Source organism: Pseudophryne corroboree, chromosome 5, assembly GCF_028390025.1.
Source record: "Pseudophryne corroboree isolate aPseCor3 chromosome 5, aPseCor3.hap2, whole genome shotgun sequence".
In the NCBI taxonomy this organism is placed as follows: Eukaryota; Metazoa; Chordata; class Amphibia; order Anura; family Myobatrachidae; genus Pseudophryne; species Pseudophryne corroboree.
Window position 1 is genome coordinate 806,902,556 of NC_086448.1, and position 144,179 is coordinate 807,046,734.

The 144,179-nt window shown below is 47.8% G+C and overlaps 1 protein-coding gene across 1 annotated transcript; it reads left to right on the plus strand.

Annotated features, from left to right (window-relative positions):
* Nucleotides 1-34,011: 34,011 nt before the first annotated feature.
* RAD21 (RAD21 cohesin complex component) lies at nucleotides 34,012-100,090 on the plus strand. Its single transcript, XM_063924479.1, has 14 exons — nucleotides 34,012-34,188; nucleotides 76,585-76,748; nucleotides 76,844-76,973; nucleotides 79,445-79,544; nucleotides 79,807-79,913; nucleotides 80,291-80,494; nucleotides 81,100-81,240; nucleotides 81,394-81,516; nucleotides 81,746-81,969; nucleotides 82,139-82,286; nucleotides 94,364-94,512; nucleotides 95,088-95,225; nucleotides 95,969-96,052; nucleotides 96,291-100,090. Exons 2-14 carry the CDS (start codon nucleotides 76,605-76,607, stop codon nucleotides 96,480-96,482), a joined length of 1,884 nt encoding a protein of 627 aa, XP_063780549.1. The 5' UTR covers nucleotides 34,012-34,188; nucleotides 76,585-76,604; the 3' UTR covers nucleotides 96,483-100,090.
* The last annotated feature ends 44,089 nt before the right edge of the window (nucleotides 100,091-144,179 follow it).

Genomic DNA, 144,179 nt, shown 5'->3' on the forward strand with positions numbered 1-144,179 from the left:
GGTGATGCAATATTCCCTCCAAACCAGCGATCTTTCTGTAAGGAGCAAAAATCTTGCATTACCATTTGTCTAACTGATGGGTGACATACCATCTTTAAAACATGAAAGCATGAGTGAGAAGAGAGAGGAAACAAAAAAAAAACAAAGAGAGAGAGAACAATTTATATGCATATATAACATAACACATCAATAAACAACAGAAAAAAAAAGAAACATTTTTCAAACATAAACATTTTCTAAAACATTGTCAGATCATCAGGCTGTCATATCTACATGTCCCATGGTTTCCTTGCGCAGTCCCTCCCCCCAGCACTTCCATATTCCATTGTCTGTATCTGGCCAGAATACATTGGTGCGGATAGGTCATGCTGGGGTTTGGTAGACTTCTGCAAAGACCAAGTATATATGCAATGTTTGAATCCTACCAATAATCGTCAGAGGTGGGGAGAGAGAAAAAGAAAACATTTCACAGATACATTTACAACGTTTCACCCGGTCATTCCTGTGTCTTCAGGGAATGACCTCCCAATTTATTAACCGTTACCTCAGGCTTACCATCAGTTCTAATGATCACCTTTCCTGACTATATATTATGGGTGTGGCCCAAAATTCTTCCTATATGATCCCTGATTATAATTTGGTGTGTCCTAACTTTTGCTCATTTCTGGGTCTAGGGGGTCTGACTTTATGTGGGTTATTACAGCTGCTGGCATAATGCCCTTCTCCTTTACAAAGATAACAAACCCGGGGCTTCTTCCAAGTGTCAGTGACCTGAGGTTTTGGTTGATTTGATGCCTCCTCAAACGCTCGGATGCTCATCACCATCAACCGCTTTCCCTGTGCTTCCCTGCTTCCTTGGATATCATGATTATGTCGTTGTCTAGGGCGTTGATATACCTTCTGTGAATCTTTGATCATACACTTAGATCTTTCCTAGGATCTGGGAAATCAGACATGATTGATCTCAATTCTGTCCGGGACCAGGGATGGCGCATTGCACTGTCCTTGACGGGAATGATTCCCTGATCGTCAGTCTTCCCATTGGGGACTGTGATCACCCTGACCGGATCAAACTCAACTACATCATCTTGTTTTGGTCTTACAATATGGGGTACATTTGTTTGTGCGTGATATAAAACATTGTACGTACCTGTGGACACGACCTCACCTGACCCTTCCGTTAGGGGGTTTGATTATTGCCTTTACCGATTTGGTCGTGTCCACCTGGATGTCTTGTAGGATGGCTTCTGGAAGAGGTGCCGACATCGTTCTGGGCTCACTTTCTTGTTGGTAATCCTGAGGGAAGTTTAACATGGGGTGCGACTTGCACAGGTTAACATTTGTAATTTTTACACTTTCATTTTCATAAACATTATTACATTTAACACTTTCATTCTTAATACAGTTACTAAGTGCATTTTTATCGTACAACATTGTGCCATTTCTCTGCAACCATAATCCTCTCCATTGCCATGTCTCTCCTCTCAAGATGAAAGTTAGGTATGTAAGTTACATTTCTTTGCATTTCACTTTCCTGTTGCCATAACTGCAAACAATCATAATGCTTGATTCGTCTCTTTGCTGATTTAATGAGACATATCCTTCTCCTTAAATTCGTTAACACTTCTAGGCTGAAGCTACCTACTCTTGGGAATTTCTCCCCGTCATGTCTAGTCATTCTCTCCCATTCATCACATAAACTTTCTGTGTGACTTCCGTGTTTCTCACACATTACATACCTTGCCGACCCAATTGGTCGGTTCACTGAATCAACCCGAACCGAGGTTGATCGCCCCCTACCTGAACAAGTGGCCCCCATAGTTCGAAAGTGTTGCTTTATTCAGCCAACCCTTACGCAAACCAAAATGTTCAAAATAGGCTGACGGTGGCGGTTTACCGAGTACCCCACTCACTCGCCCACGCCGACCAATACGACCTGATCACACCGATATGGTGCTGGCGTACTCGACCCAGGGCCCCTGCGACCTGAACCTCTATTTACTGGAACCTGTGAGGGTGATCCGAAGAACACTTACTCTTTCCAGTAACTATTGGTTGTTGGATAGTTCCTGAGTGAGCAGCGAACCTCCCTTAAAATAAAAAAATTACACAAATCACGTTAGAATGTACAAATAGCGTTTATGACCTTCGTACACAAATAGTACCGGTCAGGTTTACTAATGTACACAATTACGTGCGGTCCAATCGTTCAGCACATAAGCAACTAATCTTATGTACGGAGCGACCAGTGGAATCGAAAATTACGGCTGCGAATTCCTTCAGCCAGAGCTTGTATGGCCTATATGGGTGTTGCACCAACCCTTTCTTGGTGTTGTGCCTGTGGACTGTATAGCGGACTTCCTTGTCTGCTGTACCTAAACCTGCTGGTCTGCTATGACCTCCTGGTCTGTTACAGTATTACCTCCTGGTCTGCTACACTCTAATGCTCAAATTGTATGTTTTAACCAGGGATGCCTCCCTAGCCACCATGTACGTCACTTACACGCATGTACCTCACGAGTACTCGACTTTTCTTGTGGTTCAACCTTAAAAATTTTAAAAACAAACACTCACTCACCACATATACACTTATGTTTCTATTTCTGTTTCTGCGCAGAAATTTCTCTTTAGACCAGATGTGTTACCAATTAGGAGAAGGATCTGTTAATTAAAATTTCGAATGTTAGAATAGATTTGCGCAATTTATCGCCTTGCGTTATTTACCGCGTTGCGCTATTTATCGCGTTGAAAAAAATTAACACTTGTGATTTGAGTTACGTGGGCGTACCCGTACGCTCCGTTGCGTAATATACGCTGCGTGCGTCGGCCTTTGTGTTGCGTTCGCGAGTCTCAGTCTTTTGTTAGAGACACGTGTACGCTGGCCACAAAAATACAATTAGCACGTTTATCAATGTAGATGATCTTTAACTGTAATCATCTACTAAGCACCACACAGGTCTTTCCTTGTATCTCAGGTAAAGCTGTGCGTGTGTCTTACAATTTACCCCTTAATGTATTACTTTTACACTTTAACTATTTAAATAGCGACAAATCTCTCTTAGCACGTTTATCAATTCAAATGGCAAACAGGAAGGTGAGATATGTGAAAGTACACAGATGAAAATGCAATTCTAAATTTAATCTAATAACATACATTGATGTAAGCACATGCATATAGATTTTACATATAAGTACCAATCACTATTACTTATGATTGACTATGATATAGATTAAATAAATGCATTAAAAAACTCATTAAATGATGATTTCTTTTTGACAATGGATGGCTGATTATTTCCTGAGTCAACTGAAAATCAGCCGTTCAAAAAAAAATAAAAAAAATTTGACCTTCCCAAAATGGCCGCTGCTCCTCCCCCTTCCACCTCCATGAGGGTCACACAAAATGGTGGACAGACCATGCGGCCTCTCCTGCCATAAAGAAAATCACCATGCTAGCTCCCAAAGTAACTTTTAAATGTACTTTTAAACCTACTTAAACAAATAAACAATCTAATCTTAATCAAACACGATATGATCCATTTGAACCTGGTTTTGCGACAATAAAAATACATTTTAGCATCTTAAATATTATGAGAAACGCCTTGTCCCTTAAAATTTCCTATCAGCGTCTTACTGATACCACAATACATTAACGTGGATGTTTTTTTTTTTTTTTTTTTTTCTTTCAGCATTTTGTGAGATGTCCATCATTAGCCGGTCAATTACAGCCGCGTTTGTAATGAACAGTGCATCATTAAGATCGTGATATCGCGGACCAGAGCCCCCATCTAACAAAGCTAAATATTTATCTTATTAAAAACACGTTAAAGGTTAAAGAACACAGTACGCAATTGGCGTAAAAAGTACCGCAAGGGTACTCCCTTAACTATACCTTAAGGAATGTACTTATACTGTAAACCTCTGTGTAGTGGGAGAGTGTAGATGCAACACAGTATAACCTTATTACCTTTAAAGCTGTTCGAGCGTCACTGACGCTCTGAGATTACTTAATACTATAAGAAATACACAGATACCGTGCTCAGGGTCCAACGCCTAAATATATATTATGAATGATATACTTGCAAAAGAATTTAACACAATACAAGTCATACACTACAATATAACATAGACTACCTAACCAGATAACTACACGGGAAATACAATACAATACAATTACGTTTAAGGGAAAATAAGAGGGGAAGAGGAGAAGAGAGAGAGAGAAAGAAATGGCTCACAATAACAAGAAGACAAATATGATTGCAGAGAAAGCTTACACATGTGAGGAACAATCGCTGCGCAGTCAGTCAATGCTGAGAATCTTTGTTTAGAAAGTACTTGAGCTTACCCATGCTGCCTGTCCCTATATACACAACACCCAGCAACACAATTGTCCCTACAATGCCGCATGGGGCAGAAGCTAGACTCCATTTTGGGAAAACTCCACTTGATTCCAAAGACTACACCACATGGCTGAAAGGGGGAGGGGAAAATACCCGGCAGCAGCCATTTTAGATTTGCAGGTCCAAACACATGGCACTCTCTACTACACCACAATCACATAGCAGAAAACACAAGACTCCATTTTATTCCAAAATGTCCAAGCCTCAAAACAATGCATATGTTCTGATTTTACAATTCCAAACAATCTAAATCACCTTTCACAATTTCAATCCAACTTCTTAGAACCATCTTGTTAAATCTCCATAGGCAAACAAATACCACAAATGCTATGCTACAGGTTGTCTAATGTTCCACTTCATCACAGACTTCACAGAGTATTCAGCACAAACAAGTTACAATCACACAGCTGCGCAAGCCTCACCATCCCCAAGCCATTTGTTTCTCCAAACCAACCACTCTATGCTTACCCATCATTCCACAACTACCCCACCACAAAACACACATTTAAAACTACTCTATGCCAATCAGCCATGAGATATGGAAATTATGATACTTAGCCTTTCGTAAGGAGCCTGGTGATGATCCAGCCATGCTTGCTGTGTGTCAGGTAGCTGTGTGAGTGAGTGAGTGAGTGAGTGAGTGAGTGAGTGAGTGAGCCCTGTGATCTCCAGTGGGTATATCATACCCTCATTCCAGCTGTGGGGGTGTGTCAACAACAAGATGTGTGTGTGTGTCCCTCACAGCATGTGAGCCAGCTGCATCAGTGGCCTTGGTTATGCAAAACAATGGGTGATGACCGACACATTCCTGTCTTGTGGGAAGCTATTGTTTGGCGAATACTGTCCCACTGTCCACTCTCAGTTGAGACAATGACATCTCAGCAATCATTCTTCTGTATACAAATCCAGCCCCATTTCGTAAACACAGGTGTTGGCCCTCCTCATTGAGTCTCAAAGCTCAGTGTAATTAAAGGCTATTGTACTCTGTCTGCGGGAAAGACACTGATTCGGAATACAATTAATCTTCAATTACTATTCCTGTGCTTTAGCTATGCATATGAAGATGTGAAGCCCTCACAACATGCAAACTATTGTTTGGGGGATCTCTAAGGTCAAAGAGCCATTTGAGACCCACTGATACCTGTTGGACTCAGGGGAATATTAACTTATAAAATACATTATATGGTTGAATTATGTAACGATTGAGTCGCACGCTGGGCACACAGAAACTCTACCGTAAATGCGCATACAGTGCGCCTGCGGGTGCACGTAACAGCGGGTATGCGCACGCACGGGAGAGCGCCCGCATGCGCAGCGCGGACATGTATGAGGTGCAAATATGGCAGTGTGCATAGTGATATTTTTCTGACTTTGACAGCGGCGACTATCTGATCGCACGGATGCAAAAAACTGCTACCGTGCGATCAACTCGGAATGACCCCCTTATTCAGTAAGGATTGCAAATTCAGTTTTTTAGCTGAATTTTCAATCCTTTGAATCGCATGCTGGGGGCCGCCAAGCATGCAGCCAACCAGGGCTGTTTCTTTGGGTGGGCGAGCCGTGCAATCGCACGGGGCGCCCGCAGCGGCACTGACTGTGGCTCCCTGGCTTCCCCCTCCTCCCTCTCCCTGAGTACCCAACTCGGGAGGCGGAGTTCTTTCTTTCTTTCTTTCTTTCTTTCTTTCTTTCTTTCTTTCTTTCTTTCCTGACATAATTTGTAAAAAGGGGGACACTTGCCTGCCATAATGTGTAAAAAGGGGGAAACTTGCCTGCTGCAATGTGTAAAAAGGGGGACACTTGTCTACCGTAATGTGTAAAAAGGGGGACACTTGTCTACTGTAATGTGTAAAATGGGGACTCTTGCCTGCCCTAATGTGTAAAATGGGGAACTCTGCCTGCCGAAATGTGTAAAATGGGGACTCTTGCCTGCCCTAATGTGTAAAATGGGGAACTCTGCATACCATAATGTGGGGATTTAATGTATCAAGGGCATTGCGGTGTGTGGCATAATATGGTAGAATTTTTTTTCCTATGGTGGGCGTGATCTGTTGCAGGGTCAAATACTGGGGTATGAGGTAGTCTTTTCAGACGAGGCCATGCCCATTAAAATGAGGCCACGCCCATTTTTTATGTCATAGGGGGGGCACATTTTTAAATCTAGAACTGGGCGCCAAATTGGCTAGAAACAGCCCTGCAACCAACCAACCCACTGTGATCACACTGAAATTGCGATCATGCCGCAATTGCAGCATGATCTGTAAAATTGTGGATGCCTCCTGCCGGCACAGTATGGCTGCGGCACCTGATGCTTTAAAAAAAGTACGTAAAAATGCTGGAAGGGCATAAGACAACTTCGGCCCTCATGTGATGTCACATCTGAGTCCTTAAGGATATAGATTCTACCCACACAAATGCATATACAGGCTAGGAGAGGAGGGGACACAATGATGCACATGCAGACTAGCAGACGAGGGGGCACACTAATGCATACACTTTTAAGGACACACTCCTTTATAGTGGCCATGTCCCCTTTTTTAGCGGACGCAAAAGTACTCCAGTTTCTTTTCCCATACCCCCACTTCAAAATTCCCACTTCGACAACCACTGTATGTATGGGTCTGTTGTTATGCCCTTTTAAGTGGTTGAAGGTAGGCACCTTCAATGACCTCCATGGAGATAGCCACACCCATGGCACCGGCCACACCCCATATATAGACCACCCCTGCCACAGCGCACTGGATACAGGGGACGGTGATGGGAATATGCAGGGGGGGGGGGGGTTGCATCCCTTGCTAGGGGGGTGCAGTTGATGATTGAAGCTATTAGGGATGTTATGCATATTACTGAGAAGGTACCTGAGCTGGAAGAGGAATCTTATTTTATGGAAAATAAGAAATCCTCCCTCACCTTCCCTGCTTCTAAAGAGCTGAACTCTTTGTTTGAGAAATCCTGGGAAAACCCAGAGAAAAATTCCAGATCCCTAAAAAAAGAATTCTCATTGCTTTTCCTTTCCCTGAGGAGGATAGAAAGAAATGGGAAAACCCAGCTATAGTAGACGCTTCTGTATCTAGGTTGTCTTAAAAGGTGGTTTTACCTGTCCCTGGCTCAACCGCCCTAAAGGAGCCGCTCAGACTTCTATACACGGCTACAGGTGTGGCTTTAAAGCCCACTATTGCTTGTGCGTGGATTTCTAAAGCCATAGTAAAGTGGTCAGGCACATTACTAGAGGACTTAGATACTATGGATAGGTGTGACATTGATTTGTTTTTAGGTCACATACAGGATTCTGCTGGGTTCATGGTGGAGGCCATCAAAGATCTTGGAATGCTGAATGCAAGGGCTACTTCCATGGCGGTCTCAGCATGCAGGGGACTCTGGTTATGCCAATGGACTGCGGATGCAGAATCTAAGAAAAGTGTGGAGAACCTCCCTTCACAGGTCAGGCTCTGTTTGGGGATACATTGGATGCGTGGATTTCCACAGCAACTGCGGGTAAGTCAACCTTTCTCCCATCAGCAGCTCCACCGACTAGGAAATCTTATCCTACATCCCCACTGCAGTTCTTTTTGACCGCAAAATTGAAAAAATCCAAATCCCCTTCCACCTTCTTTAGGGGTGGTCGGGGAAAATCCCCAAAACCTGCACCAACAGGTTCTCAGGAACAGAAACCAGGTTCTGTTTCCTCAAAATCTTCAGCATGATGGTGGACCTTCCAGCCTGGAGATCGGGCAGGTGGGAGCGAGACTAAAAAAATTCAGTCACATCTGGGCGTCATCAGGCCAAGGTTATTACTCAAACCTATTTGTTGTGCCGAAACCGGATGGTTCGGTAAGGCCGATTTAAACCTAAAGTCATTGAACCCCTACTTAAGGGAATTCAAATTTAAGATGGAGTCTCTGAGAGCGGTGATCTCAGGTCTGGAGGAGGGGGAATTCCTAGTATCCCTTGATATCAAGGATGCATATCTTCACATTCCGATCTGGCCACCTCACCAGGCCTTTCTCAGATTTGCACTGCTGTATTGTCACTATCAGTTCCAGACACTGCCTTTTGGTCTCTCCACAGCACCGAGGGTGTTCACCAAGGTAACGGCAGAGATGATGCTACTCCTCTGCAGACAAGGAGTGAACATAATTCCATATCTGGATGATCTGCTGATAAAAGCATTGTCCAGGGAGAGGTTGTTGTAGAGTATTGCTCTCTCAACTCGACTACTCCAGGATCATGGGTGGATCCTCAACCTTCCAAAGTCACATTTGGAACCAACAAGGAGACTACACTTCCTGGGGATGATACTCAACATGGAAGTGCAGAGGGTGTTTCTACCATTGGAGAAAATGTTGGTGATCCAATCAATGGTTCGGGATGTCCTGAAGCCAGCCCAGGTTTCGGTTAATCAGTGCATTCGCCTATGGTAGCCTCCTACGAGGCTCTTCAGTACAGAAGGTTCCATGCACGGTCATTCCAGCTAGATCTCCTAGACAAATGGTCGGGATCACACCTTCACATGCACCAGCCGATACGCCTGTCGCCGAAAGCCAGAATTTCGCTCCTATGGTGGCTGCAAACTTCTCACCTGCTGAAAGGCCGCAAGTTCAGGATTCAGAATTGGATCCTTCTAACCATGGATGCAAGTGTCAGATGTTGGGGAGCGGTCCAAGGAGAAAAGTTCCAAGGAAAGTGGTCAAGTCTGGAGTCCATACTTCCGATAAACATTCTGGAACAAAGGGCCATATACAATGGCCTTCTACAAGCAGCACATCTTTTGCAAGATCGGGCCATACAGTCGGACAATGTCACAGCAGTGACTTACATAAACCATCAGGGCAGAACGAAGAGCAAAGTGGCAATGTCAGTGGTAACAAGAATTCTCCTCTGGGCAGAAAAGCACGTGCTGGAAATGTCAGCAATCTTCATTCCGGGAGTGGACAACTGGGAAGCGGACTTCCTCAGCAGACACAATCACCATCCAGGAGAATGGGGCCTCCACCCGGAGGTGTTCGCAGAGTGACAAGCCGATGGGGTGTTTCTCATGTAGACATGATGGCCTCTCATCTCAACAAGAAGCTTTGGTGGTACTGTTCCAGGTCGAGAGACCCACAGGAGGTGGCAGTGGACGCCCTGGTAACTCCGTGCGTGTTTCAGTCGGTGTATGTGTTCCCTCCACTTTCACTCATCCCAAGGGCTCTCAAACTCATAAAAAGAACAAGAGTACAGGCGATCCTCATTGCTCCGGACTTGCCAAGGAGGGCTTGGTACACCGATCGTCTGGAATTACTACTGGAGGATCCGAGGCCTCTTCCTATTCGCGGGGACCTTCTGCAACAGGGGCCGTTCGCCTATCAAGATTTACCGCAGCTGTGTTTGACGGCATAGAGGTTGAATGCCAGATCTTAGCTTGGAAGGGCATTCCGAAAAATAGAATTCCTACCCTGGTACAAGCTAGGAAGGGAGTTACGTCTAAACATTACCATCGGATTTGGAAAAAGTATGTGTCTTGGTGTGAATCCAAGAAATTTCCAACGGTGGGGTTTCAACTGGGACGGTTTCTCCTCTTTCTGCAAGCAATTGTGGATGTGGGCCTATGCTTAGGCTCCATAAAAATCCAGATTTCGTCCTTGTTGGTTTTCGTCCAGAAACAATTGACTGCCCTCCCTGAGGTTCAGACATTCTTGAAAGGGGTTCTGCACATCCAACCACCCTTTGTTCCTCCTACGGCACCTTGGAATCTTAATGTGGTGCTGCAGTTCCTGCAATCGGATTGGTTTGAACCTTTGCAGGAGGTGGACGTCAAGTTTCTTACTTGGAAGGCGGTCACACTGTTGGCATTGGCATCTGCTAGACGTGTGTCAGAATTGGGGGCATTGTCATGCAAGAGTCCCTACTTAATTTTTCATGAAGATAGAACTCAGCTTAGAACGCGTCAGCAATTTCTTTTGAAGGTTGTGTCAGATTTTCGTATCAACCAACCTATTGTGGTGCCAGTGGCTACTGACTCCTCAATTACTTCAAAGTCCTTGGATGTGGTACGGGCTTTGAAAATTTATGTGAAGAGAACTTCTCGTCACTGGAAGTCGGACGCTTTATTTGTCCTTTATGAGCCCAACAAGGTTGGGTGTCATGCTTCTAAGCAGACTATTTCTCGCTGGATCAGGTTCACTATCCAGCATGCTTATTCTACGGCAGGCTTGCCGTGCCAAAATCTGTTAAGGCCCACTCTACTCGTAAAGTGGGTTCTTCCTGGTTGACTGCCCATGGTGTCTCCGCTTTACAGCTTTGCCGAGCAGCTACTGTACTTGGTCTGGGTCAAACACATTAGCTAAGTTCTACAAGTTCGATACTTTGGCCTCTGAGGACCTAAAGTTTGGGTAATCTGTTCTGCAGGAACCTCAGCGCTCTCCCTCCCATACTGGGAGCTTTGGTACATCCCCATGATACTAAATGGACCCCAGCATCCTCTAGGATGTAAGAGAAAATAGGATTTTAATTACCTACCGGAAAATCCTTTTCTCATAGTCCATAGAGGATATCTGGGCGGGCGCCCGCCCAGTGGTTCGTATTCCTGCATTATTACTAGAGATGTGCAGTGGGCACTTTTCGTGTTTTGTGTTTTGGTTTTGGTTCTAATTCCACTTTCCTGTTTTGGTATTGGCAGACAGCGTCACCCTTTTTATACAGTACAGCAGACAGTGTCCCCCTTTTTACACAGTATGGCAGACAGCATCCCCCTTTTTATACAGTACAGCAGACAGAGTCCCCCTTTTACACAGTACGGCACACAGCGTCCCCCTTTTTACACAGTATGGCAGACAGTGTCCCCCTTTTTACACAGTACGGCAGACAGCGTCCCCATTTTTACACAGTATGGCAGACAGCATCCCCCTTTTTATACAGTACAGCAGACAGAGTCCCCCTATTACACAGTACGGCACACAGCGTCCCCCTTTTTTACACAGTATGGCAGACAGCGTCCCCCTTTTTACACAGTACGGCAGACAGCGTCCCCCTTTTTACACAGTACGGCAGACAGCGTCCCCCTTTTTACACAGTACGGCAGACAGCGTCCCCCTTTTTACACAGTATGGCAGACAGCGTCCCCCTTTTTACACAGTACGGCAGACAGCGTCCCCCTTTTTACACAGTACGGCAGACAGCGTCCCCCTTTTTACACATTACGGCAGACAGAGTCCCCCTTTTACACAGTACGGCACACAGCGTCCCCCTTTTTTACACAGTATGGCAGACAGCGTCCCCCTTTTTACACAGTACGGCAGACAGCGTCCCCCTTTTTACACAGTACGGCAGACAGCGTCCCCCTTTTTACACAGTACGGCAGACTGCGTCCCCCTTTTTACACAGTATGGCAGACAGCATCCCCCTTTTTACACAGTACGGCAGACAGCGTCCCACTTTTTACACAGTACGGCAGACAGCGTCCCCTTTTTACACATTATGGGAGACAGTGTCCCCTTTTTACACATTATGGCAGACAGCATCCCCATTTTTACACAGTACGGCAGACAGCGTCCCCATTTTTACACAGTACGGCAGACAGTGTCCCCCTTTTTACACATTACGGCAGACAGCATCCCCCTTTATACACAGTATGACAGACAGCATCCCCCTTTTTACACAGTACGGCAGACAGCGTCCCCATTTTTACACAGTATGGAAGACAGCATGCCCCTTTTTATAAATTACGGCAGACAACATCCCCCTTTTTACACAGTATGGCAGACAGCGTCCCCCTTTTTACACAGTACGGCAGACAGCGTCCCACTTTTTACACAGTACGGCAGACAGCGTCCCCTTTTTATACATTATGGCAGACAGCGTCCCCTTTTTACACATTATGGCAGACAGCATCCCCATTTTTACACAGTACGGCAAACAGCGTCCCCATTTTTACACAGTACGGCAGACAGCGTCCCCCTTTTTACACATTACGGCCAGTGGCGTAACTACTGCCCCCGCAGCCCTCGCGGTGGCTTGGGGGCGAGGGGCTGCGGGGGCGCCACTGATTTACAGCAGACTGACATGCGGACGAGCGTCCGCATGTCAGTCTGCGTTCTCCTTCCCTCCGTCGCTTGTTGGAGGGACACGGAGGGCACAGTGCGCCTCCCTGTGTCCCTCCTGCATCATCTCCGGCGGCCGCGGGTCTAATAGGGGGAAGTGCCGTCCGTGAGCTCTAATTGGCTCACGAACCGGCACTTCCCCCTATTAGACCCGCGGCCGCCGGAGATGATGCAGGAGGGACACAGGAGAGGCGAGCTGTGCCCTCCGTGTCCCTCCAAATAGCGGCGGCGGCGGCGGGGGGGTGGGGGTTTTGCGGGAGGTGGAGGAAGAAATATCTGGCACTGGGGGCATATATGGCACGGGGGGGAATATCTGGCACTGGGGGCATATATGGCACTGGGGGGGGGATATCTGGCACTGGTGGGAATATCTGGCACTGGGGGCATATATGGCACTGGGGGGGGGATATCTGGCACTGGGGCATATATGGCACTGGGGGAGAATATCTGGCGGTGGGGGCATATATGGCACTGGGGGGGAATATCTGGCACTGGGGGAATATCTGGCACTGGGGGCATATATGGCACTGGGGGGGGATATCTGGCACTGGGGCATATATGGCACTGGGGGAGAATATCTGGCGGTGGGGGCATATATGGCACTGGGGGGGAATATCTGGCACTGGGGGAATATCTGGCACTGGGGGCATATATGGCACTGGGGGGGAATATCTGGCACTGGGGGCATATATGGCACTGGGGGGGGATATCTGGCACTGGGGCATATATGGCACTGGGGGAGAATATCTGGCACTGGGGGCATATATGGCACTGGGGTGGAATATCTGGCACTGGGGGCATATATGGCACGGGGTGGAATATCTGGCACTGGGGGCATATATGGCACTGGGGGCATGCATGGCACTGGGGGCATACATGGCACGGGGGGGATATCTGGCACTGGGGGAATATCTGGCACTGGGGGCATATATGGCACGGGGGGGAATATCTGGCACTAGGGGCATATGTGGCACTAGGGGCATATCTGGCACTGGGGGGGAATATCTGGCACTGGGGGCATACGTGGCACTGGGGGCATATCTGGCACTGGGGGCATATTTGGCACTGGGGGGGAATATATGGCACTGGGGGCATATCTGGCACTGGGGGCATATGTGGCACTGGGGGGGGAATATCTGGCACTGGGGGCATATGTGGCACTGGGGGGGTATATGTGTACCTGGCACATGGGGGAGGGGCTATATTTGGCACTGGGGCATGTGAGTACCTGGCACCGTGGGGGAATATCTGGCACTGGGGACATATGTGGCACTGGGAGCACAGCCCTAGCAACAATGACTACCTCCTAGCAACTAGCATGACACCCAGTGCATGAAACACCTGGCAACGAGCATGACACCCAGTGCATGAAACACCTGGCAACGAGCATGACACCCAGTGCATGAAACCCCTGGCAACGAGCATGACACCCTGAGCATGAAAACCCCTGGCACCGTGCATGGAACCAAGAGCATGAAACCCCTGGCAACGAGCATGACACCCAGTGCATGAAACCCCTGACAACGAGCAGGTAACTGAAAAGTAATTAGAAGCCTTACTGTAGGACTTAATGTGTAATGGGCATTACGGTGTGTGGCATAATGTATCACGGACATTGCGGTGTGTGTCATAATGTGTCACAGGCATTACGGTGTATGGTATACTATATTGCAGGCATTGTGATATGTGGTATAATGTCTCAGCGTCATTGCAGTGTGTGGCATAATGTATCACAGACATTGCGGTGTGTGTCATAATGTGTCAGGCATTACGGTGTGTGGTATACTATATCACGGGCATTGTGGTATGTGGTATAATGTCTCAGGGTCATTGCAGTGTGGCATAATACATAACGGGCATTGCGGTGTGTGGCATAGGGTATAACGGGCAGGGCATTGCGGTATGTGTCACAGGCATTACGGTGTATGGTATACTATATCACGGGCATTGTGGTATAATGTCTCAAGGTCATTGCAGTGTGTGGCATAATGTGTCACAGGCATTGTATGTGCTATAATGTATCGGGCATTGCAGTGTGTGGCATAATGTATCACGGACATTGCGGGGTGTGTCATAATGTGTCACAGACATTGTATGTGCTATAATGTATCAGGGGCATTGCAGTGTGTAGCATAATGTATAACGGGCATTGCGATTCCTGTCATAATGTGTCACAGGCATTACGGTGTGTGGCATAATGTGTCACAGGCATTACGGTGTGTGGCATAATGTGTCGGAGGCATTACAGTGTGTGCATATTGTGTCATGTGCATTATTGTGTGCGGCATAATGTCTAAGGGCCATTGCAGTATGTGGCATAATGTATACTGGGCATTACTATAAGGAGGAAAAATGACAAATAATGTAAGGGGCATGAATCAGGATTATTTCTCTTTCCTGTGGTGGCCAACGTATGGGCGTGCAGGTTGCAAAACTGGGGTATAAGGTAGTCTTTTCCTGCAATGACACGCCCCTTTATGTGAAACCACGCCCATTCCAATGAAACCACGCCCCTTTTTGCTGCGCGCGCCTTCGTCGCGCGCATATTTATCCCTTTCTTGCTCCCAATTATGGAGCATGAAGGGGGGGGGCGCCGAAGAATTTTTTGGCTTGGGGTAGAAAAATTTCTAGTTACGCCACTGATTACGGCAGACAGCATCCCCCTTTATACACAGTATGGCAGACAGCATCCCCCTTTTTACCCAGTACGGCAGACAGCGTCCCCATTTTTACACAGTATGGAAGACAGCGTGCCCCTTTTTACAAATTACGGCAGACAACATCCCCCTTTTTACACAGTATGGCAGACAGTGTCCCCATTTTTACACAGTACGGCAGACAGCGTCCCCCTTTTTACACAGTACGGCAGACAGCGTCCCCCTTTTTACACAGTACGGCAGACAGCGTCCCCCTTTTTACACAGTACGGCAGACAGCGTCCCCCTTTTTACACATTACGGCAGACAGAATAGATAGCTAGATACACGGGGAAAGTAAGATGGGGAGCATAGGGGTCCGTGTGCGCTGACTGTGTCGGCAGCGGGGACACCATGAGACATACGGGGAAAGAGAGGACGAGGGAGCACAGTGGTCTGTGTGCGCTAACAGAGCAGGGGCCAATGCAGGATTTCTAAGAGGGGGTTTCCAGATATATGCTATGTAGTTTTAGAACGTATATATATTCTATAGACAGAGACATTTATATGAATGATACAGCCAAAGCCATGGAAGGAGGTGGGGGGGGGGTGAGAGATCTCTACCTACCAGACGCTGACGCTCCTTCTTCCCCGTCCAGCACTGCCAGTGACAGCCAGATGCAGTCACTGTCAGCAGAGCCGGATTAAGCCCTCGGGGGGCCCGGGGCACCAAAGACAGCAGGGCCCCCAGTGGACCACCAGCCCCCACAGTTACCCCCCCCCCCCCCCTCGCTTCTCACCTCCCGCGGTCACAGGCAACGGGAGCCGCGCTGCAGCAGGGGGAGAAGAGAAGACACCAGGCTGCCGGGGTATGAGGGATCCACGCTGCCGGGGGAGGAGTGCGGCTGTGCATGCGGCTTCCTCCCCCCTCCTCTCGGGCAGCACGGTCGGGGACTGAGTCAAGCAATCTCCAGCCTCTGCCGCCAGCAGCATCTCTCCTGGCAGCAGCGAAGGCTGGAGATTGCTTGACTCAGTCCCCGACCGTGCTGCCCGAGAGGAGGGGGGAGGAAGCCGCATGCACAGCGTGGATCCCTCCTGCCCCGGCAACCTGTAGATCGGGCAGAGCTTCGGCCGGGGGGCCCCTTAAAACAGGGGGGCCCGGGGTACTGACCCCCGGAGCACCCCCCTTAATCCGGCTCTGACTGTCAGTGCTCTATCTTATGCCCAATCACAGGGACAGGGGCGCTGCGGCACTTACACAGGTGCCGCTTCCATTACATTCTTCAATGGCCTTTTCCAGCACTTTCCTTGGCCCCGCCCCCTGACCGGCCCCTGCTACCGCCCGATTACAATGCACAGTGGGAGGCACCGTTCTCTGTGCCGCACAAGTGCATTTAAACACCCATTTAACATCTAAAAACATTAACATAATATAAAAAAGATACTTATGATACAGATTAAGGGGGACATTTACTAAACAGTGATAAGAGCAGAGAAGTGAGCCAGTGGAGAAGTGCCCATGGCAACCAATCAGCACTGAAGTAACATCTATAATTTGCATACTATAAAATTATACAGAGCTGCTGATTGGTTTATGGGGCCACTTCTCCACTGGCTCACTTATCTGCTCTTATCACTGCTTAGTTAATGTCCCCCTATGTGTCATAAGCAGGGGTTAAAGTGAGCCGGAACGGGGCGGAACTGCGTTCCGTCAGTTCCACTTGAAGACAGAACGCAGTTCCGCCTCCTCTGGCTCACCTCACCCCATCTGTCCCCGGCGCCGCAGCAGGGAGATGATGGGCGCCCGCTAAGATTGTGTTACTAGCGGGCGCCCGTCTCCCTGCGTAGTGGCAGCCGGAGGCAGGAGCTCAGTACTGAGCTCCGGCTTCCGTCTCTGTCAGTGCGCGCTATGGGAGAGACGTCATGACGTCTCTCCCATAGTGCCGAGGAGCGGACGCCCAGAAGACTGCAGCGGCCGGACACGGAGTGGGGCTTGGTAAGTATGGTGTGTTGTGTGGGTTTTTTTTTTATTTATGTAGCGGCGCATCTACTGGGGGCGGGGGGTATTACTACTGGGAGGCAAACAACTGGGGGGTATTACTACTGGGGCATTATACTGGAAGGCATCTACTGGGGGCAAACTACTGGGGGGCAAACTACTGAGGGGCATCTACTGGGGACAAACTACTGGGGGCATTACTACTGGGGGCAATCTACTGTGGGACATTACTACTGGGTGCAAACTAGGGGGGGGCATCTGCTGGGGCAAACTACAGGGGGCAAACTACTGGGGGCAAGCTACTGGGGGCAAACTACAAGGGGGCTAACTACTGGGGGCAAACTACAGGAGGGCTAACTACTGGGGGCATAACTACAGGGGCTAAACTACTGGGGGGCATTACAACTTGGAGGCATTACTACTAGAGATGAGCGGGTTCGGTTTCTCTGAATCCGAACCCGCACGAACTTCATGTTTTTTTTCACGGGTCCGAGCGACTCGGATCTTCCCGCCTTGCTCGGTTAACCCGAGCGCGCCCGAACGTCATCATGACGCTGTCGGATTCTCGCGAGACTCGGATTCTATATAAGGAGCCGCGCGTCGCCGCCATTTTCACACGTGCATTGAGATTGATAGGGAGAGGACGTGGCTGGCGTCCTCTCCATTTAGATTAGGAGAGAGAGAGAGAGATTGACCTGAGGCTGATACTGTAGAAGAGAGTGCAGAGTTTAGTGACTGACCACAGTGACCACCAGCAGTGCAGTTGTTTTATTTAATATATCCGTTCTCTGCCTGAAAAAAACGGTACACACAGTGACTCAGTCACATACCATATCTGTGTGCACTGCTCAGCCCAGTGTGCTGCATGCCTGCATCATCTATGTATATATTATATATCTGACTGTGCTCAGCTCACACAGCTTATAATTGTGGGGGAGACTGGGGAGCACTGCAGTGCCAGTTATAGGTTATAGCAGTAGCCAGGAGTACAAGACAGTCACATACCATATCTGTGTGCACTGCTCAGCCCAGTGTGCTGCATCATCTATGTATATATTATATATCTGACTGTGCTCAGCTCACACAGCTTATAATTGTGGGGGAGACTGGGGAGCACTGCAGTGCCAGTTATAGGTTATAGCAGGAGCCAGGAGTACATATTATATTAAAATTAAACAGTGCACACTTTTGCTGCAGGAGTGCCACTGCCAGTGTGACTGACCAGTGACCTGACCACACTGACCACCAGTATAGTTAGTAGTATACTATATTGTGATTGCCTGAAAAAGTTAAACACTCGTCGTGTGACTTCACTTGTGTGGTGTTTTTTTTTTTATTCTATAAAAAACTCATTCTGCTGACAGACAGTGTCCAGCAGGTCCGTCATTATATAATATATATACCTGTCCGGCTGCAGTAGTGATATATATATATTTTTTATATCATTATTTATCATCCAGTCGCAGCAGACACAGTACGGTAGTTCACGGCTGTAGCTACCTCTGTGTCGGCACTCGGCAGTCCATCCATAATTGTATACCACCTACCCGTGGTTTTTTTTTCTTTCTTCTTTATACATACATACTACTACATCTCTTTATCAACCAGTCTATATTAGCAGCAGACACAGCACAGTACGGTAGTTCACGGCTGTGGCTACCTCTGTGTCGGCACTCGGCAGTCCGTCCATAATTGTATACCACCTAACCGTGGTTTTTTTTCTTTCTTCTTTATACATACATACTACGACATCTCTTTATCAACCAGTCTATATTAGCAGCAGACACAGTACAGTACGGTAGTTCACGGCTGTGGCTACCTCTGTGTCGGCACTCGGCAGTCCGTCCATAATTGTATACCACCTAACCGTGGTTTTTTTTTCTTTCTTCTTCATACATACATACTACGACATCTCTTTATCAACCAGTCTATATTAGCAGCAGACACAGTACAGTACGGTAGTTCACGGCTGTGGCTACCTCTGTGTCGGCACTCGGCAGTCCGTCCATAATTGTATACCACCTAACCGTGTTTTTTTTTTCTTTCTTCTTTATACATACATACTACGACATCTCTTTATCAACCAGTCTATATTAGCAGCAGACACAGTACAGTACGGTAGTTCACGGCTGTGGCTACCTCTGTGTCGGCACTCGGCAGTCCGTCCATAATTGTATACCACCTACCCGTGGTTTTTTTTTCTTTCTTCTTTATACATACATACTACTACATCTCTTTATCAACCAGTCTATATTAGCAGCAGACACAGTACGGTTGTTCACGGCTGTGGCTACCTCTGTGTCGGCACTCGGCAGTCCGTCCATAATTGTATACCACCTACCCGTGGTTTTTTTTTCTTTCTTCTTCATACATACATACTACGACATCTCTTTATCAACCAGTCTATATTAGCAGCAGACACAGTACAGTACGGTAGTTCACGGCTGTGGCTACCTCTGTGTCGGCACTCGGCAGTCCGTCCATAATTGTATACCACCTAACCGTGGTTTTTTTTTCTTTCTTCTTCATACATACATACTACGACATCTCTTTATCAACCAGTCTATATTAGCAGCAGACACAGTACGGTAGTTCACGGCTGTAGCTACCTCTGTGTCGGCACTCGGCAGTCCGTCCATAATTGTATACTAGTATCCATCCATCTCCATTGTTTACCTGAGGTGCCTTTTAGTTGTGCCTATTAAAATATGGAGAACAAAAATGTTGAGGTTCCAAAATTAGGGAAAGATCAAGATCCACTTCCACCTCGTGCTGAAGCTGCTGCCACTAGTCATGGCCGAGACGATGAAATGCCAGCAACGTCGTCTGCCAAGGCCGATGCCCAATGTCATAGTACAGAGCATGTCAAATCCAAAACACCAAATATCAGTAAAAAAAGGACTCCAAAACCTAAAATAAAATTGTCGGAGGAGAAGCGTAAACTTGCCAATATGCCATTTACCACACGGAGTGGCAAGGAACGGCTGAGGCCCTGGCCTATGTTCATGGCTAGTGGTTCAGCTTCACATGAGGATGGAGGCACTCAGCCTCTCGCTAGAAAAATGAAAAGACTCAAGCTGGCAAAAGCAGTAGCACCGCAAAGAACTGTGCGTTCTTCGAAATCCCAAATCCACAAGGAGAGTCCAATTGTGTCGGTTGCGATGCCTGACCTTCCCAACACTGGACGTGAAGAGCATGCGCCTTCCACCATTTGCACGCCCCCTGCAAGTGCTGGAAGGAGCACCCGCAGTCCAGTTCCTGATAGTCAGATTGAAGATGTCAGTGTTGAAGTACACCAGGATGAGGAGGATATGGGTGTTGCTGGCGCTCGGGAGGAAATTGACCAGGAGGATTCTGATGGTGAGGTGGTTTGTTTAAGTCAGGCACCCGGGGAGACACCTGTTGTCCCTGGGAGGAATATGGCCGTTGACATGCCTGGTGAAAATACCAAAAAAATCAGCTCTTCGGTGTGGAACTATTTCAACAGAAATGCGGACAACAGGTGTCAAGCCGTGTGTTCCCTTTGTCAAGCTGTAATAAGTAGGGGTAAGGACGTTAACCACCTCGGAACATCCTCCCTTATACGTCACCTGCAGCGCATTCATAATAAGTCAGTGACAAGTTCAAAAACTTTGGGTGACAGCGGAAGCAGTCCACTGACCAGTAAATCCCTTCCTCTTGTAACCAAGCTCACGCAAACCACCCCACCAACTCCCTCAGTGTCAATTTCCTCCTTCCCCAGGAATGCCAATAGTCCTGCAGGCAATGTCACTGGCAATTCTGACGAGTCCTCTCCTGCCTGGGATTCCTCCGATGCATCCTTGCGTGTAACGCCTACTGCTGCTGGCGCTGCTGTTGTTGCTGCTGGGAGTCGATGGTCATCCCAGAGGGGAAGTCGTAAGCCCACTTGTACTACTTCCAGTAAGCAATTGACTGTTCAACAGTCCTTTGCGAGGAAGATGAAATATCACAGCAGTCATCCTGCTGCAAAGCGGATAACTGGGGCCTTGACAACTATGTTGGTGTTAGACGTGCGTCCGGTATCCGCCGTTAGTTCACAGGGAACTAGACAATTTATTGAGGCAGTGTGCCCCCGTTACCAAATACCATCTAGGTTCCACTTCTCTAGGCAGGCGATACCGAGAATGTACACGGACGTCAGAAAAAGACTCACCAGTGTCCTAAAAAATGCAGTTGTACCCAATGTCCACTTAACCACGGACATGTGGACAAGTGGAGCAGGGCAGGGTCAGGACTATATGACTGTGACAGCCCACTGGGTAGATGTATGGACTCCCGCCGCAAGAACAGCAGCGGCGGCACCAGTAGCAGCATCTCGCAAACGCCAACTCTTTCCTAGGCAGGCTACGCTTTGTATCACCGGTTTCCAGAATACGCACACAGCTGAAAACCTCTTACGGCAACTGAGGAAGATCATCGCGGAATGGCTTACCCCAATTGGACTCTCCTGTGGATTTGTGGCATCGGACAACGCCAGCAATATTGTGTGTGCATTAAATATGGGCAAATTCCAGCACGTCCCATGTTTTGCACATACCTTGAATTTGGTGGTGCAGAATTATTTAAAAAACGACAGGGGCGTGCAAGAGATGCTGTCGGTGGCCAGAAAAATTTCGGGACACTTTCGGCGTACAGGCACCACGTACAGAAGACTGGAGCACCACCAAAAACTACTGAACCTGCCCTGCCATCATCTGAAGCAAGAAGTGGTAACGAGGTGGAATTCAACCCTCTATATGCTTCAGAGGTTGGAGGAGCAGCAAAAGGCCATTCAAGCCTATACAATTGAGCACGATATAGGAGGTGGAATGCACCTGTCTCAAGCGCAGTGGAGAATGATTTCAACGTTGTGCAAGGTTCTGATGCCCTTTGAACTTGCCACACGTGAAGTCAGTTCAGACACTGCCAGCCTGAGTCAGGTCATTCCCCTCATCAGGCTTTTGCAGAAGAAGCTGGAGACATTGAAGGAGGAGCTAACACGGAGCGATTCCGCTAGGCATGTGGGACTTGTGGATGGAGCCCTTAATTCGCTTAACAAGGATTCACGGGTGGTCAATCTGTTGAAATCAGAGCACTACATTTTGGCCACTGTGCTCGATCCTAGATTTAAAGCCTACCTTGGATCTCTGCTGGACACAAGTCTGCTGGGGTTGAAAGACCTGCTGGTGAGAAAATTGTCAAGTCAAGCGGAACGCGACCTGTCAACATCTCCTCCTTCACATTCTCCCGCAACTGGGGGTGCGAGGAAAAGGCTCAGAATTCCGAGCCCACCCGCTGGCGGTGATGCAGGGCAGTCTGGAGCGACTGCTGATGCTGACATCTGGTCCGGACTGAAGGACCTGACAACGATTACGGACATGTCGTCTACTGTCACTGCATATGATTCTCTCACCATTGAAAGAATGGTGGAGGATTATATGAGTGACCGCATCCAAGTAGGCACGTCACACAGTCCATACTTATACTGGCAGGAAAAAGAGGCAATTTGGAGGCCATTGCACAAACTGGCTTTATTCTACCTAAGTTGCCCTCCCACAAGTGTGTACTCCGAAAGAGTGTTTAGTGCCGCCGCTCACCTTGTCAGCAATCGGCGTACGAGGTTACATCCAGAAAATGTGGAGAAGATGATGTTCATTAAAATGAATTATAATCAATTCCTCCGCGGAGACATTGACCAGCAGCAATTGCCTCCACAAAGTACACAGGGAGCTGAGATGGTGGATTCCAGTGGGGACGAATTGATAATCTGTGAGGAGGGGGATGTACACAGTGATATATCGGAGGGTGATGATGAGGTGGACATCTTGCCTCTGTAGAGCCAGTTTGTGCAAGGAGAGATTAATTGCTTCTTTTTTGGGGGGGGTCCAAACCAACCCGTCATATCAGTCACAGTCGTGTGGCAGACCCTGTCACTGAAATGATGGGTTGGTTAAAGTGTGCATGTCCTGTTTTGTTTATACAACATAAGGGTGGGTGGGAGGGCCCAAGGACAATTCCATCTTGCACCTCTTTTTTCTTTTATTTTTCTTTGCGTCATGTGCTGTTTGGGGAGGGTTTTTTGGAAGGGACATCCTGCGTGACACTGCAGTGCCACTCCTAAATGGGCCCGGTGTTTGTGTCGGCCACTAGGGTCGCTAATCTTACTCACACAGTCAGCTACCTCATTGCGCCTCTTTTTTTCTTTGCGTCATGTGCTGATTGGGGAGGGTTTTTTGGAAGGGACATCCTGCGTGACACTGCAGTGCCACTCCTAAATGGGCCCGGTGTTTGTGTCGGCCACTAGGGTCGCTAATCTTACTCACACAGTCAGCTACCTCATTGCGCCTCTTTTTTTCTTTGCGTCATGTGCTGATTGGGGAGGGTTTTTTGGAAGGGACATCCTGCGTGACACTGCAGTGCCACTCCTAAATGGGCCCGGTGTTTGTGTCGGCCACTAGGGTCGCTAATCTTACTCACACAGTCAGCTACCTCATTGCGCCTCTTTTTTTCTTTGCGTCATGTGCTGATTGGGGAGGGTTTTTTGGAAGGGACATCCTGCGTGACACTGCAGTGCCACTCCTAAATGGGCCCGGTGTTTGTGTCGGCCACTAGGGTCGCTAATCTTACTCACACAGTCAGCTACCTCATTGCGCCTCTTTTTTTCTTTGCGTCATGTGCTGATTGGGGAGGGTTTTTTGGAAGGGACATCCTGCGTGACACTGCAGTGCCACTCCTAAATGGGCCCGGTGTTTGTGTCGGCCACTAGGGTCGCTAATCTTACTCACACAGTCAGCTACCTCATTGCGCCTCTTTTTTTCTTTGCGTCATGTGCTGATTGGGGAGGGTTTTTTGGAAGGGACATCCTGCGTGACACTGCAGTGCCACTCCTAAATGGGCCCGGTGTTTGTGTCGGCCACTAGGGTCGCTAATCTTACTCACACAGTCAGCTACCTCATTGCGCCTCTTTTTTTCTTTGCGTCATGTGCTGATTGGGGAGGGTTTTTTGGAAGGGACATCCTGCGTGACACTGCAGTGCCACTCCTAAATGGGCCCGGTGTTTGTGTCGGCCACTAGGGTCGCTAATCTTACTCACACAGTCAGCTACCTCATTGCGCCTCTTTTTTTCTTTGCGTCATGTGCTGATTGGGGAGGGTTTTTTGGAAGGGACATCCTGCGTGACACTGCAGTGCCACTCCTAAATGGGCCCGGTGTTTGTGTCGGCCACTAGGGTCGCTTATCTTACTCACACAGTCAGCTACCTCATTGCGCCTCTTTTTTTCTTTGCGTCATGTGCTGATTGGGGAGGGTTTTTTGGAAGGGACATCCTGCGTGACACTGCAGTGCCACTCCTAGATGGGCCAGGTGTTTGTGTCGGCCACTAGTGTCGCTTAGCTTAGTCATCCAGCGACCTTGGTGCAAATTTTAGGACTTAAAATAATATTGTGAGGTGTGAGGTATTCAGAATAGACTGAAAATGAGTGGAAATTATGGTTTTTGAGGTTAATAATAATATGGGATCAAAATGACCCCCAAATTCTATGATTTAAGCTGTTTTTTAGTGTTTTTTTTAAAAAAAACACCCGAATCCAAAACACACCCGAATCCGACAAAAAAAATTCGGTGAGGTTTTGCCAAAACGCGGTCGAACCCAAAACACGGCCGCGGAACCGAACCCAAAACCAAAACACAAAACCCGAAAAATTTCAGGCGCTCATCTCTAATTACTACTGGGGGCTAAACTACAATGGGGCATAACTACAGGAGCTAAACAACTGGGGGCATTACTACAGGCAACATTACTACTGGGAGCAATATTACACAGGGGCATTACCATTAAGGGCATTACTACTGGGGGCATTGTAAAGGGGGCACTTCATAAGGGGCATCACTCCTGGGGACATAAGGGGCACTGCTATTGCGGGCATTGCATAAGGGGCACCACTACTATGGGCTCTATATAAGGGGCACTACCACTGTGGGCATTGTGTAAGAGGCGCTACTGCTGTGGGCATTATGTGTATTATGGGGTGCTACTACTGTAGGCATTATTACTATTGTGTAACACGTCCTTTTTTGAGACCACAACCCTTTTTTGCAACGCGCGCCATAGGCGCGCGCAATACCTTTGTTACATTGGCGCCGTGGGGAGGGGGGTGAGTTCCACCACCTCTCTAGGACAACTTTAAGCACTGGTCTTCTTTGTACTATTTTAGTCAGGAATGACAGGGGAGGCACTGCTGCCCCTGCCTCTCCTGACTACACGTCCCTGCAGTAGAGAAGGAGTAATAGAGGGCGATGTATGGATCTGTGGGGGACAACAGGAACAGCAGAGAAGGAGTGGGGTTGGGGGATGGATGGAGCTAGGGGTTCTGGGGAACAGCAGAGAAGGAGCAGGGGATGGAGCTGGGGGGCGTGGAGAACAGCAGAAGAAAAGAGGGGACTCAGGATTGATGGATGGAGCTAAAGGGGATGAAAGGAACAGCAGAGAGGGAGCAGGGGGTCAGGATGGATGGGGCAGAGAGAGGTGGGATGGATGGAGCTGGGGGGCATGGGGAACAGCAGAGAGGGAGCAGGGGTGGGGGAATAGATGGAGCTGGGGGTGGCATGGGGGGCAGCGTAGATGGAGCAGGGGGTCAGGATGGATGGAGCTGGGAAGGCGTGGGGAACAGCAGAGAGGGAGAGGTGGGATGGATGGAGCTGAGAGGACAGAGGGAACAGTAGGGTTGGGGGATGGATGTAGTAAGGGGATGTGGGGTACAGCGGGGTGCGGGGGGCAGCGGAAACTGACTGTGTGTCTGTAGTGGATGGCTGAAGAATATTGTAGGGATAGTTTGGTATCTTGTGTTTTATATGGCAATAGAACAGTCTAATAGGGTCTGGCTGATGCGTACTCCGTAGTAACGTGTAGTCACACTGACCCATGCTGCCGTATACTTTCCTGTATGACTGGGATTTGTCCTCTGTCCATCTGTAAGGTCCCCCTACTGTGGCAGGACACTGCGTATAGAGTGGCTCTCTAACCCTCTCCATATTGTGCTCTTTATTCTCCTCTCATTAGTGGGAAGAGGTGGCAGATAGACGTTCTCAGCTGGGAACAGAACAGCTCATGAAGTCTTCCTTAGATGCAGAGAGGAGAAAGCTGCTCGGTGCACCAGTGGTCCAGGAGGTGCAGCCCGAGGACGTCTTGCAGGAGTCTGAAGATGAATATTTTGGTTTGTACTTAGCAAAGTGAATGTTTCTTACATAGAAATAAGAACTTGTTTCAACAGGTATTCTAGTGCGGGACACGTATGTAGGGGTGTAATGATGTGGGACATGTATGTAGAGGTGTAATGATGTGGGACATGTATGTAGAGGTGTAATGATGTGGGACATGTATGTAGAGGTGTAATGATGCGGGACAGGTATAGAGAGGTGTAATGATGTGGGACACGTATGTAGAGGTGTAATGATGTGGGACACGTATGTAGAGGTATAATGATGAGGGAAGTGACACACACATACTGTGAGTATATATATATATGGTTCCTTGTATAACTCTGATGATGCTGTGACTATGTTGGACTACTTTCTAATTTGCAACTACCTTGAAAAAGGTCCCAGCCAGGGACCGAAACGTTGGTGAGCCCTTTCAATTTTTGTTATGGACAGTTAAGGAACCATTATTATTTTTTGAAATAAAAAATTTTTTTGGCATTCATTAAGCAAGTCTGGAGAGTGCTATCTGTCTTCCACTTTGGTGGATGTACTCTGTATTGTATATATATATATATATATATATATATATATATATATATATATATAAAATACAGGATCTTCCACAGCAGTGGAAAGAATAGCACTCTCTAGATTTAGTCAACCAAGTGAATAATATTTAATGTAAAGGTCAATCTTACAGTTCCATAATGCGATTTCCTCCTCCAACGTTTCGGTCCACACCAGGACCTTTGTCAAGGAGTTAACAGCTCAGTCATAAGGTCAGCATAACATCACAGGACAGCAATGCAAAATTATCTGGAACCCAACTGCTGTGGAAGATCCTGTATTGTACTTTGGGTCACACCCCGTGGGGGGTCTGACTTTGATTGGCACCCTAGTGGCTGGCTGTGGTCTGTGAGAGTGCAGGGACCCCTGTCTATATGTGTGTGTGTGTGTGTGTGTGTGTGTGTGTGTGTGTGTGTGTAGATACAGTACTGTGCAAAAGTTGTAGGAAGCGAAATGCTGCAAAGTAAGAATGTTTTCAAAAATAGAAGTGTTAATAATGTATTTTTATTTTATAAATTAACAAAATGCACAGTGAATGAAGAGAGATGTAAATCAAATCAATACTTGGTGTGACCATCCTTCGCCTTCAAAACAGCATCAATTCTTCTAGGTACACTTGGATACAGTTTTTGAAAGAACTCGGCAGGGAGGCTGTTCCAAACATCTTGGAGAACTAACCACATATCTGTGGATGTAGGTTTGCTCAAATCCTACTGTCCCTTCACGTAATCCCAGACAGACTCCTTGATGCTGAGATCAGGGCTCTGTATGGGCCATATCATCACTTCCAGGACTCCTTGTTCTTCTTTGCGCTGAAGATAATGACATTGGGGGTCATTCTGAGTTGATCGCTCGCTGCCGATTTTCGCAGCGCAGCGATCAGGTGAAAAAACTGCATCTTTGCGCATGCGTATGCCCCTCAAGGCACACGCGCGACGTATGGGTACAAAGCTCTTTTTGGTTGTGCTCAGGTTCTAGCGAAGTTTTCCTTCGCACTGGCGGCCGCAAGAAGATTGACAGGAAGGGGGCGTTACTGGGTGTCAACTGACCGTTTTCAGGGAGGGTTTGCAAAAATGCAAGCGTGTCTGTAAAAATGCAGTAGTGGCTGGGCGTTCGCTGGGCGGGTGTATGACATTGTAAGGATTTGCCCTTATATTCTTAACCCTCGATGTGATGGCCTCTTAGACGTCTGGAGTGTAAACTTTTAGCCACAAGGTACATGCACAACACAAGCAGTAAAAATTCACACTGTTTATTTAATAAATTACAGCGTACTATATAGAAAAGAAACATGGGTGTATACAATATGTGCAAGCATATGATTGGATAAAAAGAAGTAGCATACGACATTACATGCAGGATATTTTAGTAACACACAGAAGTAACAGTTTTGATCTGGTATGTAATTGTCCTTGAAGATAAGACACACACAAGCCTTATATTATATGAACAGACAAAGGCATCTTGTAGAGAGTGCGTACGTGTCTATTCAAACACATAACAATTCATATAGCATGTTTAACCCTTCAATCCCCTCTTAGAATCATGATTGTTATATGACATGATTCTTAAGTGAGGCTCCTTTCTTGTTCCTCCAGTTCTTGAGATATTGGACATAATCGTCGGGTCCCTTACTATCAGAGGAGGTGACAGGACTGGTGGTTATATCATAGTACATCAGGGCCTTATCAATGCCTTTGGAGGTAAGTTTCTTTCCACAGGGAATTACACAATAAACTATAATGCCTACAAGAATTAAAGTTACAAGTATGAATATGCTTATTTGCACAATACCCTGGTGGGAAGGTTTTTAAATTTCTCCCTGTGGTGGTGTTAGATGTATAACAGGTATAGTTTCCAGGATATATGGTTATGGTGCTTCCTGGGTTGGGATTTTTTTGACAATATGGGATATTCCCTTTTCCACATTTCGCACTGACTGTCATTTGTTTTGGTGTCATTAAAAAGGCTGAAAAAACAATTTTCCTGTTCTAGGGGTATATTAAGGGGCACTGTACCTAGGTGGGGCCTAGATTTGCCACAGACATAACAGTTGCTTTTATTGTGTTTGTTGTCAGCAAGTTTAGGGAACATGAAATAATCAAGGATGTATGTGGCTACGTGTGTATTGGAGGAATTGTACCACAAGGTGGGGACCCCATCTGTTTGTGTGATGTCGACTTCACATATTGTGAGGTGAATGAGGGCCAGTAGGGCTATCGAGATAGTCCCCAGGATAGAGATAGGGGACAGGTTCCTCATCTTCTTCTGTTCTTCTTTCTTCGCTAGGTGGGAGGTCAGGGCTGTCTGCCCCGGTTCGTACCTCACTGGAATCACTTGCTTCCCTCTCTAGGTCTGGTCTAGGAACCTTTTTTACTCGGGATGCATGGATCCAGGTAGGACTTTCCTCTGTCAGGACTGCTGTTCGGGTAACTGCTACGACCTCTGTCTCTGGACCATAGGTGAAGTCTCCTGGGCTCTTGTTCCTGGGGAGCACCTTCACCACGACTCTGTCTCTGACTTTAAAGGGGTGTGTAGGTTCCTGTGGATTCAAAGGGTTTTTACAAACAACCTCATGTTCAATTTCATTCAGTTTTGTTATCAGGGACCTGACATACTCTTCTCTGATGAGTTCTAGATCTCCTTCCTGTATTACTAGTGGTTTCTTAGCCCAGGGTGTAGGAAAAGGGTCTACCCATTAGTATTTCAAAGGGTGAGTATCCTAGAGTTTTCTGTGGGGTATTCAAGATGCTGGTGTTTAGCTTTATTAGGGTTGTTCCTGAGGCAAGTGATGCATCTGCTAACATACTGGTCCACAAGTGATTTGGCATTAGTAACATAAAAATCATTGGTTAGTAGGAGGAGTGTTGTGGCTTCACCACGGTGACCAACACCACGGCACTGGGCAACGAGCAAAGGGGCACTGGACTGGGGTATACAGGGTTTCCCCTCTTTGCAGATTAATCCTGATTTAGGATTTTTCTGCAGAATTGGGTAAGTCCAGTCGGAGAGATCAGTATTAGTCGCAGCAGCTTGAAGTTGAGTGAGCAGATGGACGCTGTCAAGGGAGGGACATGCTCTAGTGAGTGCAATGAGTTCTGCAGCTTGCGCGGACTGATAAGGTATTGGTAGGGTTTCCAACACAGTATCAGGGAGGGTGACAATGGCATAGCCAGCCTGGTATGTATTGTCATTGGGCCCACTACAGGAGCCGTCAACAAAAACTATGTCTGCGCCTGGTATGGGAACGGGAGACATGTCAAGTCTGGGAGAAGTTTCAGCTTCAATGGAAGCAGCACAGTCATGTAGGTCGGGTGGTTCATCCTCAGGACCTTTCAAGCCTAAAAGGGCATTGAGAATGGGTGCAGGGCCAGAAGAACTAGCAGTGTACTTAATGGTAAGGGTAGGGTTACTCAAAAGGAGTACTTCATATCCACTAAGGCGTTGTGCTGACATGTGCTGTGTGTGTAAGCTTTTAAGTATTGCCAGGACATCATGTGTGGTGTGGAGTACTGTGATGTGGCCTAAAGTGAGGGTAGTGGCCATTTCTGCAACCATTGCACAGGCTGCCAAAGCCCTGAGGCAGGCAGGCATACCTTGCACAGACACTGGCATGACTTTGGAAAAAAATGCCACGGGGCGCAACTTCCCTCCATGAAACTGTGTGAGCACCCCCGCCATGGTTTTACAATTGTCCCTTGCATATAGATGGAAAGGTAGTACATAATTGGGGAGGCCAAGTGCCGGACTTTTTATCAACATACATTTTAAACTTTCATATGCAGTTAACATTTCTTGTGACCATTGTACAGTTTTAGGTTTGTCCTTCAGTGTGGCTTGTCTCAAAATGTTATCATAATAAGAGCAATCAGAAATCCACTGTCTGCAGTAATTTACCATACCCAGGAAGGACAGTAGTTCCCTCTGGGTAGTTGGGGTGACCAGGCCCAATACAGACTGTATGCGTTGTGGACTGACTTTCCTCTCTCCCTGAGTGAGCACAAAACCTAAGTAATCAACATGCTTTTTTTTTTACACCATTGCATTTTTATTTTGGACACCTTGTGTCCACATTCACAAAGCCAGTTTAGTAATGAAACACCATCCTCTCGGCAGGCCTCCTCAGTTTTACTACAGAGCAGCAGATCATCTGCATACTGTAGCAGGACTGAACCATGGTGAGGTTGCCAGGGCCTCAATGTGGCCTGGAGACAACAGGTGCGTCAATAATCTGCACCAGGTAAGTTGTTTACCCTCAAAAGAAAAGGCAAAAAGTAATTGTGTCTGTGAATCTACAGGCATGCTGAAAAAAGGCATTCTTCAAATCAATTACAGAGAAGAACGCAGCATCTGCAGGGATTGCAGAAATGAGTGAGTTTACATCTGGAACAATTGGTGCAATTGGGACAATTAACTGATTGATCGCTCTGAGATTCTGTACAAATCTTATACTGCCATCAGCTTTGGCAACAGGGTTCACAGGAGTACAGTATGGTGATACAATATGTCTGAGAATACCCTGTTGTAAGAATTGCTGTATCACGGGGCGGAGACCTTCTATCTTTTCTGGTGAGAGGGGATACTGCATAGGTCAGAACACAAAACACTGGTTGTTGCACCGCTGTCCACTAAAAAGGGAATTTTACTTCCATTTATAATAAGTGGCAGCAGAGGTGAATCTTTACTATGACGGGAGAGTTGAATAAAGGCTGGGATACCCTCCTCCGGGCCCCGTCAGTGCGCGGGGTCTTTGGAATCTTCCCTGACTGCGGGGTTGGTTCTGTCTGTCAAAGCGTCTGGAGTTCTGATAGTTATGAGTGGGTGGGGAAATGAGTAAGCTTTCTGAGTTAAGCAAAGGTAAGCCAGCGTCATCTGTCCAGCAGTCCTTAAACCTTTTCCAAAACGCAGTAACAGACTATGAAGGTTTCTGTTTACAAGCTACAGCGACAGGCAAAAAAGCACAGGCAAAGGAGCACGGGTTTTAAAGACCTCCTTCATATGTGTATAGCTGCGTCCTTTGCAAGCTTTGCGCAAATAAGATATACAGCCATCGAGGGTAATAGTGGGCTTGGGACAGTGTTTTACTATTATCTAAACTCTGGGTTATTGATGCTAGGGATAGAGCTAGTGGACGCACCCTCCAGCAGTGGAGTTGGAGGCGATCCCATTTAGTGTGAAAGGGTTACTGCTGCCAAGAGATTTGTGTCTCTGAGCGCAGGATACATTGGAATGCAAGGGGGGGAGGCAGAGGGTTTTCAAAGATTTACAGTTTTTTTCACTTCTTCGCTTCTGTGCTGTTGGGAACTGACATTTTTTTTTTTTAAATCTCCATATAGAAAGGGTAATTACTGCCTTCCCGTAGGAATGGGTCCTGTCCTGCTTTCTCTGTCCATCCCGCTAAATTATCCACCCATGGGTTAACTAAGTAATACTCTGAGGTAGAGTTGCGGGCGACATACATCTTGCATGTCTCACCAGGGAGGGGCGGGGAATATGCAGGTTTTTTTACTCTGACTAGAGCCCATTGTCAGACAGTAATATAAATCAACAGTACAACTTTAAAGGAAAATATCTAAAATTTACAACTCTACTATACATGCATCAGCTAACCAGTTAATTAGTCATTGACAATATCACAATATTATCTGTATAGTGAGAACATGAAATCTTTTGACGGGTACGATACTTACCATTCGTACAAGATGTCAGAAAAATACAGCGTTTTAGACAGGAAGCAAGAAAAGTGTTTGAGTAAAGATATCTGGCAGACGAAAACTTACCAGCCGTCTGGACCAAATATAAGAACTTATCTCACTACAAACATACAAGAATATAGACGATCAAATCGAGGTATTCTCTACGTTACGTATAGACCCCAGGTCTATTTTTAAGTATCCCAGATACTGACGTCTTTGGAGAATTGCGCTTGGACCCCGGGTCCTTTCTCAGACGTATCTTTAAGTCCCAGACATTAAAGATTCTATGGTATCCCTGATACCTGTTTTATGCTTTTACATAAAACTTCGTAATATTAAGTCCCGGACTTAAATATTACCTTGTCACGTGTTCCCGGAACACTGACACGGATTCAGCTTCAGTGTATGACCGCAATCCTGTATGGCAAAGACAGACAATAAATTCTCTATCTTACCATTCAGGGACGATCACTGAATCGCGGACATAGCCCCCAGCTGTAAGGATTTGCCCTTATATTCTTAACCCTCGATGTGATGGCCTCTTAGACGTCTGGAGTGTAAACTTTTAGCCACAAGGTACATGCACAACACAAGCAGTAAAAATTCACACTGTTTATTTAATAAATTACAGCGTACTATATAGAAAAGAAACATGGGTGTATACAATATGTGCAAGCATATGATTGGATAAAAAGAAGTAGCATACGACATTACATGCAGGATATTTTAGTAACACACAGAAGTAACAGTTTTGATCTGGTATGTAATTGTCCTTGAAGATAAGACACACACAAGCCTTATATTATATGAACAGACAAAGGCATCTTGTAGAGAGTGCGTACGTGTCTATTCAAACACATAACAATTCATATAGCATGTTTAACCCTTCAGACATCAAATCCGGACATGAATAGGCTGAAGTGATCGCAAGCGCTGAGTAGGTTCAGAGCTACTCTGAAACTGCACAACCTGTTTTTGCAGAGCTCGGCTGCACAAGCGTTCGCACTTCTGCTAAGCTAAAACACACTCCCCAGCGGGCGGCGGCATAGCGTTTGCACGGCTGCTAAAACTAGCCAGCGAGCTAACAACTCGGAATGACCCCCATTGGCAGTATGTTTTGGCCCGTTGCCCTTCTGTAGGATTAATTTGGAGCCTATCTGATGGTACTTTATGATGGATAAGTATCTTCCTAAAACATTTGCACACTATTGTATAGATTTACATATTAGAATGGAGAAAGAATAATTTACAAGTGTATTGGGGGACTTTACAGAACAACAGTTTAAGCACCATCAATATCTCTCGCTCTCTTTCTACATAATTTTATTTTTTTTCCTCCACCAACATGGCGCCTCCGTGCCGACACCTCACGCCGCTGACGTCACGCGCTGGTCGGTCGCTCTCTCGCCCCGGACCTCCCGCCTCTATGGTGACGCCCTGTGGTATTTCATCAGTAAACATCCTGCTGGTTTGAACGCGCGGTTTGGGCGGCCGGAAGGGGCGCTGCCGCCATCTTGTTTGTTTTAGTGCCGCTGGCGGCTGGCGAGAGAAGAGACGAGAGGGCCACGGAGCGGCGGCGGAGGAGGCCTCAGCAGGGACCCGGGCCCAGCACACAGTGGTGAGTGAGCGCTCCCTGCATGGGGCGGACCCTGCAACTGCGGCTTACGTGTCCGGCTTCCCCGGAGTGGGGGCTCCAACATGGCGGAGGCCGCGCTCCGCCCGCTCCCCGGCCTCCTGTCATGGGGGCATCCCCTCCTTACCCCAGTATGGGGGGGCGGATGGGGTCTGGCCGGGGCACTGACCTGACACTGCTCTATGCTTAAATAGTGTGACAAGTCCCAGCATGCTCTCCCGTGCCAGATAACGGCCTGTTGCTTCCTGGGTGTATAGTATATGGGTGTATGTTAATATTATATATTTTTTGTGTGTATATATGACACTGCTTCTATGCCTATCTGATGTGACTACAAGTCCCAGCATGCCTTCCCGTAAGCCTATGCAAGATAATGACCTGTTGCTTCCTGGGTAGATCTTAATATAGTATGTGTGTGGGTGTATATGTGCCAGATTTAAAAGATTTGATGGGGTGGAAATAAAACTATATATGTATGTGTGTGTGTGTAATATATATATATATATATATATATATATATATATATATATATATATATATATATATATATATATATATATATATATATATATATTTTATATGTGTGTGTTGTACCGGATAATACACCTGCAAAATATTTGGTGCCACCAGGCTGTAAGTTTATTAGTTTAGTCATTTGCTGTCACTGGGGTCGATTCAATTCGGCAACAGATGAATAGCGCCGGGAATTAGCTCCCGACGCTATTCAATTCAGCTAAAGTGAAGTTGGCGAAAGCCCGTTCTCACTGACTTAACAGGTAGTTTTGTCGGGATAACGGCATTCTCCGACTTAACTACCCGCGGCGATGCTGATTCCCGACAGAATCGGCCTCGCGCCGGCCGCACTTTTGTCTGTTTTCTTCTCTCGCCCCCCGGGGATGAGAGAAGAATTCCTGACAATTGTGGGTAACTAGCAGCTGAATTGAATAGCGTCGGGAGGTAATTCCCGGCGCTATTCATAAGTTGCCGAATTGAATCGATCCCACTGGTGAGTTACGGAGTGGCGTCTGGTATAAAGGTCTGCACCGCGCTGGTGATGGAGCTGGGTAGTATTATGGAGCCTTCGTTTCTATGTACTGAATAGCATCTAGGTCTTCATACGTTGTGAGGATTCAGTTTGGCTGGGGGGATTAGGAGGTTACACTGATCTGCTAAATTCCAGCGACCCCATCCTCTTGTGTTCCGCCTATCACTCCTGTTCCACGCACAAGTTGACTCTTAAGGTGGATACACGCTGAGCGCTTTTCCCCACTGCCCAGCGATGTCAGCGGGGGTGAGCCGCTTTACACAGCAGGACGCTTTGGAAAGCCGCTCACCCCACCGTTCATCTACTGGTAATACTAATAGATGAACGGCGGCTGCCAGCGATGAAGCGGCAGCGCGCATCAGCGCTCATCGTTTGTCCATACACACTGGGCGGCTTTGAGCTGAAAGCAGCTCAACACACCAAAAGTTACCTGCTCTCAGCTCAACATCACCCAGTGTGTATGGGCCTTTAAGGTGCATACACACGGAGAGATTTTGACTGAGCGTTTTCGCTTGAACTGGTAGAAGATTTTGGCTAACTTTTCCAGCGATTTTGGCTGTGAGTGATTTTGGCTAACTCATTTAAGCAAGGGGACGCTTTTTCTTTTCCAGCGACCTAGCGGATATTGACTTGCCTGCGCAGTCTATAGTTAGCAGCGATAGCGACCTGGCGGGGACGACTCTGGCTGTGTACACACATTGCGATATGTACTAACTTTCTGAGCGATTTTGACTATATAGTCAAAATAGCTTAGCTATATCGCTCCGTGTGTATGGACCTTTAGATATAATGGGGTTCAGTTAGGAGCGAGGCCCGCAGTGTGCCGTTGTGAGTCTTTAAATGCTGGCGACTTGAGTGCATTGATCCTTACTGTACATTTAGTTTGGTCCTTAGGGGTGTGTTGTAAAATGTACAAATGGAGCATACTGTATGTACAGAATTGTGCGATCATCAAATCTTCTGTATATTACATCAGGACAAGGTTTTTTTATTTTTTTGCATCAGTCCCAATTGAATTTAGCCCCCAACTACTCTGTCGTGTCTGTAAACGTATATTTGTAGTACTTGACTGTTTGTTTTTTGGTTAGTGTTTTTACTCGGCTCTAATGTTGGGTACACACTAGTAGATATATCTGCAGATTAATTGTTCTACAGACATATGTATGGACGGGCAGTGTGCTGTGCATACACACTGCCTGATCCGTTGGGACTGACTTCACGAACTGGACGGGCGTTTAAATGCGTCCACCCAGTTGTGCTGTCGGACACTGCCGGCTGCTGCAGCATGTGTATGAGTGGTCGGCTGGCCGCCCGTACACACAGCACCATCGGCTGTGCTTCAGGACCGACACGGTATGTCTGAACGACGGCGTTCAGACATCGCTTGTACTCAGTGGCCGACGGACCTGCGATATATCGGGCGTTCAATAGCACGGACGATATATTGGCCAGTGTGTACGCACCGTTACGTATTTGTATGGACTGTACTGTAAGTGCTTATGTATGTAATAGTTAAATGTTTAATGGCCTCCAGTGATGTCATATCTTGATTTTCACCTTGTTTTGGTCGCCATCATCCCGTCGACTTGCCTGTTTTTCATGGAGAATGCTGTTTGTACCAGATGGGGGAGGTTCTGCAGTGGGAACATGCACCTTGTCTGCCAATGAGCGGTGATAGAAAAGTACTCGTCCAGACTATTGACTAATACCAGGGTTCACAGCGGACTGACAGTGATATGGCGTTGGATCAGTCAGTCCGTTGCACATGCTGTCTGGATAAGGCATTGCTATCCTGGAAGATGTCCTGACACTCGGGGAAGATATGTTGTGAAAATGATCACTCTGTAATATCATAGGCAATGGCACCACTATGAAACCACAAGAACATTTTACTGACTGGATGCAGGTGCTCGGTATTGTAGAGGCCTTTATGTTGGTACCGCACACAGCAGTATGGTGAAGACTAATTCATCCTGCCAAATTGCATTTGTCTAATGCTCTGTGGTATTGCCCTCTGGGCTCCCAAGTGCATTACAAGTGTGCCGGACACTTTATGGGGTCAATTCTATTCGGCAACTAAAGAATAGCGCCGGGAATTAGCTCCCGACGCTATTCAATTCAGCTAAAGTTAAGTCGGCGATGTCCCGTTCTCGCCGACTTAACAGGTAGTTTTGTCGGGAGAACGGGCATTCTCCAACTTAACTACCCGGCGCGAGGCTGATTCCCGACAGAATCAGCCTCGCGCCGGCCGCAAGGCAGCACTTTTGTCGGGTTTATTCTCTCATCCCCTGGGGATGAGAGAAGAATTCCCGACAATTGCGGGCAACTAGTAGCAGAATTGAATAGCGTCGGGAGCTAATTCCCGGCACTATTCTTTAGTTGCCGAATAGAATTGACCCCTTTATGTATTGTAACCCAACTATAATGTGCTGCACTGGTGTTCTTAGCCTGGTTTTCATCACATTTGTTGCTTGTGTGATAGGTCTCATTTTGTAGTTCATTGATTTACGTTGCTCTCCCTGTTTTACTTGCATGCATTAATTTAAGGCATAGAGGTATCTCAATCCTGGAGGATGATTGAAATGTTTTAATTGTGCCTCATGCCAGCAAATTGTCTGTCACTATAGACAGAATGTTATGTAACTGTAACGACATTGGGTGCACATTTTTTGTGCACTTTTTGGCCAGGCTCGCTACTTGGATGATGCATGGTGAGCTCTGGCGTATATTAGCCACATTGGGGTCGATTCAATTCGGCAACTTATGAATAGCGCCGGGAATTAGCTCCCGACGCTATTCAATTCAGCTGCTAGTTACCCGCAATCGTCGGTGGAGTGAGAGAAGAAAACCGACAAAAGTGCTGCTGCGCGGCCGGCGCGAGGCTGATTCTGTCGGGAATCAGCATCGCTGCTGGTAGTTAAGTCGGAGAATGCCCGTTCTCTCGACAAAACTACCTGTTAAGTCGGTGAGAATGGGCTTTCGCCAACTTAACTTCAGCTGAATTGAATAGCGTCAGGAGCTAATTCCCGGCGCTATTCTTAAGTTGCCGAATTGAATCGACCCCCTTGTGTTTGGAGAGGGGCTGTGAAAGCGTTGGTGGACTCTGTGTAGTAAGGACACACATTCTTCATAGCACATCATGTGAAGGGACCTGTCGGTATTCCGGCTTGCGGGATACTGACAGCCGACATTGTCACCTGGGATTACGCACCGCATCCCTCACACAGGTGCAGTACTGTTGGTGTCGCACAGGTGCAGTACTGTTGGTGTCGCACGGATACGTGTTACTGATCTTTGTACATTATTTGATATTGGCAAATCGGTGTGCAGCTGTAAAGCGGATTCCCATTTTGTTTTCATGAGGGGGAAGACAAATACTTGTATTTAACGAAACTCCTTGTGTTTTTCTTCATATTGGACATTGTACTTTGTTAAATGATTAATACCCCTTTCACATTGCCAATGCCAGATCCCACCCGGGAATTGGAAACCCCGGGTGGGATCCGGCGTTGGCCGCTGCTGCATGCTTCTCCAACGCTGCAATGTGCCGGGCGGGTTGCCATAGCAGCGGGGGCGCAGTTGCAGGCGGCGCTGGGAGATGAGATTATCTCCGCACCGCCTCTCCCTGCTGTAGTAAACGCATCGACCCGGGAGCCCGTTTATGCAGCCACTGACCCAGTATTCAACCCGGGTATAACACTGCTTTATTCCCAGGTTGAATTGCCGGGTCAGGCGACCCAGGATTTTGGCTATGCCCCTTTCACACCGCAAGCTGACCCATGTTGACCCAGCAATATGCCGGGTCGATACCGGGTTATTTGTGCGGTGTGAAAGGGGTATAAGTGAGAGATGTGAATTCTTTGTCACAACTAGTATCTTAGTGTAGTCTGGCTGCATGGTGCAGTGTAGTTCTCCTTTTAGTTTGAGGGGGATAGGAGGGGTGGTTTCAGATACAGGATATATTTATTAGTTAATGCTCCAAGGTGTTTCTCTGATACAGACAGACCTATAATATATAAAAATGTAAATTTGTCTTTCTATACGAATCCACAGTTTACAAGTGAAGATCATGAACTTTTACATATGAGCGTATTAAAACATGGCGGAGGCAACTAAAATAATTAGAAATCCCTAGCACCCTAAGGGGGAAGGGGGGGGGGCAGCGGCAGCACAGAGTATATCAGGAGATGGCATAACTCCGGAATTGCTAGATCAGTGTACTCAAAAATTGGTACACATGCCTTACAATCTGGGAACAAACTCTGTGGGGGTAACACACCACTAGCATCCCTAGGGGTGGCCCAGCAGCACAGACTATATCAGGACATGCATGATATGTCAGTAGTGACAGAGCTGCATGTGACAGGGGCAGTGACATGATGTGAGTAGGGGAATGCAGGTAGCACAAACCCACATACTGAGTTATATAGTGGAAGTAGCACGGTCCCCCAGCAGCACAGAGTATGTCATGAGATACCAGTGTTCGCAAATACGCGCTATAGCGCGTATTTTACCCGGTAATGGACAGTGGGGACTTGAAAAAAAAAAATGCTGGGTCCCACAGGACGCGCTCTGACCAATCAGCAGCGCTGTCCTGTGTCAGTCAGTTTCACTTACCAATAGCAGAGGAAGAGGAGGAGACCATGGAGAGCGTGATCTCCCGCCCTCCCCTCACACTCTGCTCCGCACGGGACACGGAACATCCAGCCTGCTGTGTGTAGCTGGGGGCTGTCCCCTCCAGCCAGGCCATGAGACCGGTGACGTTCCTGGGGAAAGCCACAGTGCTGCATCGGTTTTCAGACTGTGTGTACGGAAGAAGTTGTTTCCGGGGTAAGATTCCAGCGGTAGGTGGCAGGAGGCTGGGGGCACTGGCGCACGCAGAGGAAGGGAACGGGGGGTTTTCTGAGTACCTAACCCCCGCAAAGCCGATCTATGCTGCTGCCGCACCTATGGTTATTTTCTTTAGATGAAGCTGCAGCGCCTCCCTAGGGTCTCGTGGCAGAGGTTCCGGTAACCTGCTGCAGCGCAAATAGAGTAGCTCCTTACAGCGCAGCGGCTGACTGACTGCACTTACCTCCTCAGCTCTGCTCCATACGCAAGGTGATATTTGTGTGCGTGTGTGTGTGCGCGGGGGGGGGGGGGTGGTTGCTTGCTTGCTTGCCTGCTCAGCACAGTACATAAAAAATCATTAAATTACTTGGGTACCATTTCATGGGGGGAGCGGGGGTTGCCTAAATACATCTATATGTGGGCAAGTAATGCTATACTTTACTTGCAGTGCTCTCACTTTTGTTTTTCACTTAATATACATAAGCACCAGTGTATGGTACAGTCTTAAATCTGGCACTCAAGTTGCCCGTGTGTAGGCTACAATGAGCTACTGCAATAAAGAGATTGTGGTAGCTGCGTGGGTGAATATCAGGGGAACCATTGCATCCCCCATAGAAACCTATGGGGGATGCGGCTTTGGGTGGCATTGAAGAGAGCGCAGCAGGTATCGGAGATACCTGCTACAATCCCTCCTTCATACATTGCAGGGACCCATAGTATTTGCGGTTATGTCCCTGAAAACACCAGTTTTGGGAACATAGCCGCAAATACTGTTTGATAAATGGGCTATTATACGTCTTGAAAAAATCTCATTAAAGAGCTGAGACGTTGACCAACGCAGGAGGTTGAGAATTTATTGATAGACCGGAGTGCCGCCATCTTTGTGTACCGATTAATATATGCGTTGTGAGTGTATGTTCTCTCTCTCTCTCTCTCTCTATACACAGCATACCTCTGTCTGTGTGCATGTGTGTCCCATTTCTAAGGACCCCCCCACCCATACACCCCCTCCTGGGGGGAATACAGTATAAGGCAGATATGAGCAGGAACAGTACAGTCTGGCTGGAAAGAGTAGGTTGACAGCTTCTGCAGGACCAGGACCACCTCTTTATCCCCTCTACAATGCTGTCCTCCTTCCCCTCTAACCTGCCGCTCTATTCTAATCTGATCCCTCCTATTCCTTCCCCTCCACCCTGTCACCTGCAATCTTAATTTGCTCCCCCTACTTTCGCTCAACCCTGCCTGAGCCCTCGTTCTACCCTTTTGGAGCTCCATGGGACAGAGTAGCTGGGAATTTATCTGGTGGGATGATACTAATGTTAATGTGTTGTGTACTGTAGTGATTTATTGAAGCGTATAGGGTAGGGAGGGGGATATAGTGTAGTGATGTAGGTCGGCATATGGTGTAATGTAGTGTAGTCGTGATGTAGTGCAGTGTATAGGGTAATGTAGTGTAGTGCAGAGTATAGGGGTATGTAGTGCAGAAATGTTGTGGAGTAATGTAATGCAGGTATAGGGGGATGTGATGTAGTGTAGCGTATATATTAGTGATGAGCGGATTCGGTTTTACTCGGTTCTCAAAACGGCATCTTATTGGCTCACGGATGTCACGTGTTTTGGATAGCCAATAAGATGCCGTTTTGAGAACCGAGTAAAACCGAACCTCGCTCATCACTACTATATATATGGGGACTTAAGTGCAGTAATGTATGTAGGGAGAAATGTAGCACAGCGACGTTGTGTTGTGGGGAACATGTTCCTGTGAATGCAGCATATCAGTTAGGCAATGGATATATTTGGGGCACATTAGGGGAATGTGGGATAAACACCTCTGTGGAGTGAGCAAAGCCACGGTACTCAGTGCAGCATATTTTTTGCACCTGGCCCACTAATCGCCAGTTCCACCGCTGTGTATACTGTATGTCGCTATAGATTGGGATGTTTGAGGGCATGTGGGGAAGTGATCTAATGCCAGGTCATATGGAGAGGCTGAGGTGTATTAAAAGGGCATGTAGAGAGGTCTGATGGCCATTTAGCAGATTTAATAACAATAAATAATGATGGGACCCAAATAAAATAAAGTGGGACCCCAAATTTTATAAATTATGGGTCCCTGGGACCCACATAATTTTTGTCCCTGCGCGATCACTGAGATACATAATGTGCTGCGCTATATAAGAAACTGTAAAAAAAAAAAAAAAATTATAATTTCACAGAGGCACTGACATATGAAGAGAGGAATGGAGACAGCAGGAAGCAACAGACTGAGTGTTGTATAGTGAGAAGAGCAGGGTCCCTTGGGGGACCAAAAAGGGGTCCGGCCACTACACAGTGCGTCAGGGAAGTAAGATATGCCTATATACTAGATATCGAACCAACGTAAATTAACGAACCACTATCATTCTGATTTACCATCCTCATCCCGTAGCGAAGCGCGGGTATTCAGCTATCTACAATGTTGTTTCTACTGTGTGTTTAATATTTACATTCATTGTTGTAAACAGACATTCTTAAAATCCCGGCCAACGCCGGGTACTCCAACTAGTACATACTATAGACCATTGTATTTTTGCGTTAACATAAGTTATTCTCCCAAAATGCTAGTTGGGATGCACTTTGCTGAATTAATAGGTTGATACCGCTAATGATTTATATTCAAATATTTATTTTTTGAAAGAAAAATATAGGTGTGGTAGGTTTTTTTGTTTTGTTTTTTTTCTTTCCATTTTAAGGAGATGTGTTGGCAGGGTAGTTGGTAGATCAGTCTATTCTTGCCACCAGAAAATTATAACTTGCACCACACATGCCAGCCAGTGTTGTGTTCTAACCACAAGCTACTCACACTACTTCCGTATAAGTAAGCAGATTATGCTGATGTAGTACAAATTAAAAAATAAAAATAAAAAATCTTTATTTGGAGATTATACTAAGGACTTCAAGAATTTTGTTTTGTGCTGAAATTTATTTTTTATATAAATATTTAGCATTTTAGAGAAGTATTGTCCAAAGAAATCTTTTCCACTAGATTGTCCAACTTATAAAGGGCTGACGCTCCTGGTTCCCCACTGACAGGAGGGTTGTGCGTACTTTATTACTTTGGGTCATGCCTTGTTCTCTGCTTTATTGTCCCTTACGCAGAACCGTATACAGTGCAGTAAATCCCCTCTGGCAAGATGAGTGATGTTTCTTTGCCTGCACTGTGATATTTGTCACACTCTTCAGTCCGGGCATGGTCCCATCCCAAGTGTTTTGGCATATCCATACATTAGGAAACACCCCTGAGTAATTCTGCATGGTTTCTCTAACGTCCTAAGTGGATGCTGGGGACTCCGTAAGGACCATGGGGAATAGCGGCTCCGCAGGAGACTGGGCACATCTAAAGAAAGCTTTAGGACTATCTGGTGTGCACTGGCTCCTCCCCCTATGACCCTCCTCCAAGCCTCAGTTAGATCTCTGTGCCCGAACGAGAAGGGTGCACACTAGGGGCTCTCCTGAGCTTCTTAGTGAAAGTTTTAGATTAGGTTTTTTATTTTCAGTGAGACCTGCTGGCAACAGGCTCACTGCATCGAGGGACTAAGGGGAGAAGAAGCGAACTCACCTGCGTGCAGAGTGGATTGGGCTTCTTAGGCTACTGGACATTAGCTCCAGAGGGACGATCACAGGCCCAGCTTAGATGGGTCCCAGAGCCGCGCCGCCGGCCCCCTTACAGAGCCAGAAGGCAGAAGAGGTCCGGAAAATCTGCGGCAGAAGACGTACTGTCTTCAACAAGGTAGCGCACAGCACTGCAGCTTTGCGCCATTGCTCTCAGCACACTTCGGTCACTGAGGGTGCAGGGCGCTGGGGGGGGGCGCCCTGAGACGCAATAAAAACACCTTGGATGGCAAAAAAAATGCATCACATATAGCTCCTGGGCTATATGGATGCATTTAACCCCTGCCAGAATCCATAAAAAAGCAGGAGAAAAGTCTGCGAAAAAGGGGCGGAGCCTATCTCAGCACACTGGCGCCATTTTCCCTCACAGCTCCGTTGGAGGGAAGCTCCCTGTCTCTCCCCTGCAGTCACTACACTACAGAAAGGGTTAAAAAAAAGAGAGGGGGGCACTAATTAGGCGCAGTATTAACTATACAGCAGCTATAAGGGGAAAAACACTTATATAAGGTTATCCCTGTGTGTGTGTGTGTGTGTGTGTATATATATATATATATATATATATATATATATATATATATATATATATCTCTATATATATATATATATCTATATATCTATATATATCTCGCGCTCTGGTGTGTGCTGGCAAACTCTCCCTCTGTCTCCCCAAAGGGCTAGTGGGGTCCTGTCCTCTATCAGAGCATTCCCTGTGTGTGTGCTGTATGTCGGTACTTTTGTGTCGACATGTATGAGGAGAAAAATGATGTGGAGACGGAGCAGATTGCCTGTAATAGTGATGTCACCCCCTAGGGGGTCGACACCTGAGTGGATGAACTGTTGGAAGGAATTACGTGACAGTGTCGGCTCTGTATAAAAGACAGTGGTTGACATGAGACAGCCGGCTACTCAGCTTGTGCCTGTCCAGACGTCTCATAGGCCGTCAGGGGCTCTAAAGCGCCCGTTACCTCAGATGGCAGATATAGACGCCGACACGGATACTGACTCCAGTGTCGACGGTGAAGAGACGAATGTGACTTCCAGTAGGGCCACACGTTACATGATTGAGGCAATGAAAAATGTTTTACACATTTCTGATAATACGAGTACCACCAAAAAAGGGGTATTATGTTCGGTGAGGAAAAACTACCTGTAGTTTTCCTGAATCTGAGAAATTAAATGAGGTGTGTGATGATGCGTGGGTTTCCCCCGATAACAACGGATAATTTCTAAAATGTTATTGGCATTATATCCTTTCCCGCCAGAAGTTAGGGTGCGTTGGGAAACACCCCCTAGGGGGGATAAAGCGCTCACACGTTTGTAAGGGCTCTACCTTCGCCTGAGATGGCCGCCCTTAAGGATCCTGCTGATAGAAAGCAGGAGGGTATCCTAAAAGGTATTTACACACATACTGGTGTTATACTGCGACCAGCAATCGCCTCAGCCTGGATGTGCAGTGCTGGGTTGGCGTGGTCGGATTCCCTGACTGAAAATATTGATACCCTAGATAGGGACAGTATATTTTTGCCTATAGAGCATTTAATAGATGCATTTTTATATATGCGTGATGCACAGCGGAATATTTGCCGACTGGCATCAAGTCTAAGCGCGTTGTCCATTTCTACCAGTAGAGGGTTATGGACACGTCAGTGGTCAGGTGATGCGTATTCCAAACGGCATTTGGAAGTATTGCTTTATTAAGGGAGGAGTTATTTGGGGTCGGTCTTTTAGACCTGGTGGCCACGGCAACAGCTGGGAATTCCACGTTTGTACCCCAGGTCGCCTCTCAACATGAGAAGACGCCGTATTATCAGGCGCAGTCTTTTCGTGGACAAGCGGGCAAAAGGTTCCTCATTTCTGCCCCGTGACAGAGGGAGAGGAAAAAGGCTGCAGAAATCAGCCAGTTCCCAGGAACAGAAACCCTCTCCCGCCTCTGCCAAGCCCTCAGTATACGCTGGGGCTTTACAAGCTGAATCAGGCACGGTGGGGGGCCCGTCTCAATGAATTTCAGCGCGCAGTGGGCTCACTCGCAAGTAGACCCCTGGATCCTTCAGGTGATATCTCAGGGGTACAAATTAGAATTCGAGACGTCTCCCCCTCGCTGTTTCCTAAAGTCGGCTTTACCGATGTCTCCTTCTGACAGGGAGACAGTTTTGGAAGCCATTCACAAGCTGTATTCCCAGCAGGTGATAATCAAGGTACCCCTCCTGCAACAGGGAACGGGGTATTATTCCACACTGTTGTGGTACCGAAGCCGGACGGCTCGGTGAGACCGATTCTAAATCTAAAATCTTTGAACACTTACGTACAGAGGTTCAAATTCAAGATTGAGTCACTCAGAGCAGTGATTGCGAACCTGGAAGAAGGGGACTACATGATGTCTCGGGACATCAAGGATGCTTACCTTCATGTCAAAATTTACCCTTCTCACCAAGGGTACCTCAGGTTTATGGTACAGAACTGTCACTATCAGTTCAGACGCTGCCGTATGGATGGTACACGGCACCCCGGGTCTTTACCAAGGTAATGGCCGAAATGATGATATTCCTTCGAAGGAAGTGAATTTTAGTTATCCCTTCCTTGGACAATTCCCTGATAAGGGTAAGATCCAGGGAACAGTTGGAGGTCGGTGTAGCACTATCTCAGGTAGTGTTGCGGCAGCACGATTGGATTCTCAATATTCCAAAATCGCACCTGGTTCCGACGACGTGTCTTCTGTTCCTAGGGATGATTCTGGACACAGTCCAGAAAAAGGTGTTTCTCCCGGAGGAGAAAGCCAGGGAGTTATCCGAGCTAGTCAGGAACCTCCTAAAACCGAGCCAAGTCTCAGTGCATCAATGCACAAGGGTTCTGGGTAAAATGGTGGCTTCCTACGAAGCAATCCCATTCGGCAGATTCCACGCAAGAACTTTCCAGTGGGACCTGCTGGACAAATGGTCCGGATCGCATCTTCAGATGCATCAGCGGATAACCCTGTCACCAAGGACAAGGGTGTCCCTCCTGTGGTGGTTGCAGAGTGCTCATCTTCTAGAGGGCCGCAGATTAGGCATTCAGGACTGGGTCCTGGTGACCACGGATGCCAGCCTGCGAGGCTGGGGAGCAGTCACAAAGGGAAGGAATATCCAGGGCTTATGGTCAAGCCTGGAGACATCACTTCACATAAATATCCTGAAGCTAAGGGACATTTACAATGCTCTAAGCTTAGCAAGACCTCTGCTTCAAGGTCAGCCGGTGTTGATCCAGTCGGACAACATCACGGCAGTCATCCACGTAAACAGACAGGGTGGCACAAGAAGCAGGAGGGCAATGGCAGAAGCTGCAAGGATTCTTCGCTGGGCGGAAAATCATGTGATAGCACTGTCAGCAGTATTCATTCCGGGAGTGGACAACTGGGAAGCAGACTTCCTCAGCACGACCTCCACCCGGGAGAGTGGGGACTTCACCCAGAAGTCTTCCACATGATTAAAAACTCGACAGGTATTGCACCAGGTCCAGGGACCCTCAGGCAATAAGCTGTAGACGCTCTGGTAACACCGTGGGTGTACCAGTCAGGGTATGTGTTCCCTCCTCTGCCTCTCATACCCAAGGTACCGAGATTGATAAGATGGAGAGGAGTAAGCACTATATTCGTGGTTCCGGATTGGCCAAGAAGGACTTGGTAACCGGAACTTCAAGAGATGCTCACGGAGGATCCGTGGCCTCTACCTCTAAGAAGGGACCTGCTCCAGCAAGGACCCTGTCTGTTCCAAGACTTACCGCGGCTGCGTTTGACGGCATGGCGGTTGAACGCCGGATCCTGAAGGAAAAAAGGCATTCCGGATGAAGTCATCCCTATCCTGATCAAAGCCAGGAAGGATGTAACCGCAAAAACATTTATCACCGCAATTGGCGAAAATATGTTGCGTGGTGCGAGGCCAGTAAGGCCCGACGGAGGAAATTCAACTGGGTCGATTCCTACATTTCCTGCAAACAGGAGTGTCTATGGGCCTGAAATTGGGGTCCATTAAGGTTCAAATTTCGGCCCTGTCAATTTTCTTCCAAAAAGAACTAGCTTCAGTCCCTGAAGTTCAGACGTTTGTAAAAGGGGTACTGCATATACAGCCTCCTTTTGTGCCTCCAGTGGCACTTTGGGATCTCAATGTAGTTTTGGGTTCCAAAAGTCACATTGGTTTGAACCACTTAAATCTGTGGAGTTAAAATATCTCACATGGAAAGTGGTCATGCTGTTGGCCCTGGCCTGGGCCAGGCGCGTGTCAGAATTGGCGGCTTTATCCTGAAAAAGCCCTTATCTGCTTTTCCATTCGGACAGGGCGGAATTGAGGACTCGTCCTCCGTTTCTCCCCAAGGTGGTTTCAGCGTCTCACCTGAACCAACCTATTGGTGGTGCCTGCGGCTACTAGGGACTTGGAGGCCTCCAAGTTGCTAGACGTTGTCAGTGCCCTGAAAATATATGTTTCCAGGACGGCTGGAGTCAGGAAATCTGACTCGCTGTTTATCCTGTGTGCACCCAACAAGCTGGGTGCTCCTGCTTCTAAGCAGACTATTGTTCGTTGGATTTGTAGTACAATTCAGCTTGCACATTCTGTGGCATGCCTGCCACAGCCAAAAATCTGTAAATGCCCACTCCACTAGGAAGGTGGGCTCATCTTGGGCGGCTGCCTGAGGAGTCTCGGCTTTACAACTTTGCCGAGCAGCTACTTGGTCAGGAGCAAATACGTTTGTAAAATTATACAAAATTGATATCCTGGCTGAGGAGGACCTGGAGTTCTCTCATTTGGTGCTGCAGAGTCATCCGCACTCTCCCGCCCGTTTGGGAGCTTTGGTATAATCCCCATGGTCCTTACGGAGTCCCCAGCATCCACTTAGGACGTTAGAGAAAATAAGAATTTACTTACCGATAATTCTATTTCTCATAGTCCGTAGTGGATGCTGGGCGCCCATCCCAAGTGCGGATTGTCTGCAATACTTGTACATAGTTATTGTTACAAAAATCGGGTTATTGTTGTGAGCCATCTTTCAGAGGCTCCTCTGTTATCATGCTGTTAACTGGGTTCAGATCACAGGTTATACGGTGTGATTGGTGTGGCTGGTATGAGTCTTACCCGGGATTCAAAATCCTTCCTTATTGTGTACGCTCGTCCGGGCACAGTATCCTAACTGAGGCTTGGAGGAGGGTCATAGGGGGAGGAGCCAGTGCACACCAGATAGTCCTAAAGCTTTCTTTAGATGTGCCCAGTCTCCTGCGGAGCCGCTATTCCCCATGGTCCTTACGGAGTCCCCAGCATCCACTACGGACTATGAGAAATAGAATTATCGGTAAGTAAATTCTTATTTTCTGCATTATACAAGAATATATCTGACCTCGTGCAGACCTGCTGTGTTTCTTCTGGAATGTTTACACGCTCTGATTGTCTGACACCGCTTTGTGTGTTTGGCCAGAGAAGCTTTGTTGTCGCGTGCAGTTCTGACTCGCTACAAATTAGCTGTTGTAATAGTGCTTTTAGATGGATATAGCAGAAGATTATTTGCGTTAGTAGGTGCCTTGTTAGAGTTCAGTTTGAATTAATTACCACAGACCTCAAGTCATATCAGAAGGGTTGGGGCGGGGGTTTGGTATGGGCAGGAAGCTATTTTGCTTTTAAAATTGTGAGTTTAATATTAATTTACAAAATCATTGAGATGACTTTTACCCAAAATGTTATCTAGCGTGACCAAATTCCCAACATATTGCGCAGAATTGAATCACTACCTTGGTGTCGGGCGCACCTCTGTATGGTGTGGAGTTCCTACATCCAAACTTCTTTCTCTTGCGTCCTAGAGGATGCTGGGGACTCCGTAAGGACCATGGGGTATAGACGGGCTCCGCAGGAGACATGGGCACTATTAAGACTTTAGAATGGGTGTGCACTGGCTCCTCCCTCTATGCCCCTCGTCCAGATCTCAGTTAGATCCTGTGCCCAGAGGAGACTGGGTGCACTGCAGGGGAGCTCTACTGAGTTTCTCTGTAAAAGACTTTTGTTAGGTTTTTTTATTTTCAGGGAGCACTGCTGGCAACAGGCTCCCTGCATCGTGGGACTGAGGAGAGAGAAGCAGACCTACTTAAATGATAGGCTCTGCTTCTTAGGCTACTGGACACCATTAGCTCCAGAGGGTCGGAACGCAGGTCTCACCCTCGCCGTTCGTCCCGGAGCCTCGCCGCCGTCCTCCTCACAGAGCCGGAAGATAGAAGCCGGGTGAGTATGAGAAGAAAGAAGACTTCAAAGGCGGTAGAAGACTTCAGACCTTCACTGAGGTAATGCTGCGCGCCATTGCTCCCACACAAAATACACACAGCGGGCACTGTAAGAGCGCAGGGGGGGCGCCCTGGGCAGCAGTATAAACCTCAAGGGACACTGGCATATGGACTATATACTGCGGAGGCAGTTTATCGAAAACCCGCCGCCAGTATAAATAATTTGAGCGGGACCGAAGCCTGCCGGTGAGGGGGCGTCGCTTGATCCTCCAGCACTAACCAGCGCCATTTTCTCCACAGCACACTGCAGAGAAGCTGGCTCCCCGGACTCTCCTCTGCTGAACACGGTTACAGAGGGCAAAACAGAGGGGGGAAGGGGGGGGGGCACATTAATTGGCGCAGTGATTAATTATATATATATATCTATATATATATATATATATATATATATATATATATATATATATATATATATATATATATATATATATATATATATATATATATTTCTATAAAGGCGCTGTACTATCTGGGATTTTATTCCAGTGGCGCTGGGTGTGTGCTGGCATACTCTCTCTGTCTCTCCAAAGGGCCTAATTAGGGAACTGTCTCCATATAGATATATCCCTGAGTGTGTGTCGGTACGTGTGTGTCGGCATGTCTGAAGCGGAAGGCTCATCTAGGGAGGAGGTGGAGCAGATGATTGTGGTGTCTCCGTCGGCAACGCCGACACCTGATTGGTTGGATATGTGGAATATTTAAATGCAAATGTGTCTTTATTACATAAGAGATTGGACAAAGCAGAGTCCAGGGATAAAACAGGGAGTCGATCCGTGGCTTTGACTGTGTCACAGGGCCCTTCTGGGTCTCAGAAACGTCCACTGTCCCAAGTAGCAGACACTGATACCAACATGGATTCTGACTCCAGTGTCTACTACGAAGATGCGAGGTTACACCCAAGGGTGGCCAAAAGTATTAATTATGACTATTGCAATAAAAGATGTTTTGCATATCACAGATGACCCCTCGGTCCCTGACACGAGGGTATGCATGTTTAAGGAAAAGAAACCTGAGGTAACTTTTCCCCCATCTTATGAGCTGAATGAGTTATTCGAAAAAGCTTAGGAAACTCCAGACAAACTTCAGATTCCCAAGAGAATTCTTATGGCGTATCCTTTCCCGGGACAGGTTATGGTGGGAATCCTCACCCAAGGTGGACAAGGCTTTAACGCACTTGTCCAAAAAGGTGGCGCTACCATCCCCGGACACGGCAGCCCTCAAGGATCCTGCTGATCGCAGACAGGAGGCTACCTTAAAATCAATTTATTCGCATACGGGTGCCTTGCTCAGACCGGCAATAGGGTCGGCTTGGGTTTGTAGCGCTGTAGCAGCTTGGGTAGATACCTTGTCAGCTGACATTGATACCCTAGATAGGGGATACCATTATATTGACCTTAGCGCACATTAGAGACGCAGTCTTATATATATGAGATGCTCAGAGACGTTGGGCTGCTAGGTTCGAGAGCCAACGCCATGGCGATTTCTGCTAGGCGAGCACTGTGGACCCGCCAATGGACGGGTGATGCCGACTCAAAGAGGCATATGGAAGTTTTGCCTTACAAGGGTGAGGTTTTATTTGGGGAAGGTCTCGCGGACCTGGTTTCCACAGCTACTGCGGGTAAATCTACTCTTTTACCTTATGTTCCCCCACAGCAAAGAAAACGCCACAATATAAGATGCAGTTCTATCGGTCGTATAAGTCTAGAAGAGGTCGGGGCTCTTCCTTCCTCGCCAGAGGTAAGGGTAGAGGGAAAAGAATGCCTGCTAGTTCCCAAGAGCAGAAGTCCTCCCCGGCTTCTACTAAACTCCTCAGAGGAGCCCGAGCTTCATCTGGTGGGGTCACGTCTTCGACTTTCAGCCACGTCTGGGTTCAGTCAGACGTGGATCCTTGTGCAATGGAAATTGTATCCCAAGGCTACAAGCTGGAATTCGAAGACGTGCCTCCTCGCCGGTTTTTCAAATCTGCTTTACCAGCTTCTTCCTCAGAAAGGGAGATAGTTTTAGCTGCAATCCAAAAACTGTGTCAACAACAAGTGGTTGTCGAGGTTCCCCTAGTTCAACAGGGGAAGGGGTACTATTCAACCCTATTTGTGGTCCTGAAACTGGATGGCTCGGTCAGACCCATTCTAAATGTAAAATCCCTAAACCTGTACTTGAAAAAGTTCAAATTCAAGATGGAATCGCTCCGGGCAGTTATCACCAGCCTGGAAGGGAGGGATTTTATGGTGTCACTAGACATAAAGGATGCATACCTTCATGTCCCCATATATCCCCCTCATCAGGCGTACCTGAGATTCGCTGTACAGGACTGTCATTACCAGTTTCAGACGTTGCCGTTTGAGCTTTCTACGGCCCCGAGGATTTTCACCAAGGTAATGGCGGAAATGATGGTGCTCCTGCACAGGCAGGGAGTCACAATTATCCCGTACTTGGACGATCTCCTGATAAAAGCGAGATCGAGATATCAGTTGCTGAAAAGCTTGTCGCTCTCCCTGAGTGCTGCAGCAACATGGCTGGATTCTAAATCTACCAAAGTCACAGTTGGTTCCAACGACTCTGCTATCTTTCTTAGGCATGATTCTGGAAACGGAACAAAAGAGGGTTTTTCTCCTGATGGAAAAAGCCCAGGAACTCCAGAACATGGTCAGAGACCTGTTAAAACCGAAAAGAGTGTCAGTCCATCAATGCACTCGAGTACTGGGAAAAATGGTGGCGACCTACGAGGCCATCCCCTTCGGCAGGTTTCATGCGAGGACATGTCGGTGGGACCTTCTGGACAAGTGGTCCGGGTCCCATCTTCAAATTCATCAGAAAATAAGCCTGTCCCCCCAGGGCCAGGGTGTCTCTCCTGTGGTGGCTGCAGAGTGCTTATCTTCTAGAGGGTCGCAGGTTTGGCGTTCAAGACTGGGTTCTGGTAACCACGGACGCGAGCCTCCGAAGATGGGGAGCAGTCACACAAGGAAGAAATTTTCAGGGAACATGGTAAAGCCAGGAGGCTTGTCTGCACATCAACATACTGGAATTAAGGGGCATGGTGCCTTTGCTCCGCTACCGCTTCGCTCGGCACAGATTACCGTTCCAATTGTAGTCCACGTTTCCGTTTGGTCTCTCCACGGCACCGAGAATATTTACCAAGGTAATGGCGGAAATGATGGTACTCCTGCGGATGCATGGGGTCGCAATTATCCCATACTTGGACGATCTCCTCATAAAAGCGGGATCAAGAGAGCAGTTGCTGATCAGCGTAGCACTTTCTCTGGAAGTGTAACTGCAACACGGCTGGATTCTAAGTATTCCAAAGTCGCAGTTGGTTCCTACGACTCGTCTGCCTTTCCTGGGCATGATTCTAGACACGGACCAGAAAAGGGTTTATCTCCCGATAGAGAGAGCTCAGGAACTCAGGACACTGGTCAGGAACCTATTAAAACCAAAACGGGTGTCAGTGCATCACTGCACTCGAGTCCTGGGAAAGATGGTGGCATCATACGAGGCCATTTCCTTCGGCAGGTTCCATGCGAGGACCTTTCAATGGGACTTACTGGACAAGTGGTCCAGATCACATCTTCAGATGCATCGGTTAATCACCATATCCCCCAGGGCCAGGGTGTCACTCCTGTGGTGGCTGCAGAGTGCTCACCTTCTCGAGGGCCGCAGATTCGGCATTCAGGACTGGGTCCTGGTGACCACGGATGCAAGCCTCCGAGGTTGGGGAGCAGTCACACAGGGAAGAAATTTCCAAGGTCTGTGGTCAAGTCAGGAGACTTGCCTTCACATCAACATCCTGGAACTAAGGGCCATATACAACGCCCTAGTCAAGCGGAGACCCTGCTTCGCGACCAACCGGTTCTGATTCAGTCAGACAACATCACTGCAGCGGCTCATGTAAACCGACAAGGCGGCACAAGGAGCAGGGTGGCGATGGCGAAGCCACCAGAATTCTTCGCTGGGCGGAGAATCACGTAAGCGCACTGTCAGCAGTGTTCATCCCGGGAGTGGACAACTGGGAAGCAGACTTCCTCAGCAGACATGACCTCCACCCGGGAGAGTGGGGACTTCCTCAGGAAGTCTTCGCACAGATTACAAGTCGGTGGGAACTGCCACAGGTGGACATGATGGCATCCCGCCTCAACAAAAAGCTACAGAAGTATTGCGCCAGGTCAAGAGACCCTCAGGCGATAGCTGTAGACCCCCTGGTGACACCGTGGGTGTTCCAGTCGGTCTATATTTCCTCCTCTTCCTCTCATACCCAAGGTGCTGAGGATAATAAGCAAAAGAGGTGTGAGAACAATCCTCATTGTTCCAGATTGGCCACTAAGGACCTGGTATCCAGATCTGCAAGAAATGCTCAGAGGACCCGTGGCCTCTTCCTCTAAGACGGGACTTGTTGCAACAGGGGCCCTGTCTGTTCCAAGACTTACCGCGGCTGCGTTTGACGGCATGGCGGTTGAACGCCGGATCCTAGCAGAGAAAGGCATTCCGGATGAGGTCATTCCTACGCTGATAAAGCCTAGGAAGGACGTGACAGCTCAACATTATCACCGTATATGGCGAACATATGTTTATTGCTGTGAGGCCAGGAATGCTCCTACGGAGGAATTCCAGCTGGGCCGTTTCCTTCACTTCCTACAGTCCGGCGTGAATTTGGGCCTAAAATTGGGTTCCATTAAGGTCCAGATTTCGTCCCTATCCATTTTCTTTCAAAAGGAGCTGGCTTCTCTTCCTGAAGTTCAGACGTTTGTAAAGGAAGTGCTGCATATTCAGCCTCCTTTTGTGCCTCCAGTGGCACCTTGGGATCTTAACGGGGTGTTGTGTTTCCTGAAATCCCACTGGGTTTGAACCACTTAAAACTGTGGAGTTGAAATATCTCACCTGGAAGGTGGTCATGCTATTTGCCTTGGCTTCGGCTAGGCATGTGTCAGAGTTGGCAGCTTTGTCACATAAAAGCCCCTATCTGGTTTTCCATGTGGATAGAGCAGAATTGCGGACCCGTCCATAATTTCTGCCGAAAGTGGTGTCATCTTTTCATATAAACCAACCTATTGTGGTGCCTGTGGCTACTCGTGACTTGGAGGATTCAGAGTTGCTTGATGTGGTCAGGGCTTTGAAGGTTTATATAGCCGGAACGGCTAGGGTCAGGAAAACTGAGTCGTTGTTTATCCTATATGCATCCAACAAGCTGGGTGCGCCTGCTTCAAAGCAAACTATTGCTCGCTGGATCTGTAACACGATTCAGCAGGCTCATTCTGCGGCTGGATTGCCGCTGCCAAAATCAGTTAAGGCCCATTCCACTAGGAAGGTGGGCTCTTCTTGGGCGGCTGCCCGAGGGGTTTCGGCATTACAACTTTGCCGAGCGGCTACTTGGTCAGGTTCAAACACTTTTGCAAAGTTCTACAAGTTTGATACCTTGGCTGAGGAGGACCTCTTATTTGCTCAATCGGTGCTGCAGAGTCATCCGCACTCTCCCGCCTGTTTGGGAGCTTTGGTATAATCCCCATGGTCCTTACGGAGTCCCCAGCATCCACTAGGACGTTAGAGAAAATAAGATTTTACTTACCGGTAAATCTATTTCTCGTAGTCTGTAGTGGATGCTGGGCGCCCATCCCAAGTGCGGACTTCTTCTGCAATACTTGTATATAGTTATTGCTTCAATAAGGGTTATGTTATGGTTGCATCAGGGTTTGACCTGATGCTCTGTTTATCATACTGTTGACTGGTTGTTATAAACTCATGTTATACGGTGTGATTGGTGTGGCTGGTATGAGTCTTGCCCTGGATTACCAAAATCCTTTCCTTGTACTGTCAGCTCTTCTGGGCACAGTTTCTCTAACTGAGGTCTGGAGGAGGGGCATAGAGGGAGGAGCCAGTGCACACCAGAACCTAAATTCTTTCTTAAAGTGCCCATGTCTCCTGCGGAGCCCGTCTATCCCCATGGTCCTTACGGAGTCCCCAGCATCCGCTACGGACTACGAGAAATAGATTTACCGGTAAGTAAAATTGTATTTTATTTTTATTTGAATTTTTTCTACCAAGGGCCGTTTGGATATTTATAAAATCCTTCGGGGGCCATACAAAAATTATCAACTAAAGCTTCCGGACCCTTGCTCTCTGCCCAGCTGCCCACTCCTCAGAAATATGGGAGAGACGTCATGACATCTCTCCCATAGCACCGCACACTGCTAGAGCCGGAGCTCGGGAGTGAGCTCCTGCCTCTGGTTGCTGCTGAGGGGAAGAAGCCGGCCTCCCGCTAGTAACAATCTCTCAGTGGGTGCCCGTCATCTACATTGGTTAGGTGAGCCTGGGAGGGCCGGATCAAGTGGCTTTGCGGGCCTTATACGGCCCGCAGGCCTGAGGTTCCCCACCCCTGTCCTAGAGGATACTGGTGTCCATTTAGTACCATGTGTATAGACGGGTCCGCTAGGAGCCATGGGCACGTTAAGAATTTGATAGTGTGGGCTGGCTGCTCCCTCTATGCCCCTCCTACCAGACTCTGTTAAGAAAATGTGCCCGACGGAGCCAGGTGTTTTTTTTTTTTTTGTTTTTTTTTTGTTTTTTGTTTTTTGTCCCAGCAGGACTGGATGGCACCAGCCTGCCTGCTTTGTGGGACTTAAGGGATGGGGGGGCTCAGCCCAACCCCACTAAGGGTCAATAGTCCCGTTCCCCGCTGACAGGACACTGAGCTCCTGAAGGAACTATTCGCAAGCCCCACCACGGCGAGTGTACAGTCCCACAGCATGCCGCCACCCCTAACAGAGCCAGAGGAATGAAGAGTGGTGAGTACTAAGCCGGCGTCCCGGTTAGCAGGTCGCCGGCCATTATGGCGGCATAAGGGTACGGAGACGCGTAGCTTCTACACAGGGCGGACTGAGTCTCCAGACTTGGTACACTGTAGTGTACACAGTACCCAGACTGGCAATACAGGCTTAAAAGGGGGCTTACTCCACTTTATACACACAAACACATGAAGCCAGTATAAAGAAGAGCGGGAAGATCGCGTGCCTTTTGAAGGGGCAGGGCTTCACTATGAGGATCCAGCAGCTCACAGGCACCATCTTACACTACTGCAGCTACAGACGCTGACTACAGGGATTCGCAACTTCTCTGGAGAGCCTCCAGATTACCTCAGCGGTACCAGGGGTCATAGCAGAGGGGAGCGTTCTACTAGTATACTAAATCCCTAATCTGGGTACTTAGTCTGCGACCCATCTAAACTTGGCTTTAGTGATAAGGGCGCTGTGTGCTGGTTCCATACTCGCTCTGTGTCTCAGGAAGGGCTCTTTGTGGGTTAGTTGTGCTTTAACCTTTTCCTGTGTGTGCTGTTACTGCTGCAGTATGTAAGGCACAGTGTTCCTCTTCTCCAGGGGGTTCACTGTAGTGTACTCGGTGTAATATCCCTTCTCAGGCTAGTTGGGCAGAGCTAGCATGGCTGGAATCCATTAGGGGGATGATTTCCACCATCTCTACTAAATTATCTCGTAATGAGAGAGAGAGACACAATACTTAAGACAGTCTATGGCTGAGTTTATGCAAAAGGATTCTGTACTCAGACCAGCGTCTGTCCCCTGCCATTTGTCCGCAACAACGTTCTTTGGCCCATATCCTGCATTTGACTCTGATAATGAAGTGTCAGAAATGCAGGAAGGTGATGTGGACTTAGAGGTGGGGTAGGGTACTCTGTCGCAGGGAATAGAGGCTCTCATAGATTCTATCAGAAGCCCTAAATATCCCTGATAAGGTGACAGCAGTGTGGGGGATCTTAAAGAAAAAACCCTCAGCCACTTTTTCCGTATCAAAGGAACTAAGTACCCTGTTTGAAGAACCGTGGGTTAATCCAGATAAGAAATTACAAATTCCTAGGCGGTTTTCTCTGACGTCCTAGTGGATGCTGGGAACTCCGTAAGGACCATGGGGAATAGCGGTCTCCGAAGGAGGCTGGGCACTCTAGAAAGATTTCAGACTACCTGGTGTGCACTGGCTCCTCCCACTATGACCCTCCTCCAAGCCTCAGTTAGAATTCGTGCCCGGCCGAGGTTGGATGCACACTAGGGGCTCTCCTGAGCTCTTAGAAAGAATAGACTTAGGTTTTTTATTTTCAGTGAGACCTGCTGGCAACAGGCTCACTGCAGCGAGGGACTAAGGGGAGAAGAAGCGAACTCGCCTGCTTGCAGCCGGATTGGGCTTCTTAGGCTACTGGACACCATTAGCTCCAGAGGGATCGACCGCAGGCCCAGTCCTTGGTGTTCGGTCCCGGAGCCGCGCCGCCGTCCCCCTTACAGAGCCAGAAGCAAGAAGATGGTCCGGATAATCGGCGGCATGAAGACTCTGTCTTCACCAAGGTAGCGCAGAGCACTGCAGCTGTGCGCCATTGCTCCTCTCACACTTCACACTCCGGTCACTGAGGGTGCAGGGCGCTGGGGGGGGGCGCCCTGAGGCAGCAATAATACCTTGGCTGGCTAAAATACCTCAATATATAACCCCAGAGGCTATATATGAGGTAAATACCCCTGCCAGAATTCCATAAAAAGCGGGAGAATAGGCCGCGAAAAAGGGGCGGAGCCTATCTCCTCAGCACACTGGCGCCATTTTTCCCTCACAGCTCGGCTGGAAGGAAGCTCCCTGGCTCTTCCCTGCAATATACAGTAACAGAGGGAAAAGAGGGGGGGGCATTAAATTTGGCAGTATATATACATATTATATGAAAAGCAGCTATTAGGGACATAACTCGGTTAGTCCCTGTATGTGTATATATATATATATATATATATATATATATATATATATATATATATAGCGCTCTGGTGTGTGCTGGCATACTCTCACTCTGTCCCCCCAAAGGGCTTTTTGTGGGTCCTGTCCTCTGTTGAGCATTCCCTGTGTGTGTGTGGGGTGTGTCGGTACGGCTGTGTCGACATGTTTGATGAGGATAATGAGGTGGAGGCAGAGCAGATGCATTTTGAAGGGACGTCACCCCCTGCGGGGCAGACACCCGAGTGGATGAACTTATGGAAAGAAATGAGTGCACGTATAGATTCTTTACATAAGAAATTTGACGACATGCCAAATGTGGGACAGCCGGGATCTCAGCTCGTGCCTGTCCAGGTGCCTCAGGGGTCGTCGGGGGCTCTAAAACGCCCGCTACCTCAGTTTGCAGACCCGGATGTCGACACAGATACTGATAACAGTGTCGACGACGAGTCAAACCTAATGCCTGTCAGGGCCATTCACTGCATGATTGAGGCAATGAAAGAGGTGTTAAACATTTCTGATTTACATCCAGGTACCACAAAAAAGGGTATTATGTTTGGAGAGAAAAAACTACCCGTAGTTTTTCCCCCATCAGATGAACTAAATGAAGTGTGTGAAGAAGCGTGGCTTTTCCCTGATAAAAAATTTGTAATTCCTAAGAAGGTACTAATGGCGTTCCCTTTCCCGCCAGAGGATAGGTCACGTTGGGAAACACCACCTAGGGTGGATAAAGCTCTCACACGTTTGTCAAAAAAGGTGGCACTACCCTCTCAGGATACGACCGCCCTTAAGGAGCCTGCTGATAGAAAGCAGGAGGCAATCCTGAAGTCTGTATACACACACTCAGGCATTATACTTAGACCAGCTATTGCGTCAGCTTGGATGTGCAGTGCTGCCGCTGCATGGTCAGAAAAACTGTCAGAAAATATTGACACACTAGACAGAGACACTATTCTGCTAACGATTGACCATTTTAAAAGATTCAGTCTTATATATGAGAGATGCAGAGAGGGAAATTTGCCGGCTGGCATCTAAAGTAAGTGCATTGTCTATCTCTGCTAGGAGATGCTTATGGACTCGTCAGTGGACGGGAGATGCAGATTCCAAGAGGCACATGCCTTATAAAGGGGAGGAATTATTTGGGGATGGTCTCTCCGACCTAGTTTCCACAGCAACGTCTGGGAAGTCAGCATTTTTACCCCATGTTCCCTCACAGCCTAAGAAGGCGCCATTTTATCAGGTTCAGTCCTTTCGGACCCAGAAAAGCAAGCGTGGAAAAGGAGGGTCTTTTCTGTCTAGAGGCAGAGGTAGGGGAAAAAGGCTGCAACAGACAGCAGGTTCCCAGGAACAAAAGTCCTCCCCCGCTTCCTCTTCCAAGTCCGCCGCATGACGGTGGGGCTCCACAGGTGGAGCCAGGTATGGTGGGGGCCCGCCTCAGAAATTTCAGCTATCAGTGGGCTCGCTCACAGGTGGATCCCTGGATCCTTCAAGTAGAATCTCAGGGATACATGCTGGAATTCGAGGCGGCTCCACCCCACCGGTTCCTAAAATCTGCCTTGCCGATTGCTCCCTCAGACAGGGAGGCGGTGCTAGCGGCAATTCACAAGCTGTATTCCCAGCAGGTGATAATCAAGGTACCCCTACTTCAACAAGGCCGGGGTTACTATTCCACACTATTTGTGGTACCGAAGCCGGACGGTTCGGTGAGACCCATTTTAAATTTGAAATCCTTGAACATGTACATAAAAAAATTCAAGTTCAAGATGGAATCGCTCAGGGCGGTTATTGCAAGCCTGGACGAGGGGGATTACATGGTTTCCCTGGACATCAAGGATGCTTACCTGCATGTACCCATTTACCATCCTCACCAGGAGTACCTCAGATTTGTGGTACAGGATTGCCATTACCAATTCCAGACGCTGCCGTTTGGACTCTCCACGGCACCAAGGGTATTTACCAAGGTTATGGCGGAAATGATACTCCTTCGAAGAAAGGGAGTTTTAATTATCCCGTACTTGGACGATCTCCTAATAAAGGCACGGTCAAAAGAACAGTTGTTGGTGGGAGTAGCACTATCTCAGGAAGTGCTGAACCAGCACGGCTGGATTCTGAATATCCCAAAGTCACAGCTGGTCCCGACGACACGTCTACTGTTCCTGGGGATGATTCTGGACACAGTCCAGAAAAAGTGTTTCTCCCGGAGGAGAAAGCCAGGGAGTTGTCTTCTCTAGTCAGAGACCTCCTGAAACCAAAACAGGTATCGGTGCATCACTGCATGCGGGTCTTGGGAAAGATGGTAGCTTCTTACGAAGCAATTCCATTCGGCAGGTTCCATGCCAGAATCTTTCAGTGGGACCTGTTGGACAAGTGGTCCGGATCGCATCTTCAGATGCATCGCTTGATAACCCTGTCTGCAAGAACCAGGGTGTCTCTTCTGTGGTGGCTGCAGAGTGCTCATCTTCTGGAGGGTCGCAGATTCGGCATTCAGGACTGGGTCTTGGTGACCACGGATGCCAGCCTGCGAGGCTGGGGGGCAGTCACAAAGGGAAGAAACTTCCAAGGACTATGGACAAGTCAGGAGACTTCCCTTCACATAAATATTCTGAAACTAAGGGCCATCTACAATGCCCTAAGTCAAGCAAAATCCCTGCTCCTACACCAGCCGGTGCTGATCCAGTCAGACAACATCACGGCAGTCGCCCATGTGAATCGACAGGGTGGCACAAGAAGCAGGATGGCAATGACAGAAGCCACAAGAATTCTCCGATGGGCGGAAAATCATGTACTAGCACGGTCAGCAGTGTTCATTCCGGGAGTGGACAACTGGGAAGCAGACTTCCTCAGCAGACACGACCTCCACCCGGGAGAGTGGGGACTTCATCCAGAAGTCTTCCAAATGATTGTACATCAGTGGGATCGTCCACAGGTGGACATGATGGCGTCCCGCCTAAACAAAAAACTAGAGAGGTATTGCGCCAGGTCAAGAGACCCTCAAGCGATAGCTGTGGACGCTCTGGTGACACCGTGGGTGTACAAGTCAGTTTGTGTTCCCTCCGCTGCCTCTCATACCAAAGGTATTGAGAATAATAAGAAAGCGAGGAGTAAACACAATTCTCGTGGTTCCGGATTGGCCAAGAAGAACATGGTACCCGGAACTTCAAGAGATGATCTCAGAGGACCCGTGGCCTCTGCCGCTAAGACAAGACCTGCTACAGCAGGGGCCCTGTCTGTTCCAAGACTTACCGCGGCTGCGTTTGACGGCATGGCGGTTGAACGCCGGATCCTGAAAGAAAAGGGCATTCCGGAGGAAGTCATTCCTACGCTTATTAAAGCCAGGAAAGAGGTTACAGCAAATCATTATCACCGCATATGGCGGAAATATGTTGCATGGTGTGAGGCCGAAAAGGCCCCAACTGAGGAATTTCAACTAGGTCGATTTCTGCATTTCCTGCAAGCAGGAGTGAATATGGGCCTAAAACTGGGTTCCATTAAGGTACAGATCTCGGCTCTATCGATTTTCTTTCAGAAAGAACTAGCTTCAGTACCTGAAGTTCAGACATTTGTAAAGGGAGTGCTGCATATTCAGCCCCCATATGTGCCTCCTGTGGCACCTTGGGATCTCAACGTGGTGTTGAGTTTCTTAAAATCACATTGGTTTAAACCACTAAAAACCGTGGATCTGAAATATCTCACGTGGAAGGTGGTCATGTTATTGGCCTTGGCTTCTGCCAGGCTAGTATCAGAATTGGCGGCTTTGTCTTATAAAAGCCCTTATCTGATTTTCCATATGGATAGGGCAGAATTGAGGAGTCGTCCCCAGTTTCTCCCTAAGGTGGTGTCAGCATTTCATTTGAACCAGCCTATTGTGGTGCCTGCGGCCACTAGGGACTTGGAGGACTCCAAGTTGTTAGACGTGGTCAGGGCCCTGAAAATATGTTTCCAGGACGGCTGGAGTCAGAAAATCTGACTCGCTGTTTATCCTATATGCACCCAACAAGCTGGGTGCTCCTGCTTCTAAGCAGACTATTGCTCGTTGGATTTGTAGTACAATTCAACTTGCACATTCTGTGGCAGGCCTGCCACAGCCAAAATCTGTCAATGCCCATTCCACAAGGAAGGTGGGCTCATCTTGGGCGGCTGCCCGAGGGGTCTCGGCTTTACAACTTTGCCGAGCTGCTACTTGGTCAGGGGCAAACACGTTTGCAAAATTCTATAAATTTGATACCCTGGCTGAGGAGGACCTGGAGTTCTCTCATTCGGTGTTGCAGAGTCATCCGCACTCTCCCGCCCGTTTGGGAGCTTTGGTATAATCCCCATGGTCCTTACGGAGTTCCCAGCATCCACTAGGACGTCAGAGAAAATAAGAATTTACTCACCGGTAATTCTATTTCTCGTAGTCCGTAGTGGATGCTGGGCGCCCATCCCAAGTGCGGTTTATCTGCAATACTTGTACATAGTTATGGTTAATTAAATCGGGTTATTGTTGAGCCATCTGTTGAGAGGCTCAGTTGTTTCATACTGTTAACTGGGTTTCATATCACGAGTTGTACGGTGTGATTGGTGTGGCTGGTATGAGTCTTACCCGGGATTCAAAATCCTTCCTTATTGTGTACGCTCGTCCGGGCACAGTATCCTAACTGAGGCTTGGAGGAGGGTCATAGTGGGAGGAGCCAGTGCACACCAGGTAGTCTGAAATCTTTCTAGAGTGCCCAGCCTCCTTCGGAGCCCGCTATTCCCCATGGTCCTTACGGAGTTCCCAGCATCCACTACGGACTACGAGAAATAGAATTACCGTTGAGTAAATTCTTATTATTGTCGTCTTTTCCTTTTCCTCCTGAGGATAGGAAAAAATGGGAAAATCCACCGATAGTGGATACATCAATCTCCAGGCTCTCACGTAAAATAGTATTACCTGTTCCTGGTGCAGCCTCCCTAAAGGATACAGCTGATCGTAAGATTGAGACTACTCAAATCTTTGTATACAGCTGCAGGGGTGGCACAGAGACCAGTGATCGCGCTGAGCCCAAAAACAAAGTGGGTCCCAGGAACCCCTCACTTTTAAAAATTGGGGTCCCATTGGAATGAAGGTTCTTAATCTTATTTGGACACTACAAAAGTGTTGCATGGTGGGGTAATGGAGTGACAATGCTGCTGGGCTGTGTAGCATGCAGGTCACCCTGCACCAGAGCTGTGTAACTGGACATTTTGGTGCCCCTTGGCAGAAAGTGAATTGGTGCTCCCCTCCCATATTGTAAACTATGGGCAGTGCGTGCCGCAAAAATGTAGGGGCATGACCACATAATAGTGCCAATTCACATTAAACCACACAGTAGTGCCGCGTATACACATTGCACCAGGTAGAACCTCCTATACCCTTTGCCCCAGGCACCTCAGACCCCCACTAGTCATGCCCAGACACAGTGCTCCTGGGGGTGGGTGGTGTCCACAGTGATCGTGCGGGAAAGGGTGCCCATAGTCATCGCATATGTCGGTGGAGGGGGTGATTGTGGGTGTCAGCGAGGGAAGGGGGTGCTCACAGTAATCACGAGTGTCAGTGGGGGTTGCCGAGGGGAGGAGTGATGACTGACATGTAGTGCATCAGCGATGGCCACTGAGCCCAGTGTGACAGATGTAGGAGCCCGTTCACATGTAAACCCCCCCACCCAACACATATAAAGCAACCAGCTCTCATCTCTCCCCTCGCACAACAGTCACCGGCGCTCACTTCTTCCCCAGGCTGTTTTTAGCGGGGTGCATTTTGCCTCTCTAAAATCTATCGGGGAGCGGTGCTCTTCTTAAAACAGCCTAGCATGAACGCTGTTACTCTTTATTCCATCAATATTTCTCTATCGTCCTAGTGGATGCTGGGGTTCCTGAAAGGACCATGGGGAATAGCGGCTCCGCAGGAGACAGGGCACAAAAAGTAAAGCTTTTTCCGATCAGGTGGTGTGCACTGGCTCCTCCCCCTATGACCCTCCTCCAGACTCCAGTTAGATTTTTGTGCCCGGCCGAGAAGGGTGCAATCTAGGTGGCTCTCCTAAAGAGCTGCTTAGAAAAAGTTTAGCTAGGTTTTTTATTTTACAGTGATTCCTGCTGGCAACAGGATCACTGCAGCGAGGGACTGAGGGGAGAAGGAGTCAACTCACCTGCGTGCAGGATGGATTGGCTTCTTGGCTACTGGACATCAAGCTCCAGAGGGACGATCACGGGTACAGCCTGGATGGTCACCGGAGCCACGCCGCCGGCCCCCTTGCAGATGCTGAAGACAGAAGAGGTCCAGAATCGGCGGCTGAAGACTCCTGCAGTCTTCAAAAGGTAGCGCACAGCACTGCAGCTGTGCGCCATTTTCCTCTCAGCACACTTCACACGGCAGTCACTGAGGGTGCAGGGCGCTGGGAGGGGGGCGCCCTAGGAGGCAAAATGATTACCTATAAAGGCTAAAAATACCTCACATATAGCCCTAGAGGCTATATGGAGATATTTAACCCCTGCCTGATTTCTCTAAATAGCGGGAGACGAGCCCGCCAGAAAAGGGGCGGGGCCTATCTCCTCAGCACACGGCGCCATTTCCTCTCACAGTTCCGCTGGTCAGGACGGCTCCCAAGTCTCTCCCCTGCACTGCACTACAGAAACAGGGTAAAACAGAGAGGGGGGGGCACATTTATGGCGATAATTTGATATAACAAAGCAGCTATAAGGGAGCACTTATTATAAGGCTATCCCTGATATATATATAGCGCTTTTGGTGTGTGCTGGCAAACTCTCCCTCTGTCTCCCCAAAGGGCTAGTGGGTCCTGTCTTCGTTAGGAGCATTCCCTGTGTGTCTGCTGTGTGTCGGTACGTGTGTGTCGACATGTATGAGGACGATATTGGTGTGGAGGCGGAGCAATTGCCAAATATGAGGATGTCACCCCCTAGGGAGTCGACACCGGAATGGATGCCTTTATTTTTGGAACTACGGGATAATGTCAACACGCTAAAGCAGTCGTTTGACGACATGAGGCGGCCGGACAATCAATTAGTGCCTGTCCAGGCGACTCAAACACCGTCAGGGGCTGTGAAACGCCCTTTGCCTCAGTCGGTCGACACAGACCCAGACACAGGCGATGACTCCAGTGGTGACGGTGACGAATCAACCGTATTTTCCAGTAGGGCCACACGTTATATGATTTTGGCAATGAAGGAGGCGTTACATTTAGCTGATACTACAGGTACCACTAAACAGGGTATTATGTGGGGTATGAAAAAACTTCCTATAGTTTTTCCTGAATCAGAAGAATTAAATGACGTGTGTAATGAAGCGTGGGTTGCCCCTGATAAAAAACTGATAATTTCAAAGAAATTATTGGCATTATACCCTTTCCCGCCAGAGGTTAGGGAGCGCTGGGAAACACCTCCTAGGGTGGACAAGGCGCTAACACGCTTATCTAAACAAGTGGCGTTACCCTCTCCTGAGACGGCCGCACTTAAAGATCCATCAGATAGGAGGATGGAAAATATCCAAAAAAGTATATACACACATGCAGGTGTTATACTACGACCAGCTGTAGCGACTGCCTGGATGGGCAGTGCTGGGGTAGTTTGGTCAGAGTCCCTGATTGAAAATATTGATACCCTGGACAGGGACAATATTTTACTGTCGTTAGAACAAATAAAGGATGCATTTCTTTATATGCGTGATGCACAGAGGGATATCTGCACACTGGCATCACGGGTAAGTGCTATGTCCATTTCGGCCAGAAGAGCTTTATGGACGCGACAGTGGTCAGGTGATGCGGATTCAAAACGGCATATGGAAGTTTTGCCGTATAAAGGGGAGGAGTTATTTGGAGTCGGTCTATCAGATTTGGTGGCCACGGCTACAGCCGGGAAATCCACCTTTCTACCTCAAGTCACTCCCCCACAGAAAAAGGCACCGACTTTTCAACCGCAGCCCTTTCGTTCCTTTAAAAATAAGAGAGCAAAGGGCTATTCATATCTGCCACGAGGCAAAGGTCGAGGGAAGAGACAGCAACACGCAGCTCCTTCCCAGGAACAGAAGCCCTCCCCGGCTTCTACAAAAGCCTCAGCATGACGCTGGGGCTTCTCAAGCGGACTCGGGGATGGTGGGCGGTCGTCTCAAAAATTACAGCGCGCAGTGGGCTCACTCGCAGGTAGATCCCTGGATCCTGCAGATAATATCTCAAGGGTACAGGTTGGAATTAGAGACGGATCCACCTCGCCGTTTCCTGAAGTCTGCTTTACCAACGTCCCCCTCCGAAAGGGAGACGGTTTTGGAAGCCATTCACAAGCTGTACGCTCAGCAGGTGATAGTCAAGGTACCTCTTCTACAACAAGGGAAGGGGTATTATTCCACTCTTTTTGTGGTACCGAAGCCGGATGGCTCGGTAAGGCCTATTCTAAATCTGAAGTCCTTGAACCTGTACATAAAGAAGTTCAAGTTCAAAATGGAGTCACTCAGAGCAGTGATAGCGAACCTGGAAGAGGGGGACTTTATGGTATCCTTGGACATCAAGGATGCGTATCTCCACGTTCCAATTTACCCCTCACACCAGGGGTACCTCAGGTTCGTTGTACAAAACTGTCACTATCAGTTTCAGACGCTGCCGTTCGGATTGTCCACGGCACCTCGGATCTTTACAAAGGTAATGGCCGAGATGATGATTCTTCTTCGAAGAAAAGGCGTATTAATTATCCCATACTTGGACGATCTCCTAATAAGGGCGAGGTCCAGAGAACAGCTAGAGATGGGATTAGCACTGTCTCAAGAAGTGCTAAAACAGCACGGGTGGATTCTAAATATTCCAAAATCCCAGTTAATGCCGACAACTCGTCTGCTGTTCCTAGGGATGATTCTGGACACGGTTCAGAAAAAGGTTTTTCTCCCGGAGGAAAAAGCCAAGGAGTTATCCGAGCTTGTCAGGAACCTCCTAAAACCAGGAAAGGTGTCTGTACATCAATGCACAAGAGTCCTGGGAAAAATGGTGGCTTCTTACGAAGCAATTCCATTCGGCAGATTCCACGCAAGAATTTTCCAAAGGGATCTGTTGGACAAATGGTCAGGGTCGCATCTTCAGATGCACCTACGGATAACCCTGTCTCCAAGGACAAGGGTGTCTCTTCTGTGGTGGTTGCAGAGTCCTCATCTATTGGAGGGCCGCAGATTCGGCATACAGGATTGGATCCTGGTGACCACGGACGCCAGCCTGAGAGGCTGGGGAGCAGTCACACAAGGAAGAAACTTCCAGGGAGTATGGACGAGCCTGGAAACGTCTCTTCACATAAACATTCTGGAACTAAGAGCAATATACAATGCTCTAAGCCAGGCAGAACCTCTGCTTCAGGGAAAACCGGTGTTGATCCAGTCGGACAACATCACGGCAGTCGCCCATGTGAACAGACAGGGCGGCACAAGAAGCAGGAGTGCAATGGCAGAAGCTGCAAGGATTCTTCGCTGGGCAGAGAATCATGTGATAGCGCTATCAGCAGTGTTCATCCCGGGAGTGGACAACTGGGAAGCAGACTTCCTCAGCAGACACGATCTTCACCCGGGAGAGTGGGGACTTCATCCAGAAGTCTTCCACATGCTGGTAACCCGTTGGGAAAGACCAATGGTGGACATGATGGCGTCTCGCCTCAACAAAAAACTGGACAGGTATTGCGCCAGGTCAAGAGATCCGCAGGCAATAGCTGTGGACGCGCTGGTAACGCCTTGGGTGTACCAGTCGGTGTATGTGTTTCCGCCTCTGCCTCTCATACCAAAAGTATTGAGAATTATACGGCAAAGAGGCGTAAGAACGATACTAGTGGTTCCGGATTGGCCAAGAAGGACTTGGTACCCGGAACTTCAAGAGATGATCACGGAAGATCCGTGGCCTCTACCTCTAAGGAGGGACTTGCTTCAGCAGGGTCCCTGTCTGTTTCAAGACTTACCGCGGCTGCGTTTGACGGCATGGCGGTTGAACGCCGGATCCTAATGGAAAAAGGCATGCCGGAAGAAGTCATTCCTACTTTGATTAAAGCAAGGAAAGAAGTAACCGTGCAACATTATCACCGAATTTGGCGAAAATATGTTGCGTGGTGCGAAGATCGGAGTGCTCCGACGGAGGAATTTCAACTGGGTCGATTCCTACATTTCCTGCAATCAGGATTGTCTATGGGTCTCAAATTGGGATCTATTAAGGTTCAAATTTCGGCCCTGTCGATTTTCTTTCAAAAAGAATTGGCTTCAGTCCCTGAAGTCCAGACCTTTGTGAAGGGAGTGCTGCATATACAGCCTCCTGTGGTGCCTCCAGTGGCACCGTGGGATCTCAATGTAGTTTTGGATTTTCTAAAATCTCATTGGTTTGAACCACTAACTAAGGTGGATTTGAAATATCTCACTTGGAAAGTGACCATGCTTCTAGCCCTGGCTTCTGCCAGGAGAGTGTCAGAATTGGCAGCTTTATCTTACAAAAGCCCATATCTGATTTTCCATTCGGACAGGGCAGAACTGCGGACTCGTCCGCATTTTCTCCCTAAGGTGGTGTCAGCATTTCATCTGAACCAGCCTATTGTAGTGCCTGCGGCTACAAGTGACTTGGAGGACTCCAAGTTACTGGACGTTGTCAGAGCATTAAAAATATATATTGCAAGAACAGCTGGAGTCAGAAAATCTGACTCGTTGTTTATATTGTATGCACCCAACAAGATGGGTGCTCCTGCGTCTAAGCAGACGATTGCTCGTTGGATCTGTAGCACAATCCAACTGACACATTCTGTGGCAGGCCTGCCACAGCCTAAATCTGTAAAGGCCCACTCCACAAGGAAGGTGGGCTCATCTTGGGCGGCTGCCCGAGGGGTCTCGGCATTACAACTTTGCCGAGCAGCTACGTGGTCAGGGGAGAACACGTTTGTAAAATTTTACAAATTTGATACTCTGGCTAAGGAGGACCTGGAGTTCTCTCATTCGGTGCTGCAGAGTCATCCGCACTCTCCCGCCCGTTTGGGAGCTTTGGTATAATCCCCATGGTCCTTTCAGGAACCCCAGCATCCACTAGGACGATAGAGAAAATAAGATTTTACTTACCGATAAATCTATTTCTCGGAGTCCGTAGTGGATGCTGGGCGCCCATCCCAAGTGCGGATTATCTGCATAAATTGTACATAGTTATTGTTAACTTATTCGGGTTATTGTTGTTGGAAGCCATCTTTCAGAGGCTCCGCTGTTATCATACTGTTAACTGGGTTTAGATCACAAGTTGTACGGTGTGATTGGTGTGGCTGGTATGAGTCTTACCCGGGATTCAAAATCCTCCCTTATTGTGTACGCTCGTCCGGGCACAGTACCTAACTGGAGTCTGGAGGAGGGTCATAGGGGGAGGAGCCAGTGCACACCACCTGATCGGAAAAAGCTTTACTTTTTGTGCCCTGTCTCCTGCGGAGCCGCTATTCCCCATGGTCCTTTCAGGAACCCCAGCATCCACTACGGACTCCGAGAAATAGATTTATCGGTAAGTAAAATCTTATTTTAAATGAAAATTTGAAGCTGCTGACTTATAAATGGTGGTTCTTTATGCATTGAGCAGACGTTTTTTTACTTTTAGAGTCATTGTTTTAACAAAGTTGCCTTTCCTCCTCCAGTTTAATTTGCGGTTACATTACCACTTTCAATAAATCACATGCTACAAGTATCTGAGAAATGACACTATCGGCAATTTAGCTTTGTCTTGTGTGCAGTAAAGTATAACTGAAAGTGCAGCATCTTCTTATTTTCTGAGTAAACTAATGTTAAGTTTACACACTGGGCTGCCATGTGTGTGATCCTAAGGCATTGCCAAGTAGTGTGGTCGTTGGGGGAGACTATTGTGAGGCTTCAAGTAGGCAATTTAACTACACGATTTACCAGAGAATGTACTGAGAACCTTTCATAATCTGTTGGAGGCGATTCGATTAGCTGCAGACTATTTAGCTTCCGGGTCAAGAGCCCAGAAACGCATCCTATTATTGCCCTGAGGATGCACTTAACACAGATTTCTGTTTGGTCCTCAGAAGGGTGCAAACAGAAATACATATTAAGTGCATCCTCTGATCACACTTAACTCCCCATATTGTGATTGTGTGTGTTTTTAGGTCCGACATTTCTTGCTAAAACAGGCCTTAATCCACTTTTCTCTGACGTCCTAAGTGGATGCTGGGGACTCCGTAAGGACCATGGGAATAGCGGCTCCGCAGGAGACGGGGCACAAAAGTAAAAGCTTTAGGATCAGGTGGTGTGCACTGGCTCCTCCCCCTATGACCCTCCTCCAAGCCTCAGTTAGGTTTTTGTGCCCGGCCGAGAAGGGTGCAATCTAGGTGGCTCTCCTAAAGAGCTGCTTAGAGTAAAAGTTTTGTTAGGTTTTTTATTTTCAGTGAGTCCTGCTGGCAACAGGCTCACTGCAACGAGGGACTTAGGGGAGAAGAAGTGAACTCACCTGCGTGCAGGATGGATTGGCTTCTTAGGCTACTGGACACTAGCTCCAGAGGGACGATCACAGGTACAGCCTGGATGGGTCACCGGAGCCGCGCCGCCGACCCCCTTGCAGATGCCGAAGAGAGAAGAGGTCCAGAAACCGGCGGCTGAAGACTTCTCAGTCTTCATGAGGTAGCGCACAGCACTGCAGCTGTGCGCCATTGCTCTCAGCACACTTCTCACCAACGGTCACTGAGGGTGCAGGGCGCTGGGGGGGGGCGCCCTGGGCAGCAATGGAAGTACCTATGCTGGCTAAAAATACATCACATATAGCCTCTGGGGCTATATGGATGTATTTAACCCCTGCCAGGTTGTCAGAAAAACGGGAGAAGCCCGCCGAAAAGGGGGCGGGGCCTATTCTCCTCAGCATACAGCGCCATTTTCCTACACAGCTCCGCTGCTAGGAAGGCTCCCAGGCTCTCCCCTGCACTGCACTACAGAAACAGGGTTAAAACAGAGAGGGGGGGGGGGGCATTTTATGTGGCGATATTAATATATATTAAGATGCTATAAGGGAAAACACTTATATAAGGTTGTCCCTGTATAATTATAGCGTTTTGGTGTGTGCTGGCAAACTCTCCCTCTCTCCCCAAAGGGCTAGTGGGGTCCTGTCCTCTATCAGAGCATTCCCTGTGTGTGTGCTGTGTCGGTACGTGTGTGTCGACATGTATGAGGACGATGTTGGTGAGGAGGCGGAGCAAATTGCCTGTAATGGTGATGTCACTCTCTAGGGAGTCGACACCGGAATGGATGGCTTATTTAGGGAATTACGTGATAATGTCAACACGCTGCAAGGTCGGTTGACGACATGAGACGGCCGGCAAACCAATTAGTACCTGTCCAGGCGTCTCAAACACCGTCAGGGGCTTTAAAACGCTCATTACCTCAGTCGGTCGACACAGACACGGACACTGACTCCAGTGTCGACGGTGAAGAAACAAACGTATTTTCCATTAGGGCCACACGTTACATGTTAAGGGCAATGAAGGAGGTGTTACATATTTCTGATACTACAAGTACCACAAAAAAGGGTATTATGTGGGGTGTGAAAACTACCTGTAGTTTTTCCTGAATCAGATAAATTAAATGAAGTGTGTGATGATGCGTGGGTTTCCCCCGATAGAAAATTATTGGCGTTATACCCTTTCCCGCCAGAAGTTAGGGCGCGTTGGGAAACACCCCCTAGGGTGGATAAGGCGCTCACACGCTTATCAAAACAAGTGGCGTTACCGTCTCCAGATACGGCCGCCCTCAAGGAGCCAGCTGATAGGAGGCTGGAAAATATCCTAAAAAGTATATACACACATACTGGTGTTATACTGCGACCAGCGATCGCCTCAGCCTGGATGTGCAGCGCTGGGGTGGCTTGGTCGGATTCCCTGACTGAAAATATTGATACCCTTGACAGGGACAGTATTTTATTGACTATAGAGCATTTAAAGGATGCATTTCTATATATGCGAGATGCACAGAGGGATATTTGCACTCTGGCATCAAGAGTAAGTGCGATGTCCATGTCTGCCAGAAGATGTTTATGGACACGACAGTGGTCAGGTGATGCAGATTCCAAACGGCACATGGAAGTATTGCCGTATAAAGGGGAGGAGTTATTTGGGGTCGGTCCATCGGACCTGGTGGCCACGGCAACAGCTGGAAAATCCACCTTTTTTACCCCAAGTCACATCTCAGCAGAAAAAGACAGTCTTTTCAGCCGCAGTCCTTTCGTCCCCATAAGGGCAAGCGGGCAAAGGCCAGTCATATCTGCCCAGGGGTAGAGGAAAGGGAAGAAGACTGCAGCAGGCAGACCCTTCCCAGGAACAGAAGCCCTCCACCGCTTCTGCCAAGTCCTCAGCATGACGCTGGGGCCGTACAAGCGGACTCAGGTGCGGTGGGGGGTCGTCTCAAGAGTTTCAGCACGCAGTGGGCTCACTCGCAAGTGGACCCCTGGATCCTACAAGTAGTATCCCAGGGGTACAGATTGGAAATTCGAGACGTCTCCCCCTCGCAGGTTCCTGAAGTCTGCTTTACCAACGTCTCCCTCCGACAGGGAGGCAGTATTGGAAACAATTCACAAGCTGTCCCAGCAGGTGATAATCAAAGTACCCCTCCTACAACAAGGAAAGGGGTATTATTCCACACTATTTGTGGTACTGAAGCCAGACGGCTCGGTGAGACCTATTCTAAATCTGAAATCTTTGAACACTTACATACAAAGGTTCAAATCAAGATGGAGTCACTCAGAGCAGTGATAGCGAACCAGGAAGAAGGGGATTATATGGTGTCCCTGGACATCAAGGATGCTTACCTCCATGTCCCAATTTGCCCTTCTCACCAAGGGTACCTCAGGTTCGTGGTACAGAACTGTCACTATCCGTTTCAGACGCTGCCGTTTGGATTGTCCACGGCACCCCGGGTCTTTACCAAGGTAATGGCCGAAATGATGATTCTTCTTCAAAGAAAAGGCGTCTTAATTATCCCTTACTTGGACGATCTCCTGATAAGGGCAAGGTCCAGAGAACAGTTGGAGGTCGGAGTAGCACTATCTTAAGTAGTTCTTCGACAGCATGGGTGGATTCTAAATATTCCAAAATCGCAGCTGATTCCGACGACACGTCTGCTGTTCCTAGGGATGATTCTGGACACAGTCCAGAAAAAGGTGTTTCTCCCGGAGGAGAAAGCCAGGGAGTTATCCGAGCTAGTCAGAAACCTCCTAAAACCAGGCCAAGTGTCAGTGCATCAATGCACAAGAGTCCTGGGGAAAATGGTGGCTTCTTACGAAGCGATTCCATTCGGCAGATTTCACGCAAGAATTTTTCAGTGGGATCTGCTGGACGAATGGTCCGGATCGCATCTTCAGATGCATCAGCGGATAATCCTGTCTCCAAGGACAAGGGTGTCTCTTCTGTGGTGGCTGCAGAGTGCTCATCTACTAGAGGGCAGCAGATTCGGCATTCAGGACTGGGTCCTGGTGACCACGGATGCCAGCCGGAGAGGCTGGGGAGCAGTCACACAGGGAAGAAATTTCCAAGGAGTGTGGTCAAGTCTGGAGACTTCTCTCCGCATAAATATACTGGAGCTAAGGGCAATTTACAATGCTCTGAGCCTAGGAAGACCTCTGCTTCAAAGTCAACCGGTGCTGATCCAGGCGGACAACATCACGGCAGTCGCCCACGTAAACAGACAGGGCGGCACAAGAAGCAGGAGGGAAATGGCAGCAAGGATTCTTCGCGGGGCGAAAAATCATGTGATAACACTGTCAGCGGTGTTCATTCCGGGAGTGGACAACTGGGAAGCAGACTTCCTCAGCAGGCACGACCTCCACCCGGGAGAGTAGGGACTTCATCTGGAAGTCTTCCACATGATTGTGAACCGTTGGGAAAGACCAAAGGTGGACATGATGGCGTCCCGTCTGAACAAAAAACTGGACAGGTATTGCGCCAGGTCAAGAGAACCTCAGGCAATAGCTGGGACGCTCTGGTAACACCGTGGGTGTACCAGTCGGTGTATGTGTTCCCTCCTCTGCCTCTCATACCCAAGGTACTGAGAATTATAAGACGGAGAGGAGTAAGAACTATACTCGTGGCTCCGGATTGGCCAAGAAGGACGTGGTACCCGGAACTTCAAGAGATACTAAGAAGGGACTTGCTTCAGCAAGGATCATGTCTGTTCCAAGACTTACCGCGGCTGCGTTTGACGGCATGGCGGTTGAACGCCGGATCCTAAGGGAAAAAGGCATTCCGGAAGAGGTCATCCCTATCCTGGTCAGAGCCAGGAAGGAGGTGACCGCACAACATTATCACCGTATTTGGCGAAAATATGTTGCATGGTGTGAGGCCAAGAAGGCCCCCACGGAGAAATTTCAACTCGGTCGATTCCTGCATTTCCTACAAACAGGAGTGTCTATGGGCCTCAAATTGGGGTCCATTAAGGTTCAAATTTCGGCCCTGTCGATTTTCTTCCAGAAAGAATTGGCTTCAGTTCCTGAAGTCCAGAAGTTTGTCAAGGGAGTACTGCATATACAACCCCCTTTTGTGCCTCCAGTGGCACTGTGGGATCTCAACGTAGTTCTGGGATTCCTCAAATCACATTGGTTTAAACCGCTCAAATCTGTGGATTTGAAATATCTCACATGGAAAGTGACCATGCTGTTGGCCCTGGCCTCGGCCAGGCGAGTGTCAGAATTGGCGGCTTTGTCTCACAAAAGCCCATATCTGATTGTCCATTCGGACAGGGCAGAGCTGCGGACTCGTCCCCAGTTTCTCCCTAAGGTGGTGTCAGCGTTTCAACTGAACCAGCTTATTGTGGTACCTGCGGCTACTAGGGACTTGGAGGACTCCAAGTTGCTAGATGTTGTCAGGGCCCTGAAAATATAGGTTTCCAGGATGGCTGGAGTCAGGAAAACTGACTTGCTGTTATCCTGTATGCACCCAACAAACTGGGTGCTCTTGCTTCTAAGCAGACGATTGCTAGTTGGATGTGTAGTACAATTCAGCTTGCACATTCTGTGGCAGGCCTGCCACAGCCAAAATATGTAAATGCCCATTCCACAAGGAAGGTGGGCTCATCTTGGGCGGCTGCCCAAGGGGTCTCGGCTTTACAACTTTGCCGAGCTGCTACTTGGTCAGGGGCAAACACGTTTGCAAAATTCTACAAATTTGATACCCTGGCTGAGGAGGACCTGGAGTTCTCTCATTCGGTGCTGCAGAGTCATCCGCACTCTCCCGCCCGTTTGGGAGCTTTGGTATAATCCCCATGGTCCTTACGGAGTCCCCAGCATCCACTTAGGACGTCAGAGAAAATAAGAATTTACTTACCGATAATTCTATTTCTCGTAGTCCGTAGTGGATGCTGGGCGCCCATCCCAAGTGCGGATTGTCTGCAATACTTGTACATAGTTATTGTTACAAAAATCGGGTTATTATTGTTGTGAGCCATCTTTTCAGAGGCTCCGCTGTTATCATGCTGTTAACTGGGTTCAGATCACAGGTTGTACAGTGTGATTGGTGTGGCTGGTATGAGTCTTACCCGGGATTCAAAATCCTTCCTTATTGTGTACGCTCCTCCGGGCACAGTATCCTAACTGAGGCTTGGAGGAGGGTCATAGGGGGAGGAGCCAGTGCACACCACCTGATCCTAAAGCTTTTACTTTTGTGCCCTGTCTCCTGCGGAGCCGCTATTCCCATGGTCCTTACGGAGTCCCCAGCATCCACTACGGACTACGAGAAATAGAATTATCGGTAAGTAAATTCTTATTATTCAACTAGCCTTTATTTGTGTCTATAGCCTGTGTCCGACAAAAATAGGATAACTCCTACCTCTGTCTTTGTCCTGCAGGTTTGCACTAGCGCTGGAAAATGTTTTACGCACACTTTGTTCTGAGCAAGAGGGGGCCGCTGGCCAAAATCTGGCTGGCGGCCCACTGGGACAAGAAGCTGACAAAAGCCCATGTGTTTGAGTGCAACTTGGAGAGCAGTGTGGAAAGCATCATCTCCCCTAAGGTACGTTATGTAACAATCACACATAGCCGTAGAGAATGTTTTATTGTGTTTTAAATATCCACTTGTATTCTAACGAGTCCTGATTTTCGTTCTAGGTGAAGATGGCTTTACGTACTTCCGGCCATCTTCTCTTGGGCGTGGTAAGAATCTACCACAGAAAAGCAAAGTACCTTCTTGCTGACTGCAATGAAGCTTTTATTAAAATAAAGATGGCTTTTCGGCCTGGTAAGTATAGTCCCTTTTACAGTATGGCAGTTCCAGTCTGGTTGGAAATAATTGCATTAAATAGATTCCCAGTTCACAATGAAGTGACCACTGCACCATTTGTCGCCTGAGCAACCCATCCCTGTAAAAATGTCATTTGCAGTTATCTTGTCTAAACAGAAATCTGGATTTAGTGCCTACTTATGTGCGATAAGGTCCAGCAGCCGAATGATCCGTTCAAGATTCTATCTTTTATGGCGGAAATATTTAAGGCAGCATAATCCCGCTTTCAGATCAGAAACTGGACAAATGCCTGGACCGACGAGTCTCGAGCTTCTTGATGGTTCACAAACACGGACACTTGTATAAAAAAAAAAAAAAAAAAAAAAAAATATATATATATATATATATATATATATATATATATATATATATATATATATATATATATATATATATATATATATATATATATATATATTATAATATAAAATTTTTTTTTTTTTTTTTTTTCCGCTTTAAATAAATCTGGTTTTATTTACAACTTAAATTCTAGAGTACATCACTAAATATCTTTTAGGAGTAAATATTTGAATAAAAAAAAAAAATTCAGCTATGGTTTTCAGGATATGACTAATCTAATTTTGTTTTTACATTTATAAAAACAAGCCACTTAATTGTAAGTGAATGTCGGCTGTGCAGCGTGTTTTCATATTGGTGCTGCAACTTGAATGTCCTTTACATTGTCTACATCTGTAATAAGGAATTATTAGATCACAGTCCTGGACTCAGAATTGTTAAAATAAAATTGCACGGTAGTTAGAATGGCCCGTATTGGTAAGAATCCCAATGACACCACTTCTTACCAGGCCTGGGTTATACCGTGGTAGGAGAGATCTAACTTGTGTCTTTTTTACCTCTTAGGGGTATATTCAATTGACGTCAAAAGCTGCCGTCTGTCGAAAAGATGGCAGTTTTCGACTTTTTTTTTTTGTTTTTTAGGTCGGCAGGGGTTTCAACCCATTCAATATATTCGACAAGTCGAGGAATTTGACTTGTCGAAAAGCACGTGGATCGGCGGAACAGCTACCGATCCACGTGCTTGTGTCGAAAACGGGGCCAAAACCAACAGGTTTTGGCCCCCTTTTTGACCATCTCAGTCCGAAATAAAAAAATGTCAGACTGAGATGTGGGACCCAGAGGAGGAGAGGGTGGACAGCCGCGGGGAGACAGGGGAGATCAGAGCTACAGCAGGATGTCACACAGCTGCGCCGCTCACGGCAGCGTTCACCCGGCTCCAGCAAGTGAGGTCACGTTTGCTGGAGCCGGGTGGACACTGCCGTGAGGTTGGGTGGCTGTGTGACAACACCCCCCCCTCTGGGTCCCTCATCTCAATTCAGCTTTTTAAAAGTCGAGATGAGATTGAAGAGGGGTGTGCGGATCCATTCCGACAAATGCGTGTCTGAATGGATCCGAGCCTAATTGAATATACCCCTTAGTAGCTATGTATTACTTATACTCTGGATCTACAGATGGAGCCACGCTAATCGTTGCTTCATCTGTGCCTGGACACGTGTGCGTCCGTGACACGCATGCGCCCCATTTACTGCAATGGCAGAGTCTCTGTGCACTCCCGTAGCGGGGTTAGGCGCCAGATCTCCTAGTCCCGCCGGGATGGAGCTGCACTAGATGAGCAATGAGAGGAGTTGCGCACAATCCCTGTCGCCCAAGAAAGCAGACTCTGGAGGGGATTCAAATGTTATCGCACCCCCGATCTCCCGGTTAAACAAATGGGAGTTCGAGGGGGTGATATTCAAATGTTCCCACTTATCCCGATTGCGACCATTACACTCTGGTTTAGGCACGCAAAGCACCCAGACCTGACTAAAGTAATGGTTGCGAACATGAAAAGACCCGTTTGGGCGTCCAAGGGTAGTGAGCTAAAATGGACGTATCGCGTCCGTCCGCTGCGACATTAGAATAGTGCAGGCGAGCGTGATAGGGGGGGCGGAGATTTGAGACTCGCCAATATATTTTGCAAAACAGAATCTGAAACCTTGTTTATGAAGCCTGCAATAAAAACATTGGGTCTGCACATAAGGAGGCGAGAGTGTTAGTGATCAAGTGGATTACTATGTAAAATAAACAAGTTTGTTCCCATGTCTGTCACTGGCCTCTCGTTAAAGAAAAACCTCTATTGGAAACCTTGGCTTCCTCCCTTCTCACGTTAGCACTTTGTAACGAGAGAAAAAATTTATCATGTTGAAATATTTTGAACACCTTTCTAGTTAATAAGACTTTTGGCTGCAGCAAACCTGTAAAACATGAACTAAGTAACTTGTTTTATACATGCGCCTTGGTCCAGTGGTCTTATAGACTAACGGATAACACATGTGAATCGCTGTCCCTCCGCCCTTGTAGCTTGTTAGGGAAGATGTTTTTGTGTTTTTGGTTTTTTTGCCATCTAGTGTTGATGCAATGTTTTATTATAGGGGTTGTGGATTTACCGGAGGAAAACAGAGAAGCCGCTTATAATGCTATAACACTGCCTGAAGAGTTCCATGATTTTGACCAACCCTTGCCAGATCTTGAGTAAGTAATCCGGAATATAGGGGCTTCAGACTTGGTGATTCTCAGGATACTGTAAATGGGAGGTCTACAACGTCAAGTACTAGTAGATTTATTACAATACAGTAATTGAGGAACCTTTTAGTGGAGAGTGCTGTAAACTCCTATAATCAGAGTAGCCAGCTGTGATGGCAGCCTGATCTGAATGGCCTCACTTCAGTCCTTTGTCTTGGTTGGTAGCCTCACCGACACTTGTAAACATTGCCAACCCTTTTCTCTTTCCAAGTGACATTGACGTGGCCCAGCAGTTCAGCTTGAACCAAAGTCGAGTGGAGGAGATCACTATGAGGGAAGAGGTTGGAAACATCAACATCCTGCAAGATAATGACTTTGGTGGGTACCGTCTTTTACTATCGCAATGAGTTTGTCTTGTTCACTAATATACGTCTGTTTTTATTTTGTTGGCGGGAAAGGGGGGGTGGTATTTTTGGGTCCTAGTGTTACAGCTTTTATTTCAAGTGTACATGCAAGAATGCTAAGATTTTTAATTATAAGGTAGTGTGAACAACTCATTTGAAAGACCTGGTCTAGAGATGACTAGGGTCATGCAGTTTGTCCTTCTGCCTGTGACCAGCTATTTGTCCTTCCATGATACATGGGGTTGGCCATATCGGAGGTCTTCAGTCTTGCCTGTTATTGCGGAGTCTAGATGATGCCGCTTTGGTGGGTATATATTGATAGAAGCACTAAGCGCTTTCTCCATGTTACAGGTGACTTTGGTATGGATGACCGAGAGATGATGCGGGAAGGCAGCGCATTTGAAGACGACATGTTGGTCAGTGCCAGTGCCACCAATCTCCTTCTGGAGCCCGAGCAGAACGCCAGTCAGCTGACTGAGAAGAGCAACCACCTGGAGTACGACGAGCAGTACAAAGATGACAATTTTGGTGAAGGAAATGATGGTGGCATTTTAGGTATGAGCTAATATTCACAGTCGATGTAAATGTGGTGACAGGTGCTGATGCCGGATGATTATCCTCTGCAGAATACTCACTAGTAATGTATGGGGTAGCATTACATCCTGTCCTGGCTCTTCTGATGTTCCTCTATCATGTCTGTGGAACTATAAGCTGCTGTGTAGCTGTTCCCTTGTTTTGTGCTTAATGTTGTGTAACTTTTTGGAATCTAGTCTATGCAATCTAATTTACATTGTCTGTAACTATCCCACCTGCTTCCACAGACTGAAAACCTCAACATGACCCGTTTGGTGCACATAGGGCTGGTTAACCTTTTTTAGTTTAAACGTTTGGTTCCTGGAGTCGCACATTATAAAGTGGGGTACAGTCACAGAAGTTTCTCAGGAAAGGTCTGACTTTAGGAAGTCATTATTGGACTACTCTGCATAACAAGCACCTGATTCCCGTCGTTTCTGCACACCGGTGTGTGCTACGTGTATTTTTAGTTGTCCCTAAATGCTAGCTACAGATGGATTACTGGCGTCACGTGCAACAGTAGCGAGTCTGTCTCGGGATGTCTTCATGTTCTGCGTGTAAAATGACAGTCTGTCTCTGTCTTGTAGATGACAAACTGTTAAGCAATGATGGAGGAGGCATATTCGATGACCCACCTGCCATTCCGGTCGAAGGTGTGGCAATGCCAGAGCAGCCTGCCCACGACGACGACCTGGATGATGATAATGTATCTAGTGGCTACTGTCCCTGTAAGCAAGTATATCATTACATAATGAGTCTGTCACTCCGGTATTTTCTGTCTGGCTCCTTGTTGCGTAGTGTTGACTCGTCCACTGCTCGTCTTCTCTATATGTATCCTCTCTTGTTGTATGTGTCTAATCTTTCCTGATCACTTGTTTCAGTGGGTGGAGCCGATAGCCCAGATTCAGTAGATCCAGTGGAACCCCTTCCCACCATGACTGATCAGACCACATTGGTTCCCAATGAAGAGGAAGCTTTTGCTCTTGAGCCTATTGACATTACAGGTGAGTATCTTAAATGCCACAAAGTCTGTTTTTTGAGTTCTTATGGTTTGTGAAGCGAATGTATTGCTGCGTCTGCTACAATAATCATGTACTGCTGCCTGAGTGTAGAACACACATGCGTCTTGCCTCGTTAATGTAAAATGTGGGATATGTGTTCATAAAAAAGACTTAATACATACTTGGAATGGGTTGCAGATTGCTGATTCTCTTCTATCCTATAATCTTCTAGTCAAGGAAACGAAAGCCAAGAGGAAGAGGAAGCTGATCGTGGACAGTGTGAAGGAGTTGGACAGCAAAACTATTCGCGCCCAGCTGAGTGACTACTCCGACATCGTCACCACTCTGGACCTGGCACCTCCCACAAAGAAACTGATGATGTGGAAGGAGACTGGTGGGGTGGAGAAGCTCTTCTCTCTGCCCGCTCAACCTCTGTGGAACATCAGGCTCCTGAAGGTAATGGGGCTGTTTCTGTACCAAACGTCAGCTGGTGACTAGGTGCCGGCGTCTTCTCTTGGTCCTGTTTAATCGCACAATCTGAAAAGTGGCTAGATGTAAGGGATTATCTGGTTAGGTGAATGCTTTTCAGTGCTTATGTTCAACCAGTCTGTTTTTTCTGTTGTAGCTGTTCACACGATGCCTCACGCCCGTAGTTCCTGATGAGCTCAGAAAGAGGAGGAAAGGTGGCGAGGCAGACAACTTGGACGAGTTCCTTAAGGAGTTTGAGAATCCTGAAGTTCCAAGAGAGGAAGTGAGGCAGCAAGATGTAATTGGTACGCCCACAGTCTGGTTTTAAGTATATCCAAATAGAAACGTGGATCTATGACTTTCTTTAAATTGGCTATGGAAACACTTCAGTTTCACTTCTGCATTGTTACGTCCCTTGGTGACCATTCCTAGAGTTTACTTGTTGGTGAACAGGGAATCTGCAATAATTCTCATGCATGTACTAGGATGGTTTTAGGGAAGTGTGTGGTTTTTTTTTGTTTTTTTTTTTTATTATTATTTTCTCTGACGTCCTAGTGGATGCTGGGAACTCCGTAAGGACCATGGGGAATAGCGGCTCCGCAGGAGACTGGGCACAAAAGTAAAAGCTTTAGGACTACCTGGTGTGCACTGGCTCCTCCCCCTATGACCCTCCTCCAAGCCTCAGTTAGATTTTTGTGCCCGGCCGAGAAGGGTGCACACTAGGGGCTCTCCTGAGCTTCTTAGTGAAAGTTTAGTTTTAGGTTTTTTATTTTCAGTGAGCCCTGCTGGCAACAGGCTCACTGCATCGAGGGACTAAGGGGAGAAGAAGCGAACTCACCTGCGTGCAGAGTGGATTGGGCTTCTTAGGCTACTGGACACCATTAGCTCCAGAGGGACCGAACACAGGCCCAGCCTCGGAGCTCGGTCCCGGAGCCGCGCCGCCGGCCCCCTTACAGAGCCAGAAGCAAGAAAAGGTCCGGAAAAATCGGCGGCAGAAGACATCAGTCTTCAACAAGGTAGCGCACAGCACTGCAGCTGTGCGCCATTGTTACTCAGGCACACTTCACACTCCGGTCACTGAGGGTGCAGGGCGCTAGGGGGGGGCTCCCTGAGCAGCAATGTAAAACACCTTGGCTGGCATAAATACACCACATATAAACCCCAGGGCTATATGGGTGTATTTTAACCCCTGCCAGAACTCACCTAAAAAGCGGGAGAAAAGGCCGCCGAGAAGGGGGCGGAGCCTATCTCCTCAGCACACGGGCGCCATTTTCCATCACAGCTCCGCTGGAAGGACGTCTCCCTGACTCTCCCCTGCAGTCCTGCACTACAGAAAAGGGTAAAAAAGAGAGGGGGGCACTAATTTGGCGCAGTTTTATACTAACAGCAGCTATAAAGGGAAAAGCACATTTTATAGTGGTATTCCTGTGTGTGTGTGTGTATGTATGTATGTATATGTATGTGTATGTATGTATGTATGTGTGTATATATATATATATATATATATATATATATATATATATATATATATATATATATTTCTCTAACGTCCTAGTGGATGCTGGGAACTCCGTAAGGACCATGGGGAATAGCGGGCTCCGAAGGAGGCTGGGCACTCTAGAAAGATCTTAGACTACCTGGTGTGCACTGGCTCCTCCCACTATGACCCTCCTCCAAGCCTCAGTTAGATTTCGTGCCCGGCCGAGGTTGGATGCACACTAGGGGCTCTCCTGAGCTCTTAGAAAGTTATAGTCTTAGAATTTTTTTTTTTCAGTGAGACCTGCTGGCAACAGGCTCACTGCAGCGAGGGACTAAGGGGAGAAGAAGCGAACTCGCCTGCTTGCAGCCGGATTGGGCTTCTTAGGCTACTGGACACCATTAGCTCCAGAGGGATCGACCGCAGGCCCAGCCTTGATGTTCGGTCCCGGAGCCGCGCCGCCGTCCCCCTTACAGAGCCAGAAGCAGGAAGATGGTCCGGAAAATCGGCGGCATGAAGACATCCTGTCTTCACCAAGGTAGCGCACAGCACTGCAGCTGTGCGCCATTGCTCCTCATACACACTTCACACTCCGGTCACTGAGGGTGCAGAGCGCTGGGGGGGGGCGCTCTGAGGCAGCAATAAAAACACCTTGGCTGGCTAAAATACCTCAATATATAGCCCCTGGGGCTATATATGAGGTAAATACCCCTGCCAGAATCCCAAAATAAGCGGGAGAATAGGCCGCGAAAAAGGGGCGGAGCCTATCTCCTCAGCACACTGGCGCCATTTTTCCCTCACAGCTCGGCTGGAAGGAAGCTCCCTGGCTCTTCCCTGCATTTCTACAATACAGTAAGAGGGAAAAAGAGGGGGGGCACTAAATTGGCACTGTATACAGTATAAGCAGCTATTAGGGACATAACTCAGTTAGTCCCTGTATATATATAGCGCTCTGGTGTGTGCTGGCATACTCTTACTCTGTCCCCCCAAAGGGCTTTTGTGGGTCCTGTCCTCTATTTGAGCATTCCCTGTGTGTGTGGAGTGTGTCGGTACGGCTGTGTCGACATGTTTGAGGAGGATAATGATGTGGAGGGGTAGCAGATGCCTTTAGCAGAGATGTCACCCCCTGCGGGGCAGACACCGGAGTGGATGGTATTATGGCAAGAAATGAGTGCACGTATAGACTCCTTACATAAAAAATTTGACGACATGCCGACTGTGGGACAGCCGAGTCTTCAGCTCGTGCCGGTCCAAGGGTCTCAAAAGTCATCAGGGGCTCTAAAACGCCCGTTATCTCAGGTGGCACAAGTAGATGTCGACACGGATACTGACGCCAGTGTCGACGACGATGAGTCAAATTTAATGCCCGTTAAGGCCATTCGCTGCATGATTGAGGCAATGAAAGAGGTGTTAAATATTTCTGATTTACATCCAGGTACCACAAAAAAGGGTATTATGTTTGGGGAGAAAAAACTACCTGTAGTTTTTCCCCCGTCAGATGAATTAAATGAAGTGTGTGAAGAAGCGTGGGCTTCCCCTGATAAGAAATTGGTGATTCCTAAGAAATTACTAATGGCGTTCCCTTTCCCGCCAGAGGATAGGTTACGTTGGGAAACACCCCCGAGGGTGGATAAAGCGCTCACACGTTTGTCAAAAAAGGTGGCACTACCGTCCCAGGATACGGCCGCCCTTAAGGAACCTGCTGATAGAAGGCAGGAGGCGATCCTGAAGTCTGTATATACACACTCAGGCATTATACTCAGACCAGCAATTGCGTCAGCTTGGATGTGCAGTGCTGCCGCTGCATGGTCAGATAACCTGTCAGAAAATATTGACACACTAGACAGAGACACGATCCTGTTAACAATTGACCATATCAAAGACTCAGTCTTATACATGAGAGATGCACAGAGGGAAATCTGCCGGCTGGCATCTAAAGTAAGTGCACTATCTATCTCTGCTAGGAGATGCTTATGGACTCGCCAGTGGACTGGAGATGCAGATTCCAAAAGGCACATGGAAGTTTTGCCTTATAAAGGGGAGGAATTATTTGGGGATGGTCTCTCCGACCTAGTTTCCACAGCAACGTCTGGGAAGTCAGCATTTTTACCCCATGTCCCCTCACAGCCTAAGAAGGCGCCATTTTATCAGGTTCAGTCCTTTCGATCCCAGAAAAATAAGCGGGGAAAAGGAGGGTCTTTTCTGTCTAGAGGCAGAGGCAGGGGAAAAAGGCTGCAGCAAACAGCAGGTTCCCAGGAACAAAAGTCCTCCCCCGCTTCCTCTTCCAAGTCCGCCGCATGACGGTGGGGCTTCACAAGCGGAGCCAGGTACGGTGGGGGCCCGCCTCAGGAATTTCAGCGATCAGTGGGTTCGCTCACAGGTAGATCCCTGGATCCTTCAAATAGTATCTCAGGGATACAGGCTGGAATTCGAGGCGATTCCACCCCGCCGTTTCCTAAAATCCGCCTTGCCGATTGCTCCCTCAGACAGGGAGGCAGTGCTAGCGGCAATTCACAAGCTGTATTCCCAGCAGGTGATAATCAAGGTACCCCTACTTCAACAAGGCCGGGGTTACTATTCCACACTATTTGTGGTACCGAAACCGGACGGTTCGGTGAGACCCATTCTAAATTTGAAGTCCTTGAACACATACATAAAAAAATTCAAGTTCAAGATGGAATCGCTCAGGGCGGTTATTGCAAGCCTGGACGAGGGGGATTACATGGTATCCCTGGACATCAAGGATGCTTACCTGCATGTCCCCATTTACAATTCTCACCAAGAGTACCTCAGATTTGTGGTACAGGATTGCCATTACCAATTCCAGACGCTGCCGTTTGGACTCTCCACGGCACCGAGGGTATTTACCAAGGTTATGGCGGAAATGATGATACTCCTTCGAAAAAAGGGAGTTTTAATTATCCCATACTTGGACGATCTCCTAATAAAGGCACGATCCAAGGAACAGTTGTTAGTGGGAGTAGCACTATCTCAGGAAGTGCTGAGCCAGCACGGTTGGATTCTGAATATCCCAAAGTCACAGCTGGTCCCCACGACACGTCTAATGTTCCTGGGAATGATTCTGGACACGGCCCAGAAAAAAGTGTTTCTCCCGGAGGAGAAAGCCAGGGAGTTGTCTTCTCTAGTCAGAGACCTCCTAAAACCAAAACAGGTATCGGTGCATCACTGCACGCGGGTCCTGGGAAAGATGGTAGCTTCTTACGAAGCAATTCCATTCGGCAGGTTCCATGCCAGAATCTTTCAGTGGAACCTGTTGGACAAGTGGTCCGGATCGCATCTTCAGATGCATCGTTTAATAACCCTGTCTCCACGAACCAGGGTGTCTCTTCTGTGGTGGCTGAACAGTGCTCATCTTCTGGAGGGCCGCAGATTCGGCATACAGGACTGGGTCCTGGTGACCACGGATGCCAGCCTACGGGGCTGGGGGGCAGTCACAAAGGGAAGAAATTTCCAGGGACTATGGTCAAGTCAGGAGACTGCCCTTCACATAAATATTCTGGAACTAAGGGCCATTTACAATGCCCTAAGTCAAGCAAAATCCCTGCTTCTACACCAGCCGGTGCTGATCCAGTCAGACAACATCACGGCAGTCGCCCATGTGAATCGACAAGGCGGCACAAGAAGCAGGACAGCGATGGCAGAAGCCACAAAAATTCTCCGATGGGCGGAGAATCATGTACTAGCACTGTCAGCAGTGTTCATCCCGGGAGTGGACAACTGGGAAGCAGACTTTCTCAGCAGGCACGACCTCCACCCGGGAGAGTGGGGACTTCATCCAGAAGTCTTCAAAATGATTGTAAATCAATGGGGTCGTCCACAGGTGGACATGATGGCGTCCCGCATAAACAAAAAACTAGAGAAGTATTGCGCCAGGTCAAGAGACCCTCAGGCGATAGCGGTGGACGCCCTAGTGACACCGTGGGTGTACCGGTCAGTATATGTGTTCCCTCCTCTACCTCTCATACCAAAGGTACTGAGAATAATAAGAAAGCGAGGAGTAAACACAATTCTCGTGGTTCCGGATTGGCCAAGAAGAGCGTGGTACCCGGAACTTCAAGAGATGATCTCAGAGGACCCTTGGTCCCTGCCGCTCAGACAGGACCTGCTACAGCAGGGCCCCTGCCTGTTCCAAGACTTACCGCGGCTGCGTTTGACGGCATGGCGGTTGAACGCCGGATCCTGAAGGAAAAGGGCATTCCGGAGGAAGTCATTCCTACGCTTATTAAAGCCAGGAAAGATGTTACGGCAAAACATTATCACCGCATATGGCGGAAATATGTTGCATGGTGCGAGGCCAAAAAGGCCCCAACAGAGGAATTTCAACTGGGTCGATTTCTACATTTCCTGCAAGCAGGAGTGAATATGGGCCTAAAACTAGGCTCCATTAAAGTACAGATCTCGGCTCTGTCGATTTTCTTTCAAAAGGAACTAGCTTCAGTACCTGAAGTTCAGACATTTGTGAAAGGAGTGCTGCATATTCAGCCCCCATTTGTGCCTCCTGTGGCACCGTGGGATCTCAACGTGATGTTGAATTTCTTGAAATCACATTGGTTTGAGCCACTAAAAACCGTGGATCTGAAATATCTCACGTGGAAAGTGGTCATGTTATTGGCCTTGGCATCAGCCAGGCGAGTGTCAGAATTGGCGGCTTTATCATGTAAAAGCCCTTATCTGATTTTTCATATGGATAGGGCAGAATTGAGGACTCGTCCCCAGTTTCTCCCTAAGGTGGTGTCAGCGTTTCACCTGAACCAGCCTATTGTGGTGCCTGCGGCTACTAAGGATTTGGAGGACTCCAAGTTGCTAGACGTTGTCAGGGCCCTGCAAATATATGTTTCCAGGACGGCTGGAGTCAGAAAATCTGACTCGCTGTTTATCCTATATGCACCCAACAAGCTGGGTGCTCCTGCTTCTAAGCAGACTATTGCTCGTTGGATTTGTAGTACAATTCAGCTTGCACATACTGTGGCAGGCCTGCCACAGCCTAAATCTGTCAATGCCCATTCCACAAGGAAGGTGGGCTCATCTTGGGCGGCTGCCCGAGGGGTCTCGGCTTTACAACTTTGCCGAGCAGCTACTTGGTCAGGGGCAAACACGTTTGCAAAATTCTATAAATTTGATACCCTGGCTGAGGAGGACCTGGAGTTCTCTCATTCGGTGCTGCAGAGTCATCCGCACTCTCCCGCCCGTTTGGGAGCTTTGGTATAATCCCCATGGTCCTTACGGAGTTCCCAGCATCCACTAGGACGTTAGAGAAAATAAGAATTTACTCACCGGTAATTCTGTTTCTCGTAGTCCGTAGTGGATGCTGGGCGCCCATCCCAAGTGCGGTCTATCTGCAATACTTGTACATAGTTATTGTTAACTAAATCGGGTTATTGTTGAGCCGTCTGTTGAGAGGCTCTATCGTTTCATACTGTTAACTGGGTTTCATATCACGAGTTGTTCGGTGTGATTGGTGTGGCTGGTATGAGTCTTACCCGGGATTCAAAATCCTTCCTTATTGTGTACGCTCGTCCGGGCACAGTACCTAACTGAGGCTTGGAGGAGGGTCATAGTGGGAGGAGCCAGTGCACACCAGGTAGTCTAAGATCTTTCTAGAGTGCCCAGCCTCCTTCGGAGCCCGCTATTCCCCATGGTCCTTACGGAGTTCCCAGCATCCACTACGGACTACGAGAAACAGAATTACCGGTGAGTAAATTCTTATTTATATATATATATATATATATATATATATATATATATATATATATATATATATATATATATATATATATATATATATATATATATATATATATATATATATATAGTTTGCAAAGGTGCGGCACTCGTACCAAATAAACAGACTTCAAAAGCAAAGTAGCTATTGCATCAAAGATGCAATAGCTACTTTGCTTTTGAAGTCTGCAAAGGTGCGGCACTCGTACCAAATAAACAAACTCTATTTGTTCCCCCTGTGAGGGCACCGCCGCAGCTGCTGATCTAAGCATGGAGTGCCGGACCTGCGAATCATATATATATATATATATATATATATATATATATATATATATATATATATATATATATATATATATATATATATATATATATATATATATAGCGCGCGCTCTGGTGTGTGCTGGCATACTCTCCCTCTGCCTCCCCAAAGGGCTAGTGGGGTCCTGTCCTCTATCAGAGCATTCCCTGTGTGTGTGCGGTGTCAGTACGATTGTGTCGACATGTTTGAGGAGGAAAATGAGATTGAGGCGGAGCAATTGCCTATTATACAGTTGTCACCCCCTAGGGAGTCGACACCTGAGTGGATGAGCTTGTGGAAGGAATTGCATGACAGTGTCAGCTCCTTACGACAGACAGTTGACGACATGAGACAGCCGGCTACTCAGCTTGTGCCTGTCCTGGGGTCTCAAACGCCATCAGGGGCTTTAAAACGCCCGTTACCTCAAATGGCAGACACGGATACTGACTCCAGTGTCGATGATGAGGAGACAAACGTGACTTCCACTAGGGCCACACGTTACATGATTGAAGCAATAAAAAATGTATTGCATATATCTGATAATACAAGTACCACTAAAAAGGGTATTATGTTTGGTGAGAAAAAACTGCCTGTAGTTTTTCCTGTATCCGAGGAATTAAATGAAGTGTGTGATGAGGCGTGGGTTTCCCCCGATAAAAAACTGATAATTCCTAAAAGGTTATTGGCATCGTACCCTTTCCCGCCAGAGGATAGGGCACGTTGGGAAACACCCCCTAGGGTGGATAAAGCGCTCACACGCTTGTCTAAACAGGTAGCACTACCCTCTCCTGATACGGCCGCCCTAAAGGAACCTGCCGATAGAAAGCTGGAGAATATCCTAAAATGTATATACTCTCACACGGGTGTTATACTGCGACCAGCAATCGCCTCAGCCTGGATGTGCAGTGCGGGCCTGGCGTGGTCGGATTCCCTGACTGAAAATATTGATACCCTAGATAGGGACAGTATATTACTGACTATGGAGCATTTGAAGGATGCATTTCTATATATGCGTGATGCACAGAGGGATATTTGCCGACTGGCATCAAGAGTTAGCGCGCTGTCCATTTCTGCAAGAAGAGGTTTATGGACGCGGCAGTGGTCAGGTGATGCGGATTCTAAAAGGCACATGGAAGTATTGCCTTATAAGGGGGAGGAGTTATTTGGGGTAGGTCTATCAGACCTGGTAGCCACGGCAACTGCTGGAAAATCCACATTTTTACCCCAGGTAGCTTCTCAACCTAAGAAGACGCCATATTATCAGGCGCAGTCCTTTCGGCCCCATAAGGGCAAGCGGGCAAAAGGCGCCTCATTTCTGCCCCGTGGCAGAGGGAGAGGAAAAAGGCTGCAGCAAACAGCCAGTTCCCAGGAACAAAAGCCCTCTCCCGCCTCCGCAAAGTCCTCAGCATGACGCTGGGGCTTTACAAGCGGACTCAGGCACGGTGGGGGCCCGTCTCAAGAAGTTCAGTGCGCAGTGGGCCCACTCGCAAGTGGACCCCTGGATCCTTCAGGTGGTATCTCAGGGGTACAAATTGGAATTCGAGACGTCTCCCCCTCGCCGTTTTCTAAAGTCTGCTTTACCGACGTCTCCCTCAGACAGGGAGGCAGTATTGGAAGCCATTCACAAGCTGTATTCCCAGCAGGTGATAATCAAGGTACCCCTCCTACAACAGGGAAAGGGGTACTATTCCACACTATTTGTGGTACCGAAGCCGGACGGCTTGGTGAGACCAATTTTAAACCTAAAATCCTTGAACACTTACATACAAAGGTTCAAATTCAAGATGGAGTCACTCAGAGCAGTGATTGCAAACCTGGAAGAAGGGGACTATATGGTGTCTCTGGACATCAAAGATGCTTACCTACATGTCCCAATTTACCCTTCTCACCAAGGGTACCTCAGGTTTGTGGTACAGAACTGTCACTATCCGTTTCAGACGCTGCCGTTTGGATTGTCCACGGCACCCCGGGTCTTTACCAAGGTAATGGCCGAAATGATGATACTCCTTCGAAGGAAGGGAGTTTTAGTTATCCCTTACTTGGACGATCTCCTGATAAGGGCAAGATCCAGGGAACAGTTGGAAGTCGGAGTAGCACTATCTCAGATAGTGCTGCGCCAGCACGGTTGGATACTCAATATTCCAAAATCGCAGCTGATCCCGACGACACGACTTCTATTCCTAGGGATGATCCTGGACACAGTCCAGAAAAAGGTGTTTCTCCCGGAGGAGAAAGCCAGGGAGTTATCCGAACTAGTCGGAAATCTCCTAAAGCCAGGCCAAGTCTCAGTGCATCAATGCACAAGAGTCCTGGGAAAGATGGTGGCTTCGTACGAAGCAATCCCATTCGGCAGATTCCACGCAAGAACCTTCCAGTGGGATCTGCTAGACAAATGGTCCGGGTCGCATCTTCAGATGCATCAGCGGATAATCTTGTCACCAAGGACAAGGGTGTCTCTCCTGTGGTGGTTGCAGAGTGCTCATCTTCTAGAGGGCCGCAGATTCGGCATTCAGGACTGGGTCCTGGTGACCACGGATGCCAGCCTGAGAGGCTGGGGAGCAGTCACACAGGGAAGAAATTTCCAGGGCTTGTGGTCAAGCCTGGAGACATCACTTCACATAAATATCCTGGAGCTAAGGGCCATCTACAATGCTCTAAGCCTAGCAAGACCTCTGCTTCAAGGTCAGCCGGTGCTGATCCAGTCGGACAACATCACGGCAGTCGCCCACGTAAACAGACAGGGCGGCACAAGAAGCAGGAGGGCAATGACAGAAGTTGCAAGGATTCTTCGCTGGACGGAAAATCATGTGATCGCACTGTCAGCAGTGTTCATTCCGGGAGTGGACAACTGGGAAGCAGACTTCCTCAGCAGACACGACCTCCACCCGGGGGAGTGGGGACTTCACCCAGAAGTCTTCCACATGATTGTGAACCGTTGGGAAAAACCAAAGGTGGACATGATGGCGTCCCGCCTCAACAAAAAACTAGACAGGTATTGCGCCAGGTCAAGGGACCCTCAGGCAATGGCTGTGGACGCTCTGGTAACACCGTGGGTGTACCAGTCAGTGTATGTGTTCCCTCCTCTGCCTCTCATACCTAAGGTACTGAGAATCATAAGAAGGAGAGGAGTAAGGACTATACTCGTGGCTCCGGATTGGCCAAGAAGGACTTGGTACCCGGAACTTCAAGAGATGCTCACAGAGGACCCGTGGCCTCTACCTCTAAGAAAGTACCTGCTCCAGCAGGGACCCTGTCTGTTCCAAGACTTACCGCGGCTGCGTTTGACGGCATGGCGGTTGAACGCCGGATCCTGAAGGAAAAAGGCATTCCGGATGAAGTCATCCCTACCCTGATCAAAGCCAGGAAGGATGTAACCGTACAACATTATCACCGTATTTGGCGTAAATATGTTGCGTGGTGCGAGGCCAGGAAGGCCCCTACAGAGGGATTTCAACTGGGTCGTTTCCTGCATTTCCTGCAAACAGGACTGTCTATGGGCCTAAAATTAGGGTCCATTAAGGTTCAAATTTCGGCCCTGACGATTTTCTTCCAAAAAGAACTGGCTTCAGTTCCTGAAGTTCAGACGTTTGTCAAGGGGGTACTGCATATACAGCCTCCTTTTTGTGCCTCCAGTGGCACCTTGGGATCTCAATGTAGTTTTGGGGTTCCTAAAATCACATTGGTTTGAACCACTCTCCACTGTGGACTTAAAATATCTCACATGGAAAGTGGTAATGCTGTTAGCCCTGGCTTCAGCCAGGCGTGTCTCAGAATTGGCGGCTTTATCCTATAAAAGCCCTTACCTAATTTTTCATACGGACAGGGCAGAATTGAGGACTCGTCCTCAATTTCTCCCTAAGGTGGTTTCAGCGTTTCACTTGAACCAGCCTATTGTGGTACCTGCGGCTACTAGGGACTTGGATGACTCCAAGTTGCTGGACGTAGTCAGGGCCCTGAAAATATGTTTCCAGGACGGCTGGAGTCAGAAAATCTGGCTCGCTGTTTATACTGTATGCACCCAACAAGCTGGGTGCTCCTGCTTCTAAGCAGACTATTGCTCGTTGGATTTGTAGTACAATTCAGCTTGCACATTCTGTGGCAGGCCTGCCACAGCCAAAATCTGTAAAAGCCCATTCCACAAGGAAGGTGGGCTCATCTTGGGCGGCTGCCCGAGGGGTCTCGGCTTTACAACTTTGCCGAGCAGCTACTTGGTCTGGGGCAAACACGTTTGCAAAATTCTACAAATTTGATACCCTGGCTGAGGAGGACCTGGAGTTCTCTCATTCGGTGCTGCAGAGTCATCCGCACTCTCCCGCCCGTTTGGGAGCTTTGGTATAATCCCCATGGTCCTTACGGAGTTCCCAGCATCCACTAGGACGTCAGAGAAAATAAGAATTTACTTACCGATAATTCTATTTCTCGTAGTCCGTAGTGGATGCTGGGCGCCCATCCCAAGTGCGGATTGTCTGCAATACTTGTACATAGTTATTGTTACAAAAATCGGGTTATTCTTGTTGTGAGCCATCTTTTCAGAGGCTCCTCTGTTATCATGCTGTTAACTGGGTTCAGATCACAGGTTGTACGGTGTGATTGGTGTGGCTGGTATGAGTCTTACCCGGGATTCAAAATCCTTCCTTATTGTGTACGCTCGTCCGGGCACAGTATCCTAACTGAGGCTTGGAGGAGGGTCATAGGGGGAGGAGCCAGTGCACACCAGGTAGTCCTAAAGCTTTTACTTTTGTGCCCAGTCTCCTGCGGAGCCGCTATTCCCCATGGTCCTTACGGAGTTCCCAGCATCCACTACGGACTACGAGAAATAGAATTATCGGTAAGTAAATTCTTATTTTTCACCTGTCCTACAGATCAGCCCATCTTGGAAGAAGCTAGCAGACTCCAGGAGTCCTTGATGGAAGGTAGCAGGACTCAGCTGGATGAAACGGTGATGCCGCCACCCCAGCAGCAAGGGGTGAAACGCGACTCCCAGCAAATGGAGCCAGAGCCCCTGATTCCAGTGAGTATGCTCGCTGAATGTTAATAGTATTAAAGGTTACGTTTGCATTTATACACTTTCTCCCTAGTTACACAGTGGACAGCAAGCTTTAAATGCACAGACCTTAACCGCTTAACTGGTGCAGTCACATCGGATGCTAGCTAGCTTTTCCTTGTTGTATCCCATGCAACTTTATAGTACTGCTCGGCACCGCGTTCTTGGTAGAGAACATAACTTTCTCCTCCTCGTCGGCCCCCTATTATGATTTAGCATGCTTTGACCAGCGACATCACTTCTGACTTTATGCTGTAGAATGCCTTGCGGGAGGATGACTGAAGGGGGTATCAATACTTGGGGTAGTGCTGTAATGCCTCATGATGGTTTATTGGCCCTGGAGGGATGTACAATGATATGGTAACTCATGGCTTTGGACTGCGTGGAAGTTCTAGGGGTAGCTCCACAATGGACTTAAGGGCGGCATGGGGTGCATGCCACTGGCAGGTAATGTTACAATGGGGCCTATGCAGAAAAATAAAACTGCAGCTAAACCTGGCTTGTGTTTGACAGTATGTATGTTTTATTATGTATTTATCTAGCAAGAACCGGAGCCTCAGATAGAAATGCCACCGGTGGAGCTTCCCCCAGAGGAGCCTCCAAACCTCAACGACCTGATCCCAGAGTTAAACCTTATACCTGAAAAGGAGAAGGAAAAAGATGAGGAGGAAGAGGAGGAGGTACAGATCTTTATTACCATGCATTTCATGTGTTTCTATTCCGTGTGTACTTGCAGTGAGGAGCACTCTTATTGCCTCTAACTATGCCCAGGAGACTGTTCATTTACTATTGATGGTGTATCGTGGAGCATCGCGCTCTCGGGAATGTTGGCTCCACACACAGAATGGCTGCGCAAGCATAGAGGTCGCTCTGCAATCGGCCATGAAGCTTTCTCTGCGCAGCGTATATAACCTGCATTACATTTACTGCGATAAGATACTGCTAAGAAGTGGCTTCTCGCGCACACATTAGCTGTCATTTGCACGTTATCTTGTACTTTTAATTGCTCACTGAGTCGTACACTTGTTTGCTTTTGTTTACTGGGTGTCCTCCACTCCCCCGTACTGTTTAGTGTTTGGCTCTAGGCGTAAACTGCTGCTTAAATATACAGTATTGCTAGGAAATTGGCATAGGAGTCAAAACAATGGTACATCGTAATCTTCCTAAGAAACCAACCAAAAAAAAAAACAGCTGCGATTTTAACATCTCAATAAAAAAATATCTGCTTTGCTAAATATTTCCTCGGCACTAGAGACTGGAGACCCATTTGCTGCCTATTCGGCAAGCAGGTAGCTCAGAACTAGAGCGCGGCGCTCTTGGGACATTGAGAAATATGAATTCATTTTCTACATCACTTGTTATGCTATGAATATTATTCGAGGCCTCGCAGCTGTTTGACTAAGTGCTGTTATTGTTACTGCAGGAGGAGGATACAACAGGGACTGAGCAGGACCAGGAGGAGAGACGGTGGAACAAGAGAACTCAGCAGATGCTGCACGGTCTTCAGGTACGGAACCAGTTCCTGCCTCTCATGGAGGATAAGCAGTTCTTTCGGACATCATACGACTCATCCATAGCTATTTTAGCTGCAGGGAGAACTCTACTTCAGATGCAAATTAGTAAAGACCGTTACACAAAACAATGACGTTTTGGATATATAGAATATTAAAGAAAAAAAATAATTCTATGCTTTTCTTTCGATAGTTGTGCATTGTGTTTATTCTTTGCCTCCTTTCTCCCTGCAGAGAGTGCTCGCCAGGACAGGTGCCGAATCAATCAGCCTGCTTGAGCTGTGCCGGAACACCAACCGAAAGCAAGCCGCAGCCAAGTTCTACAGCTTCCTTGTCCTTAAAAAGCAACAGGCCATCGAGCTTACCCAAGAGGAACCCTACAGCGACATCATTGCCACGCCAGGACCAAGATTTCACGTGGTGTGAGCCGCCGCCGCTTCCTAAGCTAGTGACCTCACAACACGTATGAACCTCTATGCCGGAGCTTGCATGGCAGTGCAATGTGGTAACGGCTTTCCCCTCCCCGAAACACCATGCTGGTCGAGTGTCATGTTGGTGACTGCGCCCTTGGCTTTTATATGTCTTGATTGTTTTAATATGTACAAAGTTTTATCTTGTTTGTATGTCCCCCCTTCCCTATAATATAACATCTATATTTTTATGGGTTATAAATGTGGATGGGGCCCGAGTGTAATTTTTGTTTTGAAATTTTTTTATTTTTTTTGTTTCAATAGTCTAAAAGACTCATTACAACTTCTTGGGAGTAAAATTGCTGGATAAGGAGCATGTGCTACGATTTCCAGGCAGTTGTGTGCAGTATCGAGAACCACATAACCCTACACACTTTGTTTTTAAATTGTTGCCTTTTAATAGTTTTACATCACAGCTGACCCTTCTGTGGAAGTACAGTGTGTCCTTATTCCTCCCAAATTACAGCAGTAGTAGATTAGTTGTAGCTTAATTTTTGCTTTTGCCAGCTTTTAAAAAGTTCAGTGGTTCTGTTGAATGGAAGTTTTAAGCTTTTAACCATCTGTATATAAACAAAAAAAAAAAATATTGGCTTAAAACAGAACCAATGACGGTCTGCTAGAGTTTTGTTTTTAATCGCAAGCTAGTGAAAACATCTGTGTAGGCGGAGCCTATCGATGAGTAATAGAAGTGCCAGCTTCAAGAACCTATAAGTCAGACCTCGCATGTTAATTGTACGGTAGAGGGGAAATGCTTACTAACATCCTTAGTTGGCAACTGGATTCATTTTTGTGGTTTTAGAATTGCCCAAATACAGAGTGGTAGGCGCCAGCTCAGTGATTGTGTGTGTTAATTAGATTACGGTTGATTCTATATCGGAGTGGGAGAAGGTACCTTCTGACGTACCTAGGGAAGGAGACCCGCCGCCAGGGGGAGGAGCTACAGCCGAACAAGGTACCCGAAAAGTACCCTCGCGGGCTCTCTTCGCTCGCCACCCTTCGGGCATGGTGGCTTGCTTCGCTCGCCATCTAATTACTAAAGGTAATAGTTGGTGGCGTGGATACTAGAGCAACTGTCCCGCTGGTGTAGCTCCTCCCCCTTATGTTGTAGCTCCTCCCCCTGACGGAAAAGGACCCTTTGGCCACTTGGATCTAGCCTCAATCATTAGATTACACTATATACACACACATCGATGGTCGGGTGGCAGCTAACTTATCCACCAGAGAAGAGGTGGACAAATGGAGTATGTGACCCACAGCTAAATAGTGAGCTGCATACCAAAGGGAGACTTTTAGGAGTTAATCCGCTTTAAACTCTATAGTCTCCAGACATCCTCTAATGCAGTACATCAAATACTTCCTGCAGGTGTCGTCGCACAGAATATGAGCAATGCATCTAGGGATACTGGATGTAAATCAATCCATGTTATAGCACGCAGTCAGACCAGTAAATCTGTAACCTGGACAGCAGTACGTATATACAGATTCTGTTTTCACCGCTCTATATGTGCTCCCTGACAGTTCTGTGTGACCTACGTCTGCAGGAAAGGCTACACCTGTGGTTTGTGTATTGCATTATTCAGCAGGAGGTCAGCTGACCGTAAGTATTAGTATGCATCACTTTTAAAACAATATCACGTTATAGGGCACCTGTCCAATACACATCTTGCTCTATTTTGTTTGCTGAACTGGTAGTCGGGAGAACACGATCCTGTATCAGACACGAGTGGTTGTTGCCGCTGGCTTCTGGCAGATCAGTTGGCTGCGTTCCCTGGCGTTCTGGTGCAGCCCACAAAATGCTCCGTGTGTGAAACGGGTCTGCTTCAAATGTTGAATCAATAGGAAACTATTAATCTTGGTACATAGCCAACATTACGTCTGGCCAGGCTTGTTGCATTGTTTGTTTTTTAACATCGACTTTTTATTCTACTTTTTGTAGTAGCGAATGTAAAATATCCCTGTAAATATTGACACATTTTAGTATATTAAGTCATTAAAATAAAAAACAAATTCTCTGTAAAAAAATTTTTATTTTTGTCTGCCCATTGGTAAGCCTTCATTTAAAAATACATGTTCCTTATGGTGTTGTGGATTATAGCTTTAGTGACTATCTAGATATCCACACTAGTTTCTTAAACCCTTCAGGCTTTCCTCAATATCCACGTGTACATGTCTGTAGACGTTACTCCGCAACCTACCATAGTGGCCCCGTTTTCCTCCGCTCATGCCAAATGGTTTTGAAAGAAAACTGATCTGTGTCCATGTAAGAGGTACAGGTGGGAAACTGTTCTGCAGTATGTGTAGCTATGGGACCCTGAGTACCGTGTTTCTGCATCGGGCTGAATGTGATGTGTCTGATCTTGTAAACAATTTCCAGTAACTTCCCAGTGGCGGCTTTATCTTCCAGCTGGCCATATACATTTACTGCAGCCAAGGGGAACTCTAGAGCCCCAGAAAGAAAATAGAATGATGGTTAAGATAGAAATTACTGGCTATTATTTAGCATCTCGAATGATCATTGTAATACAGCCATCACATCATGACATTACGGCTTGTTCAATTGGATCTCCAGTGTTCTATGAACACTATTGCCAGTTAAGACTGTTTGACAAAAGCTGCCTCATCAAGGTAGGATACCAGAGTATGGGAGATAAACATATTGATCAAGTTGCCGCTTCTTCTGTGTTTAGAGTTGGCTAATTACAGAAAGTTTAATTTGTGTCTGCGTCTTTCTGGTCCTGCAGATACGTCATGGGATTGTATTGTATAGGAGATAGTGGGCTTCACAGTGTGTAAGTATAGTGTCTGTAAGACACGTCCTGGGCATGGTCCTAACTAGAAGAGGCTTCTCTAACCTAGTGGTCATATTGGAGCTGGTTGCAGGACTAAATGTCGGTATCCTACGTGAAATCAGGTCTTATGGGAGCCTTCGATGTGTTGGCTACATTTCATACCTCAATACTGCACACTTCTGTTTTGGAAGCTCCCCCCTCCTCAAACCCCCCCCTGTATTGTGAAGGACTAATATATTTTCAAGATTTCCATAGTTCTCCCTGTATTGTCGCCTTTGACTCACTCTGTACAGTCACCTGTTTTTCTCAGTATCCTAGTTTATTCATATCAGCCACCAAAATAAATCTTCAATTGTTTAAAATATTCACATTGTGCTTATTTTTATTTACAATTTGTTTTTATATTTTTATTTTATTTTTTCTTATGAAAAAAATCACCCTTCTAACATTCAATGTGGCTCCCCAACTTAATTTATATTTTCCAGTTATATATACAAAATACTCTTTGATCATAGTGTAAAGTAAAAGAATGAGAGCTTTAAGCACGCATCTCTATTTTCTATTTGACGTGCCTCAAAAACAAGAACCCAACCCTACCCCCCTCCTCCTTGTATAAAGAGAGATTGTAGATAAACCTGGATGTTCTTAATTATAGAAATCTGTTACTTGTTAAACATTTTAGTCTGTTTTCATTGCTTCTTGAGATATTGGTTTATGAAAATAGTTGATATGCTGTGTTTATGTATAACTTTTCTAATAAAAGTCTTAATCTAAACGTCCGTGTCTTGCGTTCATTTCTGCATTGTAGTTGCGTATTAAGCCAAGAGGGTTTTTTTTGACCACACGGCTCTGGTAGGTTAAATGTCAGGAAAGCTGCTACAGTCCAGTGGCTTGACAAGCCAATAAATGGGTCTACGGTGTGTATTTACAATCATGCTTAAGATAAACACATGCCAGTGGTGAGGTGCCACAAAGTGTCTGCAGCCCTGTACGTACAATATACATAATAGTACACAACAATGTAATGTGACATTTAGGAATGACAGACTAGATGGGAAGAGGAAATTGGGTGAGGGCAGGGCAACACATTGTTTGTAGCGCGGTAGCAGCATGGACAGATACCTTATCAGTGGAGATTGAGACCCTGGATAAGGATACCATCTTATTGACCCTAGGACATATAAAAGATGCTGTCTTATATATGAGAGATGCTCAGAGACATTGCTTTGCTGGGTTCTAGAGTCAACGCTATGTCGATTTCTGCTAGACTAGTCCTATGGACCCGGCAATGGACAGGTGATGCCGACTCAAAAAGGCATATGGAGGTTTTACCTTACACGGGTGAGGAATTGTTTGGAGAAGGCCTCTCGGACCTGGTCTCCACAGCTACAGCTGGTAAATCCAATTTTTTGCCTTATTCCCTCACAGCCTAAGAAAGCGCCACATTATCAGATGCAGTCCTTTCGGTCACAGAGAAACAAAGTACGAGGTGCGTCCTTTCTTGCCAGAGGTAAGGGCAAAGGAAAGAAGCTGCACAACACAGCTAGTTCCCAGGAACAGAAGTCCTCCCCGGCCTCTACAAAATCCACCGCATGACGCTGGGGCTCTGCTACAGGAGTCCGCCCCAGTGGGGGCACGTCTTCGACTTTTCAGCCACATCTGGGTTCACTCACAGGTGGATCCCTGGGCAATAGAAATTATTTCTCAGGGTTACAAGCTGGAATTCGAAGAGGTGCCTCCTCGCTGGTTTTTCAAATCTGTCCCTGCCAGCTTCTCCCCCAGAAAGGGAGTTAGTGCTAAATGCACTTCACAAATTGTATATTCAACAGGTGGTGGTCAAAGTTCCCCTACTTCAACAAGGGAGGGGATATTACTCAACCCTGTTTGTAGTCCCGAAACCGGACGGTTCGGTCAGACCCATTTCTCTAACGTCCTAGTGGATGCTGGGGACTCCGTAAGGACCATGGGGAATAGACTGGCTCCGCAGGAGACAGGGCACTTTAAGAACGAATTAGGATACTGGTGTGCACTGGCTCCTCCTTCTATGTCCCTCCTCCAGACCTCAGTTTGAATATGTGCCCGGACGAGCTGGGTGCACCTTAGTGAGCTCTCCTGAGCTTGCTAGAAAAGAAAGTATTTTGTTAGGATTTTTTATTTTCAGAGAGATCTGCTGGCAACAGACTCTCTGCTACGTGGGACTGAGGGGAGAGAAGCAGCCCTACTCACTAGAAGATAGGTCCTGCTTCATAGGCTACTGGATACCATTGGCTCCAGAGGGATCGTACACACTTGGTCGTCCGATCCAGGAGCCGCGCCGCCGTCCCCCTCGCAGTGCCAGAAGACAGAAGCCGGCGTGAGAAGCGAGAAGACTTCGAAATCGGTGGCAGAAGACTCCAGTCTTCAAATGAGGAAGCGCACAGCACTGCAGCTGTGCGCCATTGCTCCCACACTAAACCCACACACTCCGGTCACTGTAGGGCGCAGGGGGGGGGGGGGGGGGCGCCCTGGGCAGCAATTAGGTACCTCTTGGCATAAGCAGCATATATACAGTTGGGCACTGTATATATGCATGAGCCCCCGCCATTATTTTTACACAAAACACTGGACAGAAGCCCGCCGCTGACGGGGCGGGGCTTCTTCCTCAGCACTCACCAGCGCCATTTTCTCTCCACAGCTCCGCTGAGAGGAAGCTCTCCCCTGCAGAATCACGGTAGAAAGAGAGTAAAAAGAGAGGGGGGGGCACATAAATTTGGCGCAAAAACAGTATATACAGCAGCTACTGGGTTAACACTAAGTTACTGTGTGACTCCTGGGTAATATAGCGCTGGGGTGTGTGCTGGCATACTCTGTCTCTCCAAAAGGCCTTGTGGGGGAACGGTCTTCAAATAGAGTATCCCCTGTGTGTATGGTGTCGGTACGCTTGTGTCGGCATGTTTGACGAGGAAGGCTATGTGGAAACAGAGCGGGTACAAATTAATGTGGGGTCGCCGCCGACGGCGCAGACACCCGATTGGATGGATATGTGGAAGGTTTTAAATGATAATGTTAATTCCTTGCATAAAAGGTTGGATAAAGCTGAAGCCTTGGGACAGTCAGGGTCTCAACCCATGCCTGATCCTACAGCGCAGAGGCCGTCGGGGTCTCAGAAGCGCCCACTATCCCAGATTGTTGACACAGATATCGACACGGATTTTGACTCCAGTGTCAATGGCGATGATGCAAAGTTGCAGCCTAAAATGGCTAAAGCCATCCGCTACATGATTATAGCAATGAAAGATGTGTTACACATCACAGAGGAAACCCTAGTCCCTGACGAGAGGGTTTATATGTATGGGGGAAAAAAAGGCAAGAGGTGACCTTTCCCCCTTCACATGAGTTATGTGAAAAGGCTTAGTAATCTCCAGATAGGAAACTGCAGATTTCCAAACGGATGCTTATGGCGTATCCTTTCCCGCCAACGGACAGGTTACGCTGGGAATCCTCCCCTAGGGTAGACAAAGCTTTAACACGCTTATCCAAGAGGGTAGCCCTGCCGTCACAGGATACGGCCACCCTAAAAGATGCTGCAGATAGAAAGTAGGAGGGTATCCTGAAATCCATTTATACACATTCAGGTACCCTGCTAAGGCCGGCAATTGCGTCGGCCTGGATGTGTAGTGCTGTAGCAGCATGGACAGATACCTTATCTGAGGAACTTGATACCTTGGACAAGGATACTATAATACTGACCCTGGGGCATATAAAAGACGTTGTCCTATATATGAGAGATGCCCAAAGAGACAGCCTACTGGGCTCTAGAATAAATGCTATGTCGATTTCTGCCAGAAGGGTCCTGTGGACTCTGCAATGGACAGGCGATGCCGACTCGAAAAGGCACATGGAGGTTTTACCTTATAAGGGTGAGGAATTGTTTGGGGACGGTCTCTCGGACCTGGTCTCCACAGCTACGGCTGGAAAGTCAAATTTTTTGCCATATATTCCCTCACAACCTAAGAAAGCACCGTATTACCAAATGCAGTCCTTTTGATCACAAAAAGGCAAGAAAGTCTGAGGTGCGTCCTTTCTTGCCAGAGGCAGTGGTAGAGGAAAGAAGCTGCACAATACAGCTAGTTCCCAGGAACAGAAGTCCTCCCCGACTTCCACTAAATCCACCGCATGACGCTGGGGCTCCACAGGCGGAGCCAGGCCCGGTGGGGGCGCGTCTCCGAAATTTCAGCCACAAGTGGGTTCACTCACATGTGGATCCCTGGGCTATAGAGATAGTGTCTCAGGGATACAAGCTGGAATTCGAAGTGATGCCCCCCTCACCGTTACCTCAAATCGGCCCTGCCAGCTTCCCCCATAGAGAGGGAAATAGTGTTAGCAGCGATTCACAAATTGTATCTCCAGCAGGTGGTGGTAAAGGTTCCCCTCCTTCAACAGTGAAGGGGTTACTATTCGACAATGTTTGTGGTACCGAAACCAGACGGTTCGGTCAGACCCATATTGAATTTAAAATCCCTGAACATATACCTGAAACGGTTTAAGTTCAAGATGGAATCGCTCAGAGCGATCATCGCAAGCCTGGAGGAGGGGGATTTTATGGTGTCTCTGGACATAAAGGATGCTTACCTGCATGTCCCCATTTATCCACCTCATCAGGAGTACCTCAGATTTGTGGTACAGGATTGTCATTACCAATTCCAGACGTTGCCGTTTGGTTTGTCCACGGCACCGAGAATATTTACCAAGGTAATGGCAGAAATGATGGTGCTCCTGCGAAAGCAGGGAGTCACAATTATCCCATGCTTGGACGATCTCCTCATAAAGGCGAGGTCCAGAGAGCAGTTGCTGATCAGCGTAGCATGTTCTCGGGAAGTGTTACAACAGCACGGCTGGATTCTGAATATTCCAAAGTCGCAGCTGATTCCTACGACGCGTCTGCCCTTCCAGGGCATGATTCTGGACACAGACCAGAAGAAGGTTTTTCTCCCGACGGAGAAGGCTCAGGAACTCATGACACTGGTCAGAGACCTCTTAAAACCAAAACAGGTGTCGGTGCATCACTGCACACGAGTCCTGGGAAAGATAGTGGGGTCATACGAGGCCCTTTCAATGGGATCTGTTGGACAAGTGGTCCGGATCGCATCTACAGATGCATCGGCTGATCACCCTATCCCCCAGGGCCAGGGTGTCTCTTCTGTGGTGGCTGCAGAGTGCTCACCTTCTCGAGGGCCGCAGATTCGGCATTCAGGACTGGGTCCTGGTGGCCACGGATACAAGCCTCCGAGGGTGGGGGGCAGTCACACAGGGAAGAAATTTCCAGGGTCTGTGGTCAAGTCAGGAGACTTGCCTTCACATCAATATCCTGGAACTAAGGGCCATATACAACGCCCTAAGTCAAGCGGAGACCCTGCTTCGCAACCAATCGGTGCTGATTCAAGCAGACAACATCACCGCAGTGGCTCATGTAAACCGCCAAGGCGGCACAAGGAGCAGGGTGGCGATGGCGGAAGCCACCAGAATTCTTCGTTGGGCGGAGAATCACGTACGAGCACTGTCAGCAGACTTCCTCAGCAGGCACGATCTCCACCCGGGAGAGTGGGGACTTCATCAAGAAGTCTTCACGCAGATTGCAAGGCGATGGGAACTGCCACAGGTGGATATGATGGCATCCCGCCTCAACAAAAAGCTACAGAGGTATTGCGCCAGGTCAAGAGACCCTCAGGCGATAGCTGTAGACGCACTAGTGACACCGTGGGTGTTCCAGTCGGTTTATGTGTTTCCTCCTCTTCCACTCATACCCAAGGTACTGAGAATCATAAGAAAAAGAGGAGTGAGAACAATACTCATTGTTCCGGATGGCCAAGAAGGACTTGGTATCCAGAGCTACAAGAAATGCTCACAGAGGACCCATGGCCTCTACCTCTAAGACAGGATCTGTTACAGCAGGGGCCCTGTCTGTTCCAAGACTTACCGCGGCTGCGTTTGACGGCATGGCGGTTGAACGCCGGATCCTAGCAGAAAAAGGCATTCCGGATGAGGTTATTCCTACGCTGATAAAGGCTAGGAAGGACGTGACGGCTAAACATTTGTCACCGTATATGGAGAAAATAAGTTGCTTGGTGTGAGGCCAGGAATGCCCCTACAGAGGAATTCCAGCTGGGCCGTTTCCTTCACTTCCTACAGTCGGGAGTTACTTTGGGCCTAAAATTGGGGTCCATTAAGGTCCAGATTTCAGCCCTATCCATTTTCTTTCAAAAATAACTGGCTTCTCTTCCTGAAGTTCAGACGTTTGTAAAGGGAGTGCTGCATATTCAGCCCCCGTTTGTGCCTCCAGTGGCACCTTGGGATCTTAACGTGGTGTTGAGTTTCCTGAAATCACACTGGTTTGAGCCACTTAAAACCGTGGAGTTAAAATATCTCACGTGGAAGGTGGTCATGCTATTAGCCTTGGCTTCGGCTAGGCGTATGTCAGAATTGGCGGCTTTGTCACATAAAAGCCCCTATCTGGTTTTCCATATGGACAGGGCAGAATTACGGACTCGTCCGCAATTTCTGCCAAAACTGGTGTCGTCATTTCATATGAACCAACCTATTGTGGTGCCTGTGGCTACTCGTGACTTGGAGGATTCCGAGTTACTGGATGTAGTCAGGGCTTTGAAGATTTATGTAGCCTGAACGGCTAGAGTCAGGAAAACTGAGTCGCTGTTTATCACGATTCCGCAGGCTCATTCTGCGGCTGGATTGCCGCTTCCAAAATCAGTAAAAGCCCACTCCACTAGGAGGGTGGGCTCTTCTTGGGCGGCTGCCCGAGGGGTCTCGGCATTACAGCTTTGCCGAGCGGCTACTTGGTCAGGTTCAAACACTTTTGCAAAATTCTACAAGTTTGATACCCTGGCTGAGGAGGACCTTGTGTTTGCTCATTCGGTGCTGCAGAGTCATCCGCACTCTCCCGCCCGTTTGGGATCTTTGGTATAATCCCCATGGTCCTTACGGAGTCCCCAGCATCCACTATGACGTTAGAGAAAATAAGATTTTACTTACCGGTAAATCTATTTCTCGTAGTCCGTAGTGGATGCTGGGCGCCCGTCCCAAGTGCGGACTTCTTCTGCAATACTTGTATATAGTTATTGCTTAAATAAGGGTTATGTTATGGTTGCATCAGGGTTATCTGATGCTCTGTTGTTCATACTGTTAACTGGGTAAGTTTATCACGAGTTATACGGTGTGATTGGTGTGGCTGGTATGAGTCTTACCCTGGATTCCAAAATCCTTCCCTTGTACTGTCAGCTCTTCCAGGCACAGTTTCCTTAACTGAGGTCTGGAGGAGGGACATAGAGGGAGGAGCCAGTGCACACCAGTATCCTAATTCTTTCTTAAAGTGCCCTGTCTCCTGCGGAGCCCGTCTATTCCCCAGCATCCATTACGGACTACGAGAAATAGATTTACCGGTAAGTAAAATCTTATTTTTAAATTTAAAATCCCTGAACCTATACTTGAAAAGGTTCAAGTTCAAGATGGAATCGCTCAGAGCGGTCATCGCCAGCCTGGAAGGGGGGGATTTTAAAGGATGCATACGTTCATGTTCCCATATATCCACCTCATCAGGCGTACCTGAGATTTGCGGTACAGGATTGTCATTACCAATTTCAGACGTTGCCGTTTGGGCTTTCCACGGCCCCGAGTATTTTCACCAAGGTAATGGTGGAAATGATGGTGCTCCTGCGCAAGCAGGGTGTCACAATTATCCCGTACTTGGACGATCTCATAAAGGCGAGATCAAGAGAGCAGTTGCTGAGCAGCGTGTCACTTTCACTGAAAGTGTTACAGCAACACGGCTGGATTCTCAATATCTCGAAGTCGCAGCTGGTTCCTACGACTCGTCTGACCTTCTTGGGCATGATTCTGGATACGGACCAGAAAAGGGGTTATCATCCGATAGAAAAGGTTCAGGAACTCATGACCCTGGTCAGGAACCTATTGAAGCCTAAAAAGGTGTCGGTGCATCACTGCACTCGTGTCCTGGGAAAGATGGTGGCATCGTACGAGGCCATTCCCTTCGGCAGGTTCCATGCGAGGACCTTCCAATGGGACCTACTGGACAAGTGGTCCGGGTCACATCTACAAATTCATCAGTTGATCGCCCTGTCCCCCAGGGCCAGGGTATCTCTCCTGTGGTGGCTACAGATTGCTTATCTTCTAGAGGGCCGCAGGTTCGGCATTCAGGACTGGGTTCTGGTGACCACGGACGCGAGCCTCCGAGGTTGGGGAGCAGTCCCACAGGGAAGAAACTTCCAAGGGCTTTGGACAAGTCAAGAGGCTTGTCTTCACATCAACGTCCTGGAGCTGAGGGCCATATACAACGCCCTTCGTCAAGCGGAGACATTACTTCGCGACCTACCAGTTCTGATTCAGTCAGACATCACCGCGGTGGCTCATGTAAACCGCCAAGGCGGCACAAGGAGCAGAGTGGCGATGGCGGAAGCCGCCAGGATTCTGCGCTGGGCGGAAAATCATGTAAGCGCACTGTCAGCAGTGTTCATTCCGGGAGTGGACAACTGGGAAGCAGACTTCCTCAGCAGGCACGACCTGCATCCAGGAGAGTGGGGACTTCATCAGGAAGTCATCGCACAGATTGCAAGTCAGTGGGGACTGCCCCAGATAGACATGATGGCGTCCCGCCTCAACAAAAAGCTACAGAGGTATTGCGCCAGGTCAAGAGACCCTCAGGCGGTGGCTGTGGACGCCCTAGTGACACCGTGGGTGTTCCAGTCGGTCTATGTATTTCCTCCTCTTCCTCTCATCCCAAAGGTGTTGAGAATAATGAGAAAAAGGGGAGTACAGACAATTCTCATTGTTCCAGATTGGCCGCGAAGGGCCTGGTATCCGGAACTGCAGGAGATGCTCACAGAATATCCGTGGCCTCTTCCTCTAAGGCAGGACCTGTTGCAACAGGGGCCCTGTTTGTTCGAAGACTTACCGCAGCTGCGTTTGACGGCATGGCGGTTGAATGCCGGAACCTAGCGGAAAAGGGCATTCCGGGTGAGGTAATTCCTACTCTGATAAAGGCTAGGAAGAACGTGACAGCTAAACATTATCACCGTATATGGCGAAAGTATGTTTCTTGGTGAGGCCAGGAATGCTCCTACGGAAGAATTCCATCTGGGCCGTTTCCTTCACTTCCTACAAACTGGAGTGAATTTGGGCCTAAAATTAGGCTCCATTAAGGTTCAGATTTCGGCCTTACCAATTTTCTTTCAGAAAGAATTAGCTTCTCTTCCAGAAGTACAGACTTTTGTGAAGGGAGTGCTGCATATTCAGCCTCCTTTTGTACCTCCAGTGGCGCCTTGGGACCTGAATGTGGTGTTGTGTTTCCTTAAGTCGCACTGGTTTGAACCACTTAAAACGGTGGAGTTAAAATATCTCACTTGGAAGGTGGTCATGTTGTTAGCCTTGGCTTCGGCTAGGCGAGTGTCGGAATTGGCGGCTTTGTCTCATAAAAGTCCCTATCTGGTTTTCCATATGGATAGAGCGGAATTGCAGACCCGTCCTCAATTTTTGCCTAAGGTGGTGTCATCTTTTCATATGAACCAACCTATTGTGGTGCCTGTGGCTAGGCGAGACTTGGAGGATTCTGAGTCTCTTGATGTGGTCAGGGCTTTGAAAATTTACGTGGCCAGAACGGCTAGAGTCAGAAAAACAGAAGCACTGTTTGCCCTGTATGCAGCCAACAAGGTTGGCGCTCCTGCTTCAAAGCAGACTATTGCTCGCTGGATCTGTAACACGATTCAGCAGGCTCATTCTACGGCTGGATTGCCGTTACCAAAATCGGTCAAGGCCCATTCCACTAGGAAGGTGGGCTCTTCTTGGGCGGCTGTGCCGAGTTGCTACTTGGTCGTGTTCAAACACCTTTGCAAAATTCTAAAAGTTTGATACTCTGGCTGAGGAGGACCTCCTGTTTGCTCAATCGGCGCTGCAGAGTCATCCGCACTCTCCCGCCCGTTTGGGAGCTTTGGTATAATCCCCATGGTCCTTACGGAGTCCCCAGCATCCTCTAGGACGTAAGAGAAAATAAGATTATAAACCTACCGGTAAATCTTTTCCTCGTAATCCGTAGAGGATGCTGGGCGCCCGTCAAGTGCGGACTACTTCTGCAAGACTTGTATATAGTTTTGCTTACTAAAGGGTTATGTTATAGTTTCATCGGTCTCTGACTGATGTTGTGTTGTTTTCATAATGTTAACTGGTTCGTATATCCCAGGTTATATGGTGTGGGCTGGTATGAATCTTGCCCTTGGATTAACAAAAATCCTTTCCTCGTACTGTCCGTCTCCTCTGGGCACAGTTTCTCTAACTGAGGTCTGGAGGAGGGGCATAGAGGGAGGAGCCAGTGCACACCCATACATAAAGTTCTTTCTTAAAGTGCCGATGTCTCCTGCAGAGCCCGTCTATCCCCATGGTCCTTACGGAGTCCCCAGCATCCTCTACGGACTAGGAGAAAAAGATTTACCGGTAGGTTTAAAATCTTATTTTTCCTGCCATTTATTCTGCATGTAGCAATTTAGATGTGCTCAATACATATTTTCTAAATGGTTTTTGTTTTTTCAATCTTCAAATGGATTTCATTGATTTGGGAAAACAGCCAAATTGTATATTCAGTTCGGGTATTTGAGTGGGGCCTTTTTATTTTAAAGAAAAAACCAATGAGCTGTCAACTAAAAATGAACTGATTTGCAGAGTAAAGATTTTACTCTGCAATCTTACAGCTCTCCATGGGGGTCATTCCGACCCGATCGCTCGCTGAAGTTTGTCGCAGCGATTGGGTCGGAATTGCACATGCGCCGGCACCGTAGTGTGCCGACGCATGGCAGCCATCGTTGCCTAGCGATCGCCTCTGAGACAGAGGCGGTCGCTGAGTGGGAGGGGGCTGGACGGCGGCGTTAAGCCACCATTCACGGGGTGCGGTCCTGCCAACGCAGGCGTGGCTGGACCATTGGGGGGCAGGCTGCGGCGGCTGCGTAACGTCTCACGCAGCCGCTGCGGCCATTGGCAGCGACAAGTAACTCCCAGCCAGCCGCAGGAGATGCGCTGGCCGGGAGTTACTCCACAAATACAAAAGCATCGCTGCTGTGCGATGCTTTTGTATTTGTGCGGGGGGGCGGACTGACATGCGGGGCGGCCTAGCCCTGTGCTGGGCGTCCCCCCGCATGTCAGGGAAGATGATTGTAGCTGTGCAAAATTTACCACAGCTACGATCAACTCGGAATGACCCCCCCATGCCGTTTATTAAGAAAGGCGAGACGCTTGCTCCACACTGATCAGTTGTCCGTCATTTGGTGCATTCTGCTCCCCTCAGGGAGGGACATTACACACTACTCTGTCCCGCATCAGTCCTATTCCAGTATAGATTACATTTTGCTTGGGCAAAGGCACCTCCGCTTAAGCTGGGTCCATCGGGGTAAAAACTTGGTCCAACCATTGCCCAGTACACCTTGACCTTTCTCTTATTTATTAACAGTTTCTTATAAAATGCAGCAAATTCCGTTGCACTTTACAATTGGAAACAATGATAAAACGAAACAATAATAAGTCATAGAGGTAGGAAGGCGCTACTCGCAAGCTTACAATCTCTCTTGGGTTTATTGGCCTGCGGTGTCTCTCTTGGTGGTTTAACGAATCCCTCCTGAATGACCCATATTACAAAGCACAGATAGAGGAAGCTGTAGATATGTTCATAGATTGTAACGTCACTCCTGATGGCTCTAGATTGACTACCTGGGAAGCTCATAAAAGAGTGGGAAGGGGGAAAATGCGTTCAGCTGGGTTCCTTCTTAAAGAAGCAATGGATGGGACAGACAGAGGAACTTCTACAGAAAATTCAAGCCCCGCAGAGTTCTCACATAGCCTCTCCTCAGCTATTTATGTAGAGCTAGTTGCGGCACGTACATTAAATTGTTATTGGACAAAGTTCAACCTTCTTTTAGGAAATGCTGCAGCCGATACTGGGGGTCATTCCGAGTTGATCGCTCGCTAGCAGTTTATAGCAGCCGTGCAAATGCATTTTGTCGCCACCCACTGGGGAGTGTATTTTCGCTTTGCAGAAGTGCGAACGCTTGTGCAGCAGAGCGCCTGCAAAATCTTTTTGTGCAAAACAAGACCAGCCCTGTAGTCACTATTCATGTGCGTTGATTCTATCGACAGAGGGACCGCTTTTGACGTCACACACCCGCCCAGCCACGCCTGCGTTTTTTCTGCCATGCCTGCGTTTTTCTAAGCACTCCCTGAAAATGGTCCGTTCACACCCAGAAACGCCCACTTAATGTCAATCTTCCTGCGTTCGGCCATGCAACAGGAATGTTCGTTAGATTCTGTGCAAACCCCCGATGCTCATTGTACCTGTACGACGCATCTGCGCATTGCGGTGCAGATTTTTAGCCTGATCACTGCGCTGCGATCAACTTGGAATGACCCCCATTATCGTTGGGATAATAAACCAGCCAAAATGTTGGCCAGGGCTTTACGTGCTCAGAGAGAGCTCTCTCCCCTCTGTTGAGAACCAGAAGGGTCAAATCTTTCATGATACTGGTCAGATGGCAGACATTCTGTACTTACTACTCCTCGTTGTATAGCCTACCCACCCCCTTAGCTTATACTGATGCCACTGAGAAACATAGGGGGTAATTCCAAGTTGATCGCAGCAGGAATTTTGTTAGCAGTTGGGCAAAACCATGTGCACTGCAGTGGAGGCAGATATAACGTGCAGAAAGAGTTAGATTTGGGTGGGTTATTTTGTTTCTGTGCAGGGTAAATACTGTATGCTTTATTTTTACACTGCAAATTAGATTGCAGATTGAACACACCACACCCAAATCTAACTCTCTCTGCACATGTTAAATCTGCCCCCCCTGCAGTGCACATGGTTTTGCCCAACTGCTAACAAAATTCCTTCTGCGATCAACTTGGAATTACCCCCATAGTGCCATTAGGGTTTATCTTACCAAAATTGGGTTCCCTAAACTTGACGATCTTGCCAGCAATGATCTAGAGAGGCCCTTCACTTTGTCTGCACTTGAGGAGGCTATTAAATCTACCCTTTTCTGGGAAAAGCCCTGGCCCAAATGGTTTTACCTTAACCTACCTGAAGGACTTTAGAGATAAGATGACCCACTTGCTCTTCATGGCCTACAGGGTTTTGAACCAAATCCCTTTCTCTCGCCAATGCCTGGAGGCCCATATTAAGGTCATTCCCAAGGATGGCCAGGACCTCTCCCTCTGTCCCAGCTATCATCCATTTTTCTCTATCGTCCTAGTGGATGCTGGGGTTCCTGAAAGGACCATGGGGAATAGCGGCTCCGCAGGAGACAGGGCACAAAAAGTAAAGCTTTAGGATCAGGTGGTGTGCACTGGCTCCTCCCCCTATGACCCTCCTCCAAGCCAGTTAGATTTTTGTGCCCGGCCGAGAAGGGTGCAATCTAGGTGGCTCTCCTAAAGAGCTGCTTAGGAAAGTTTAGCTTAGGTTTTTTATTTTACAGTGAGTCCTGCTGGCAACAGGATCACTGCAACGAGGGACTTAGGGGAGAAGAAGTGAACTCACCTGCGTGCAGGATGGATTGGCTTCTTGGCTACTGGACATCAGCTCCAGAGGGACGATCACAGGTACAGCCTGGATGGTCACCGGAGCCTTGCCGCCGGCCCCCTTGCAGATGCTGAAGTAAGAAGAGGTCCAGAATCGGCGGCAGAAGACTCCTCAGTCTTCTAAAGGTAGCGCACAGCACTGCAGCTGTGCGCCATTTTCCTCTCAGCACACTTCACACGGCAGTCACTGAGGGTGCAGGGCGCTGGGAGGGGGGCGCCCTGGGAGGCAAATGAATACCTATTTTGGCTAAAAATACCTCACATATAGCCTCCGGAGGCTATATGGAGATATTTAACCCCTGCCAGAATCCGTTAAGAGCGGGAGACGAGGCCGCCGAAAAAGGGGCGGGGCCTATCTCCTCAGCACACAGCGCCATTTTCCCTCACAGAAAGGCTGGAGGGAAGGCTCCCAGGCTCTCCCCTGCACTGCACTACAGAAACAGGGTTAAAACAGAGAGGGGGGGCACTAATTTGGCGATATGCTTATATATATATTAAGATGCTATAAGGGAAAACACTTATATAAGGTTGTCCCTATATAATTATAGCGTTTTTGGTGTGTGCTGGCAAACTCTCCCTCTGTCTCTCCAAAGGGCTAGTGGGTCCTGTCCTCTATCAGAGCATTCCCTGTGTGTGTGCTGTGTGTCGGTACGTGTGTGTCGACAGGTAGGAGGACGATGTTGGTGAGGAGGCGGAGCAATTGCCTGTAATGGTGATGTCACTCTCTAGGGAGTCGACACCGGAATGGATGGCTTATTTAGGAAATTACGTGATAATGTCAACACGCTGCAAGGTCGGTTGACGACATGAGACGGCCGACAAACAATTAGTACGGTCCAGACGTCTCAAAAACACCGTCAAGGGTTTTAAAACGCCCGTTTACTTTAGTCGGTCGACACAGACACAGACAGGGACACTGAATCCAGTGTCGACGGTGAATAAACAAACGTATTCCTTATTAGGGCCACACGTTAAAGGCAATGAAGGAGGTGTTACGTATTTCTGATACTACAAGTACCACAAAAGAGGGTATTATGTGGGATGTGAAAAAACTACCATAGTTTTTCCTGAATCAGATAAATTAAATAAAGTGTGTGATGATGCGTGGGTTCCCCCCGATAGAAAATTATGGGCGGTATACCCTTTCCCGCCAGAAGTTAGGGCGCGTTGGGAAACACCCTTTAAGGTGGATAAGGCGCTCACACGCTTATCAAAACAAGTGGCGGTACCGTCTATAGATAGGGCCGTCCTCAAGGACCAGCTGACAAGGCTGGAAAATATAATAAAAAGTATATACACACATACTGGTGTTATACTGCGGCCAGCGATCGCCTCAGCCTGGATGTGCAGAGCTAGGGTGGCTTGGTCGGATTCCCTGACTAAAAATATTGATACCCTTGACAGGGACAGTATTTTATTGACTATAGAGCATTTCTATATATGCGAGATGCACAGAGGGATATTTGCACTCTGGCATCATGAATAAACGCGATGTCCATAACTGCCAGAAGATGTTATGGACACGACAGTGGTCAGGTGATGCAGATTCCAAACGGCACAGTATGGCCGTATACAGGAAGAGGACTTGTTTGGGGTCGGTCCATCGGACCTGGTGGTCACGGCAACTGCTGGAAAATCCACCGTTTTTTACCCTAAGTCACATCTCTGCAGAAAAAGACACCGTCTTTTCAGCCTCAGTCCTCTCGTCCCTATAAAATCATATCTGCCCAGGGATAGAGGAAAGGGAAGAAGACTGCAGCAGGCAGCCCATTCCCAGGAACAGAAGCGTTCCACCGCGTCTGACAAGTTCTCAGCATGGCGCTGAGACCGTACAGGACCCCTGGATCCTACAAGTAGTATCCCGGGGGTACAGATGGGAATGTCGAGACGTTTCCCCTTCGCAGGCTCCTGAAGTCTGCTTTACCAAGTCTCCCTCCGACAAGGAGGTAGTATGGGAAAAAATTCACAAGCTGTATTCCCAGCAGGTGATAATTAAATTACCCCTCCTACTACAGAAAAGGGGTATTATTCCACACTATATTGTGGTACTGAAGCCAGAAGGCTAGGTGAGACTTATTCTAAAAATTTTTTTTTGAACACTTACAAAGGTTCAAATTAAGATGAAGTCACTCAGAGCAGTGATAACGAACCAGGAATAAGGGGACTATATAGTGTCCCGGGACATCAGGGATGCTTACCTCTATGTCCCAAATTTGCCCTTCTCACTAAGGGTACCTCAGGTTCGTGGTGCAGAACTGTCACTATCAGTTTCAGACGCTGCCGTTTGGATTGTCCACGGCACCCTGGGGTCTTTACCAAGGTAATGGCCGAATTGATGATTCTTCTTCGAAGAAAAGGCGTCTTAATTATCCCTTACTTGGACGATCTCCTGATAGGGGCATAGTCCAGGGAACAGTTGGAGGTCGGAGTAGCACTATCTCGGATACTGCTACAATCAGCACGGGTGGATTCTAAATATTCCAAAATCGCAGCTGATCCCGACGACACGTCTGCTGTGCCTAGGGATGATTCTGGACACAGTCCAGAAAAAGGTGTTTCTCCCGGAAGAGAAAGCCAGGGAGTTATCCGAGCAAGTCAGGAACCTCCTAAAAACAGTGCATCATTGCACAAGGGTCCTGGTAAAAATGGTGGCTTCCTACGAAGCAATTCCATTCGGCAGATTTCACGTAAGAACTTTTCAGTGGGATCTGCTGGACAAATGGTCCGGATCGCATCTTCAGATGCATCAGCGGATAACCCAATATCCAAGGACAAGGGTGTCTCTCCTGTGGTGGTTATAGAGTGCTCATCTTCTAGAGGGCAGCAGATTCGGCATTCGGAATTGGATGCTGGTAACCACGGAGCCCAGCTTGAGAGGCTGGGGAGCAGTCACACAAGGAAAAAATTTCCAGGGAGTGTGATCAAGTATGGAGACTTTTCTCCACATAAATATACTGGAGCTAAGGGTAAATTTATAATGCTCTAAGCTTAGCAAGACCTCTGTTTCAAGGTCAGCCGGTATTGATCCAGTGGGAAAAACATCACGGCAGTCGCCCACGTAAACAGACAGGGCGACACAAGAAGCAGGAGGGCAATGGCAGAAACTGCAAGGACTTTTCGCTGGGCGGAAAATCATGTGATAACACTGTCAGCAGTTTTTCATCCCGGGAATGGAAACTGGGAAGCAGACTTCCTCAGCACGACCTCCACCCGGGAGAGTGGAAACTTCATTGAGAAGTTTTTTCCACATGATTGTAAACCGTTGGGAAATACCAAAGGTGGACATGATGGCGTCCCGTCTGAACAAAAAACGGGACAGGTATTGCGCCAGGTCAAGAGACCCTCAGGCAATAGATGTGGACGTTCTGGTAACACCGTGGGTGTACCAGTCGGTGTATGTGTTCCCTCCTCTGCTTCTCATACCTAAGGTGCTGAGAATTATAAGACGTAGAGGAGTAAGAACTATACTCATGGCTCCGGATTGGCCAAGAAGGACTTGGTACCCGGAACTTCAAGAGATGCTTACAGAGGTCTTATGGCCTCTGCCGCTAAGAAGGGACTTGCTTCAGCAAGTACCATGTCTGTTCCAAGACTTACCGCAGCTGCGTTTGTCGGCATGGCGATGGAAAGCCGGATCCTAAGGGAAAAAAGGCATTCCGGAAGAGGTCATTCCTACCCTGGTCAAAGCCAGAAAGGAGGTGACCGCACAACATTATCACCACGTGTGGCGAAAATATGTTGCGTGGTGTGAGGCCAGGAAGGCCCCACAAAGAAATTTCAACTCTGTCGTTTCCTGCATTTCCTGCAAACAGGAGTGTCTATGGGCCTCAAATTGGGGTCCATTAAGGTTCAAATTCGGCCCTGTAAATTTTCTTCCAGAAAGAATTGGCTTCAGTTCCTGAAGTCCAGAAGTTTGTCAAGGGAGTATTGCATATACAAACCCCTTTTTTGTGCCTCCAGTGGCACTGTGGGATCTCAACGTAGTTCTGGGATTCCTCAAATCACATTGGTTTAAAACCAGTCAAATATGTGGATTTGAAGCATCTCACATAAAAAGTGACCATGCTCTTGGCCCTGGCCTGGACCAGGCGAGTGTCAAATTGGTGGTTTTTTCTCAAAAAAGCCCATATCTGTTTGTCCATTCGGACAGGGCAGAGCTGCGGACTCGTCCCCAGTTCTCTCCCTAAGGTGGTGTCAGTGTTTCACCTGAACCAGCTTATTGTGGTGCCTTGCACCTACTAGGGACTTGGAGGACTCCAAGTTGCTAGGAGTTGTCAGGGCCCTGAAAATATGTTCCAGGACAGCTGGAGTCAGAAAATCTGACTCGCTGTTTATACTGTATGCACCCAACAAGTTGGGTGCGCCTGCTTCTAAGCAGGCGATTGCTCGTTGGATTTGTAACACAATTCAACTTGCACATTCTGAGGCAGGCCTGCCACAGTCTAAATCGGTTAAGGCCCATTCCACAAGGAAGGTGGGCTCATCTTGGGCGGCTGCCCGAGAGGTCTCGGCATTACAACTCTGCCGAGCAGCTACGTGGTCAGGGGAGAACACGTTTGTAAAATTCTACAAATTTGATATCCTGGCAAAAGAGGACCTGGAGTTCTCTCATTCGGTGCTGCAGAGTCATCCGCACTCTCCCGCCCGTTTGGGAGCTTTGGTATAATCCCCATGGTCCTTTCAGGAACCCCAGCATCCACTAGGACGATAGAGAAAATAAGAATTTACTTACCGATAATTCTATTTCTCGGAGTCCGTAGTGGATGCTGGGTGCCCATCCCAAGTGCGGATTATCTGCAATACTTGTACATAGTTACAAAAATCGGGTTATTATTGTTGTGAGCCATCTTTTCAGAGGCTCCGCTGTTATCATACTGTTAACTGGGTTTAGATCACAAGTTGTACGGTGTGATTGGTGTGGCTGGTATGAGTCTTACCCGGGATTCAAAATTCCTCCCTTATTGTGTACGCTCGTCCGGGCACAGTACCTAACTGGCTTGGAGGAGGGTCATAGGGGGAGGAGCCAGTGCACACCACCTGATCCTAAAGCTTTACTTTTTGTGCCCTGTCTCCTGCGGAGCCGCTATTCCCCATGGTCCTTTCAGGAACCCCAGCATCCACTACGGACTCCGAGAAATAGAATTATCGGTAAGTAAATTCTTATTTCCCTTCTCAATGTCGCTATAAAACTTTTTGCAAATAGATTGAAGCATTATTAACCTTATCTTATACATAATGATCAAGTAAGGTCTGTACCGAGTCGTGAGGCTAGAGACAACACTTCCAAGATTTTAGCCCTCATACATTATGGTGGTCATTCCGAGTTGTTCGCTCGCTAGCAGTTTTTAGCAGCCGTGCAAACGCTATGCCGCCGCCCACTGGGAGTGTATTTTAGCTTAGCAGAAGTGCGAACGAAAGGATCTCAGAGCGGCTACAAAAAAAGTGTGCAGTTTCAGAGTAGCTTCAGACCTACTCAGCGCTTGCGATCACTTCAGACTATTCAGTTCCTGTTTTGACGTCACGAACACTCCCTGCATTCGCCCAGCCACGCCTGCTTTTTTTTTTTTTTTTTAACACTCCCTGAAAACGGTCAGTTGACACCCAGAAACGCCCTCTTCCTGTCAATCACTCTGCGGCCAGCAGTGCGACTGAAAAGCTTTGCTAGACCTTGTGTGACACTACGTCGTTCTTTCTAATAGTACGGTGCGCATTGCGCCACATACGCAGAAGGGCCTTTTTTTTGCCACATCGCTGCGCAGCGACCGAAAGCAGCTAGCGATCAACTCTGAATGACCAACCTATATCTCTTCCACAGATGCCCCGGCTATTTTATTGTCTACAGATGTGGAGAAGGCGTTTGACAGGGTAGACTGGGGTTTTATTGCTTGGGTATGCTGGTACACTTGGGATTGGGTCCTGTATGCTTCCAGCGTATTCTTCCCCTTTATCGTTCCCATTCTGCTAGAATCAAGATTAATGGCTCCTTCTCTAATTCCTTTGACATTAACAATGGAACTAGACAGGGATGTCCTCTGTCCCCCCTGATCTTTATCTTATGTATGGAGGCTCTGGCAAGGTCAATCAGGCTCAAACCAGACATCTTGGGATTCATGTTGAATGGCAATGAATATAAGTTAGCGCTCTTTGCTGATTCATTGGCTATGATTACGAACCCATAGTTTCTGATGTTTAGGAGGACTGTGTCTTCCTAATATTCTGGGGTACTACTAGGCCTGCCTTCTAAGTAGAATTTTAGAATGGTGCAGACCAGACACTTCTAAACAGTGGGTGAAAATTGATAAACAGGCTCTATTAGACCCCATTGCTACCGCCCCTTGGATTCCCACCCTCCCTACCACCACTCATCCTACTATAGGGCCCATCTTAATGTGCTGGAAGGCGGTCAGGAAGCCCCACTCTTTATTGTCTTCCTCGTGTATGTCATTTCTACAGTATTTCTCCGGCAGGGTCCACAGGATAACAATGGGATATGATGAAGTGACAGCGGATTTGCACCAATTGGTCAAAGCTTTTCCGGCCTCCCAGCATGCAACGGGCCCATCCATATATCCCCACCTGCTGGCTCAGGCAAATCAGTTTTTGTTTGGTGTGGCAGGAGCCAGACCATGGTCAGAGGGCTGCTGGTTTTTAGCAGCCCTAAGCTTTCTTATTTTATTTTTATAGTCTTACGATTTTTTCTGATCAATCTTTCTAAACAGTGTCTTATACGTACCTTAGAAAGAGTCGCTCCAACAACTCTCCGCCGGGTCGCGACAACGCTTACCCACGAGTACAGTGCTGTTTTGTCGAGCATCTGGTCGGATATGCTAGCAGGTCCAGGAGACGTTACCAGGCTGTGGCCGGAGCATGGGGAGAAGGTAAGGCATCGGTTCCGCTTAGAATGGGAATATGGACACAGCCGCACTGTTTTGGGAGGAGACTACCAAACAGTCGCTGACGCGGCTGCCACCCCGGGTGCACCAGCACTAGGTCTTAGGGATCAGAGGCTCCAGGAATAGTATGAGGCCGCGATTCCTAGGGTTGATGTCAGCAGTGGGGAGTCGGACGCTCTCCTGGTCGCCCCTCCCCCCGGTTCATGACCAGTTTCCTCCGAGTTTCCCACCATGAACTGTTTCCCGCTTCCATCTCAGACGCTGTACACGATGGGGACCCAGTTTCAGCATAGGTGGCTGTGTGACTGGTGCGTCTGTGTTCACTGAGGTTCTGTGTTAACTATAGGTTCATGGAGCGGCAGTGTACACTAGTAGCATCTGAATCCACTCAGCGTTCGCTAACGTATTGTTCGGTCTTGGAAACGAGGTGAGTCTCCCTGTATCCCACTCTACTGAGTACATGTAATACAGCACTAAATCTCTAACTAGCCTGAGTACGAATAGTTAGATAAGTGCCTATTGCATGAGTCTGTATACATTTACTGTTGTTTCTTTAGCAGTGCGTCTGAATACGTTAGATCTGTTTAAACATGATTCAGTAATATGTTCTCCTACATACTTAAAATTGGATCAGTACGAGATCCCGCCGGACGGGATCCCGGTGGTCAGAAATCGACACCGGGATCCCGACCACCACAATCCCGACGGGGTGAGCGCAACGCTGCCCCTTGCGGGCTCACCATGCTGCGGGCACGGTGCCTTGCTACGCTCAGCACACTAATTTATTCTCCCTCTATGGGTGTTGTGGACACCCACAGAGGGAGAATATGTCGGGATTGTGCCGGTCAGGATCCCGGTGTCGGTATTCCGACTGCAGGGATCCCGTCCGGCGGGATCTTGACCGTATCCCCTTAAAATGTAGTTGTAGTTGAGGATGTGCTCATATTGCTTATACTAATGTATAACATGTGACTGACTGCTAGTGTGATTACTGACTTTACTGTATTTCTGTCCGTTTTGTTTTATTCCGATCCTCAATGCTGGTGCTTGGGTAGGGTCGGATTGTAGGTCACTTTAAGAAGCTTAAAGTGATTACAGTTACAAATTGTGTAGTACACTGGGGTAGTGTTGATTATTTATCATGTCTCAGTGCAGCAAAGGCGAGGAAGGTACACTCACAGCAACACGAACACTCATATCATGTTTGTCTTGCAAAGCTGTGTTATCCTCTCAGGATCTGGTTCAGGATGGTTTGTGTGCAAATTGTTTTAGCTTTCACCAGCGGTTATTGAAAAATACAAGGCAGATTCAGGTGCAGATGGATCCACCTTGGGCTATGTTTGCACAGACGTTATACAGTATAGCTGAATGGATAATTCCTCCAACTCCTGTACCAGGATAGGTTACACTATGAACCCTTACATGCAGTTCCCCACCTATGGTGTATCACTTCTAGCAGTAGCCTCTCAAAAGAAACAAGCTGATAAGCCGGTGGTAAGTAAATCTTCACCTGCACAGGCTACACATGATTCAGATGAGGATTTATTGGAAGATGAAAGCTCAATTAATTCTACTTTGGCATACGAAGAGGAGGAGGAAGGTCTCAGCTCAGTGGATATAGCTGAGTTAATAAAAGCAATGAAAGCCATTCTATCCTTAGAGGATTCAGCAGAGCCTGTGTTTAAACGTCCCAAAACAGTTAAGACTGAGTTTCCAGGGTCAGATCAGCTGATGGAAATCATGGAAGAGGCTTGGGCTAAGCCCAATAAGAAGTTTAGAATTCCGTTCGGGATTCTGGTTACTAAATATTACCACTGCAGACGCTAAGACATATAAACATTCGACACTCAGACATCTCAACAATGCAGCCAAAGCGGTCATTCCCACGCTGTGGAAATCAACAAGGGCCCCTTCAATAAGGGATTGGCTTAGGAGAGTGGACTATTATATGGAGATGGAGGATATTATTACGTTTACAAAGGGCAATGTTTCTGAATTTTTGGCAATATGGTCCCCTTGGCTGGAATTCAAAAGTACTTTGTTATACCTGCACTATTTTACTGGCGATCGCTCTTCTACTCCATCTGGTAGTTGACCTTATAATTCCTATGCGACCCAGTTTGCTGATGCTGTTATGGCTAATCTTTCCTGATTCTGTTATATTTGTCTTTTGGACTTCCTGGTTCTCAGGTCCCCTTACTTCCCCCTCTTCCCCCTTCCTTCTCGCTATCCTCGTTCATTCCTCTTTCTCCCATACTGGACCTCGTTCCAGTGTATTATTTTCTTTTCTCTGACGTCCTAGTGGATGCTGGGAACTCCGTAACGACCATGGGGAATAGCGGCTCCGCAGGAGTCTGGGCACATCTAAAGAAAGCTTTAGGATCACCTGGTGTGCACTGGCTCCTCCCCCTATGACCCTCCTCCAAGCCCCAGTTAGATTTCTGTGCCCGACGAGAAGGGTGCACACTAGGGGCTCTCCTGAGCTCTTTGTGAAAGTTTTAGTTTAGGTTTATTATTTTCAGTGAGACCTGCTGGCAACAGGCTCACTGCATCGTGGGACTAAGGGGAGAAGAAACTGACTCACCTGCGTGCAGAGTGGATCGGGTTTCTTAGGCTACTGGACATTAGCTCCAGAGGGACGATCACAGGTTCAGCCTGGATGGGTCCCGGAGCCGCGCCGCCGGCCCCCTTACAGAGCCAGAAGAGCGAAGAGGTCCGGTGAAATCGGCGGCAGAAGACGATCCTGTCTTCAGATAAGGTAGCGCACAGCACCGCAGCTGTGCGCCATTGCTCTCAGCACACTTCACACTCCGGTCACTGAGGGTGCAGGGCGCTGGGGGGGCAGCGCCCTGAGACGCAATAAATCGATAAAAACCTTATATGGCTAAAATAAATGCATCACATATAACTCCTGGGCTATATGGATGCATTTAACCCCTGCCAAAACATACAGAAAAACGGATGATAAGGACGCAGAGAAAGGGGCGGAGCCTATCTCCTCAGCACACTGGCGCCATTTTCCCTCACAGCTCAGTTGGAGGGAAGCTCCCTGGCTCTCCCCTGCAGTCACTACACTACAGAAAGGGGTTAAAAAAGAGAGGGGGGCACAAATTAGGCGCAGTATAAACAATACAGCAGCTATAAAGGGAAAAACACTTATATAAGGTTATCCCTATATATATATATATATATATATATATATATATATATATATAGCGCTCTGGTGTGTGCTGGCAAACTCTCCCTCTGCCTCCCCAAAGGGCTAGTGGGTCCTGTCCTCTATCAGAGCATTCCCTGTGTGTGTGCTGTGTGTCGGTACGTTTGTGTCGACATGTATGAGGAGAAAAATGATGTGGAGACGGAGTAGAGTGTCTGTAATAGTGTTGTCACCCCCTAGGGGGTCGACACCTGAGTGGATGTACTGTTGAAATTGCGTGACAGTGTCAGCTTTGTATAAAAGACAGTGGTTGACATGAGACAGCCGGCTACTCAGCTTGTGCATGTCCAGACGTCTCATACAGGGGCTCTAAAGCGCCCGTTACCTCAGATACAGACGCCGACACGGATACTGACTCCTGTGTCGACGGTGAAGAGACAACCGTGATTTCCAATAGGGCCACTCATTGCATGATTGATGCAATGGAAAATGTTTACACTTTTCTGATAATATGAATACCACCAAAAAAAGGGGTATTATGTTTGGTGAGGAAAAACTTCCTGTAGTTTTCCTAAATCTGAAAAATAAAATGAGGTGTGTGATGATGCGTGGGTTTCCCCCCGATAACAATTGATAATTCTAAAAAGTTATTGGCAGTATACCTTTTCCCGCCAGAGGTTAGGGTGCGTTGGGAAACACCCCCTACAGGGGATAAGGCGCTCACACGCTTGTAAGAACAAGGGCTCTACCCTCTCTTGAGATGGCCGCCCTTAAGGATCCTGCTGATAAAAAGCAGGAGGGTATCCTAAAATGTATTTACACACATACTAGTGTTATACTGCGACCAGCAATCGCCTCAGCCTGGATGTGCAGTGCTGGGTTGGCGTGGTCGGATTCCCTGACTGGAAATATTGATATCCTAGATAAGGACAGTATATTATTGCCTATAGAGCAATTAAAAGATGCATTTCTATATATGCATGATGCACAGCGGAATATTTGCCGACTGGCATCAAGTATAAGTGCGTTGTATTCTACCAGTAAAGTGGTCAGGGATTCCAAACGGCATTTGGAAGTATTGCCTTAAAAAAAGGGGATGTACCCTAGGTCGCCTCTCAAAATAAGACGCCGTATTATCAGGTGCAGTCCTGGTTGGCAAGCGGACAAAAAGGGTTCCTCTTTTCTGCTCGTGACAGAGGGAGAGGAAAATGGCTGCAGAGATCAGCCAGTTCCCAGGAACAGAAACCCTTTTCCGCCTCTGCCAAGCCCTCAGTATGACGCTAGGGCTTTACAAGTTCAGGCACGGTGGGGGCCCGTTCTCAGTGAATTTCAGTGCACAGTGGGCTCACTCGCAAGTAGACCCCGGGATCCTTCAGGTGTTAATCTCAGGGGTACAAAATTGGAATTCGAGACGTATTCCCCTCGCCGTTTCCAAAAAGTCTGTTTTACCGACGTCTCCCGCTGACAGGGAGGCAGTTTTGGAAGCCATTCACAAGCTGTATTCCCAGCAGGTGATAATTAAGGTACCCCTCCTGCAACAGGGAACGGGGTATTATTCCACACTATTGTGGTACCGAAGCCAGACGGCTCGGTGAGACCGATTTTAAAATCTAAAATCTTTGAACACTTACATACAGAGGTTCAAATTCAAAATTGAGTCACTCAGAGCAGTGATTGCAAACCTGGAAGAAGGGGACTACATGATGTCTCGGGACATCAAGGATGCTTACCTTCATGTCAAAATTTACCCTTCTCACCAAGGGTATCTCAGGTTATGGTACAGAACTGTCACTATCAGTTCAGACGCTGCCGTAGGGAGGGTCCACGGCACCCCGGGTCTTTACTGAAGTAATGACCGAAATGATGATATTCCTTCAAAGGAAGGGAATTTTTAGTTATCCTTTACTTGGACGATTCCCTGATAAGGGTAAGATCCAGGGAACAGTTGGAGATCGGTGTAGCACTATCTCAGGTAGTGTTGCGGCAGCACGATTGGATTCTCAATATTCCAGATTCGCAGCTGGTTCCGACGACTTGTCTTCTGTTCCTAGGGATGATCCTGGACACAGTCCAGAAAGAAGGTGTTTCTCCCGGAGGAAAAAGCCAGGGAGTTATCCGAGCTAGTCAGGAACCTCCTAAAACCAAACCAAGTCTCAGTGCATCAATGCACAAGGGTTCTGGGTAAAAATGGTGGCTTCCTACGAAGCAATCCCATTCGGCAGATTCCACGCAAGACTTTCCAGTGGAACCTACTGGACAAATGGTCCGGGTCGCATCTTCAGATGCATCAGCGGATAACCCTGTCACCAGGGACAAGGGTATCCCTCCTGTGGTGGTTGCAGAGTGCTCATCTTCTAGAGGGCCGCAGATTCGGCATTCAGGACTGGATCCTGGTGACCACGGATGCCAGCCTGCGAGGCTGGGGAGCAGTCACACAGGGAAGGAATATCCAGGGCTTATGGTCAAGCCTGGAGACATCACTTCACATAAATATCCTGAAGCTAAGGGCCATTTACAATGCTCTAAGCTTAGCAAGACCTCTGCTTCAAGGTCAGCCGGTGTTGTTCCAGTCGGACAACATTACGGCAGTCACCCACGTAAACAGACAGGGTGCCACAAGAAGCAGGAGGGCAATGGCAGAAGCTGCAAGGATTCTTCGCTGGGCGAAAAACCATGTGATAGCACTGTCAGCAGTTTTCATTCCGGGAGTGGACAACTGGGAAGCAGATTTCCTCAGCACGACCTCCACCCGGGAGAGTAGGGACTTCACCCAGAAGTCTTCCACATGATTATAAACCGTTGGGAAAAACTCGACAGGTATTGCGCCAGGTCAAGGGACCCTCAGGCAATAGCTGTAGATGCTCTGGTAACACCGTGGGTGTACCAATCAGTGTATGGGTTCCCTCCTCTGCCTCTCATACCCAAGGTACTGAGATTGATAAGATGGAGAGGAGTAAGCACTATATTAGTGGCTCCGGATTGGCCAAGAAGGACTTGGTAACCGGAACTTCAAGAGATGCTCACGGAGGATCCGTGGCCTCTACCTCTAAGAAGGGACCTGCTTCAGCGGGGACCTTGTCTGTTCCAAGACTTGCCGCGGCTGCGTTGACGGCATGGCGGTTGAACGCCGGATCCTGAAGAAAAAAGGCATTCCGGATGAAGTCATCCCTATCCTGATCAAGGCCGGGAAGGATGTAACCGAAAAACATTATCACCGCATTTGGCGAAAATATGTTGCGTGGTGCGAGGCCAGTAAGGCTCGACGGAGGAAATTCAACTGGGTCGATTCCTACATTTCCTGCAAACAGGAGTATCTATGGGCCTGAAATTGGGGTCCATTAAGGTTCAAATTTCGGCTCTGTCGATTTTCTTCCAAAAAAGAACTAGCTTCAGTCCCTGAAGTTCAGACGTTTGTTAAAGGGGTACTGCATATACAGACTCCTTTTGTGCCTTCAGTGGCACTTTGGGATCTCAAGGTGGTTTTTGGGTTCCAAAAGTCACATTGGTTTGACCCACTTAAATCTGTGGAGTTAAAATATCTCACAGAAAAAGTGGTCATGCTGTTGGCTATGGCCTGGGCCAGGCGCGTGTCAGAATTGGTGGCTTTATCCTGTAAAAGCCCTTATCTGAGTTTCCATTCGGACAGGGCGGAATTGAGGACTCGTCCTCAGTTTCTCCCTAAGGTGGTTTCAGCGTTCACCTGAACCAAACCTATTGTGGTGCCTGCGGCTACTAGGGACTTGGGGGACTCCAAGTTGCTAGACGTTGTCAGGACCCGGAAAATATATGTTTCCAGGACGGCTGGAGTCAGGAAATCTGACTTGCTGTTTATCCTGTATGCACCCAACTAGCTGGGTGCTCCTGCTTCTAAGCAGACTATTGCTCGTTGGATTTGTAGTACAATTCAGCTTGCACATTCTGTGGCAGGCCTGCCACAGCCAAAAATCTGTAAATGCCCACTCCACAAGGAAGGTGGGCTCATCTTGGGCAGCTGCCAAGGGGTCTCGGCTTTACAACTTTGCCGAGCAGTTACTTGGTCAGGAGCAAATACGTTTGTAAAATTCTACAAATTTGATACCCTGGCTGAGGAGGACCGGGAGTTCTCTCATTGGGTGCTGCAGAGTCATCCGCACTCTCCCGCCCGTTTTGGGAGCTTTGGTATAATCCCCATGGTCCTTACGGAGTTCCCAGCATCCACTAGGACGTCAGAGAAAATAAGAATTTACTTACCGATAATTCTATTTCTCGTAGTCCGTAGTGGATGCTGGGCGCCCATCCCAAGTGCGGATTGTCTGCAATACTGGTACATAATTATTGTTACCAAAAAATTCGGGTTATTGCTGTAGTGAGCCATCTTTTCTAGAGGCTCCTCTATTATCATGCTGTTAACTGGGTTCAGATCACAAGTTGTACAGTGTGATTGGTGTGGCTGGTATGAGTCTTACCCGGGATTCAAAATCCTTCCTTATTGTGTACGCTCGTCCGGGCACAGTATCCTAACTGAGGCTTGGAGGAGGGTCATAGGGGGAGGAGCCAGTGCACACCAGGTGATCCTAAAGCTTTCTTTAGATGTGCCCAGACTCCTGCGGAGCCGCTATTCCCCATGGTCCTTACGGAGTTCCCAGCATCCACTACGGACTACGAGAAATAGAATTATCGGTAAGTAAATTCTTATTTTTATCATTTTCACTATTACCGTTTTCTACTATTTTAAAACAAAACTGCACACGAATTCGGTTTAATGTCTATTGTCAATTTTATTATTGTACATGATTATTCTTTAATGAACTGAGTTTAATAAAAACAGTTTATATAAAAAAAAAGTTTAGAATTCCAAAGAAATGGAATTCCAATTATCCTCTTTCAGCTGGGGATTGTTTAAAAAGGGAGGTGGCTCCTAAAGTAGATACGCATGTAATTCGATTAGTGCGAAAATCTACATTACCTTTGCCTTCAACATCATTAAATGATGTCACTGATAGGAGACATGGTTTTCTAAAAAACATTTTTTCCCTGTCTGGGGCAGTCATAAAGCCAGCCATGGCTTCAGCTTGGATGGCAAAGGCAGTCGCTGCCTGGGCTGATCCTTTGGAGGGGGATTTTTCAATAGTTTCTAGAGAGCAAAAATCCCATATAGCACATATAAAATAGGCTGCAATGTTCTTGGAAGAAGCAGCATTGGATATGGGTACTATTGCCTCCAGGGCATCAGCTTCAACAATAGCTACTCGCAGAGCAGTTTGGCTATGTACGTGGGAAGCTGATTCACAATCTAAGAAGGTTTTGGAATCTTTGCCCTTTTCTGGAGATATTCTTTTTGCTGAAGAATTGATAGATATTCTGGAGTCAGAAGCAGACTCCAAGAAGGTCAAGCTTCCTTCCACATACAATTTTAAACCTAAAGTTCCAGCTTTTCGGTTTCTAGGAAAAGCTAAAGGAAAAAGTGATGGCAAGCAGCCCCAATACAACAAGTCTGGTAAGACTAAAAATAATTGGGCTACCAGAGGACCGGTTGGGAAAACAGATAATAAGCCATCAGCCTGATGGTGCAGGCCTCTACCTGGGGGACCCCAGGGTGGGGGGCCGACTTCTTCAGTTTGCACAGATCTGGCAGCAGTCTACAACAGATGCCTGGGTGCAGAAAACGGTATCTCTAGGTTATGCTTTTGCCTTCAAGAAGCACCCTTCTCGAAGGTTTTTTTGTACAAGCCTGTCTCGGGTAGAGACGAAGGCCAGGGCTTTGTTAGAGGCAGTTCAGAAATTGCTTCAGTCAGGAGTAGTCATTCCAGTTCCTCCTGCACAATGAGGACAGGGCTTTTACTCAAACCTGTTTTTAGTTTAGAAGCCAAATGGGTCATTTCGGCCCATTCTCAATCTCAAAGTGCTGAACAAATACATTTGGATACCTCTGTTTCACATGGAGACATTGCGTTCCATTATTTTGGCCATGGAGCCAGGGGATTATATGGTATCCCTGACATACAGGATGCTTACCTACATGTTCCTATAGCACTGTCCCATCAGTGCTATCTCAGGTTCGCTATCCTCCAACAGCATTCTAGTTTCAGGCCCTACCTTTTGGGTTAGCCACAGCCCCCTGAGTATTTACTAGCCACAGCCCCCAGAGTATTTGCCAAGATTATGGTGGTAATGGCAGCTTATCTCCGCCAGCAGGGGATAAGAATATTTCCATACCTTGATGATCTTTTAATTCTGGCACAGACGCAGGAATTGCTCTTATGTCATCTGCAACAGACAATAACGTGTCTGCAGAAGCACGGGTGGCTCATAAATTGGGCAAAATCGTCTCTGTTCCGTCACAGTGGATGACTCATTTGGGGGCTGTACTGGATTCAAGTCTTGAGAGAGTAATTTTACCTCTGAACAAGATATCCAAGGTTCAGTCAAGGATTCGGGACTTGTTACACAGTCAAAAGGTATCCATTCACACAGCAATGCGCGTGATGGGTTTGATGGTGTCAACATTCGACATGGTGGAGTATGCACAATTCCACTCGAGGCCTCTGCAGTGTCTGATTCTTGCCAAATGGAATGGGTTGTATCAGATGATAAAAACACAGACTATGGGTCTTACGATAGAAGTAAGAAGGTCATTAGCCTGGTGGCTACAGATATACCATCTGGACAAGGCCAGACCCTTTTGGATATCAGATTGGAAAATTCTGACAACAGATGCCAGTCTCCAGGACTGGGGAGCAGTGTCAGGAAGGTTGTGTTGCCTGCCAATAAATATATTGGAACTTCGGGCCATATACATGGCACTGATTCAGGCAAAGGACATTCTTCGGGGAAAACCAGTCCAGATCCGCTCGGACAATGCGATGGCAGTAGCGTACCTCAACCATCAGGGAGGAACTCGCAGCCGCAGGGCGATGAAGGAGGTAAGTCACATACTAAAGTGGGCAGAACATCATCCAGCATTGTCCATGGTGTTCGTTCTGGGAGTCCTAAACTGTGAAGCGGACTTTCTCAGTCGACGCGACATTCAGTCAAGCGAATGGGCTCTACACCCGGAGGTCTTCCAGACTCTAGTAGACAAGTGGGGGTTGCAAGAGATAGATCTCATGGCGTCCCGTCTGAACAACAAAGTTCTCGCATACGGGTCAAGAACAAAGGATCCCAGAGTGATCTTTGTGGATGCCCTGTCGGTGAGATGGGACTTTCATCTGACTTATGTGTTTCCTCCAATCACCCTATTACCAAGGGTGGTGAGAAAGATAAAGCAAGGAAAAGGTGCCGTGATACTAATAGCTCCGGCTTGGCCCAGAAGGCATTGGTACACAGATCTGCAGAGGATGTCGATGGATGTTCCACTTCTGCTCCCCAAACGTCCAGATCTACTGATGCAGGGTCCTTGTTATCACAGACATCTGGATCGACTGTCTTTGACTGCGTGGCTCTTGAAACCTCTATCCTGAAGTCAAGAGGATTCTCACAACAGGTAATTCAAACAATGCTCAGAGCAAGGAAACCTTCCTCAGCTCGTATTTATCACCGAGTATGGCAAACCTATATTCATTGGTGCAGTGAACAGAAAATGGACCCTAAGTCTGTCAGAGTTTCCAGGATCTTAGCATTCCTTCAGGCAGGAATGGATAAAGGTTTGAAGATGGCTTCCTTGAGAGTGCAAGTGTCGGCATTGACTGTATGGTTCCAAAAGAAGATTGCCAATTTACAGGATGTGCATACTTTTTTCCAGGGAATGCTGCGCATTCAACCTCCTTTTGTTCCTCTTACAGTGCCTTGGGACTTAAGTCTAGTCCTAAAAGCCCTTCAAGTTGCCCCGTCTGAACCACTTAATAAAGTGGATCTTAAATGGTTGACAGCTAACGTTCTCTTTCTACTGGCTATGGCGTCAGCTAGAAGAGTATCAGATTTAGGGGCATTATCATGTCATTCCTCATTTCTGATTTTTTTTATCCAGATAAAGCAGTTCTCAGAACTAGATCTGGGTATCTTCCGAAAGGTGGCGTCTAAATTTCACCTTAATGAAGAAATTGTAGTCCCGGCTTTCCATGTACCGGGCCTTTCTGCGGGAATTGCATCGCTGGACGTGGTCCGTGCATTAAGGATTTACATGGATCGTACCAGGGCCATCAGAAAGACAGATTCTCTCTTCATTCTCTTCGGATTTCACAAAAGAGGATGGCCTGCTGATAAGCAGACACTGGCAAGATGGCTTCGGATGACGATTTCAGAAGCATATTCTCAGGATGATCTCCCTGTTCTAGCTAATGACTCTGCTCACTCTACTCGTAAGGTAGGTCCATCATGGGCAGCACAACGTGGTGCTTCAGCAGAACAGATATGTAAGGCAGCCACATGGTCTTCCATTAACACATTCATTAGACATTATGCCTTGGATACCTTGCCTCTCATGGCGCTGAATTTGGGCGAATGATTCTCCTGTCCAATCGGGAGCGTCCCCACCACTAAATTGCTTTGAGAAATCCCATTGTTATCCTGTGGATAACCTGTGGACCCTGCCGGAGAAATATACGTTATGGTAAGAACTTATAGTTGATAACTGTATTTCTCCTAAGTCCACAGGGATCCCACCCTGACGCACCTCATTTGAGGATCCTTTTACTCACTAACCACCTCCTTTTTGTACAGAAGGGTGTGCATGTGTGTTCTTATCACCTGATTAGGGCTATCTTTGATGCTCCTGCCTTAAGCTTTGGAATACAACTGATTTGCCTGACCCAGAAGGCGGGAATTTATGGACGTACCCATTGAATGCTGGGAGGCCGGAACAACTTTGACCGATTGGTGCAAATCCGCTGTCGCTTCATCATATCCCATTGTTATCCTATGGGTCCTGTGGACTTAGGAGAAATACCGTTATCAATGGTAAGTTCTTACCATAACGTATATTTAATCAATGATTCCTTCCAGGTATTGATTGTTTTCTATTTTATATTAATAGTAGGGCTTTTCAATCACGGTATGCTGTGGGACTTTTCGAGTTGGACAGCTGATGAGTGGGTGCAAGATTGTCCCCTTCACTGATTTACAAGACAGGTGAAATTTACCACTGAGAGAGTATGGGAGCTAATCACAAGTCCGCCACTTCCTCCAATTTCATGGCTCTTTGAAGACCCAGTTTTTGGCTCCTACACCATTTGAATGCTTGTGTGCTAATTCAGCAGCTCCATCGCTTGCTATATCTCTGATTTATAACCTCCTGTCGGTGGATGCTAACCTAACCCTTCACCCTTTTACTACAATTTGGGACCGAGAGATTGGTGAAGAACTTGATGAAGATAAATAGATCTTCCGCCTGGCTCAAGCCTGTTTCTATAGTGTTTGTGACCCAATACAAGCTTATATCCCTTTGGTATAGCTGCCCAGATACTCTTTCTAAGATGTGGATCGACGTACCCAATATTTGCTGGCGGTGTTCCAATGGCATGGGGAACTCTCTTCATATCTGATGGCAATGGCATTTACTTCAAACCTTTTGGAGAAAAGGTCCTTACCCTTTCTGCTACAATCCTATACGGATCCTCTGTTTTGTCTGTTTCACGTCTCGTCCAAACCCATCTCGAAATATAAAAAGTCCCTATTTTCCTACGGCTAAATCTGTTTCTCCTGTATGGTGGCGTTCCTCATCTGCTCCAACGGTACGAGATTGGTTTAATAAAATAGACTTCTATATGGAAATGGACTATATATTGACTTCCCCAGATGGCGGATATGCGTCTTTTAGAGAGACCTGGTTCCGATGGATAGACTTTAGGGGCTCTTTAGCCTTTCTTCCAACTCCCATCCACCCCCCTCTTGGTTCATAAGGGTGGCCCTGGCTTGCAGGTGTTGTGGCTCCTGGGTTCAAAATGAACATTGTTCTCCTGCAAAAATATGACTTAATCCCCACCTAGTATTGGCCTGATTCTGGTTGAGAAGAACATCCCCACAGGGCAGTTCAAACGTTTACGGAGGAACTGCTCACGCCTAACAGACTATGACACAGGGACAAAATCTAAAAAGTCAGTTTATAGAAAAGAAATACGATAGTGTCACCATTCAAGAAACCTTCAGTAAAGTATGAGAAATGGATAGAGAACCTCTGTTAGAATACAACAACAAGCATAAACAAGTCCCAGATGATAACATATACTTTATCACGCAATATTCCAGGAATTCACATCAGGTTAGAAAGATCATCAACAAATACTGGCCCATCTTGCTACAAGATGAAACACTGGCAGATGTTCTACCATCAAAACCCAAAGTACTATTTAAAAGAGCACCAGACATTAGGCAGAAAATTGTGAGGAATCACATCGCACCCAAAACACAGAAACAGAGTACTATCGACAAAACCGACATGAAAGGAGGTTTCTACTATTGTGGCTCCTGCAAAGCATGCATGACTACTAGAAGCAAGAGCACCAAACCAGTACATAAGGTCACATCCACCTCAAACAAGAAAATAATGCACATCAGAACCATGGTGACTTGTCACAGCAAGGGAGTGATATACATTCTTGAATGTCCATGCCACAAGCAGTATATAGGGAGGACAGACAGCTTAAGATAGGGTTAAGCAAACACATTCGAAACATAACAAAAGGGTCAGAGGAACATTCATTATCTAAACACTTTAAACAATTTCACAACAGTGACCCCACATTACTCACATTTATAGGAATAAAAGAAGTGAAACCAAAATGGAGAGGGGGCGATTACATTCAACACAGCAACAAAGAGGAACTAAGAGTTATGATCGAGATGGATACATTAGTACCCAAAGGGCTCAACTTTGATAATGAGGTCAGATCCATTATTTGCAAATTAGAAGTAACACCCATACATTATACCTGATATCATCTATCCGTGACTGCACAAATATTTAGGACCAATTAATTTTTATCTATGACCCTAATGCACACAAATTCCAATCCGTTTATTAAGTTATTACCTTTGTTTAGAGGATACATTACAGAAAACAGAACATCACAGTCAGAAACATCATTTATTTGACATATATATTATATTTTATTGGTTGGGGCACATGATTGACAGAATTAACTACCAACCAAGGACAGCACAGGAATCAATACATGTGAATATACCATCCATATCCCCATTGGCCGTGAAAGTGATTGACAGGAACAGCAACCTATCACCACATGGACAACGAGAACCAATCAGAGCGAAGGGATTACACATCAGGCTATTTAAATCCATTACAGGAGAAATTCCCATACACTTCTCTCCCAGAGGAAGGCCCCCAAGGGCCGAAACGCGTTGGAGCACTCGAGAACCACGACCCACAACAGCGGCACGAAGAAGAGGACGCACCGGCACCCGAGACGGCACCCGGTCACGTGACTGAAGACCAGGAAGTGATTGCGGGCCACGAACGGCAGAGAACCATCAGGGAGGAAGCCCGTGCTGGATGCGGAGGAGAACCAAGGTGAGTCTCTGTAGGTGGAGGGAGTGCAGCAACGAGCCGCTCTGAGAGCTGCCGGTGTGCGCGCACCCCCCACCCAAGACAGGCACCGAACCCGGGCTGACCTGCCTCCAGCGTGTGACCGAACACAGTCACAGTGCCGGCGGCAAGAGCTAGGGGACGGAAGACCAGTCCGGAGTCCCCCTTTCGATTACACCTCCACAAACTGTCATAACAAAACACCGAGCACGGCTTCCATCCCGCAAGTGCACTATCACACATACAGATCAGCGGGACGCCGCGATCTGGTTTTAAAATACGGACTTTTTTCTTTTCCCCCTTTTCTCTAACGTCCTAAGTGGATGCTGTGGACTCCGTAGGGACCATGGGGAATAGCGGCTCCGCAGGAGACTGGGTACATCTAAAGAAAGCTTTAGGACTATCTGGTGTGCACTGGCTCCTCCCCCTATGACCCTCCTCCAAGCCTCAGTTGGATCTCTGTGCCCGAACGAGAAGGGTGCACACTAGGGGCTCTCCTGAGCTTCTTAGTGAAAGTTTTAGATTAGGTTTTTTATTTTCAGTGAGACCTGCTGGCAACAGGCTCACTGCATCGAGGGACTAAGGGGAGAAGAAGCGAACTCACCTGCGTGCAGAGTGGATTGGGCTTCTTAGGCTACTGGACATTAGCTCCAGAGGGACGATCACAGGCCCAGCTTGGATGGGTCCCAGAGCCGCGCCGCCGGCCCCCTTACAGAGCCAGAAGGCAGAAGAGGTTCGGAAAATCGGCGGCAGAAGACGTCCTGTCTTCAACAAGGTAGCGCACAGCACTGCAGCTGTGCGCCATTGCTCTCAGCACACTTGGGTCACTGAGGGTGCAGGGCGCTGGGGGGGGGGCGCCCTGAGACGCAATAAAAACACCTTGGATGGCAAAAAAAATGCATCACATATAGCTCCTGGGCTATATGGATGCATTTAACCCCTGCCAGAATCCATAAAAAAGCAGGAGAAAAGTCCGCGAAAAAGGGGCGGAGCCTATCTCCTCAGCACACTGGCGCCATTTTCCCTCACAGCTCCGTTGGAGGGAAGCTCCCTGTCTCTCCCCTGCAGTCACTACACTACAGAAAGGGTTAAAAAAAGAGAGGGGGGCACTAATTAGGCGCAGTATTAACTATACAGCAGCTATAAGGGGAAAAACACTTATATAAGGTTATCCCTGTATATATATAGCGCTCTGGTGTGTGCTGGCAAACTCTCCCTCTGTCTCCCCAAAGGGCTAGTGGGGTCCTGTCCTCTATCAGAGCATTCCCTGTGTGTGTGCTGTATGTCGGTACTTTTGTGTCGACATGTATGAGGAGAAAAATGATGTGGAGACAGAGCAGATTGCCTGTAATAGTGATGTCACCCCCTAGGGGGTCGACACCTGAGTGGATGAACTGTTGGAAGGAATTACGTGACAGTGTCAGCTCTGTATAAAAGACAGTGGTTGACATGAGACAGCCGGCTACTCAGCTTGTGCCTGTCCAGACGTCTCATAGGCCGTCAGGGGCTCTAAAGCGCCCGTTACCTCAGATGGCAGATATAGACGCCGACACGGATACTGACTCCAGTGTCGACGGTGAAGAGACGAATGTGACTTCCAGTAGGGCCACACGTTACATGATGGAGGCAATGAAAAATGTTTTACACATTTCTGATAATACGAGTACCACCAAAAAAGGGGTATTATGTTCGGTGAGGAAAAACTACCTGTAGTTTTCCTGAATCTGAGAAATTAAATGAGGTGTGTGATGATGCGTGGGTTTCCCCCGATAACAACGGATAATTTCTAAAATGTTATTGGCATTATATCCTTTCCCGCCAGAGGTTAGGGTGCGTTGGGAAACACCCCCTAGGGGGGATAAAGCGCTCACACGCTTGTAAGGGCTCTACCTTCGCCTGAGATGGCCGCCCTTAAGGATCCTGCTGATAGAAAGCAGGAGGGTATCCTAAAAGGTATTTATACACATACTGGTGTTATACTGCGACCAGCAATCGCCTCAGCCTGGATGTGCAGTGCTGGGTTGGCGTGGTCGGATTCCCTGACTGAAAATATTGATACCCTAGATAGGGACAGTATATTTTTGCCTATAGAGCATTTAAAAGATGCATTTTTATATATGCGTGATGCACAGCGGAATATTTGCCGACTGGCATCAAGTCTAAGCGCGTTGTCCATTTCTACCAGTAGAGGGTTATGGACACGTCAGTGGTCAGGTGATGCGTATTCCAAACGGCATTTGGAAGTATTGCTTTATTAAGGGAGGAGTTATTTGGGGTCGGTCTTTCAGACCTGGTGGCCACGGCAACAGCTGGGAATTCCACGTTTGTACCCCAGGTCGCCTCTCAACATGAGAAGACGCCGTATTATCAGGCGCAGTCTTTTCGTGGACAAGCGGGCAAAAGGTTCCTCATTTCTGCCCCGTGACAGAGGAAGAGGAAAAAGGCTGCAGAAATCAGCCAGTTCCCAGGAACAGAAACCCTCTCCCGCCTCTGCCAAGCCCTCAGTATACGCTGGGGCTTTACAAGCAGAATCAGGCACGGTGGGGGGCCCGTCTCAATGAATTTCAGCGCGCAGTGGGCTCACTCGCAAGTAGACCCCTGGATCCTTCAGGTGATATCTCAGGGGTACAAATTAGAATTCGAGACGTCTCCCCCTCGCCGTTTCCTAAAGTCGGCTTTACCGATGTCTCCTTCTGACAGGGAGACAGTTTTGGAAGCCATTCACAAGCTGTATTCCCAGCAGGTGATAATCAAGATACCCCTCCTGCAACAGGGAACGGGGTATTATTCCACACTGTTGTGGTACCGAAGCCGGACGGCTCGGTGAGACCGATTCTAAATCTAAAATCTTTGAACACTTACGTACAGAGGTTCAAATTCAAGATTGAGTCACTCAGAGCAGTGATTGCGAACCTGGAAGAAGGGGACTACATGATGTCTCGGGACATCAAGGATGCTTACCTTCATGTCAAAATTTACCCTTCTCACCAAGGGTACCTCAGGTTTATGGTACAGAACTGTCACTATCAGTTCAGACGCTGCCGTATGGATGGTACACGGCACCCCGGGTCTTTACCAAGGTAATGGCCGAAATGATGATATTCCTTCGAAGGAAGTGAATTTTAGTTATCCCTTCCTTGGACAATTCCCTGATAAGGGTAAGATCCAGGGAACAGTTGGAGGTCGGTGTAGCACTATCTCAGGTAGTGTTGCGGCAGCACGATTGGATTCTCAATATTCCAAAATCGCACCTGGTTCCGACGACGTGTCTTCTGTTCCTAGGGATGATCCTGGACACAGTCCAGAAAAAGGTGTTTCTCCCGGAGGAGAAAGCCAGGGAGTTATCCGAGCTAGTCAGGAACCCAATGCACAAGGGTTCTGGGTAAAATGGTGGCTTCCTACGAAGCAATCCCATTCGGCAGATTCCACGCAAGAACTTTCCAGTGGGACCTGCTGGACAAATGGTCCGGATCGCATCTTCAGATGCATCAGCGGATAACCCTGTCACCAAGGACAAGGGTGTCCCTCCTGTGGTGGTTGCAGAGTGCTCATCTTCTAGAGGGCCGCAGATTAGGCATTCAGGACTGGGTCCTGGTGACCACTGATGCCAGCCTGCGAGGCTGGGGAGCAGTCACACAGGGAAGGAATATCCAGGGCTTATGGTCAAGCCTGGAGACATCACTTCACATAAATATCCTGAAGCTAAGGGACATTTACAATGCTCTAAGCTTAGCAAGACCTCTGCTTCAAGGTCAGCCGGTGTTGATCCAGTCGGACAACATCACGGCAGTCACCCACGTAAACAGACAGGGTGGCACAAGAAGCAGGAGGGCAATGGCAGAAGCTGCAAGGATTCTTCGCTGGGGGGAAAATCATGTGATAGCACTGTCAGCAGTATTCATTCCGGGAGTGGACAACTGGGAAGCAGACTTCCTCAGCACGACCTCCACCCGGGAGAGTGGGGACTTCACCCAGAAGTCTTCCACATGATTAAAAACTCGACAGGTATTGCGCCAGGTCCAGGGACCCTCAGGCAATAAGCTGTAGACGCTCTGGTAACACCGTGGGTGTACCAGTCAGGGTATGTGTTCCCTCCTCTGCCTCTCATACCCAAGGTACTGAGATTGATAAGATGGAGAGGAGTAAGCACTATATTCGTGGTTCCGGATTGGCCAAGAAGGACTTGGTAACCGGAACTTCAAGAGATGCTCACGGAGGATCCGTGGCCTCTACCTCTAAGAAGGGACCTGCTCCAGCAAGGACCCTGTCTGTTCCAAGACTTACCGCGGCTGCGTTTGACGGCATGGCGGTTGAACGCCGGATCCTGAAGGAAAAAAGGCATTCCGGATGAAGTCATCCCTATCCTGATCAAAGCCAGGAAGGATGTAACCGCAAAAACATTATCACCGCAATTGGCGAAAATATGTTGCGTGGTGCGAGGCCAGTAAGGCCCGACGGAGGAAATTCAACTGGGTCGATTCCTACATTTCCTGCAAACAGGAGTGTCTATGGGCCTGAAATTGGGGTCCATTAAGGTTCAAATTTCGGCCCTGTCAATTTTCTTCCAAAAAGAACTAGCTTCAGTCCCTGAAGTTCAGACGTTTGTAAAAGGGGTACTGCATATACAGCCTCCTTTTGTGCCTCCAGTGGCACTTTGGGATCTCAATGTAGTTTTGGGTTCCAAAAGTCACATTGGTTTGAACCACTTAAATCTGTGGAGTTAAAATATCTCACATGGAAAGTGATCATGCTGTTGGCCCTGGCCTGGGCCAGGCGCGTGTCAGAATTGGCGGCTTTATCCTGAAAAAGCCCTTATCTGATTTAATATTCGGACAGGGCGGAATTGAGGACTCGTCCTCAGTTTCTCCCCAAGGTGGTTTCAGCGTCTCACCTGAACCAACCTATTGGTGGTGCCTGCGGCTACTAGGGACTTGGAGGCCTCCAAGTTGCTAGACGTTGTCAGTGCCCTGAAAATATATGTTTCCAGGACGGCTGGAGTCAGGAAATCTGACTCGCTGTTTATCCTGTGTGCACCCAACAAGCTGGGTGCTCCTGCTTCTAAGCAGACTATTGCTCGTTGGATTTGTAGTACAATTCAGCTTGCACATTCTGTGGCAGGCCTGCCACAGTCAAAAATCTGTAAATGCCCACTCCACAAGGAAGGTGGGCTCATCTTGGGCGGCTGCCCGAGGGGTCTCGGCTTTACAACTTTGCCGAGCAGCTACTTGGTCAGGAGCAAATACGTTTGTAAAATTCTACAAAATTGATATCCTGGCTGAGGAGGACCTGGAGTTCTCTCATTTGGTGCTGCAGAGTCATCCGCACTCTCCCGCCCATTTGGGAGCTTTGGTATAATCCCCATGGTCCTTACGGAGTCCCCAGCATCCACTTAGGACGTTAGAGAAAATAAGAATTTACTTACCGATAATTCTATTTCTCATAGTCCGTAGTGGATGCTGGGCGCCCATCCCAAGTGCGGATTGTCTGCAATACTTGTACATAGTTATTGTTACAAAAATCGGGTTATTATTGTTGTGAGCCATCTTTCAGAGGCTCCTCTGTTATCATGCTGTTAACTGGGTTCAGATCACAGGTTATACGGTGTGATTGGTGTGGCTGGTATGAGTCTTACCCGGGATTCAAAATCCTTCCTTATTGTGTACGCTCGTCCGGGCACAGTATCCTAACTGAGGCTTGGAGGAGGGTCATAGGGGGAGGAGCCAGTGCACACCAGATAGTCCTAAAGCTTTCTTTAGATGTGCCCAGTCTCCTGCGGAGCCGCTATTCCCCATGGTCCTTGCGGAGTCCCCAGCATCCACTACGGACTATGAGAAATAGAATTATCGGTAAGTAAATTCTTATTTTCTTTTCTTGTGGACAAATTCTTTAAAATACATTGGCAATTGCACCCCTGGACAATCTATACAGTGCTTAAGAAAGTCACCTAGAGCATAGCACGATTACCAGGTTAATTTTGGACAATTGACCTACCAGAGACTCAGAACTTTGCAAATAACAGCAACCATTACACATTTAATAAATATATTTTTGCAATTTATACAGCATTGTATTTTCTCTAATGTCCTAAGTGGATGCTGGGGACTCCGTAAGGACCATGGGGAATAGCGGCTCCGCAGGAGACTGGGCACATCTAAAGAAAGCTTTAGGACTATCTGGTGTGCACTGGCTCCTCCCCCCATGACCCTCCTCCAAGCCTCAGTTAGATCTCTGTGCCCGAACGAGAAGGGTGCACACTAGGGGCTCTCCTGAGCTTCTTAGTGAAAGTTTTAGATTAGGTTTTTTATTTTCAGTGAGACCTGCTGGCAACAGGCTCACTGCATCGAGGGACTAAGGGGAGAAGAAGCGAACTCACCTGCGTGCAGAGTGGATTGGGCTTCTTAGGCTACTGGACATTAGCTCCAGAGGGACGATCACAGGCCCAGCTTGGATGGGTCCCAGAGCCGCGCCGCCGGCCCCCTTACAGAGCCAGAAGGCAGAAGAGGTCCGGAAAATCGGCGGCAGAAGACGTCCTGTCTTCAACAAGGTAGCGCACAGCACTGCAGCTGTGCGCCATTGCTCTCAGCACACTTCACACTTCGGTCACTGAGGGTGCAGGGCGCTGGGGGGGGGCGCTCTGAGACGCAATAAAAACACCTTGGATGGCAAAAAAATGCATCACATATAGCTCCTGGGCTATATGGATGCATTTAACCCTTGCCAGAATCCATAAAAAAGCAGGAGAAAAGTCCGCGAAAAAGGGGCGGAGCCTATCTCCTCAGCACACTGGCGCCATTTTCCCTCACAGCTCCGTTGGAGGGAAGCTCCCTGTCTCTCCCCTGCAGTCACTACACTACAGAAAGGGTTAAAAAAAGAGAGGGGGGCACTAATTAGGCGCAGTATTAACTATACAGCAGCTATAAGGGGAAAAACACTTATATAAGGTTATTCCTGTATATATATATATATAGCGCTCTGGTGTATGCTGGCAAACTCTCCCTCTGTCTCCCCAAAGGGCTAGTGGGGTCCTGTCCTCTATCAGAGCATTCCCTGTGTGTGTGCTGTATGTCGGTACTTTTGTGTCGACATGTATGAGGAGAAAAATTATGTGGAGACGGAGCAGATTGCCTGTAATAGTGATGTCACCCCCTAGGGGGTCGACACCTGAGTGGATGAACTGTTGGAAGGAATTACGTGACAGTGTCAGCTCTGTATAAAAGACAGTGGTTGACATGAGACAGCCGGCTACTCAGCTTGTGCCTGTCCAGACGTCTCATAGGCCGTCAGGGGCTCTAAAGCGCCCATTACCTCAGATGGCAGATATAGACGCCGACACGGATACTGACTCCAGTGTCGACGGTGAAGAGACGAATGTGACTTCCAGTAGGGCCACACGTTACATGATTGAGGCAATGAAAAATGTTTTACACATTTCTGATAATACGAGTACCACCAAAAAAGGGGTATTATGTTCGGTGAGGAAAAACTACCTGTAGTTTTCCTGAATCTGAGAAATTAAATGAGGTGTGTGATGATGCGTGGGTTTCCCCCGATAACAATGGATAATTTCTAAAATGTTATTGGCATTATATCCTTTCCCGCCAGAGGTTAGGGTGCGTTGGGAAACACCCCCTAGGGGGGATAAAGCGCTCACACGCTTGTAAGGGCTCTACCTTCGCCTGAGATGGCCGCCCTTAAGGATCCTGCTGATAGAAAGCAGGAGGGTATCCTAAAAGGTATTTACACACATACTGGTGTTATACTGCGACCAGCAATCGCCTCAGCCTGGATGTGCAGTGCTGGGTTGGCGTGGTCGGATTCCCTGACTGAAAATATTGATACCCTAGATAGGGACAGTATATTTTTGCCTATAGAGCATTTAAAAGATGCATTTTTATATATGCGTGATGCACAGCGGAATATTTGCCGACTGGCATCAAGTCTAAGCGCGTTGTCCATTTCTACCAGTAGAGGGTTATGGACACGTCAGTGGTCAGGTGATGCGTATTCCAAACGGCATTTGGAAGTATTGCTTTATTAAGGGAGGAGTTATTTGGGGTCGGTCTTTCAGACCTGGTTGCCACGGCAACAGCTGGGAATTCCACGTTTGTACACCAGGTCGCCTCTCAACATGAGAAGACGCCGTATTATCAGGCGCAGTCTTTTCGTGGACAAGCGGGCAAAAGGTTCCTCATTTCTGCCCCGTGACAGAGGGAGAGGAAAAAGGCTGCAGAAATCAGCCAGTTCCCAGGAACAGAAACCCTCTCCCGCCTCTGCCAAGCCCTCAGTATACGCTGGGGCTTTACAAGCAGAATCAGGCACGGTGGGGGGCCCGTCTCAATGAATTTCAGCGCGCAGTGGGCTCACTCGCAAGTAGACCCCTGGATCCTTCAGGTGATATCTCAGGGGTACAAATTAGAATTCGAGACGTCTCCCCCTCGCCGTTTCCTAAAGTCGGCTTTACCGATGTCTCCTTCTGACAGGGAGACAGTTTTGGAAGCCATTCACAAGCTGTATTCCCAGCAGGTGATAATCAAGATACCCCTCCTGCAACAGGGAACGGGGTATTATTCCACACTGTTGTGGTACCGAAGCCGGACGGCTCGGTGAGACCGATTCTAAATCTAAAATCTTTAAACACTTACGTACAGAGGTTCAAATTCAAGATTGAGTCACTCAGAGCAGTGATTGCGAACCTGGAAGAAGGGGACTACATGATGTCTCGGGACATCAAGGATGCTTACCTTCATGTCAAAATTTACCCTTCTCACCAAGGGTACCTCAGGTTTATGGTACAGAACTGTCACTATCAGTTCAGACGCTGCCGTATGGATGGTACACGGCACCCCGGGTCTTTACCAAGGTAATGGCCGAAATGATGATATTCCTTCGAAGGAAGTGAATTTTAGTTATCCCTTCCTTGGACAATTCCCTGATAAGGGTTAGATCCAGGGAACAGTTGGAGGTCGGTGTAGCACTATCTCAGGTAGTGTTGCGGCAGCACGATTGGATTCTCAATATTCCAAAATCGCACCTGGTTCCGACGACGTGTCTTCTGTTCCTAGGGATGATCCTGGACACAGTCCAGAAAAAGGTGTTTCTCCCGGAGGAGAAAGCCAGGGAGTTATCCGAGCTAGTCAGGAACCTCCTAAAACCGAGCCAAGTCTCAGTGCATCAATGCACAAGGGTTCTGGGTAAAATGGTGGCTTCCTACGAAGCAATCCCATTCGGCAGATTCCACGCAAGAACTTTCCAGTGGGACCTGCTGGACAAATGGTCCGGATCGCATCTTCAGATGCATCAGCGGATAACCCTGTCACCAAGGACAAGGGTGTCCCTCCTGTGGTGGTTGCAGAGTGCTCATCTTCTAGAGGGCCGCAGATTAGGCATTCAGGACTGGGTCCTGGTGACCACGGATGCCAGCCTGCGAGGCTGGGGAGCAGTCACACAGGGAAGGAATATCCAGGGCTTATGGTCAAGCCTGGAGACATCACTTCACATAAATATCCTGAAGCTAAGGGACATTTACAATGCTCTAAGCTTAGCAAGACCTCTGCTTCAAGGTCAGCCGGTGTTGATCCAGTCGGACAACATCACGGCAGTCACCCACGTAAACAGAAAGGGTGGCACAAGAAGCAGGAGGGCAATGGCAGAAGCTGCAAGGATTCTTCGCTGGGCGGAAAATCATGTGATAGCACTGTCAGCAGTATTCATTCCGGGAGTGGACAACTGGGAAGCAGAC

What these genes read in the sequence shown, in the direction of transcription:
- RAD21 (XM_063924479.1), top strand. Translation starts at nt 76,605, where the DNA reads ATGTTTTACGCACACTTTGTTCTGAGCAAGAGGGGGCCGCTGGCCAAA. An exon ending in CAACCCTTGCCAGATCTTGA is followed by an intron (nt 79,545 to 79,806) that starts GTAAGTAATCCG and finishes TCTCTTTCCAAG; the next exon opens with TGACATTGACGTGGCCCAGC. An exon ending in AAATGATGGTGGCATTTTAG is followed by an intron (nt 80,495 to 81,099) that starts GTATGAGCTAAT and finishes TCTGTCTTGTAG; the next exon opens with ATGACAAACTGTTAAGCAAT.